The following is a 121,896-nucleotide window of genomic DNA, read 5'->3' on the forward strand; positions in this document are numbered from 1 at the left end:
AGTTAAGTTAGGTTAGGTAAGTTAGGTTAAATTAGGTTAGGTTATGTTAGGTTTTTGTATTGGTACAGAAACAATTTTCACTTGGCAGGAAAAGTAGTCGAAGTAGTCTCCTAAGTCGACAGGAAAATACAGTCACTGACAGGACACAGGGACAAAAATAATACATTTTTTACAAAGTCCCGTAACAACTACCTGGCCGGGTGCTCGGGGCAATTTCAGCATTTCTAGTCTTAACGAGGTGACCCTTCCTAATTCTCTTTAATGAGCGGGGCAGTTTCATATTTTCAAATGTACCCAAAACGTTGGGGCAGTTCCACTACGCCCAGTTTTTCCACGGTGCAGCGAGTATAGGGATGAAAAGATCGACCAGAGGGGGGGGGGGGAGAAAAACTTGTTTGAGAGATAAAATAAAACTACTGTATTATGACCTAACCTAACCAAACTTGCTGATTATAAAAAAAAATAATTAGGTTTACTAATCAAACCTATATTTTTAATCGAGGGTAGCCCAGTTAAGAAACTGTACCCGGTATTCGTTACATACTGACCAATACACTCTCTTCCACTAATACCCCTCCCCTGAATCACTCTTACGCTCTGGGGAGTCAAACGGCACTCGGGCCTATCTGACGGTTTTGACCGTTTATGACCCCCACAACAAAGAATAGAACGGTACTCACTCCGTTTCCCGTGCTGTGGTCATATGCCTTACCTATTTTCCAATGGGCCCGTGGAAAATATAACCCAGCGATGCCCGATGTTTTATGGGATAGATTAATAATGACAGGTCGATTCGTCACAATACATTTTAGTAAAAATCCAACCAGATTTGGTGCGAGGGGGTTATTGCATAGGTTAGAATGAGTCATGTTATTAATTTAATTTACAGGTACTTAATTTGTAGGGTATTTAAGATATAGTTTAATTTATTACTTTTACACGAGGTCTATATAATGATTACGAAATTCAGCACTAAATCAGTACGATTCCTTGCATGAAAATAAAATATTTTAAACAACTTAAATAGTATTCTTATGATTAAAGGTATTCCGTAATTATTCTGTCACAATTATTCAACCGAATGATTTTTACAGTTACTTAGGCTCGTGGACAATAATGTAGAATGAACCATCGTGTTCGAGTAAAAATTCAATAAATCAAGTACGAATTCTCTTAGATTACAGGTTTTTGCATTGGATGTATGACACTAGTTAATTACTACTTATGGTACAGATCTATACAACATTACTTAACACCTAATAGAACACTATTTAAGTGCTGTTTGAGCCAGTAATTGTGAAGCTTAGCTGAAATCGCAGGCTCATCTGCACTAGCAATATCGTCAGGAAATAAATCTCTTAAACCCTTGAAACATTTCCATGATTGGCAATACGATAGTTATGCTAGTTTCGACACATCATCAGACGTATGTTTCATTAGTAGCTAAACCTCACTTTGTACGTTGTTAACCGATTAAAACAGTTTTACAAATGTTTCATGCAACGTTGAGCTTAAGATTTTTGTTCAACGGGTACATTTTATACCATACTTTGCCTAAGAGCCTAACAACACTCATTTAGGGCTCTGCCCCAGGGTGATTTAGAGTATTTGCATTAAAGATTTAAGCATTTAAGAAGTAATATATTTATTATTCTAATCACAACAGTAATAAAAATATAATCTTTACAATAATGTATTGAACTGTTATTTCCAATTCTCGAACAGTTATTATAATATGGGAATAGAATATATTGGACAAATTTGTTGTTGTTAAGTTGTTTAACTTTCTTGCAAACCACGAATGGAGACTGTCACTACCACATTTTATGAGTATCGGGATCTGATGATACGGCTTGTCCAATAGTCAGGTAAAATTTAGAAAGATTGAGACAGTTTAGTGCGTTTTTCAGGGTAGGGAGTGATAGGTAGTCGTTATGAACCAACTCGTGCTTTTTATTTTTTTTTTACCGGTTAAATAAGAGAAAAAATAATTAACCCCGGATTTATATAACCACTGGCCAATAGTTTTTTTTATTTTTTGGTTTTTTTTACCTATATACATAGTGGTATCTCAGCTTGTCTTGCAATGTTTTTTTTTTTTTTTTTTTTTTTTTTTGAGACGATCAGTCCGAAATGTGCTGGATTTGAAAGCGTCTACTATAATTATTCTTAAATTATTATTGTACAACGATTGTATCCTTTTTTGTTTGTGGTTGTATGGTTTCCACCTGTCGAAGTATATGATCCTCATCTAACCCTCGTCAACTGTCATATTTAAATGTTTGCGGTGTTTATTGAAACTCTACTGATAACTATATTCACTATCAGTACCAACGAGAGGACATGTAAGAAGCAAAGGAGGCCAATGTGGTTTACAATATATAGTAAATAATAAATCAAACTAACTTGTGATAATTCAGTGATGACAAACGAATCCAGCCGCTTAGCTAACGAATGAAAAATACAACTAATATTCTAATCCTTTCCTGTAGAGTACTTTGCAATCATGGTCGGGTTTGAAGAACTTGTAAATCTAATATTACTGTTCTTCTTTTTATATGAAAAGAAAAGTTGTTAAATACTTTTCATTCACTGTTCGGTTATATGTTACATATTTTGAATAGTTCTAACATCATGCATCCTTTTTTATAGCTTGCAGCCTGGGAGAAAAATTCATAACTATAATATTCATTATTGTACGGTTATTATTTTGGTGTACTTGCAGGGGTCTATTTTTTTAGCAAGTTGCACTCTGATCGCCCCATCTCCAAGCATTTCGGCTTCACTCTTCTGTAACAAATATTTCTTTTGCCTTCAAGCCTCTTTTAGCTTCTTATGTACAAACTTTTTATTTTAATCGTTCATCATATTCACAGGGACTCAAGGCTGGCGCACACAGACACAGACGGACTCACGCAGACAGACGGACTAAAATTCACTCCCCTTGTTATCAAATTTGACCACGCATAAAGGAATCCGTCCGTCTGCCGGAGTCTGATTGAATTCGCGGACGGAATTTTTGGAATCGCTGCGGACTGCACATGCGCAAAGAGGGTTTCTTACCAGTACTTGCCACTAGCTGTGCTGTAGTTTGTTTACTAAGGGTGTCCAGCCCACCTGGAAACCGGGACTTTTTCGTAACATTTGATGACCGTGGGAAATTCGTGAATTTGGTGGAAATCCACGAAGAACTGGGGAATTTAAATGTTTGAATGATAGCCGAATAATCTGGCTGAAATTACAGATTTTTCTCGTCTTGCGTAGTTGATAATCGCAATCGCAGGGGAAACTATTACGTTGCCGAGATCGCAAGACATTATCACGGCAGTTTCCGCGATCATGGTAAATCATCACGAATTTCGCCGTAATAGTCACGGTTGTTAAGAGGATGTTGCCGCGATCACAAGCAATGACCACGAGATTTCTGTGATTGCGAGAAGTCTTCGCACATTTTGCAGCGATTTTAAGATACGTTTATGAATGTCCGACATCGCGAGAAATCATGACGGGTGATGCCGCAATCGCGGGAAATTATAATTAATTTTGCCACGATCTCTGAAAATAATCGCCAATGTTGCTAAAATCACGGAAAATCATCTAAAATTTGCCACGATTGAAAGTAATGATCACCGATGTGACTGCGATCATAAAAATCTTCACAGTATTCGGAGAAGGGTTTTAATATACTAGCAGGTATATTAAAACGTGAGTGATAAGTAAGTTTTAATTTTTTGAGCGGCAAGTTTTGTCCTGGAAATTTTGAGCCTGAATAACCTGGAATTGCCCTTGAATTTTATTTTGATGGGACGCTAGACACCCTGTAACACCTACTTGTGAGGGACTGTCATCCCGTTCCACACTTGTTTCGTTTCTTTTTGTAACTTTTTATGAGGTAATTGAGGGAAGGGATAGTTCGTCTGCTTGGAGACTCCTGTGGGTGAGTGCCCTACAAAAAGATTCGTCCGCCAGCAAGAGTCCGTCTGTTTCTGTGTGCACCGGCCTTGACACCTCATTAATCGTTCTCATCTAAAATAGAGAAAGTCAATGTTTTTCCTTTGCTTCACATACATTTACGATTATATAATATGATTACGGTTATGTCGTATATTATATGATTAAAATTTCATGTAAAATATTTTTTATGTTTACCAATCTTTTATTATATAACTTTTATTGTCAGGCAAGGTTGTAATTTAACTATTAATATGTGTATTTATACACATTTATGTCGTTTCACTGTATTTGTATTCACTTATTATATGTTTCTTTATTTATTTTTAAATTTATGTAATAATCATAAAGTTTCATTAATACATTTAAGAAACTCTGTTCAAAATAAGCTTTGTTTTTTTACCAATGTGTTAAATTATTTTAATTTCTTGGCAGTCAAATTTGTATGCTTAAGGTAACATAATATATATTTTATGATACAGATGTAAACTAATTAAAATAGCTTTAATGTTTTGAGATACCTCTTACATTTCTCTAACTTATGCATACACGTTTATAGGGTTATTGGAGATGGATAAATTTTACGATAGTAACTGAAATAATAAATTCTCTTTTATTGTATGACAACTAGATATTTCTTATATATGAAAAATACATGAACAACCTAAACTATATTTAGGTAATAATATACCATTTTAATCGATTAATTTGTGTATTCATACAATACAATTGTAACTTATTAAAACTAATCATTAGGAAAAGTAATTCAAAATATTTAAGTTTATTTTGATTTGAAATTATAAATAATCAAAATACAGATATGCGATACCTAAACCAAAACAGTATGCATTTCATACAGGTTTCAAAAATAGATTGTTGTTGAATTTTGGGTATATTATGCATAACCAGATGGATCATAGTAAATCCATACTGTAAATGTCCTTTATAACACATTAAGTTAAGAATTCTTCCTTGTTTCTTTAACAGTTAAAAATTCAAGACAAGAAAAAAAAACTCGTCAATAATGTAAATATTTTACCACCCCATTATATTTTAAAATACCAAAATTACAGAACGAGTTAAATTTTTTTTTTAATTAAACTGAACTGTTGATGCATTTACAATTCGATCAATATAGATTTTTTAAATAATCAATAATAATATCAATAATTGATTGTATCGATAATTTCTTGGTTAGCAAAGTCTGCAAGTAAAATTAGTAATACTTTCGTAGCTAAATTTATTGAATACCACACAGTACAATTTATCCCAAATAACGGTTTGGATATAAAATGGTATATTATACTATAGGTGTACTACTACTGCGGGGTGTCTTGTAGTTCATGTAGGGGTGCAAGGGGTGGTCTGTGATCTAGTTGTCGATCCCACCATCTGGGAACGAGCCCAGAATATTTCGCTCCACCTGAAAACAACATAAAAGTAAGGACATTCTTAGGCATTTGGAGAAGTGGTGAAAGGTAAAATCAGAATTTTCCATGTACAATGTAAGTGAATATAAGCTCTATGATTTTTAAAATTAATATTATTTATATCTTAAATTTTTTATTTTGCATTATTTATATTCTTTTATCTGTACCGATATTTACTCAACAAAATGAAAATCCCTTTTTATTGCCAGCAAAAGTAGGTTCAGTGAGTCGGCGGGTCAGTCAGTAGCGCCGCGGATTTTGGACCCAAATCAGCGATGTCGTGGGTTCGGATACTGATATCTGCCACTACTTTTTATCAGTACAGTTCGCCCTTGTACCATAGCTTGTACTGTACCGGCTCACCCCTTGATTTGTTAAATACGTTCCACACACAGGCTTCTGTAGCTCATGTGAACGTGCAAATGCAAGGTAAAAGAGGCTGCCAACCTCTAAAAGAAATTTGAGTCAATACGGGTTTTAAGAAGTTTTAAGTTACAAGTATTTATTATCTTACATTTCTTACAATATTTGTATTTTGTTTTATCGTTCTAATCTGTACATTTTATATACAAAAAATCACTATACTGCTACAGTAGTTAGTTAAAAAATTGAATCTTATTGTCATCAGACCTAAAGGCATTCTGCAATTAAATGTCTGAACAATGTCTTTTATTCTAGGAGTGTATTTGCCATATTCGAATATCGTCATCGGCTTCACGTAAATCCATTTTCGTCACACACTTTTTCTATCTTTTGGCTAAGGGCAGTTGATATAGAATTTGTCAAACATGTTTAACAAACTTTATACACCATTATTTTAATAAATCAGAAAGTATTTGAGAGTGAATATTGGAAGCCCATAATTTGGCAAGGGTAGTGAGTAAAATTAAACTTATGGGATGTATAGAACATTACATTTTAGAAGCTCAATGATAGGAGATAAGCTGTTCGAGGCTCCGCATTGCATTTACATATGGTTGGCAACTTCTTTGCAGTAAAATCCCCTTTAACATGAGGCAACATGTTATTTCACATGTGACTTTTCACACTAAATCCCAATCTGCTTATGAATACCATGTTATTTGCAAAATATATTGGGGTAATATGGTTTCTCCATCAATTGATTTGGAATTATTTAATCTCTAGGAGTAAAACATAATATTTAAGTTAAATGCGTGTTATCGTCTGTTTCTAATTGTTCAGCTATTTCAGTAAAAATGTGTAACTACCTAATGGGAATTTACTAGCCCATAGGGTTTTACTGTTCTACTCATAAATATTTCGCAATATAAGAAATAACATGGTCCTTAGCATTGGTTTTAGATTTTTTTAAGGTAGGGCCATAAAAAATGCAGGGAATTTCTATCAGGCAAAATGTGTAGATCCTTTAGTTATAATAATTGGAAAAATAAAATTGCATTACAGCTACCAAGCACTCTTTACAGTTATGGAATTATTATAAATTATGTTATTTCCATACACTGTTTAGAACTATGCAAATTTATCGCATTACAGAAAAATCTTTTAGTTTAAGAGGGAAGATGCGTTTAAGACAAGCCCGATTTTATCAGCATTATACGAATCATAACTTGGATTATCCTAGAAACTATTTATACTATCGATAATAGAATACTATGGATAATAGAAACTATTATAACATTAAAAAACTTATCTAAAATATAAAAACATACAACATACATGATTTACTTAAAAGTAGAACCAACCAATCACCTATAATATTTTCAAACTCAATAACAAAATATGAAAATAAAACCACAATATCATCTTTATTTTCCACTCTGTTTAGCTAAGTTATGGTAGTAAAATCAAACTAAGGTAATTTAGTGGAATTTTTCAGCTTTGTTTTAAATTTATATAATTTTATAAAAATTAAAAATTTTACAAATTCAGAAGGATATCATTAAAATAACTGAGGTAGCTTTAGTTGACCATTGTTTCTTGAACTGTAATTTTTATTGATTTTTTTAGTATTCGTATAATTTTTTTCCAAATTTTTGACTGAAGTTAATTAACGTAAGATTTAGTTTGTTGTTTGTTTTGTACACTGATTTGTCATGGCAAAACTGACATTAAGGGACAATATAGTTGAATTTCACTCATGGTCTGTTTAGAAACAACGTTTACAAGTATTTCCGTTAATTTGTCAGATCATTAGAAATCGTAATTTGTAAACCAAACCAAGTAATCGTTTTCTATGGTTAAATACGTTGTTTATGGGTTTTTATAAATTAGATTTGTAATTGAATTGATAGCAATTTTAAAATCAAGCTATATTGGCCAAATAAGTTTGTAAGGAGAAAAATTATAAGACAAATAGACTTGAGGTGATTAATGCAAAGGAATAAATTTATAAACATACTTTAGCTGTCAAGCTATATGTATACATTGTATACAAAAATAGATAAATTCCATCATTATAATCTATAATACTAATTTTACATGACATCATTGCTATAGTTTAAAAGTGTCGAAACTAAATGGATCAGCTGTTTCACTACAAAAGTTCCTTTTAATCGACTAAAGGTATTTTAACATTGTAGTTTTAAATTTATATTATTTTAACCGACTTTTTTATAAAAATCTTTTTTTAAATATGGCTGTAAAAAAATTAAACTACTACGAAATCTTTGTATAAGGCTTAAAATTTTGGAGTTTGAGCGGCTTAAACAATGGAGGGAGGTAAATTCAAGTGCCCATTATTTCATGCACAATAAAACATTTGCTATGTAAAACATGCTAAGGTAATACGCTTCAGAGATTTGGAGGGTAGAGGCTAATCCGCGAGCAATTTATTGACCGAGGGAGAGGGGCTAACTGTATCATGACCAACAAAACATGTAGGCCTACATTGTCTGACTGTTAATTTTGAAATTATTGAAATTGTTCAAATGAAATTAGGTTAGCGTTCCTCCTTCAAAAATATAAGTTTTTTCATAGGGGTAAATTAAAATTTAACGAAAACATACATTTTTTTTAAAGAGGTTGGCAGCCTCTTTAACCTTGCATTTGCCCGTCCACATAGACTACAGATCTGTGCGTGGAACGTATCCAGCAAAGCAAGGGGTGAGCCGGTACAGTACGAAGGTGAACTGTACTGATGAAATGTTTGTGGCAGTGACCAGGATCCGAACCCACGACACTGCTGCCTTGGGCCCGAAGTCCGCGACGCTACCAACTGAGCCACCGACTCGCCAAATAAAAATTAATAAAAAAAACACAAAAAATAAAAAAAAAAATAAAACATTCTTTAGTAGAAACACTATGAAAAAGTATTCTACCATAGATAAATATATTTTAGCTATATTAACAACCCAAAATCAATAGATCTCTTGCCTTAAGGTATTACCATGTCAACCATGTTTTACATTTCTTTATATCAACGCTAAAAATGAAAAATAATTTAAAATTTTTGCATTGTTTGCCCGGTTTGATTACCAAAGGCATTCAAATAACTGATATGTAATGTTAGGAACAAAAATAATCTAACAAAAGGTTCAATAAATTCCACATGGTGGCTGCAATATCGAATTACAAAACGTTTTTATACGGGATCACATTTCACACTGTAATGGTTTCACGTGGGTTCCGTTAAGCTTCGTATGTGAACATATGAAATATTATACGCTGATGGTTCAGCAAATCACACATGAATTGTTCTTGAAAACATCTTTAATTAAGAAATAATGTTTAAATCTCCACTCTGTTGGATGGGAGTGCTAAAGCTGCCTAACGTTGTAATAAACATTTTAGTGCAGTTATTCTTTTATTTTGATTCATTATATTTTTGTGATGTTGGATAAATAAAATACTTGAACAAAAAAATATAAAACTTGTGTTAATATATTATTAATTTTCCCTCGGGTCCAAGCAAGACGTTATGGAGCAGATAAATCATCACTTGACATATCATATTACGTCACTTCACGTTTTCACAAAATAAGTTGTACCTGGTTTGTAATTGTGTATATGTATATTTTTCCTAGAAATGTATTTATCATAATCCCATATTAAAATGTAGACGCAAAATTACGATTTTTGAGAAATCAGCGTACTACAAGAAATTTAAGACAATGCTGATGTCACATTTATTGACAAAACCTAAATTCACTCGGATATTCCCTGCACTGCAGTTATATTCAACAGGGACCGGACACTCAAAACGTAATAAATAAAACTCTTTGGCATGTGCTGAAAGGTGCAGAAATGTAGTAAATGCATCTATTTTTTTATCATTTCCGGGGATTATTATTCATATAATTCGTTCTAAAATAGGCCATAATTAATTTAAAACTTTCTTTAGGATTGCAAATTTCGTAGTGGTTTGAAATTTTTAAGCACATCTCACCCAACTACTAATAAAATTCTTCGTCTTAATTAACATTAAATTCGAGGGGAAATAATGTGATTTATATAAATGTATAATAAATGTAATGTATATTTGTATTTTGAAAAATAACTATTCCCAACACCGTTAGAGACTTAATTTAACAAGTTAAATTGTAACCTTCAGCTTTAATAGTTTTCTTTAGCGGTTCGTATTCATGAGTATAAGATAAATATTGTTTTCGTTAAGTTAATAATTTATAGAGTTACTAAGTAGTATCAGGCTTCTCGAAAATAGTCCAAGTTGAAGGACGCTTTTCATATTCATTTGCTGCATAAGAGTGATATGTTGCAAAAGATTTGCAGTCTGAGTGTAAAATCACCTTACTAGCCACATTAAACCATAGTAAACTAATAAATATCTAAGTTACACACTTTGTTTTTCACAGTAAGTGTTATAAGTACAACTGTAAGTGTTATTATTGAGACGCTGTATTGGCAATGTAAACAGTAAGGAGTGTAATAGACATAAAATCTATTATATTGAGGAGCAAGCGCGAGTGGGTCTTTGGCAGTGGTGTGATGTGTTTTTTGTGGCCTGTTTGAATTTTATTTACTGTCAGCAGTATTTTTATTTTATTAAATTAATATCCTAAAATTTTTTATTATTTCATTCATTTAAGTGGATTTGTTATTCTTCTTCTTTTGAGGTTGTTTTGTAAGAGGACTCGCTAGTTCTAACTTCGCCTCATAAATAAAGTAAATTTTTATTTAAGTCAAACAGCGGACCCACAGTACACTCTTAACACATTGCTATTTTATCTGCAAATGGCCCATTTGGAAGTTGTGCCATTGTACATACCTGGAGCATGGCAGGGTCACTGCGCCGACCAAAACGAAGTCTTAATGAAGGGGAGCGGTTGTTCTTACGGACAATCCTGTGCTGATTCAGCAAGTTGTCTGCCATTGCTTCCCGCTGGAGCAGAACCTCGTAGAGATCTCGTACACCTTAGAAAACCATAACAACGTTAACTTTATTATTTTTTCAAATTAATAACTCATAATAAATAAATAATTCATCTTCATTTTATGGCAAGTTTCTTATTGAACTTGTTTCTTTATTTGTTAGGTTATGTTGTACTAGTACACTGAGCTAGAAATACAACTGGGGGTAGCACTGGCACGGCAACTCTGGTAGAAAATCGAGACGCTGTAAAGTTTGGCTATGTTGGTACAAACTAGGGGAATCAGCTCGTTGGTTATGGCTTTATGTATGTAAATTCCACAATCCCTTTACCTCAGTTCAGTTTTACTAAATGCAATGGACTACGTTCCTTAGTACAAATGGGAAACCCATGCTTAATTTCTTCTCTAAAATCTGGTTGAATTGGACGGGGTGGGAGTGTATAGGGGATAATTATTATGCGAATGGTTCCAAGTCCTAATAAAATAGCTTCTTTTTTAGGTTTTGGGGATACCACTAAATATTATTATTTACCATTTTTAACTATCAAGATTAGTTACTGTGTCTATGGACAATAATGTGCATGATATAAAACAAATAATGGTAGATAAAAACCTTAAATAGAGGATATAACAGGTGTTGTACTTACTGTCGTAATCATATGGGGCGGGAGCTGTGGTTGCTACGTCTGCTAGCAGAAGCAACACACACAAAACTGCGCTGCACTCTGCAACTGATGCTGGACTGGCCTTCATCTTGTATTCTACAACAGATGTAATTAACTTTACTGTGTTTTAGGAATAAATACTGTTCAATTACTGACAAGTGCCAGAATGTTGAGTCGGTAGCGTGACGGACAACAGTTCGTGGCAGCAATGTCTTGCGTTTGATCCTTGTGACGCCGCTAATATGTATCAATAGAATTAAACTCTTGTACTGTACCTGTTCAACCCTTGCTTTGCTTTTCTCCAACTACCTCACTTATGTCTGTTGCTATGTGAAGGCTGTGAGAACTGTACAGATTATGTTCGGTTCTTACGGAGACTGGTTGGTTCAGACGTTGGTGATGTCAGTGCTGTATTACTCCTTTCCAGAACGGTAACAGAATTTTGGAAGAGATGAACCGATTTAGGCTGCAAAATACCGCAATTATTTTCGTCTATGGTCTCCTAATGTAAGACACATCTCTGTTCGAGATCATACCGGTCTGTTAACAGCCGATGCTGAATGGAGTGTATGATCTCATTGTCTCATCCTTTGGGTGTTATCTCAACAAGAACTAGAATAACTAATGGAGAGACTTGTGACTCATGAAGTAATTGTTCGTCGTGGCACTAAGTAGGCGTAAGACACAAAGTTAATTTGGAGATATGAAGGAGAGTTCTCCTGTTTCAGCTCAACATTTTACAAGTCCTCCGCTTCAGTTCAAAGGCCTTTCGCTTTGCCATCCAAGAAAAAAATGAAAGCGTTTTGTAAAGTTCGTAAAGTTGTTAAGTTAGTCTTTGTAAGTTTCTCTTTGTTTATGTATAGTTTGTTTTGAATTTCTATGACTGATTTGTAGTAGTCTAGTTTAAGAATTGTTATCGATAAACCAGTTTGCTAATAAGAAGCACTCGAGGATAAAGAAATTTTGATTAATTAAATTTAATACAACGTGATGTAACGGTATGCATCTTTCTTTCGTGGTTTTTTAACACGTTGCCTACCATACTGCTCTGTAAGATAAGTCTTGTGTCACTGTAGTAACTGTGTATTGTAGTGAGGGAGAGAGAAAATTCTTTATTTATTACAAACTGTTTTGCAGCAATAAATACAAAAAAATAAAAATATCACATGGGTCACAATGACCTGTGCGTGATAGAGTCCTTAACTGTCTGCTTAATCAAATTAAAAGTTCTTCACACTTCACTTAATACACATAAAAAAAGAACTAACAATAACTTAAAAAAAATAATACTATACAATTATAGTTATAATAACCTAAAAAACCATATCCAACGTGCAATCTATAACAAGAGGTGCTAATTGTTTGCAATACATCCGATGAAAGCATAACTTTTTTCTTTCAAACCAAATATTTTTTACTGAGGCGTGGATTCCGTCAAGTAAGAGTGCTGTAGAAGGTACAATAGATAGTCCAGTTATCAGTTGGTTAGGTCTAAACGAGATATTCTGGGCACCTATAGATAGTCTGGGGGGTGCTATAGTGTCAGCGCCGCATCAACAACAATTATTTTTTAGTAAGAATAAAGAAAATAAATGTGTAAATGTACGCAATGTGTCCGGTGCGTATCCATCTATACAAATTCCATATACATGTATGTCACAATTCTCGCGTTTTTAAAAGAGGGTGCAAATCCCGGGGCGTGAACCAGACCGTTCCCTTAATAAAACTCGTCGGTAAAAACTTTATGTGTACTTAACGAATCGTTCAACGAGGACTGATGATGTGATTGTCGTCACGAAACCGGTCGTCATAACAGGAATCAAAGGATATTGAACAGGTAACAGTTTATTTGATAATACAACTTTTGTTAAATAATCGAGCACAATTTCCACTCTGAAAGATTTTACATAGAAACGCCCCTAACAGACTGAAATATAATTTACATTACTCACTCATTTCCTACACCATATTTCAATATCCTTTAACATTACTTTTACTACACTTTTTAATGAAGTTTGATGATGCATAGGAGGTTCCAAGTTTAAAAATTGGCTTCCCAAAGAATTATTTAAAGTTTTTCAAAAATAACTATGTTTTTAAACTTAATACATCAATTTTTTAATTACCTGTAAAAGGATTTTAGTAGATAATGTCATTTTCATGTTCTACATTAAATTTTGAATAAGAACAGTACAAAATGACAGAAGATCAGTAATAAAAACTTCATTGCAAATAGATTCAAAGATAAAAATTAAGGTGTTTGATAAAAATTTAAAAAATATTGGTCTATTGCATTTTTCTACACCCTGTATACAAGAAGGTGGCCAAATATGTTAAAAGTTGTGCCATTTTATAAGCTTTCCAACTATACTGAGCTTTAGATCTGCTTATGTACGCTTTAATGGTTTGAAGACTCCAAATCATGGTGTCTTTAACATAGAAAGTCGGCATGTATTAGTTAAGCAAAACTTGTATTTTTGTTTCAGTTTGAACAGTAAAAATAGCTTATATTCCCTATATGGGAAATTCACTAACAGTCAAAAAGTTCCCTGTTTTCTAGTACAGTATTCAAACCACTAAAACAAACAAAAGCATATCTAAACCTCAATAGTGTAGCATACGGTTGGAAAGCTTATAAAATGGCACAGATTTATCATCATTATCTCATATTTGGCCACCTTCTTGTATACAGGGTGGTGCAATAAAATGCAATAAACCAATGTTTTTTTTTATTATTATCAAACACCTTAATTTTTATCTTTGAATCTATTTACAATGGAGTTTTTACTACTGAACCTCCGTCATTTTCTATTGTTCTTATTCAAAATTTAATGTAGAACATGAAGATTACATTATCTACTCAAATCCATTTACAGGTAATTGAAAAATTGCTATATTAAGTTTAAACATTGTTTTTTTTTAATTTTTTTAAAATTGTTTTTAAATAATTCTTTGGGAAGCTAATTTTTTGACTTGGAACCTTTTATATGCATCCTCACACTTCATATACTTTGTACTTATACCAAAAAATGTTTGTCACACTTAGTACCAATCACCATGTATACAACTAGACCGATTGTTTTTAATGGCATTTATAGATGGTTATCCATGTATATTACGTGGATTGTGTAGTGTATTGCACAATGTCAATATCTTACAATTGACGACAGCCGTGTGAGCCATTAATATCCATCGTGTAATGACCCCCATAGGAAGCATCAAACTGCGCACTATAGTTGTTAATATGTTGCATGTGTTGTTAGCAACACAGAACTTTAGCATCGCAACATTACAGGAAGTGCAGAACCACGGTTTCACAGCATCAAAGAACAACAGATTTGTTTCATACCAGACATCATTATAGAACTAAAACCTCGACAGAATTGCAGCATCAAAGACCGTCAGCACCTTACACAGAATGCAAGCTTAGAGGACTCCAAAACGGTAGCACTTCAGCGGTATAACTCAGTAACCTTTTCAACATAATTACTTGCAAGCTTGAATACTCGATCCCTAATTCCTTGGCCGAAATAGTCAGAAAGAACGATACAAGCTTCAATCTTGTTACTATCTAATGTTGACCGTTTAGTTAGATAGCATCATTAATTGATAGCCTAGTGACAAAAAATGGCGTCAAGGTCTGGAAACCACCTCGATTAGAATTGAACCTGCGATCTTCAGATTTGAAGGAGAGCACAATAACCACTCGGCTACCCCCCCCCAAAAAAAAAAAAAAAAAAAAATACTAGCACTATTTTCATAGTTCTAGAACAAGCTCACACAAGCTCACACTGCTCATCTAGAACAAGTCATGTTCTAGATTCCAGGTATCGAATTGGTTTTTATATTCCACTCGTCAAAGAAGAATCTTACTTATCGAGATTTGCGTCTTTAATGCGTTCAAAGATTTCTTACAATAGTTTTATTACTTAGGCTCAGTGATACTAGAAGCGATTTTTGCGATTTTCCACTTTGTCCGTACAACTTTGTTCCGAGTATTGATTCGTGATTTCACCTTTAACCCTTATTCTGAAAATTCTTTTCTTCAATTCCAATTTCAATTGGAATTTTTTAGACCTAAGAATTTAACTTCAGTTGGAGCTCACGATATTCAGAAAACTTACCCAAACGGACACGACGACCTAACCATCCATAAAACTGCCGCTTTACGATCAATGCTTGGCTGTTCTTAGCCTAAACAAGAACAATAAATACAGACGAGATCGGGACCAGTGACGGAAATCTCGTTTTGTCTTAATTAGACCTATTTTAAACGAATTTCACATAAAAACTTTTTTTTTCTAATGAAGAAGCTATCTAATATTATCTGTAATAATAGATACTGAACGCGAATTAAGTATTTTAAATAAGGTTTTTAAATGTAAGTTTTCCTGTAAGATATTAATAAATGTTGCTCATGTTGTAAGCCTACTTACTTTAGTACGCACTGTATTTTAAACAATGCGAACTGCTCGAACGATTTTGATTAACGTTTAGCATACTAAAAATATTATGGACATATTATTAACATATTATGGCCCTTTTAACTCTAACAAGAATGGTTCAACCCATAATTCTGTAAAAATGTTCTGTTTAAAAGTTATTATAGCTTATGTAATTATTCCATAAAACAACGGGAAAATTGAATTTTCACAAAAATAAATCGAACGATTTGAATTATAATGTAGTATAGTATGTTATGTTACTTTTAATTTAAAGAAAACTGTATAACTCCCATAGATGTAATGATTACGGTTTAAAAATTATTACCGAATTTGTGATTTCTCCATAAAATATTATATTTATTTCCACTTCTTAACCTATGCTAAAGGTTGTTGTCAACCTAATGGGTGAAAGTATGTGTCAAATAGCTGATACAGTTTATTTTAGTGTCTATGTTTGTAGGATTTTCAATGAATGTATCACAAATGCTTTTAAGGGATAGTTGACCAAACCCAACAATTGTTTATAGATTTGCTGGGAAATGAAGACATAACAGTACCCAACTTAAAAACACCATGTACATTTTTTAAATTCTTTATGCTTATTTGCTCTCATATTTCCCATAACTATTGGGCGGGCAGCACACACTACATATGAATTGTACAGCATTTCAGCATTTCAGCACAGCATAACATAACAACAGCAACAGGGCCCAATACTGCCACAGCATCTTAATTCCTCATCTCCGTTTGCGACTAGGGAATTCTAAGATTGGATTGTGTGATTGATATCCAATGAAGCTTCCGCCATCCGACCAGTCACTTCACTTGCCCTGGATTAATTGTTTGTGTTTCTGCTTCTAAATCAAGTAGAGACAGTTCATCTAAGGCGTTATTTGAATACAGTAATCTGTATCAGTTAATTAATACTTGCGTTTAACATGCTTTTTGAACTCAGAGGGTATTTATTATACATTTAATTTCCACTCTTGCTTAGTTGTTGGAAAAGAATGGTTATAAAGTCGCTGTATTATTAAGTAATTGATGTTATGAAAGTTGATATAGGTTTTAAGAATCTTTAGTAAACATGTACTGTTCGCATGCACATATGTAATGCAATCGGCGGGGTATAAGGGTAGTTTGCCAATACAACACGACTCTATTAGTAAACTACTGGTATATGAAAAATAGGGTGATCTTGTGTTGAAAATAGTTGTGTTTTCTCTACAGAACAAAATGAGCTCACTAGCTGTTTGAAAGTCATTTCGCAAGTATCAAGTAGCTGTTGCACTTCGCATCAGCCTTTTATACTGTCAACAGTTGAATATAATGGCTTGCTGATTGTAGACAACTCTTTCTAACGAGAACTTTTGTTGTAGTAATGACGCCATCAAAACATCGTTAATGATACGAGGGGACATATACTGAAAACATTTCCAGGCTTAAAAAACTACATTTTTTCAGTTATCTTAACGCATTATCACTTAACTATATGTAGGTTACCTCAATGAGTTTTAGCCTATTTGTTTACTAATTCGCCTTTTTTGACACGTTAAACGCATATTCAGAGGGTGAACTAATGTTTTCCAGCATGTTTAAGGATCTATGCTTGTACAATGATACATCCTTTGTTTAGTTGGAGTGTAAATTAAACATCCACTGCTAATCGGAGTAACGAAATGCACCATTATTAAACTACTTCTTCTTTGATGTTAACGATTATTTTACTGAGGAACTATATTCAATATTTAATATTTTCTGTTTGTGTTAGTTGCAACGTGTCTGTCACCGCGGTACTTATGGCCGGCTGCGCTTTCATTTTTGTAAATAATTTGCGTCCGTGTTTGTATATGTTAAATGTACTATTGTGTATTGACGACGACAAGATTTCCCATTAATTTTAAGAGGCAAGAGGCTCTACAATGAAACTACTGATGTTTCGAAACTAGATGCCATTATACTAATTTTAGGATTGACGACGTGAGGTATATTGTCATATATCAATCCTGGAGGCAATAATGAATTAACATTTTCATCTACTCTAAAGTAATATTTCAAGGAAGGATTTTTTCAAGAGGTTTCAATTTGCATAAGTTTGAGCAAAAACTGATAAGCCTAATAACTTCTGGAAATAGCTCAATCAATAGTATAGTCGATGATTTTTTTTTCTTTAACAAAGCTGAAACAAATGTTTATCTTTGATAAACGACGAAGCAATCTTAAGGGTTTAAGTTTGTTTGATATGTATTTTAACTCTTCAAACATAATATTAAAATCCCAAATCCGAAATAGCATCAATATAACTTTTCTGTTTTTTTTTGTTTTTTTTTAGATTAACTACTAATTTGGAAATTGGCTCTGACCTTATACTGCAGCTGACAAATTAAAATCAAGAGTAAATTTCAAAGGTTTTCCTGGAAACCCTGCAGATTAAACTAATAAAACGTTATGTCCCTTCGAACATCCCTTTCAATTTGGTAATGAAGTCTTGTACTTGTACTTAAACCGGAGGGTCCCACTCGTCTGTCAAGTCAGTTCCACATTTGCACATGTTAGCGATGCAACTATATTGTTGCAAAGTATAAGACAGCATACGATAATCTCAACTACTGTCAAAGTCACTGATGTTAGTATTACTCAACAAGTGTTTACCTAAGCCGACTGGCGTCCGTGTGTATATTTGATCCCCCGAAGGCATATTCCACTCAATTATCTTCGAATTGGACATTGTTTTGCAACGGCAATTTTTTAACAGAAATTGAATGTTTACAAACTGTGTGGCGTAACAGCTTTGTCCATTAAATGTCTTATTTTACAAACGTAACACTTTAAGATGTACATATCCAGCATTGTATTGGTAAAACAAATTAATTACAAATATATTTGCAGTTAACCTTCATATGTGGTTACAATTGGTGAATACATAATTTCAAAATAAAATAAAAACATATAAATTACCTATACTCAGTAAATTATAACATAAAAAAGCTCCTGGTAAAAAAAATACATTTAATTATTTTTTATTTTATTTACTTATGCAAAATTATTGTATTTCTAAACTATGGATGAAGTTAAATAAGATAGAGAACCGAGTTGTAAGCTGAACTCTGGAGTCAGCCTAGACTGGTCTAGAGAGAACCTTTTTGTCATTGATACTGTGTATTGATTCTTCTTCCTGTTTCTCTGTTCTCCTTTCTATTTAGGAGAGTTTCATGTCAGTAATAAATGTATACGTGGTTTATTACCTTTCCATTGAAAAATATATTTTATTTGTTTTACTTACAACGAACATTTTCATGAGCATGCTACCAGAGGTTCTGACTTAGTATTTGGGTCCTGCACAAAACTTTTATAGGTAATGTTATACCCCACCTTCATATCCGAGGACGCTCGGTTCTAGCCGGGGAATGTTTTACACATTACATTAGGCTTGTCCTAGAGGGTTGCAGCATTATTACATGGATAAAATATATTGGTGATTGGTGGGAATTAAACCCGGGACGTCGGGCTCCTCAGCCCCGCGCTCTACCACTAAACCAGCTCGCGTCCCAAATTTTTTTAGGTAAACTCACATGAGGTTGTTAGCATCGTTTTTTTAGTTCATGTCATATCATGTATTTTCCTGAGAATGGATTTAAGAATGTTGTGCTGGGACTAGGGGAATGTTCGTAACTGAAAAGCCCTTACGAAATGTGCGAATTTTAAGAGGAGTTTTAAAAACAATCAGTTTGTTGCTTTGGGTGTACAAGTTGTTAGAAAATAAAAATCTTCTGTACTATTGTGCAACCTACTTATAATTTCTACTTTGAAAATCTGAACAAATAACATCTTTTTTCTTAAAACAACAAATAAGCCTCTAAAATAAAAATTCAACATAAAACAAAAATATCGAACATAAATCAAATCAACACTATTAATCAGCTGATAATTTGCATCTGCACGAGTCTACAAGTAAAAACACACTTTAAAAGTAATACATACCCTTTGAGGTTGCGAAAACACCTCGTTGATTCTTATTCGGGGGGACACAAATATGGCGGTGGAATATGTAATGATGACTCCGACTAAACTGTAAAGTGTGGAAAACCCCGACTTTGAAGGATGAAGATGCAGTGTGTTGTACGGTTTCTGTGGTGGATGGTTCCATATAAACTGTGTGAACATCAGTAAAGAAAATTATGACGCTATAAATCAATTTCATGAAGCTATCAAGTGGTTGTGTAAGGACTGTACCGGCCGCATTGAAAAAGCCCGTGACTACGAGTTCTATGTACAGGACTACTTCCACTTCCATGATATGTTAGACAAATTATTTTCCATCGTCAAGAGACTATCTAGTGACAATGTCTATAAATATAAAACTCGATAAAGTTGTTGAGTGCATTTGAGGTTAGAACACAGCGTGCAAAATGTTTCTGTAAATCAACCGGAAGCTGTGGACGACACAACAAAAAAATCATCAGACTACAGGTGACAATCTTGGAATGGTGGAAACATCTGACAACCTACAGAACTTAGATAATCACTTGTCTGAAACCAACATTGAAATGTATCAACTACCGAACTCCTCGCAATCTCGACCGCTCTGATCTTGATCTGTTATCTGGTCCAAAACAATCTATGACCCAACTGTCACCTCTTGTGGATAAAATTGATTGTGACATCGTGGATCCACTTGTTGAACAACAAAAATTACCCTGGAATGAAGTTGTGCAAAAATCGAAAAACCTAATGTTAGTAAGCTGTTGCAATTTTTTGTAGGCCTATGCGAAAGGAGTAAATCTGGTCAAGAACCCAACTTAATTTCATCTGCCAATGAGCACCTAGCTTCTCTTAAACAAGTGCAAAAACAACCTGCAGGTAGGCCTACTCTATCTATCCAATCGAACCTAAGCATAACTTCCATGTTAACAATAGGAAAACAACTATATAGGGAAAAAGGTGTATCTAGAGTCAGGGACATGCAAGTTATTGTTGGTACAGGAGGTGATGAGCTTTGTGGTGTTAAAAGAGAATGGTTTCACCTTAGTAAACTAAATAAAGACACATCCTCCTCTAATGTTGAAGACTTTCTTAAGAAAAGGTTTCCTCAAAGGGATTTTGTTGTAGAGAAGCTGGACTCAAAAGGCATCAACAGCAGTTTATAAATTGGTGCAGACTGTGAACTTAAAGACAATCTGCTTGAAACAGACATTTGGCCTAAGAATGTTGCTGTACAACGTTTTTATTTTACAGGAGGAAAGCCCCTCAAACAGGTTAACTGAAGAACTAACCCCTAACCCTAGACCCACTGAGGTAAGAATTTCAAATAGGCCTAATGTAAATATTTCAAATAAGACTAAGCCAACACACACACACATCACTTTCTGCCAACATTAAAGTTGCTAGCGTAAATATTCCTAAGGACTAAATTTGACCTACTATCCTTATTTGTGCTTCAGCATAAACCCGACATGCTTTGTAAATGTGAGCACTGGCTAAACTCTCATGAGTATGAATGGTATAAGAATCTTGAATTCTTGAGTCTTCAAAGTGTATGGTGTCGACAGTTGCACATTCATGGAGGCAGGCTAATTTATGTAAATAGTGTAAATAAAAATTTTAAATGTAAAAAATGAGGATCTATCTGAGTTTTTTGTAGAGATGGACCTGAATTTTGCTTCCATACACCTTGTTGATATGGTTGACAGGAAGGATCATTGTTTCAATCTACCATTCTCCCTCTGGGAATCTCGAAAGCTTCTTTTCACGTTTGGACGACTGGTTAAGGTAACTTAGCAGGCTTAAAGCTAGAATCCTCCTTTCAGGTAACATTAATATTCACCTAATGTACCACACATAGCATTCTCAAGATAGTTAGCAACTTTTCCAACTCGAACAGCCAGGACATCTATGGAGTATCTACCATAGAACTAAAATCTGTCATTACACCTAGTTGAACCTTTGACATTCTTAATTAACTACTGCCTGCAAAATGAGATTTTTCCTAATGCGATAGAGAGGGCTAAAACTGTGCCTGTTTTTAAAAAACACTCAATTCCATCCAGTTACAGGCCAATATCAGTCATCCCTATACTAGGGAAAATCTTTGAAACCGTAATGAAAAAACAACTGATGGACTTATTTAAATCAAATTCCCTTTTTCAGTCCCAACATGGTTTACGCCCGTCTAAATTAAATGTGACAGCAGTGACTGAACTTGTCTCCAAGGTTTCTGCAACTTTTGAGGAAAGGGAATATGTGCAGCTAACGCTTTGTGGCCTTAGTAAGGCGTTTGACGTCACAAGCCACAAAGTCTTGCTGGATAAGCTAAAAGCATATGGTGTGGGAGGTATGACCTATCAATTTCTTGAGAGCTATCTCGAGAATCGACGTCAAACGGTCTCTATTAGTGGTGTCTTCTCAAGTGGACTGCATATTGAGCATGGCATACCAAAAGGCTCTGTCCTAGGCCCTCTGCTTTTCGTCATCCACATCAAGATCTGAGATGTGAAGGGAAGTCTTTCCTCTACGCAGACGACCCTGATATCCAGAAATTCTCGACTGGACCTTCTCCAAATTGACTCTGAGACTTTCATGGCGGCTGCCAAGGATTGGTTTGTGCAGAATACGCTTAAGCTGAATGGTATTAAGACCCAAAACCTAATGTGTACTCTAAAAAAAAACCAAGTTCCCATCGAAGACTCACAGTGTGTCAAATTGTTAGGTTTCTGGATAGACAGCCAGCTCTTAAGGGAAGACCATATATCCCTCCTCAACAACAAACCATCCAAAACATTTTTTCTGCTTCGCAAAATCAAGCTGGATATATCTGAACACTATTTACTGACTATGTATTACGGCCTATTCCATAGTCACCTGAACTACGGTTTGCAGTCGTGGGTTGCACCTGGTTCTAATAGATCCTTCAGACTCCAGAAGAAGATACTCAGAATTGTAACAACTAGCAAATCCGTCTTTTAGTGTAGACCTCTTTTCATGCGAACCAGAGCAAACTTGATCGACAATCCCATCGGATCAATGAAACTCGGACTCGGACTGTTTCCCCACTCTGACTGTGTTGAAACCAGAAGCCACTTATTAAAGCGTTCGTAGCGCACATGTCTAGGGAGTTGAAGACTAGGCCCCTTTACTCCTGAATTTTTGAAACCCCTAACTCAGTTTAGACATCATGATCCATCACATTGTATATAGTGTATATAGTTAAAAGTTTTAATTTTTTTTATAACGCAATCTATCCAGCTATGGCTGGGCAACGATAAAGAACCAGTAAAGAAAGGTAAAGGTATTCACAATCAATTCCCTATAAGACCAAACCGTTCGGGCAACAATGTCACAATGATTATCAACTCATTGGCAATAAGTATAGAAAACAGTTACACCAATTAATCATATGCTAGTTTTGTTCTTAAACAATGTTTCACGGTACTTTGTAATTCGGGTTCCGTTTGAAACTCCATTTAGAAGTCCTTTTATACATGTAAGAAGAATAGTGTACGTATGTTATATAAATCCAAAGCCTCAGTTCTTTCATTGAAAGAAAATGAGTGAAATATTAAGAAATAGATTTACACTACATAAAGTATTTTTTAGCCAAGTTATTTTGGACCTAAATCTTAATTATGTTACCACTAGCAAACACATGAGATGCTTCACAACAAATTTGCTAGAACAACATTGTGGCGGCGCTACCACCAATGTGAAGGGCCATTCATTGTGTTGACTCTACCAGCGAATGTTTCAAGAATGTCCACACTGAAACTGTACGAAGGTTCCTCTCAGGATTCCACCCACTTCAATTTCCTTCCCCTCTCCAAAAATAAGTAGTGTGTGTCATTCCCCATATAAAAGCATTGTTCTACAACTACTGAAATTTATATACTCTGTACCAGGATGACGAAGCATTACTTTACGTTTGTTGTATGTTTGTCAATATTACGATTAAATTTATGAGTAGCCATAACAAAAATAGAAACAATTAAAATTTGAAATGTCACGAAAAAAGAATAGCTAATTAGGCCTAAGTTGAACTTCCTTCCCTGATCTTTTGGCAACAAAGACCTGCATTCAAGTAGGAAAGCTATGTATTTTTTATAGATTATTCGATTTTTTACATACTTTGTATGCATTAAGTGTTTTTACTACTTCAGGACAAGTGTAGATACATCTCCGAAGTATAGAAAAGATCTTTTTGGCTTGCTTTTCATGATAAAGTTTTTGATAATTTTTTTCAAATCATATTCAAATATTCAAACAGAAATGTAGAATACAAATTTCATAGAGTACCCGACAAGAGATTTTCTCTTAAACATCAAGAAAGCTCTAGCTATCACGAAAATAAGGATGAGCACACTGTATGCATTACATAATAATCTTGGCTTTCGCGTAGTTTACACTTCCAAAACAAGTAAGTCCTAGTTTAACAACTAAGCTTAAGCATACTTAACTTTTCAATTAAACTTTATAGATATTGGAAATTCCAAAATCGAGTTTTGATTATTTGAAACATCAACAAATGTTGTAATAGCCCCTAATAAAGCCTTAATGAGCAATAAAACTATACAACCCTTATTGAACTTAATGAAAAAATATTGTAAGGTATTTTCATTTTGACGAACAATGTGTTATAACATGTTATTTATATGTAGCCGTTCCATCAAAGCACCGATATTGCTATAAACCAGATTACTTTCTATGGAAAGAATGAAACTTCTACTTTACTTTCTATGAAAAGATCAAAGGCTACAAGATAGTGGTTACGGAAAAGTTGTCTTCCACTATACAACCATTTAAAGTAAATATAGTTTTTAAAATACCACTGCTTTTATTTGAGATTACATCAAAACATTCGATAAAAACATTATAATGTGTGATATATTTTTAAATAAAAATAATTAAATAATCAGCACTTGATAAGTGTATTGGTATTGACGTAAAAATGTGTTGGTTAAATTTGTTTACCCTCAAATTGTCGTATTTCATGCAAATGACAGTTTGGAAGTTTGCCACATCAGTTACTTGTGTTACAAGTAATTTCGTAATCAGGCTTTACAATTTAATTAACCTTTGAAAATCAATTACCTATCAAGAAATTATTACTGCATTTGAAAATCAATTACTGCTTTGAAAATCAATTGCTGTATTTTAAAATTTGCATGATCATCGTATAAGTAAAAAAATAAAATGCATGTTTAAAGAGTACAGTAGTAACTAATATTTGTTGTTGATTTGATTTAGACATTTTAAAAGAAAAAAATCATCGTATAAAATACCCCCGCCACAGCAAACCTGCAGACTTAGCAAATTTCCATTTGCCTGATTGGATTTACACTCAAATGTCTCCTTAAAATTATCACATTTATTCCCTATTGAAATATAATTAGTTTCACGAGTACTTAGGTTTGCTGCAACAGGGAGGATAAAAAGTGTTTTTGTTGTAAAATGTTAATACTGTAGCTTATTAAGAAATGAATGTATTTTCCAAATTTGATCAAAATATGTTCATAAACAAGCAAACTGCAACAGTTGGTGTATTCTCCATAAGAATAACATGGGAATTTAAAATTTAAAATTTTTTGGAATTTTATCCGTAACCATTAGGTGCATAATAACACTTCAATATACTAAATTATTTGTTTTTTAAGCTCTACAAAATGGTTTGGAATGAAATTGTGAATTTTTTGTGTTTAGGGTTATAAATGGGAAACCCCAATTTTTACCTCATAAGAACCCCATAAACCCCTGTTCCCATAGTCCGATCATGCTGGTTCGCGAACTCGTTCGAATGAATGTAGGTTTACACGTTTGTACCAAATTACATCAAAATCGGATCATTTTTGCTTGAGTTATCGTGCTATATATGAATTTGACCGGATTGTGTTTTTGGCGTCTAGAGACCTCAAAACGAGAAAGTAAATCGGTCCCGGGCCCAGGTCTTACCATGAGTACTACGGTAATAGCTTATCCCCTATATGGGAAATTCGCTAAAAGGAATATTGCTAATGAAAAACTGGAAACAATTATGGAATGTATATCAGTAAAAATGCAGACTTAACATAGTAAATTTTACAAAGCTATTTGTTACCCTATTATGAAATTCTAAAATTGATTAATACTCAATAGAAGTTACACTATTAATTTATAGCTAGGTTAGTGGTCTTTTGGTCTTTTGGGGAGAGGGGTTCAATTCTCAGGGTACCCACATGACTTTGTTAACTTTGCCTGGGTTCTCTTTAATGAGCTTAAGCATAGACAATAGTGTAAGTTCAAGCTCACTTGTCATGTCAACAACAGAAAGTTACTCTGGTGCAGATGTTTTGAAAATTGGAGCGAATTCAATATTATTTTAAATTTGTTTCTAGATTGACTTAATTAAACAGCTTTTAACATAATTTTAGGATTTGGTAGAATAAAATCCATGTATTAAGTAATTAAAAAAATTGCTCTCACAACTTGTATTAAAGCCATTGCGGATATTTTGATAACTTCCTAAATAGTTAATAATTTTATAGCAAGCTCAATGTTATTATAGAAGTCGGTATAGTATATATATATATACATACAGGGTGATTGATATAAGTGTGCCAGCATTAAACTGCGCCTAAAAATTATTTTTTCAACTTGACCAAAATGTTTTAATAAAAAATGCAAGGCAATTACAATTTAACATTTTTTGATATCTCTTATAAATTTCGAATAAAACAGCTGGCACACTTATATCAATCACCCTGTGTGTGTGTGTGTGTGTATATATATATATATATATATATATATATATATAAGTGTGTATATATATCTTGGCTATTTTATAATTTTATTTTCAACAGATATTTCATATTGATGAACGACTATTTAAAATATTTCATACATAAAGTACAAAACAATAACATTGGTATAAATGATTGAATAATATGAAGCCCATATAAGAAATAGACATAGTGGTAAAAAACTCACATCTTCGTTTTACTAATGTTTTCTTTCTACTCTACTTGGAAAATGTACATATCTAAACGTTGCTGTACTGGAGTCTACATGGACCTGACAATATTTATGGTAACATGGTAAGATTTGGTAACATTAATGTTATATTGGCAACATTAATGCTAACATTATTGTATGGTTAATTTAGGTATTTGATTCAATGTTTTTGAAGAACTTCCACTTATTTTAGTTATTTCTTATTAAGAAGGAAATCAAAACGTTGAATTAAAAAATTCCAACCTGGCTAGCAATACCGAAAGCCTGATTGAATGATTTGTTAAAGTGATTTGAATTTTCCTCACTACTTCATAGGTCTAAACTAAGTTTTCTTTTAGCGAATTTCCCATATAGGGAATAAGCTATTACCGTAGTACTCATGGTAAGACCTGGACCCGGGACCGATTTTTTTTTTCGTTTTGAGGTCCCTAGAGGCCAAAAATAGCATCCGTTCAAATTCATATATATATATATATATATATATATATATATTTATATATATATATATATATTTATATATTTATATATATATATTTATATATATTTTTAAATTGTTAGTCATTTATGTTTTTAATTTAGGTGTTCACTTAATAGGGCTGCTGATATATTAAATATTTAAGTAAATAAGTACAACTGAGCACCCTGAATATTATATTTTATAAAATATAATATTCAGGGTGCTCAGTTGTACTTATTTACTTAAATATTTAATTTATATATATATTTATATATGTGTCCGTTAGCGCGATAACTCGAGCAAAAATGATCCGATTTTGATGAAATTTGGTACAAACGTGTAAACCTACGTTTATTCGAACGAGTTCGCGAACCAGCATAATCGGACCATGGGAACGGGGATTTATGGGGGCTTTTATGGGGTAAAAATGGGTTTTTCCCATTTTTGACCCAAAAAACTTAAGTTTTTGCAATTTCTTTCCAAACTATTTTGTAGAGCTTAAAAAAACAAATAATTTAGTATATTGAAGCGTTATAATGCGCCTAATGGTTACGGAGAAAATTCAAAAAAATTGTAAATTTAAAATTCCCATGTTATTCTTATGGAGGATAAGTAAACTGTTGTAGTTTGCTTATTTATTAACATATTTTGCCCGAATTTGGAAAATGTTTTTATTTCTTACTAACTATTAACATTTTACATAAAAAAAAAACACTTTAACCCTCCCTGTTGCAGCAAACCTAAGTATGTGTTAACTGATTTGATTTAAATAGGGAATAAATGTGATATTTTTAAGGCGACATTTTAGTGTAAATCCAATCAGGCAAATGGAAATTCGCTTAGTCTGCAGGTTTGCTGCGGCGGGGGTATTTATGTTTTGATAAAGTTTAATGACTGTTTCCATGCAGACAAATTAAGCCCAAGGGAATGAGGCCATACAGTAATGAGCACTCTCATTACATTTTTGCGTGGTGCCTTCTTCACTATAGCCCAAGAAAAAGGTTTTAAGTCATTGGTTGCAATTCAGGATTCCAAAGTATTAATATGAATAAGCAAAAATACATGGAATATGTGTTTAATATGAGTATTAAATCACATGTTCAAGCAATTTTCCCTGGTAAGAACCAAACAAAATTAAGTAATCCACTGTATCATGCTAAATTATCTAGTAAAAAATAATAAATAAAAACGTAGTAAATTCCTTCTCTTTATGTTTTATCGAATTTTGTTGTTGCATTTAGATTGGCATTGTATTCTGTAAGACAATCTATTGAAAGATTTGAAGATAATTTGGTATGTTATTTTATACGGGTTTATTTGAGGACGCAATTTCCAACTCAACCTTTCTTTCCCTTTGAAGGTACTTTTCCAATGTTTGCTGTACTCTTTTGGCAACAACACCAATAATGCAAAAGTGTACATACATATTGTTACATTTAGTTGAAATAGTTTTCAAGTTGTTAAAATGGCAAGAAATAATTTTAAAAACTCTTTCCCTTATTGATGAACCGGACAAAAACATCCCTTCACATGATCAGCAACTGCTGACAAGATAATTTTATGAAAGAGAGTATCCAGTTAACGAACCATAACACTCGACTGCCATCAAAGCAACAACCATATCACTCGACTGCCATCAAAGCAAGAACCATAACACTCGACTGCCATCAAAGCAAGAAGCATAACACTCGACTGCCATCAAAGCAAGAACCATATCACTCGACTGCCATCAAAGCAAGAACCATAACACTCGACTGCCATCAAAGCAAGAACCATATCACTCGACTGCCATCAAAGCAAGAACCATACCACTCGACTGCCATCAAAGCAAGAACCATATCACTTGACTGCCATCAAAGCAAGAACCATATCACTCGACTGCCATCAAAGCAAGAACCATAACACTCGACTGCCATCAAAGCAAGAACCATATCACTCGACTGCCATCAAAGCAAGAACCATAACACTCGACTGCCATCAAAGCAAGAACCATATCACTCGACTGCCATCAAAGCAAGAACCATAACACTCGACTGCCATCAAAGCAAGAACCATAACACTCGACTGCCATCAAAGCAACAACTATAACACTCGACTGCCATTAAAGCAACAACCATAACACTCGACTGCCATTAAAGCAACAACCATAACACTCGACTGCCATTAAAGCAACAACCATAACACTCGACTGCCAGTAAAGCAACAACCATAACACTCGGCTGCCATCAAAGCAACAACCATAACACTCGACTGCCATTAAAGCAACAACCATAACACTCGACTGCCATCAAAGCAACAACCATAACACTCGACTGCCATCAAATCAACAACCATAACACTCGACTGCCATCAAATCAACAACCATAACACTCGACTGTCATTAAAGCAACAACCATAACACTCGACTGCCATTAAAGCAACAACCATAACACTCGACTGCCATTAAAGCAACAACCATAACACTCGACTGCCAGTAAAGCAACAACCATAACACTCTGCTGCCATCAAAGCAACAACCATAACACTCGACTGCCATTAAAGCAACAACCATAACACTCGACTGCCATCAAAGCAACAACCATAACACTCGACTGCCATCAAATCAACAACCATAACACTCGATTGCCATTAAAGCAACAACCATAACACTCGACTGTCATTAAAGCAACAACCATAACACTCGACTGCCATCAAAGCAACAACAAATAACACTCAACTGCCATCAAATCAACAACCATAACACTCGACTGCCATTAAAGCAACAACCATAACACTCGACTGCCATTAAAGCAACAACCATAACACTCGACTGCCATCAAAGCAACAACCATAACACTCGACTGCCATCAAATCAACAACCATAACACTCGACTGCCATTAAAGCAACAACCATAACACTCGACTGCCATCAAAGCAAGAACACCCTTCGTTCATTTGCTTAACGAAGGGAGTATATTTATAAAATTTTTAAGGTTGACTAAGAACGCTACATTGTAGTTTGGTGAAATTCGGTCTGTCCAGGAAATGAACGAGTGAATTGTCTTTACCAATGTTTCTTGGAGTTATTAATAAAAATATTCAGGCTATAAAAACCCCAATTATGAAGGATCAGCTTTCTCCTTTGGAAATAAAATAAATTATTAAATTATTAAGTTTACGAATTAAAAAGTATGTTTAGTATTACTTTTTATGATATTAACTTTTAAAGGATTGTTCTAAACCAATTTGTACTGCTAAAAACAATTAATTTAGTACATTGAAGCGTTGTTGTATGTCTAATGGCTACTAAGAAAATTTAAAAAAATTAAATTAAAAACTACCATGGGTATCTTGTTGGAAATTAGTTAATTGATTAAGTTACCTTGTTTATAGAAATACGTATTTTGATCACATTTGGTACTTTTGTTTATTTCATACCATCTATATACATAAATCTATGTAACATGTTTAAGGCGATATTTCAGTGGAAATTCGAAATTAACTTTGCCCACAGGTTTGCTGTGGCGGGGATATATAGTAAACTAATGAATGTATCTTATGTAAATAACTCTATGGCTATATGTATTCAAATTCAGATTAGCTATTTTATCGATTTATTTTGATTTTATCATATTGACTAATAACGTAGTATGAATGTCTCAATTTACTAACACCGACATACCTACTGTCCATATTATAGATAAAGAAAGTTTAGGCACAATGTGTTATTCATAACCCTGGTAGCAAGATCTTACGGTAGGAATACCACAAGTGCAACATTACACAACAAATAAAATAACTCTATACAATATTTATACTATGCAACTATTTACAAACACAATATACTTTGCGAAATAGTTGTTGCAGCCCATTGTAACATCGTGGGAAAGCAGCACATGATTATAAAACAAGCTCAAGTTTTTTTTTTAAGATAAACAAAAACAGCTGATTCCTATCACAGATATGCTGAAGACTAGAACATACTAAAAGATGTAGGTGAAACAGTATATTAAGATACTAGTTTTATACATCAGTATCCTCTTGAATGATCACCTATTTTCATGGAAATGTTTGTAAGTGTTATGAAACACTTTCCATCACAGTTATAACTAACTTTTTGCTTTTGTCGGCTGAACGTTTATTAACCAACTTCCGGTCAGCGTGAGCCAATTTCCGTTTCACGCATTCCCTTGTTCAGGTTTGAGAATGCGAAGCTAATGGTGACATTGCTTTTTACAATGGAGCATAGCATAAACTTATTGCACTGATAAATTTGTTTATTATTTGTTCAATTATTATCAGTTTATTCTTTAGTTGTATACTAAGGATAAAGAAATCCGAGAGGTGACCATAAATTAAGGTCTCCATCGAACGTTCGTCACAGGCAATCTCGCTGGATCAAATCTGAGAGAAAAATCATGTTCCCTACTTCATCAACTACCCCTTAGCCAGTTCCTACCCCTATGGGACGACGCGTCTCGTCGTTGTATTCAAAAACGTCATGAAAGAAAATCTATGATCCTGCCATGATGGATCGCGTTCTGTGTTTAGGTTTCTGTAGTGTAAAAGTGTTTATGAAGGCCAAGGAATGGGCATGAAACAATGGGTACAAACAGGAAGCACCGGTAAAAGTGGTCTGATACACACCCGATGGAAAAGTAAGAAGGGGAAATGCTGAGGGAAAATCCCCAGGACTTGAACCGGGGACTGGGCACTTCCCCCTACCCTCAATGCACCACACCTTGGGAGACTCCATGTGCTCAAGGCGGAATCTGATATGCCATGACAAGACTTGAACATGATGAATAAATGCTCATGGATCCGTTAGAACCCTGGAGATTCGGCTCTTGTTGAGTCATATTTTAGGTTGTGTATCCGATTGTATTATACACAACTTGAGCTTTAACATGAAATGTTCTGCCCATGTGTTGACCAAGTGTTGATCAAGTGTCCAGTCAAGTAAAGACATGGCTTAGTTGAAAAACGTGCATGTAACTGCACTCGTTCCTGTTTTTGGTTAATCTAAATTGATCAATTTTGAGTTACTTTATCACTGTTCTGGTTGCATAAATTTGAATTCAAGTTATCTTTTAGAAATGCTGTTACCTGATGATTCGGGACTTACTGTGCCTCTCACAACACACAAAACACGATTTCCTCCAAACGAATTCTATTTAGGGTAGGATGTCTCTGTCAACGACAATTGTCTCTGTACTGAGAATCATACCTTCATGAAAATCTAGAGGGATTTATTTTTGTGTGTGTACCCAACCAGATGTTAATAAGTAGGAGAACTACAGTAAATCCTCAGTAGCAAACCGATATTTAAGTTTAACATCTTTTTATAAATGAGCAGCATCTGCTGTAAATAATGTCATGTATGAAAATAAATATCCATCAAATATTTCCTTTTAAGACGCTTAGGCTTAACAATCAGAAACCTGCCCTAAGCTCATCAGTGCTGTCTCATTTCAATGTTTCACAGAAACGTGAGAAACTTTCACGGAATGTTTTGTTTTGGAGAAACACCTAAGGACCAACCATCTACCCGCTTGGTTAAAGAATTGATATTCTACCCAGGGTACAAAAGTTAGCAGTATTCTTCAAAGCCAGGCTGCAGCAGTAAGCAGTCATATTTTACCCAGGCTACCACCGTACATCCTAGCTCACCTAGGTAACCTCACATACACATGATGATGGAACCGCATTACACGCAAGCCTCCACATATTTAAATTAAAAACGTAGTAAGGTAACTAGGTCCGGCTCTGTCAGAAAAAACTTGTGTACCGCCAATTCGTAGTCAAAGATAAGGCCGTTTATAAAAATATCTACGTAATTGTGGCGAGGAAAGCGTCCCCTACACATGTCAAAAACACTGTTGTCCGTCTGATACTTTGTGATTGGTTACATGTATATACGAATATTACGTCATTTCCGTTCGTATGTTTTTATTTCCGGTGGTGCACCCCACCTTCACAATCCCTTCCCAACTGACGTCAATATACCTTTGACGTAAATTATAACAGTTTAAATATGGCTTTAATTACATTATCACATTTTCACCCTCAATTAGACCACTAAAGGATATCAACGGAACAGATATTTCCTCTTCTATTTGCAGTAACTGTTAGGCGAATGTTCAAAGGAGTGTCAACAATATTTTAAAACGTGCTACATTTTAAACCAAATAATGTTAAAATAAGGCTGGATCGTTATGATTTGCCTCCCGGCACTTAACATGTGAGTGGTCTTCTTACATTACTTAAGAGCAATGAACCATCTAACATTTGATAATACAGTGATTAGGTCTCCATATAGTGCAGACGTGTTGGTCACGTTAAATGCGATCACCTACCCTCCTTTTGTACTATTTTCGTGATAGGTTTAGCTAGGTTTGTGTATAAATCCTGTTATGTTTACTACTAAGAATGTATAGATAATTACACATGGAATTGACTAACCCTTCTCTAAAATTGTTCATACCTTTGAGAGGATCAGTGGTTAATGAAATTATTAGTAATGAACAGTATTGAATTCGGACTTTTGTTATAGCTTGGGTGAAGTGGGCTCATAAAGGATAATGAGAATTAGAGGAAGTGGCTTGAAGACCAACAATAGAATTGTTGGAAACCTGGTTGGGTATTATTCCTCACGAATAGAGAAGAGTAGACCTAAAACACAACACGAGAACTCCTCGCCGGCCAAAGGAAAATCCATACTTGGCCAGATATGTGAAAAGGTCAGAGAAACCCACATAATAATTTCGCAATGCTATAGGAAATCTAGATGAGCATTCGTGTCACCGATTATAAACTATAAAATGAATGAATTCATGAGGTAATTTTGATTTAAGGTAGTTTTTAATTTTCAGGTTTCGTTTGATAAATTCATAACCCTTTGCCGGACTATAGGCGGATATATCCGCTAGCATTTTGTGCATAGCGGACTGTAGGTGGATATATCCGCCGATTATTACGACAGTTATTGTTATAGTTGATTGTCTATAACATCATTAATCTTCGTAATAACGTCCTTTTATTCAATTATATCTTCAAGTGATGTAGGAATCTTTTCCTATGAGGATATATAATTAAAAAATAAAAAATAATAAAAAATTAAAAAGTGTAAACATTTTTTTGTACAAAGGTTCTGCATCAGTAAACTGTTGACAACATTCTATAAATTTTATGTATAAAAATATATTTTTTAGTTTCTATTTCAATAAAATAATTTTGCTGTCTGTATACAATATTAGACACGAAATCATGCAAGTAAATGCGCAAGTAATGTGCTATGTAAGGATATTAGTGTACTATAAACTATAAAGCTTGATAAGCCAACGCTAAACTTGCTTTTCTCAGTTCAACAAGCTCAGCGGAAGCAATGCAAGTTAAGCTCGCTTCGATCTCCTAAGGACTCAAGGTTTTCCCGATATTGTTTCAACTTTCAGTTATGTCAAACTATGAGAGAAGAGTAAGTGAAAAGCTTATCCCTTTTGTAAAAGAGTCTAAACTTATATATTTATCATATACATTGAGTTACTAAGTATTCTAAGACTTCGTCTGGTTAAATTCTTATTGAGTTTTACCTTTGACTTTTGGTTACTCAATTAGACATCCCATGCTTATGAACCAACTGTCACCAACTCTTTATAAAAAAAGACATGCGGTAGTTGTTTGAGCCAGTCAAAGATTGTGGGAATATGATATTGTCTAAAACCAAATTTCATACCTTGTCCATTGTCACTAAGTTGGTTGACGTGATACAAAATGAAGACGCTATGTCTTACGATTAGTCGTCATTTCAGTTTTACTTGGTAAAAAGTTCAAATATATCAGAAATTAGTAATTTCAATCAGAGCTATCTGTCCCGCTCACTTCAACTACGTCTATTTTTATTAAAACATGGCGACAACTTTAACATAGGCTAAATATGGGAGGTCTACTTCTATAAATAGTCAAAGGTTTTCCCAAAAACAGAGTTTTTATTGCAATGTCACTCTAAAAGTTTTGTATTTAGTAGTGTAGCAGAAAAATATCCTTTTCTTAAAAGTCAGCTTACATATTTGCTAATTTTTCTCAGATTTCCTCTAATTTTCGTCCTTTTTCGTATCAACTAGGCAATCAAATAAAAAAGGAGTTGTAACTTCACTTTTCTGTAAATATAATATCTAGAATTTTCCCGTTGGGGAAAATGAGATCTAGACTGAGATATGGGATTAGAGTAAGGTGACGAAAATGTATTGTCTGAAAGCATTTGAGCCATATAATCTATTAAGATTAAAGTAATGTCGAAGTTAGAATGAATTGAGCATTATATTGTCTTGAAACCTCGAATAATATAATCATTTCAACAATTTGCTCATTAAAACCGTCCTGATAATGAAAGTAAAGTGTATTGATTTCATAATGAAAAACTGCTTTTCAAACAAGCAATATCAAGCTATAATTAACACTTTCTAAATTGGAAAAAGGCCAAGGAATACTGTATTACTCAATTACAAATCATAAAACAGTTTTCCAACCAATACAAAAGCTTACTTAACAAAATCACAACACTTTCTATACTTAAAAAAAAAAAATTGTAATCGTGGGTGTTATAGCTGAAGAATGTTTTTCAGCTAATAAAATAGAAGTTCAACATTTGAACTCAATCTAATGGAAAGACTCAGATTACCTGCGCATCGCAGTTCTTATTTTTGAAACTTTTATACTTATCGACAAGTAAAGTATTGAAAATTGAACTTATTGTTCAAGCTTACAAAAGAGAACTTCAACAAGTTTGTCACAAAGCCTTCTTAAACTTTCTTACTCATTTAATGATACTCTTGAGAAGATGGGCAATTGTTATATAAAAATATGCACATAAAAATATGTTGCATTCGTAATCTCGTAAAAGTCCTTTTTGTCAGTTTTTTCAGTTCATCATTATGATCCATGTTACCCGTATAGTGTGGGCAGCGTACATTTTTTATTGTTTTCTTTAAAGCAAAAAAGTTTTGCAAGCTATTATTGACACAAAGGTACGGCTGTAGCAAACCTGTATCAGAATACGCGAATTTCCACTTGCCTGATTTTATTTTCGCTCAAATCAATTTAAATAAATAATATTTGGTTTAACGAGTACCTAGGTTTGCTGCTACAGGGAGGTTAGTATGTGTTTTTAGTTAAATACTGATAGCGTAATATAAAATAAATAAATTTGCCAAGTTTGATAAAAATACATCAACTACAATAGTTGGCTTATTCTCAAAATAAATAACGTAGGAATTATAAATTTTATTTTTTTAATTTTCTCTGTAATCAATAACCGTACAACAACAACTTCATGTCAATACATTATTTGCATTTTAAGCACTACAAAATGGTTTTGAGAGAAATTGAGTCATTTTAAGTTTTGAGGTAAAAAATGAGAAACCGCTAGTTTTATCCCACAAATCCCATGGTTCACTAACTTTAATAAACGTAGGTTTAAACGTTTGTACCAAACTTTATCAGAATCGGATGATTTTTTTCTCGAGCTATCGTGCAAACACACACTCATATATAATATATATTAGTTAATATATATAAATATAAATGGGAAATTCACCTAAAACTACCAATAAACAATCATTAGAGTTAATGTATATTATTATCAATGCAACATCGTACAATAACAATTTAATATTGCATTCCCTTTTAAAACACTTTTAACGGAACAGAAAACCCGTTTATTTCATTACCTATGTATAAAGGAGATGAGCTCTACGTTGCAAATATACATCACATTTAAACGGAAATTTGAAACTCGAACAAGAAGAACAATCTAACAATGTTTGTTGACAAGCAACTAAATTAAATCCATTGTTACAGTAAAGTGTAGCTTTTTGTTGATTTAGCTCTTTAGCCTTCCAGTTGTGTAATACAAACATTATCAAATAGACAGACGAAACGGCAAACTTAACCTTTGATGTTAAATGATTATTACAAGTTTGCTATGTAACCTTGCGTTAATTTAATCAATTAGAATTAAGTTCAATCACACGATAAGTTGTTTTATCCAAGGAGTTTCATGAGCGTTTTTCCACTAGAGTTGTCAAATTATTCATATGGAGCCTAGCCGTTTCAAATAAAAAAAAAACTACAAAAATAAAAAGAAAATGTATAATCCAATAGTTCCCAGCTCTAGATATTCAAACAACAATCCCTTTGGTTTAAAAAGAAATATTTTGAGATAGTTAATAATTCTTTAGCGACTGTTTTGAAATTAACATTGCAATTATGGTTGGAAAATATAAGATGGTCGCCAGCTTCCAAGGACTCCCTTGGAAAACAATTATAAAAACACAAAGGACATTTCTGAAATCATAGTACCTTAAATATTTAAATTACAATCACATGATATTTGAAAAAATATTTCGGTATTTTAAATAACTCAAACTCTTCAGTGGCTGTATGAAATTATTACAAGATGGCCGCCAGCCTCCAAAGACTCTTAAAAAGGTAATAATGCAACTTTAATCATTAAGGTTTATCTATTAGTTCCAGCATTTGACCAATGCCATGCTTATTTATAGAACGCTGCACTAAAAGGAACTTATGGGACAATTTTATTTATGTTTAATTATCCTACATCAGTATTTCATCTCCATCTTTCTATCCCCAACAAAACGCCAACCCCATCCTCGCAGCAAACCTGCAGACTAAGAAAATTTGTTTGCTTCTTAGGTTTATATTCAAACAGCTATATAATATAAGTTTTCGCATTTCTTTGGGTAAATAACATTGACTTAAGCTACCATGAAGAAAGTCTCTATGCTAAAAGTTTTTGACGTGACAAAAAAAATAAACCTAAAATAAATAAAAAGGGATTTTCTACAACTTTATAAAAATATATTCAAAACTACCGATACACAACAGGCAATTATTATTGTCTTTCACTATAACGCAGGAATACGAATTGTATATATAAATTGTAAAACACTTTAATCTTTCTAGTAATTTACCTTATTTCCTGTGCCCAGACTTTGTAGGGGGGTTTGGACTCTCTCATTGACTGACATTCAAATATGACTTATACATTTATCCTGTGACTTAAATAGGGGCGAAAAGTGCTTTAAGGGTGGGTAGGTGATTATTACTGGCTCCCGTCGAAAGTCCTGTGCACTTTTACCTCAACACTTTCCTTGAGTACTTTTCCCTGGGGTATTTCATTGAGCACTTTTTCTAGTTGTTGTTGTTTTAGCCCATTGTAACTAGTCATACCTTGATCTTTATAAACACTCCATTACAGTCCCTTTCATCTTTATAAAAGCATTTTTCCGATTTAAAAACATATATGTTTATAATTTTTGGCATTAATATGAAGGGCTGTATTAAATTTCATCATTTCCCGGACCAACGATATTGGGAATTGAAACGGAGTATTATCTGGGTTTTAATTTGTTCAAAATTTGTTTTTATTTTAGTTTTACCTTGAAATAATAAAGATTTGCTACTCGAAACTAGAGCAATATAAGGTTATTCAAGCTATGTTTCTAACTGATGATTCCTAAAATGCTTTATTGTTTTATATTTAATTTCTTCTTATTTTGCTTGATCATAAACAGTTTCTAAAAGATTTCTTGTACTATTAACAAAGATCCAAACGTAGACTGTAAAATAAATTCATCTTAAAATAAGAGGGAATTATTCGACTAGACGTATCAACGCACTCAAGCGGTAAACACACATCAAAAGAGGGTTGGGATTTTACATAGGATGAGAAGTGTCTACTAACACTGTTCAAAGTCAATGAAAAAACGCTTGCAGAATGTGTAATATACGTTGTTCGTATCTTTTCATTCCTATCAGCAACAACGGAGGCAAATGCGCTGACACAATTTTTGCTAATAAAAACCATTTTACGTTTAGCATAAATGTTACACGAAACTCTATATACTGTAATGTAATTTTAGTGAAACGTTTGTGCTATATTTAAAAATCGGCATGTGAAAGTTCAGTACACAGTTTATACAAAGTTGTATATTTGGTGTCTTATAATTTTTACTTTTTTTTTGTAATGGATACATATTTCCTCCTAAATTATGTAACTGAGCTCTTGAAGGTTTGGTTATTTTAGGATAGAGTTAGGTAAAGAAAGACCAATGCATTTACAAACATTAGTGATTAAAGTGTAAATGATCTTTTGACCTAATGTGATTTAATGTGAAAGATTGTTTCAACTGTCATCATTCCTAGAACTATAAAACTGTGCAGTTTATTCGGTATTATAAGTTAGTAGGAATGAGTAAGCTACAAAACCTTTAAAGTTTAAATCCAGGAATCATCGTAGTAAAAACAATAGGATTAGAAGGGAATCTAGCCTGTATTTGATAATTATGTTGTTTTTTATTGAAGTTTTAAGTTTCTTGTAAATAAAAAGATGTAATATTTTCTTAAAAATATTTTTTTTATTATTTTAAATTCTGAAACACTTATGGTAAAGTATATACTGTCGGAGGCTACTTGGCAGTTCTGTAGACATGAAAGTGTGAGAACACTCGTGTCTCCTCAAATATCAATTTGTCATTAAAAATGTTCACAACAACTTAGGGGCTTCTGCAACTTGTATCTAGTGGATTTATCGTAATTGAAATTGTTAAGTTTTTTTAGGAACTTTCCAAACTCTATACTATCTAACACCGACATTTTATTAGACAGAATCATTAATTTCTAGCCTTTACAATTGATATCAGATACGGGATCGTCATCAGTTGGGATCGAACCAGAAATCACCAGATTTGAAGCGAGCACAACACTACTGGACCACCCAGAATACTGAGGTGTTGAATTTATTATCATTTTATTATTTTATTTGGCTAATTATGAGTAATTATACATAAATCCTCTAGTAGACCATATCGTAAAGGAAGTTTGCCAATCAAATAAATCAAAGCTGTCCATCAAATACCTAACAATGTTCTGTTTTTTAGCACGTTCCACGTAATAAGAGTGGGGAAAACGTGATGGGTTATTACCGCCTTGCTTTCCTGATGAATTTCCAATGGTATTCTATGTCCATAGAACTGTAGACCTACTGATGAAGGAATACAAGAAGAAATAATACAATACAAACGTATTAAGGATTTTGGTAATACTGTATATCATTTCAGTTATTAGAAATCCAATGACATAATAGGCCGTATCGTACGCTAAATACGTTATGTACAATATAGTACCATAAAAGCATTTTTATTACATAAATATACATATAAATTATGTATATCCTACGTCATGAATATAATAATTCACTTTTCCAACTAAAATGTGAATTTACTAAAAGATCCCAATTAATGGAGTTATTGTGAGTATTAACTGTAAAAGACTTGATTGCGTCATGTCTCTGCCGTTTTAAATTCGGACCAATTCCAGTAAAAGCGAGGATTTGAAAATATGTTCGATGAACTCTAATTCTTTAATAACACATGGTAGATTTGAAGCTCACTTTTGATGTCAATAGTATGATTACAATAATTGTTTATATTCTACGCTTCTCAAAACGAGGAATAACCATCGGCTACGTTAACTAATATTTTGGTGTATATTTAATCGTATTCAATTAACTTCCATTACTGGATTTGTAATTTATTGCCGCGTTTCAAATATTACATAAAAATATCAAACGTTTGCCAATACTGCAAGTAGTGGATTACTGTAAAAAAGTAATGTGTACCTACCTAATTTATATTTGGCATCTATTTTGAGACTTATTTTAATAGGATTTGGTTTTAGATCCCAGCAATATGAGTGGATTAAACAGACTCGAAATCCAGATCTATTCTTTGTTAGAATTGTATAAAGTATACCTTTGTGTGGAAGTTATTCTATAGTTTCCTTCTAGACAGACCATACGAATCTTTTAAGAAATATTGCAAGCATTGTACATTATTTTCAATAAAACATTTAACTCAAATCCCATAAAGATTAATTAAGTTAACTTGAAATTTAAGTCCTCTCCCGACTGTTTGTACTAGGACCATGACAAATATTAAGATAACTTTTTGCTTAATTTTCCTTTTTGTAAGATAAGCTTTAACAATACTTTTAGCTTATAAAGAGTATATAAAAAGTTATAAAAATGCTACCGCACTGTAAAGGTTTAATGCCGCATTTACATTTTTAGTCCCACGGTATTGATGGCTAGGACGTTTTCTGGAACAGATGTTTCATAAGTTTATTGATTGTTGAGTTTTATTAGTGTATTGGAAACCCTCAACAAAATATCTAGTCTTTATATTTCTGTACATAAAAAATAAACTTCTCAAGCTATTATTATCGGAGTTCGTTGCCAGTAAGTGTATTTTGTCTCTGTATTAACGAAATGCCAAAGCTTGTTCCAATTCTAATAATGTACAAGTTTTGGTTTAGGCCTATGAAAAGATGGTGAATCTAATCGAGAATTTGGATAGGAACACATCTAAGAAATGGTACGATTTATAAAATAAATAGATAATAAATTATTCAAGCACCTTCGAAACCCCCAAAAAGTTATTTTTGTTTACTTGATAACATTATCCAAATCATTGTATATATTGTTATGAGTTGTCACAGAACCAAATCCTGGTCGTGGTTCTTAGTTGATGGGTCAAATATTTAATTTAATTGTGATGATATGGTAAAACTACACATTCAGCAATTCAAAATGGTGACCGTACCAATCCCTAAAATAGTTTACAGTCAAACAAAATCAACCGTTTCAACATATTTGTGTGTAATTTACAATATTTTACGTAAAATTTACAACTAGTATTAAATGTCCAAACTTATACTTTAAACCCACACTACAATAATTTTTTTAACAAATACGTGTACATACTAACTGTATGAAACAATTCTGAAGAAAATCACTTTTCGGTATGGTAATTAACTGAATAATTTAAATTTTAAAAATCAAATACGTAAACATTGCTCGTACTAAAGAAGCACCTTATAAAATAGTTGAAACCTTAACTTTTGGGCCCTAGCTATAAAATCTCAAGCTGTGTGTGTACTCACATAATAGTCGAGTGTATATAAAATAACACACTGATTACACGATGGATAAACAACTGTGTTGGTAAAGTACTTAATTACAAGGAAAATGAAAATTAGGTTTTCAGAAAATACGTATAAAAAGTTTTCATGTATGAAAAAGTTCAGTATGTGCACCTCGGTTCACATACAACAAGTCGATCCTATATTTGAGCTATGACCAAAGTCTCCAAAGTACGTAGGTTGATAAGTACCCGCTAAAAACTGTAGCTAAAATCATTTATCTTAGCTGCAAATATAGGCTGCAATATCTCTCCTAATCGGAGAGGCATTTAAAACACTCTTTCACGTAATCCTACAATATATAAACCAAATGAAATCTGGGCTACGTGGAAGACATCGCAAGCTAGAATTCAGCAGGTTTGAAGATTTTCACTATGGTCTTCCCTTACCTTACCGTGCCAATTGCTTACATGGAAACGTTCTCAGCATAAGTCTCTGTTTTGAAATTTTAATCTCCTTTCACGACTTTGTATTAGAGGAACACTTGCTTATTCAACCTGAGTATAAGTGCTGTGGCCTTTGTCCTCACAACCTGTAGTTCTGAGCTCCCTTCGCTAATTGAAAATAGAATCCTATTTGGAGGGACTTTATTAGCGTGTGGTACATTGATGCTGAACAACAGTAACTGATTAAGTGTTTCCAAAATCAAGCACACACATTTATTTCTTTGTATTTAAGAGACCATTTAGGTCCTAAGCGTTATCGTTGACACTTAACATATTGATCGAATTTTTGAGGGGTAATCAGCTGTTTCAAATCGAACTTGAAGTAGTTTACTTCACATACCTACTACACCAATATAAATTATGTAACTATTTATTTACATGCGTATTAAGTCGCTTACTTCTTTTAGAATCGACCTGTATTCTGTTCCCCATGTTGTTCTGGCCCATGTTGTTGGCTAAAATAAGCCTTTCTTTTGTTCTTAACTTCTAATGGACCTCAAAGATCTAATTCTTAAGATTACAATCGTATTTAAATAATTGTGTTGGTTCCCCACTTGGTCCTGGCACAAATTCTGTACCACCGTTCTATAACTGAATTTCGCCGAATATACTATGCCAGTTTATAGTAGCTCGCACAATTCTATAAAGTTTCACATTCCCCAAGAACCCTAAAACTTACAGCGGCTTCGTGGGCCCCGTTACCCGGTAGTTTTGGCTGACAACCAGTCGTTGGTTCAATTCTGAGAAAACCTCTTAGCTTTTTATGGTTCGAAACTGGACCTGTATAGATCAGGCCTTTATTCCTGAATAAAATTAACAGCTGATCAGCTGTTCCATCGAAATATAACGCACTTAGAAAATATTGCATGCATATTTCGTTTAAAATACGCCACTAGGTGTGCGTTACTTCTTCAAAGTAAAAATCATAAATAATAATAATTTTGGTAAAACTCGTTAAGACCTTAGCGAAGACATTATCGGCTACTCATTGGTTCTACACCACACCTTTGTTGTTATTTTAGTTTCCTTTTGAGGAAACTTTGCCTCAAAGACTCAAAAACAATACAGAAGAATTCAAAGATAGATCCGATTGCGCTCAAGAGACTCAAGGCAATGTTTGCATGGTGTCAAAAGTTTTACCTGATAACCCTACATCACGAATAGGTGAAATAGGACATTCAGGGAAACTATTAACTTAGCTTAAGCGCTTGTAGTGTAGGTAGGTGCGTTTGATTATTGGAGGTCGAAATAGGAAATGACACACTATCTGTCATGTAGCTTTGTTACCTATAAATTATACGGTCAGTGATTGTCCTTTGAGAAGCTCTTCCTGCGGGCTAGTTTGCTGTATTGAGCCAAGCTATCATAGCTTAATATCTCATTATAGCTAGTAGACAATATAGTCAGTTTGCCTTTGAGAGTTTGAGGCATTACTTTATCCCTGATGATCGACTGACACAGACGTAGGAAATACACGAATCATTTTTATTTTCATAATTTCCATATAACGTAAGTCGGTCAACGCTTGATTTAAATTATTAAACTGAATACATAAATGTTTGATTTTAATCGGCATCTAGATGACGGCAATATCAACCAGTACCGTGTGTGCAACAGGCCTGTTCGATTTAATTTTGTATTTTTGTTAAATGTAAAAATATAGTCGGTGTAATATGTTTCGACTATGGTGACGCTGTTTTACCTGAATCCTCCATGTGCGTTGTATGTCGTTGTAATACCAGAACGGCCGTATTCCAAACTACAACGGATTGAGCTATAAACAAAGATAACCCCTATTTTTAGTTATTACAGGCTCAAACATGGATTAGATAAGCTATTTTAGTTACATCATTGAATTCAGAATTGTTGCCTCATTAAAGAAATACACAAATATAAATTAATATCCCGAATTTTTTATTCATTGACAAATCCATCAATAGTGTAGAATGAACTAATTGGATAAAATAAACCCCTTTGATGGAAACAAAATGTTCAAATGTTTAAATTCAGTTTGGTTGTGATTAATTATACTTAATGATTACGCAATGTTTAATTTTGTCAACTTCGATGGATTATCTTTCGGCATTTTCCTTCTACCAATTGTTATTTAAATTTTTTTTACGAATATGTAGTGTTCATTTGTCATTGATTTTTAATTTGATAAACTATTGTTATATAATTACGATAGCGTACCACCTTTAACTGTAATTCTGGGTTCAATGTTGTTTGAACCCAGTGACAAGACCTGTATTATACAATAATTTATTTACCTATTTTGCCTGAGGTATTGTAGATTGTAGGTTGAACTAGTACTCGATGCGCATTTCATAAATTATTATTACCTTCAGGCAAAATAGGTAAATTAATTATTGTTTAAGGGTTGTGTTAAATGAATGGGATGTAGAACATTTGGAGTGTTCTATTTCTCATTCTCATTTAATCGGGTTCGGCATAATATATAATCAAGTGGACAGTTTTAATGTTTTCAATAAGTAAAAATAATAAAAGACTAATAATATTGTTATCTTTTATCAATGGGTGTTATGGGATAAAATAATCCCTATTGAAATAGCGAAGAATGGCAAATTTCTGGTTTGTCTATGTTTATGTGCGAAAGTAAATCTACTTTCAGTATTGATAACCAGGACTATAAATCCAGGTGAAGAAGGATAGTACATTGATTTTAATTTTGTCAGTCAAGAACTATGTCCCACTTTTAAAGATGTGCGGGAAATTTAAGTAACCCCAAGGATTGAGTTATCCCCTACAAAACAACCTGCTGGTGATGTTTTACTTGACAGTGCGTGCATTGAAGTATGCAAATATGATGTCAAAGCTGTTATTATTTCTATCTTAAGAAAAAGGATTTTCCCAAAAATGGCCAAACCGATTTTGATAAAAATTTAGTATGTTATAGTCCTTTATATTCTGAACAAAATGGTACAAATCCCATTTCTGTAAAAATTACGGTTTAAAAGTTATTGTAAATTATGTTATTTTCCCATAAAAACCCCATAAAATAACGGAAAAATCGGATTTTTCCAAAACGGCCCGAACGATTTTGATAAACATTTAGTTTGTTATAGTCCTTTAAATTCTGAAAAAAATTGTACAAATCCCATTTCCGTATATTTACTCAACCGCTTACACATGATAAAGGTTGTTGACAAACTTATGGGAGAAAGTATGTGTCAGAATGCTGATACCATTTATTAACTATACAATATAGATTGAAATTGTTAGCATTTATTATACATATTTAGTTTTGTTTAACGCCATCCTTTGATTTTTTGACAATTCATAGCTGATCAAATTATTTTACGATACTTAATAATAATTTGTCTTCTCGGTTTCAATAAACCGCCAATTTTTGTTTGTGCTATAAATGAAAGCAATAGTTGGCATATGTCTATCATTTAGATTATCATGTTTTGTGTTGTTTCCGAGATGTTTAGAAAAAAGTAGTTCCATATTGGAATGTAATTAATTTATTTCTTGTTGTTACAAAACCATAACAACTATTCAACGAATTTATACACTACAATATTTCATTATCGTCGATAATATAAATTGCGTATTGCAACAGAACGAGGGTGAAGTAAATTTGTTGACCATCACACTTGCGTTTTACCTGTATCAACCTTATGTAAATTAATATTATGTTCTAATTTATTATCATATTTTACTCGTCAAAACAACTAATTTGGGGGATGAAGCCTACCTGAGAACGCTGGTGGATTACGGGCAGAAGAGGAACGCGACTGAGTGAAAGAAGGCGTCTGCTATGTTATATACAAGGGGGTTGCAGTCCTCCTGTCACACCCCCACAACCTCCCCCCCCCCTCTATACACGACTTGTTGCTCCTCACCAATCCCTGATAAATCTCAGACAGAAGTTTGAGGGTGAATCAGTACACCGACTTCTTATACGGTAGGACTACAACCTTAAGTTATGAGGTAAGTAAGTTCTGATAAATGTATGAAGTGGAGTATTAAATGATACATGGCATAATGAGTCCATAAATAGGCAGAATGATGACCGAAGCTACTAGTTAAATATATAGTGATACAGGTCATTTAACCATTATCTTGAATGGCAATAATTATATATTATAGTTAATGTATTAATATTAATAAATAATGGTTTAAATACCTTAATACTGTAAAAGTGATCCCTAGTAGTCTATAGGCACTGTAGTTTCATTCCCAAGGGGAACTTCTTCAGGCTATGAAGGACATAAAATTTCATTCCAGAGGAAGTCGTCAAAGTTAAAATCCATCGAAGTCACATTTACACAAATCACAGACGAACGCACGAACAAATTTTAAAACATTACAAAAACCCGGTACTGGAAAACACGATACGCACAGAGGGCAGGTCTAAAAGTTGATCCGGGTTTTTGTAATGTTTATTAAATTTGTTCATGCGTTCATCTGTGATTTGTGTAAATCTGACTTCGATAGATTTTTAACTTTAACGACTTCCTCTGGAATGAAATTTCATGTCCTTCATAGGGTTAAGAAGTTCCCCTTGGAAATGAAACTGCAGTAGCCTACACTTTGACAGTATAAGATATAGAAACTATTCTTTATTATTACACCAGTCATCCGTACGCTAACAACATGAGGTATTAACATTGACTAGAGTTATATTTATTGCCATTTTACACGCCCGGACAAACAAAAGAAATGAAGTTCGGACCCCGATCCGGATACGGAAGGCCTTAACTGTGATTAACGTTCAGTTATTCAAATATTAATTTTTAACGATATTTGATGTTGCTTTGACGATTTCGGAAATGTAGCTCTGAAACTTTACAGCTACGATTAACAATAGATTGACAAAACACCTTTTGTTGAACATTGAACTCTGTGTTAACTCAAGATAAGGGTTCAAATTTGTCTGCAGTTTTGGATGATGTGCTCATGCACACTAAAACCCCGTATAAGCTCCACACGCTTCCTTACGAGCTCCAAGTTTTAACGACTAGGAAAGTTAAGGATCAAAACGCTATCGGGCCCCGTGATGAGCTATGGTTAACATCAATCTGCGCTGAATCAAACTTTTATCCAACTAAGCTTCTTCACTTCACAAAACTCAATTCTAAACTGTAAGTAACCTTCAAAATTTACATTGTAGTGATACAATCGATACACAAAGTGCTCAATCGGTGGTTACTACCGTTAAACACAAGTTGATAGCTTAACTGCATTTATAGCCCTATCGACGTAAAACAATGTAACAGCTGATGACGTCAATACAGGCGAATATTTTTTTAGTTCTAGAACTAAAACCATATCAAACTGTAATACTGCTGGTATATAAGTGTCTGCTTTTGCTTGAGAATGGTAAAACTTTGGATGTTCAAGTTTTAGTTACAAGTAATTCTGAATGTTTGGTGAATCTTTCTGTGTGGATGGCCATTTGGAGAAAGTTGAAAATGTTAATGGTAAGCACAGGTCGATATGTGCATCAAATTAAAGGTCTTGTTGAACAAAAAAAAAACAATGCCGAAAACAGGACATCATAGGATAATTGAATCAAAAATGACAGCTGTTCAAAGATTCGTCGAATTTGGAATGCTAGTATACGCTACCTCTTTAGGGGGTGCCGGCTAGAAGACGGAAGAAAATCATGAACGTAAGCATAGTTCAATATGCTTACGACACAAAAGTCTTTATTAGGAGAATACAATGCCACGAATTTGAGCTCAAAAGAACAACTGAGTAAAAAATGGCAGCCGTTTAAAGATTGAAAATATCAGATAAAGAAATATTTGAACGGCTGCATTTTTTGACTCGGTTGTCTATTTGAGATCCGGTTTAAGGCATTGTTTTTAGTTAAACAAGACCTTTAATTTTATGTACATATCAACCTATGCTTACCGATAATATTTTCAACTGGGAACCTCCAGCAACCATGAGTCTAAATGCCTTACCTGCCTGTTCGTATAGAACCTCTTCAACTTACTCCAAATGGGCCGTCCCCAATAAGGTGACATACTATCACCATGCACATAAAAAAGTTGCATTACTTCCTAGAAGTTATAAAGATCTAAGTCCTTCTAGCATTTTAAAAAGACACTTTTCACAAGAAAACTCAGAGCTTTTCTTAATTTTACTTAACCATAAACTTTAGAGCTTTGATACTTTAAAATCATCTTGTAGCAGTTTTGATTGGTTTTTAAATGTATTTGTAATGACTATGAATGAATGTTTTCCATTAAAATTGTCAAAATTTAGGAAACCCACTAAACCTTTTTGGATGAATGATGAAATTAAAATGTTAGCTGAAAATAAAAACACCTGTATGGAAAAGCAAAGGAATCTGATTGTGGAAATGCTAAGTTAGAATATAAAAACTTTAGAAAAAACCTTAATGTTCTTATAAAACTGAGTAAGAAAGTAGCAAATGATAACTTTAAACCAGTAACCAGTATCCAGTAATTGATACTGGTCTGTAGTAAAGAAGAAATTGGTTAAAAAATTATAAAAACACAGAGTAAATACAGTTGGAGGTTAATGGTAACTTGATAGATGATCCGTATATTATAGCATCTCATTTTGACGGCCATTTTATTGAGACAGTTGATAATTTAGGTATATCAAAACCTCCTGTGACTGATTGTGAATTAAACCTAAGCCCTTTTACTGGACCTTCATCCAACACAGACCCCAAAAGTTTGTGAAATAATACGTAGTTTAAGCAATTCGAGCGCTGTTAGCTGGGATGCGGTCCCAACAAAACTTATAAAAATTTCAGAACCATTAATATCCCCAGTTCTTAGTATAATAGTCAATCAGTGATTAAGTACAGGTCAGTTCCCAGATAAGCTTAACTTATCTGAGGTAAAATCAATATTCAAGAAAGGGATGAAAACAGATACAACAAATTATAGACCTATTTTTATTTTAAGTAATTTTTCCAAAATATTTGAAAAAAACAATAAATTCACGACTTACAAATTTATTGGAAATTAATAGTTTTTTTTTCAGAATCACAATTTGGTTTTAGGACAAATCAATCTACCACAATCTGCATTGACTGGGTTGTTTAACATGGTCACATAAGCATTAGAGGGAAAACAGAGTTCTGCGGGCATACCTATTCTGTGACCTATCTAGTGCGTTTGACTATGTTAATTACAAGATTTTTAGCAAATAAACTAAAGAAAGTATGTATTGGCGATAAATTCATAAAACTACTTTCAAACTACTTAAATAATAGAAAACAACGGACAGTCATTTTAAAGTAAAAGAAAATTTGTATCAAGCTGGGAAAAGGGCGTCCATGGAGTTCCTCAGGGTTCAATACTGGGCCCTTTATTATTCCTGATATTTATCAATGACATTGATTCTCACCTCTGGTGATATTTTCTTTTATGCTGATGACAGCAACGTAATAGTTCAAAATTCAAATATCCAACAACTAGAAATTTTCAAGTTACTCTACAATAATCAGGACAGTTTTGATACGTTTAAATTCAACCATAACTATTTCACACGCCACTCACACTTATTTCAATATCCACACCATAGACTTTCTCTGTATGAAAATAGTCCAAATTACATGGCAATCAAATATTTTAACAAGCTATCAAAAAGTATAAGCAAAAGGTCATAAAAAAATACCATCAAATCCTTACATAAATTGTAATTGTAAAAATCATACTCTGGATAATTTTGAAGGATAGGTTGTGCCACTGTTTAAGTCTTTAATAATCAATTTAAGTCTGTAGTCAAATTATATACAGCACAATAGCCTATATCCTGTCCTGATACAGACTGGTATTTCATCATGTAGTTTAAGGTTAGTTTTAGAAATTGACAGATTTTTTTTGTACAGTATTACTATTACATTTTTTTAAGTTTTCATAATTGTAATTAGTTTTATCATCATAACTATTGACAAAACTCCTATCTATATAATTGTACTACAAAAAAGATGTTATGAGTAAATAAAGAATTTCAATTTGAATTTTAAATTTGAAAGTAGCTTACTATTACCAGAAATTATATTTCGAATTTGGTTGTGATATCTCTTTTCGTTTTAAAGCTATTAAGTCGCTATATTACTTGATTGTCACACTGTATAGGTACTGGTAGGTCCGTAGGTGGTAGGTGGTAGGTACTGGTCTCTCTAAAAGCCGTAGGTGTAGGTCTACATTTAACACTCATATTGCTATGTTTCAACATTTTGGACGACGAACGTTTAAACTTGAAAATTCATTATTAACCCCCAAAGAAGCTCGGATGAAATTGACGAGGGTATATTTAATATTGAGGTGGATTTAATTGGATAAGGAGTTTTCATGTTTGGAAATCGAATTATTCGTCAAGTATACATATTATATGGAGGCAAGCTAAAACCGGAGGATAATTTGATCCGAGGACAAGCCGTAACTTGCCCTGCAGCTATGAGTGACTACCGTAAAATGTCATCATAAACCAAACCCTCTAATTTTCCGAACTCGACCTACGTTAACTTTATACACTTAAAATTCCTTGCTTGAGTGCCAAGATGTTATTACAGTGTGTTCAGGGTCTTTTAATAACTTTAATCCTAAACACTATAAAACATAAACTCTAAGAACTGGAATCGAAATAATGTTGTTCAAAATTGATTTAAGTAGGCTGGGTAGTGAAATTATTACAAAGTATTAATATGCATTATAATTTGAATAAAAACTGTTTGTGATTTGACTATAACGCCACCGAAATAACGGCAATTTAAGTTTTTTACGAATGGTTTTTATATTGTCAGGTTTAGTTTTGTTCTTAAATTTGATTCAGTTGGTAAGAGTTGGTGTTTATGTTTTGGGGATTTTCATTCTTTTTTAACTCTGTATGATTGTAAAATACTACCTCATAGGAAGTAGTTCCTTATAGGTATTTAACTATTTTTTTTTCTTATAGTCCATGCTCTACTGTGCTTAGCTTAAATGAGTCGTGCATGTTACATTACAAAAAACTTTGAAAGACAACTTTTTTAGACTTTTTAAATATTTATAAAGTTTTTAATAAAGATTTCTTGTGACTTGGTAACTTTGCCAACTAAGAGACAGCTTTAAGCTTTTAATATTTATTTTTCAGTTTTCTTTAAACACCAATAGCTTTTTTATTGTTTTGGTTTTATTGATTTTGTTATTTTTATGCCACATGCCTGTTATTAATCGTCATGCCACTTCTTAACGTTATATGAGGTATTTAACTATGTATTAAATGTGTTAAACTTATTAATCATGTACTCTGTTCACATTCTGTACAGTGTTCAAAGTAATCTGTATATGTAACGTATTAACATCTTTAAAATATTTGTTTTAAATCAAATGGCTAGACAGTTCTATGATTGCAAATACAAAATACCTACAGCCTTTTACTTTGTGATTTTCACGTTAGCTTTAAAAATTTAATTCGACCCTGTGGTTTTCGTTACGTTGAATTATTGTAGGTTTTTCAGTTTTTTATGTGTTTAATAGAAATTGTTATCAACACATCCTCGTAATATAGGTATTTAACTATTTTTTTTTTAATTAAGCGCTACTGTGTTTAACTCAAGTAATCTATCTCAAGTAGCGTTATTCAATTCCTTGAACAAACGTGATTTTCTTTTCTTTAAAAACTTTTTCCAAACATAAATGGTTTGTGACTTGAAAACTTCTCCAACAAAAAGGAGAAATATCTTAAGCGGTTTTATAGCAAATGCACGAATTGTGTCAATGGAAGTGTTCAGTGTCTCAAAAGACAACTTCTGAAAATAGGTTGTCTTGTAGTGTCGGTGCAGAGTAGGATGTAGTTGATTGACAAATACCTCTGAGCTATTTTGAATCTTCTCTTGCAACGTGAAAGAATCAGGTATCATATACCAAGTACCTAAGACAAATTATATTGGCTGTTGAATTAATGTGTATTTTTACACGTTTTAGCATTTCATGTTTTTAGAACATGGGTTGAAATTACATAGACAGTATTTGATAAGGTGTTAAAATGCAGAATGGTAAAGTTTAGCTTCATCAGTAATCAATACTATGAGCTTAAATATCTTATCATTAAAAATCACTGACTAAAAATAAAATCTAAAGCGGGATAGAGCTGAGAAAATGTGTGTACAATATTAACTAAAAGTACATATTTACATTTATACCGTCGACTCACAAGACATAAAAATAATAAAGATTAAAATATATATTATTGAAATATAAATATATTTGTAAATACATATTTAAGATGGTAAGTGGTATTCGCCTATTGGGTCTGATGATGTGTGTCCAATTTAAATCGATCACCACTTACCATCCTGTATTTACCGTTTTGAGGGTGTTCAAAAAGGTAGGGACATAATTTACGTAGTGATTCCTTGGGTCAAAATAAAGAGAAAATTAAGAATAACATGTTTTTTTCAAAATCGCTTTGTTAACCAGATATCTGTCATTTTGTATTTTTTATATACACATTTTTATCTTTGAATTTTTTCAACCTACCTTTATGAAACTTGGTATGTATGTTAAGGTAGAAGAGACCCATGTTAGAAAAAAAATATCTTGATTCAACTATAAATTTTAAAATGGCGGCCATTTTAGTTTTTAAACTTGAAATAATAAAGAATGGCTGATTTTATTAAAAATGTCAAGAACCCTTTTATTTAGCATTTTATTTTCCAATCAAATGATACCAAGCTCAAATATATCGAATAAGAAAAAGCTGAAGTATTACTAACTTTGTAAAATGGGGTAGAATAAGGCTAAGCTAGGCAGGTTTGCCCCATTTTACAATTAAAATCGTAATATTTCAGCTACTTCGTATTCGATCTTTTTGAACTTGGTATCGTTTGATAGAGAATTAAAAATGCTAAATAAAAGTGTACCTGACATTTCTTCATAAAATCAGTCATTATTTAGTAATTTAAGTTTAAAAAAAATCTAACATTGGTCTCTTCTATTTTAACATTCACACCAAGTTTCATTATGATTGGTAAAAAAAAATCAAAGATAAAAAATGCAAAATGGCGGTTACCATATTTGGTTAACGAAGCGATTTTGAAAAAAAAAAATATATTCTTGATTTTCTCTTTATTTTGACCCAAGGAATCACTCCGTAAATTATGTCCCCGCCTTTTTTGAGCATCCTGTATATATTGCAGTGGTATTAGACGTATCTTTATGTACTTTCAGAAAATTTAATAACACCTACAATTCTGGTAAATCAATCTTGTAAATGAGTACACAAAATGGTTTCCACATTATTTTACTATTATACTGTATAACTTCTTGATCAGCATTGTACGTGTTATTAAATTTACGGAAAGTAAATAAAAGAAACGTCTTATAACACTTAAAACATATATTTACGCTTATACTGTTATTCACAAGACGGTAAATATACAAAAAAGATGGTAAGTGGTGATCGATTTCGATTGGACACTCCAATCATCATCAGACCCAATAGGCGAATGACAATAATCTTGAATCAGATTCAAGATTCTGATGATGATTGGAGTGTCCAATCGAAATCAATCACCACTTACCATCTTTTTTGTATATTTACCGTCTTGTGAGTAACAGTATAAGCGTAAATATATGTTTTAAGTGTTATAAGACGTTTCTTTTATTTACTTTCCGTATTATACTGTATACGGGCAGCAGTACTATTATTTAGATGCAGTAACGTACTACTCCGTCGGCACAATATGTTTGACAGAAATTCTCTTCTCTTTATAATTTATCTGAATGTAGTTAAAGTGGTATATTTGTAGAGAAATATACGTTAAAACTAATGATTTTTAGTTTTAAAATTAGGTAAAGCTACGGTGGTAAGGTTGCACTTCATTTTGCCTTAATTTATACCTAAAACGGTAATATTTCGGATATTTCTCATACGATCTTCTAAACTTGGTTGGTATAATTTGATAGGATTTTATTTGTTTTATAAAACTTAAACTTCAATTTTAAAATAAAATTCGTATTTTTGTTGTGATTTTAATTATAATGGCATCATTTTACAATTTTGAATTGCACTAGGTTAATTATACTCACACAGGACCCGTCTACCTTAATATACATACCAAGTTCCATAAAGATCGTTCAGAACAATTTAAATACAAAAATGTTTATGTAAAAACCGATAATGGTGGATATCTGGAAATCATTGTTGATTTTCTCCCTTGACCTATAAAAACATTTCCCGGAGTTTGGATTTTTACTTACGGGACACCCTGTACATACAGCACGATAATGGACCCAATCAAACCTTTATAATGATATAAGAATACATTTTTTAACTGGGGCTGGATATTGCCTTCGTAGAATCAGCAGACGAAACATTGTTACGACTAAAATTTGGAAAGTCCTTAACATCAGCTGACTGTTTATGTCTACTCAATGAGTTAAAAAAATATACAAACACGCATATATGATATACTTTTAAATGTAGACAAAATATGTAACAATACATAACACAATGAGTTATGTTATACATAAAATAAATAGTATCATATTATAAACATACGTTACAGGCACAATACATAACTATAGTAGGACCACCTCTCCAATAATACAAGACATACTATTACGTTATATTAGGAAAGAAGTTGCAACACTGATGGCTTGATAACATTACATTAAGTGTCTATTACATTACATTACACTACTACATTACTTACTGTGTCTGTATACGTTTGAATACAGACACAAGACATAACGTTACATTAGGACCAATGTTAGCAATACAGTCGGGTCGTAACGTTTTTGTTTACTTAGAATTACACGAACGCTCAAGATTTCAGCTATTGCTTCGACATCTTCCCTGTGTTAAGTTAGGGTGTTTGTTTTAGGATTATAATGATTAAAATGGAGAGTTTTGTAATAAAAGTTTTCCTTGCTGTAAGATAAAGTTATAATCAAGTTTGAATTACCTTCCTTTGAGGTGGGATTAGCATTCATGACAAGCGTAAGTCTAAGTCTTCAAGTGAACAAGTTTAGACTACAAGGTATGAAGAAAGTCCTCAACTCAAAGAGAGTTCTTGGTCAACTCCTTCAGAATTAAATTAGGTACTTAGTAAAGAGCACATGGTATATTTGCTTATTGGTTATTATATATTTTTTGTTTGATGTAAACATGAAGTTTTTCCAAAGTATTGATTGCATAGCCTAGGGGTAGGGGTATGTTAATAACTTAAATATTAATCATTTTCCATTTAGTTGTCTACAAGGGGAAGTGGTTAAGATTCGTAAGATAAAACAAAAATGCCATTGTATAAAAAAAATTGGTTTACTAAAATTTGTATTTCATTGTCAATTAAGGAATATTGCCAAAATACGCGTCTGGACACAAATGGAAAAATAGTTGGTTTCTTGATGACAAAAATATCCAACTGAAACAAATGAACAAATATCACTAATGACAAAAGAGCATTCAAGAATCGAAGAGATAAATTGTAACGGATTTTCTACACTTTATTTTTTCACAAACATGACGATATACTTTTATGCTTTAAAGAACACATTTAAGCATTCAAAAAACAGTTACTGTAAATTAAAATAAAATGTAAGTGAGGAGAACAAATTCACTTCAACAAAAGTATAAATCTTTACGAAAGAATGGGACAAAACAAATCATTAAACTAACACTGAAGAGAATACAACTGATCAACGAAAGTGGATCAAATTGTTTGTTTATATTTAAAAACATATAATACCAATATTGATTTTCATTCTATGAGATTACATACGATATATGTTACATAATCGTGATCTTACAATCAGTATCAGTTGTTTCAAAACAGGCCCTCTTTTATTACTTATTTATTCATATTATATTTATATTACTAAAATAAATTTGATTTTGAACTTTTCAGATAAAACTAAAGTGAAAATTGAGTACACTAATATCTTTCAAACAATAAATTCAAGTAATTGTGATATATTGAATTGTTCTGATATGAGTTTCATTGGGTGCAAAAACTAATTCCCGATCACGTTTCGCGACAATACAGAAAAATCCAACACAAATATCAAGTTCCACATATTGGTATTAATACCTTTGTAAAAAAACAACTTGCTAGATTGTTGTGTTTCAAATTACTGTACAGAAATAAATCCAATCACTAATAATGATAACTAGTTGCACTAGTGTTTTAAGGATTTCAATGAACCAATACATATACAATTACAATATATATACAATATGAAAATACATGTAAAATACATATAAACGATTACAAACTCCAAAGTTTTAAAAAAGATTGATAAACAAATATTTGTTGTTCTAAACACAGACAGCATAGATCCAAAAATAAAAATAAAAATTTATAATTTCTAGATTATTGAAGGGATACATGTTTCTGTAATGTATATAACAAAATACGCTAAGAATATTTTCATATATATATATTCACAAATTTACAAACTACAAGAATCGTCATCAAAATTTGCTCAACACCAAGAACATTAACAACTCAAATCCGATATTCGAAAAAATCTTTTAGTCCAATTTAAAAATAAATATTATCATTAACTATTGGATACAGAAGAAGACATCCCATCTATATGGATCAGCTGTCGCCAATTTTTTACTAAAAAAGAATGTAGTTGTGTGAGCCAGTCACAGATTGCGCTAGTGTCTAAAACTCTATTTTGTACCTTATTTTTTGTTACTGATATAGTTGCTGGGTCACAACAGTTGCTATAGCTTATAATAAGTCATTCCATCAGTTTGACTTGGTAAAAACCATCATGTAATCGGCAGAAATCAGTAATTTAGATCACCGCAATCTATAGGTGGCTCACATCAACTGAGACAAATTTTATTAAAAACCTGGTTACAACTTTAACATGGGGATGGAATGTCTATGATGTATTAATAGTAAAAGATATTATATAGTAGGCCAATATAAAAAAATGAAAATATCCAAACTCACAAAATCCAAATTTACTTATAGTTTAGTTTATTTGTTTTATTTCGTTATTATTTTTTAAATAACTTCTTGATCAGCATTGTACGTGTTATTAAATTTACGGAAAGTAAATAAAAGAAACGTCTTATTTATTATTTTTTATTATTATTTATTATTAGTTTTTTTTTATAGTGATGAAGACAACATTTAAGTGTGGAAACTAGTTTTTGTCAAAGACAAATTAATAAAAAAATAGTAATAAATGTAGAATGTTTTCAAATGTAATTACTACCATTGAATATATACCACAACTTGGCTGTGGTATATAGTCAATGTTACTACTAACAATGATTTCTATAGCATAAGTGTACATTGCTGCATCAATCGTCTAAAATATAAAAGTAAAACAAATGCTTGTTTAAAGTAAAAACAATTGTCGGATTTAATCACGTTTTCAATGATCAATATAACATACGTGGGAAATCCTCAGTATTTTAAACGCCAACATGTGACGGGATTATTTGCTTAATAAAAGCTGAATTGTGTCAACAGCAAGAGATAGGAACCATGAAACCAATTAATTTCACTAAATACCGAATTAATTAAACGGGTAAACTGTAAATAAATAGTAATATGAAGAAATTATATTTACGATTTTTGCACTTTCTCCTTCTACTATTCGTTCGTCAGAATAATTATATTCCTAATTATTCCTAATTAGGAAAGAATTGTATCCACCAAAAGTTTCAAGCGACTCCTTTTATTATTTTTGTGGTTCCTGAACCTAAAAAACTGCTTTAAGTGATAAGCACGTTTAAGTGTGTATTAAGTGGGTAGGGCTATTGAAAAAGAGATATTTAAAAGTACCAACTGTAAAAAACTTATGGAATCCCTAACAGTTGGAAGGGGAACAAAAAGGCTTCTTTATGTGTTGTTCTGAAAACAAAAAATATATTTTTGACTAATCCTCCCATATTTTCATAAAGAATGAACGCCCTAATTTTCATAACTAGGCCTACTGCTTATTGCATACTCCAAAACAGAACCCATTTAATGAAAGATATAACAGGGATATAATAGGGTATTGATTACATTTAAAATATCCAAGAGGCATTTATTTTACAGGTAGTAGTTAACATAATTAATCCACTCTAAAGATTTTTTACATGTAAAAATTTTGGGTTTAGAGAAATAGCTTGTACTTGTTATGCACGATTTACGTTTGTTGTGGGTTAAAAACAGGGGCTTTTATAATTTTGAATGACAAAAAAACATGCAGGCAGTCCCAAACAGGTCCTGCCTTTTTGAAGGAGAACTTAAGCATAAACGGATATTTATATCTGTCAGTTACGATAATTATTTTTACAAATGCACACAATCCTTTGACGAATTTTTGAAGACATTTTACTGAATAAAATATTCCTACGCTGAATGCGTAATTTACTATGTATAAAATACATGTTAACTAACAAATACAATGGAAGAGGCTATGATCAAATTTGTATATTAAAACTATTAATTAGTATAATTAGCAATTCATGCTATGTGTTTGTGAAACTACAAATATTCATGTGTTCATTCTCCCCACCAGATATTAGTTCATATTGAACGTGACTGTTGCTATTGCTAATTAGATTTTCTGATATCATAGAATAAATACGTACCTGTAACTCCATGCTGATATGGTCAGAACCACGTGTTTTTTCTTTATACCGGTACACTAAGTTCTTGATGTCATCTAACATGAAAAATCTAGAAATTATATATCAGACATTATATTGGCGGAAGAAACTAAAATGTTTGAATTCATTAACTACTATAATTTAGCTATTAATTTTATAATACTTTCTTAACTTTTTTTTATTTTATCGACTAATTTCTAAGTAAGTTTGTTAAAGGATGTAGAAATTTCAATAGTAAAACTTGTTTTTTGGTACATTAATCGCTTTAAATTGACCCTACAAAACAAAGGCACAGCTTTGTATCAAAGAAATCAATCAGTGCTTACAGCTTAGAAGACTTTTAACAGTTGACTAAATAATTAATTTAGTAAAGTTTTCTCATTATCAATTGAATAAATTTTTTCAAAGTCTTTTTCATTGCATTTTCCAGATTATTATTATTTTACATTGTTTTTCAACTTATTAACTTTCTTTATTAGAATGATGATTTTCATCCTGGTCAAATTTATATGACCTGTACATAACAACGTTTCTACCAAACAAAGTGTTTATATTTTCTTTGTTTAAGTTTGATTGAGGAATACAGTAAACTCATTTCCTCTATTAATCTAAGGTAGACTTAAAATAGCCTTCGTTGGGTGACTAATGGAATAAGGCTTGCTTTCTGCCAGCATGTCATTTTATAATTCAATATCCCACACTTCACACACGTGGAGATATGACAGAGAACGACCTAAAAATATAATACCCATTCAAGCATATATGCTAATAATAAAGATATTTACGTGCAATCCAAATCTTCAATGTGTAATTCACTTCATCTGACAAGAGGATCAAACAAAATATAACTGAACTTGGGTGAATCATCTCGCAAGTTAATTAAATTTTCATAACTGTTCTTTATACATAATGTACTTATGATTTAAGACAAAACAGATATACCTTTCAGATACTAGATAGCAAAAGTCTTCAGTTGTCATGATGCCTCTATCATCTTCGTTTCAGTATCTTATAACGTTACTGTTACTGTTCTTCCATGTCGCAAAAGGCAATGGGCCGCATGGACTATGTAGCTGACTAATGTTCTCTAAATCTATAAAACTGCTTCTAATTTTCAATTATTACACAAATTTATATATTTAGTACACATAGCATATTTTGAATTATCAAAATATAATTACATTATGAATTTGTGAATTTATAGTGCTCGCCTAGCAATTAAAAGGTCACCGGTTCGATCCTAAAAAGTCAGTACCTTTTTGATGGTTCCAGACTCAGCTGTTCCTGATCATTGGGCTTTAAATAAATTACGAACCAGCTGATCTTAGTCAGTAACAAAGCTACACAGATCATCTCACTCCATTCTACACTCATCCTTCATCATATTTGGGTTAAAATACACGCCAAGGTGGCGATCCCGACTTAATGAAATGATAATCGATCAATTTGATGATTTTTTTACTAATGTTTGCAACTACATTGTCATGAATCTTGCAGACAAAAAATGTGTATGTATGGGGCTAGATTAGTTTTTTAGCTGATTTACCATATAGGGAATAAGCTATTACCATTGTACTCATCGTAAGACCTAGACCCGGGACCGATTTACTTTTAGGTTTTGAGGTCCCTAGAGGCCAAAAACACCAACCGTTCAAATTCATATATATATAGGTGGGTGAAATTCTTATATATATATGTGTGAGTGTTTGTTAGTAGGATAACTCAAGCAAAAATTATCCAATTTTAATGAAATTAGGTATAAACGTGTAAACCTACATTTATTCGGACGATTTTACGAACCAGCATGATCGGACCATGGGAACGGGGGCTTATAGGGGGTTTTATGAGGTAAAAATTGTTTTTTCTCATTTTTGACCCTAAAAACATAAAATGTAACAATTTCTTTCCAAACCATTTTGTAGAGCTTACAAAAAAAATAATTTTGTATATTGAAGCGTCATTATGCACCTAATGGTTGCGGGTAAAATTTCAAAATAAATTTAAAATACCCATGTTCTTATGGAGAATAAGTAAACTGTTATTGTTTGCTTGTTTATGAGCATATTTTGATCACATTTGGAAAATACATTTATTTCATACTAAACTATTAACATTTTACAAAAACACTTTTTACCCTCCCTGTTTCAGCAAACCTAGAATACTCGTTAAACTAATGATATTTAAATAGGAAATAAATGTGATATTTTAAGGAGACATTTTAGTGTAAATCCAATTAGGCAAATGGAAATTCGCTTAGTCTTCAGGTTTGCTGTGGCGGGGGTATTTTGTTTTTGCAAGCATGTAGTTATTCATTGATTCATGTAGCTATTTGTAGTTATTTATTGTTCATTTTTTGTTTTGTATAATGTTGATATTTTGTATGCTATTCTTGTTATGATTTTATTTTATTTTATTCAATTTTTGGCAAATTTGTGTTTTGTTTATCATGAAAATGTATCTAGTTTTGATTTTATTTGACTCAAACTCAAATTTGTGTGAAATGATTTTACCTGTGTAAAATGTAATGTTATACTTGTGTTAGTAATTTACATAATATGAGAACGGGCCAAGTGAATAATAGCTTCGGCCCAAGGGTAATGATGTGGGATCGAGTTACTTGACTAACAATTACCACAAAATGACCTTTAGCGGTAGACCGATTGGTTGGGTTAACACCAGGGTTTGTCATAACCCTTGCGTCATATGGAAACAAAATACTCAAAACTGTCCCAAAACCAACATTTTTTCCTGTGATCAAAGGATTTTCCTCAGTAAGGTGAACCCCTTACAAAAAACCTTATTAATTTTTAAGTAAAATATTCACTTTAAATTACTTTGGGAGATAAATCTAACGAGAGGTATTTTGTCATATGTTTTGTCTAAATGTGCAACGGTAAAAAAACAAATTTAATAACCCACTTCCAATGCAAAATGTGTTTGTGTTGTGCTAGCTAATTTGCTCCTTTTTTTGCAATATTTACTCAATCATCTCTATTTTAAATGGTTTATTATTTCTGTTCAAAAACCTCAATTTCCTTTTCCATACCTAAATCTTTACATTAAGTTTTCTTTTATTTTTATATTTCATAAATCTTTAAAAATTAAAAAACCACAGTTTGCTTTTATTAGATTTCTCTCAACACTTGTATTGATTAATAGACAATCATCACCAGCAGACTTGTCAGAAAAATTGTAAAAATAACACTGTTGTCTTATTTTTTTTTACCTTCAGGTAAAATCTGTTTTTAAAATAGTACAATTTTCTATATTACCCTGAAATAGTTATTCATCTAGCTCCTTACAAATCGCTTCACTTAACCATTTAATGTCTTTTTGTATGACGGACTATATTTAATAAGTCCTCATTTTTAAATTGCTGTTTGAAAACATATTTTTAAATATACCTATGTTTTCTTATATTTGTATTAATTCAAACTATACAGGGTGTCCCCGAACTCTCTACCAACCTTTTGAAGTATCATTCCTGGACTAATTGTTAAATAAATGATTGGATGATTATGAGATACACTAAAATATCATATTACAAATTTTCAAAACTCAAAAGTTACTTGAACAGTCGCTGTGTTTTTATTTTCACTAAACATTTCAACATTTTCAATAAGGTTGGCAGATTTTTGAAGCAACTTGATATGTGAAAATAGATTAATAATGCAAAGACCTGTGTTAATTTTCAAGGTTTGAACATCGTTTATTTTTATGTCATTTGCAATTTGTCATTCTATACACGCAATAATACAGTTTCTAATTAATTGTTGCCACTTTGATTATTTGCAATTGCTGACACCTGTACTACTAAAAAATTTGTGCATCAAGAAATATTGTCTATTTTTAGGGTCCAAAACATTTATTTCAACGGTCTCAATTTAAAGAGATGATAGTTTAAACGTTTTATCCCAAATTCATTAAAATCTGGACCTAATTGTAATTTTTATGAGACTAAGATGGTTTTATTTTAATTACTAGTTGCTTAAAATGTAAAGTATATACCTAAATTTTCCAAAAAAATAATTGTGTGAGGGAGCACTTAACAGTGATTTAATATCTATATATGCTGTTGGAAACAGCAAATAAATGGGACAAGAGTAAAAGGGCTATTGATACAGTCTTTTTTTGGAAAGTAGCTTAGACAACCTGAATGTTACTTTAAAATGTTTTACTAGCTAAATTATGATACAGCACTTTAATTAGCTATTTATATTCACTTTAGTTATTTCCTTTATTGAAAACTTTGCAAACTTGAAGGTTGGAGGAACAAACTTATCTGACTCTGATACATTTTAAATTGATGATAGAATTTTTTTTGAGCTATCTAAAACTCTTTGATTTTTTTATCCAAAATTTGTAATGTGTTTGAATTAATTTTCCTTCCATTCTTGTAGTAATTTTATAGCGTTTTTTTTTTAAGGTGTCATTAGAAAAAGCAATTGAGGAATAGAAGGAAACAAAACAAAATTTAACATGAATTAATTTATTTACTTAAACGGTTCAACCCTTGCTACATACAACCCCAGACAACTACAGAATAAAAATACTATAAACATTCACAATTTTCTTTAATACTGAAACTGTAAGTACTCGAAAGAGTAAAAATGTTAAAAACAATCAACATGGTAAAAGAAAAATAAGAAAGTCTTCAGTTTTTGAATCTGAATTAACAAGCCACAGTAAAATAATTCTCTATAGGTAACAAGAAAGGTAAAAGACTTGGTCCCTTATAAGGCATTTTGTTTGATTAAAATCTATACGTAGCACCATTATAATACAACATTTCAAATATACAATCTATGCTAAGTTAAAACAACTGTTCAAATATAAATTGTAAATATTTTTATTAGGAATGTATTGTTTATCTCAAACTTAATGTCTCAAAGTAACTGGTTGAAAAACAATTAAAATATCTTCAGTTATTGCTTATGTTTCTGTCTTCTTTGTAAAAATAAGCAAACTTTGAAAGTTGACTTAGTCAGCATCAGCATTTTCTTCAGCTTCTAAAATATGCTTGAAGGAAAACGGCTGGAACAGGTAGCCTCTCCCATCATAGAATTTGCTCATGAACTCAACCCTGCAACAAAATAAATCATCAACTATTATCATTCTACCAAAAAAGAGCACATTGTATATTTCTGATAAAAAAATAGTATTAGTTTTAAATTGTACATTGGTTTGGTTTGAATTTATTAAGATATGATTCTTTGCAATAATTTTCAATAACATGTAAATTTATTCATTATTTTTTCTTGAATCCTGCTGATAAAAATAATGCTATACAGTAGAATGCGTTATATCCAACCATGACGGGGCCGGGCCATGGTCGGAACGGCCAAAAGGTTGAATATCGGGAGGAGCATAACCTGCAGTGTCCGCAACTTCGGTTATCGTCTCCTGCGATCGCAAAAACACCTGTGAGCATAACTTGCAGTCCCCACGACTTTGGTAATTGTCTCTGTTTTCAGACTTCAGAAAAGAATCATCCGAATTATGAGTAATTCCCACCCCAGAAGTCCTTGTAAATTACATTTTCAAAATTTAAAAATCCAAACACTCACAGGACTATACATATTTGAATTATTAAACTACATACACAATATAAAAAATAACCTCCCGGATTCATTCAAATTCACACACAACTATAGTACAAGAAATGAAACAATTTTCAGATTACCAAATCACCGTTTGACCTTATTTGAAAAAAGTCCTTTGTATGCAGGTTTAAAAATGTATAATAAACTACCGGTATATTATAAAATAATGAGTTCAAACAAGTTTCAAGAAACATTGAAAAATGGACTCCTTGAACGTGCGTTTTATAAAATAGAAGAATTTTATATCCATCCCTTGAGTTAATTTTTTGTTTTTAATTTTTTTAACTACTATACTGTATTAACATTATTTGGCTAGGTATTTTTTCCTGTTACTTTGTACTTTGTATTTTTCTAGTCTAGGCTCAATTTTGACAATGCACCTGTTCTATATGTTATCACATCTAAAAGAATGTTATGTGCAAATAAATAATGTCTAATGTCTCCCGCGACGGTGGCAACACCCATTATTATCGTCAGTGGTGATCGTCTGCCACGATTATGGCAACATCCGCGATCAGCCTCTCGGTTCAACAATCGCGCTCAGCGTTATAGCCCCAGACAGAAAACAAGTAGACGGTCGGACACTAGGTTGGATATCTCCAGGAGTCGGTCATTCCGAGGTAGGATATGAGGGGTTCTATTGTATTTAACTCTAAATTGTAACGTTAAATTGTAATTTGAAAAGAAGGTTTGTGACGAATTAACTTATATGGAGTTATGTAAATTTATGATATAAAAAAAAATCTCAAGGATCAAGAAGGACCAAAGCTGAGTAGGATAAAGTCTAGTCTGTCACAAGGCAAAGACCCTGCACTGTTAACAATAACTTGTGTAATGTATTTTGAATTGTAGAAGAAAGGGTCCCAAGGGGACGAAATATTGTGTGTACAGTGTATCTTTTAGATGTTCTATAGCCTACCTACACTTTCAAGGTAAGCTAGCTGCTATCCTCCTTCTTCTACAATTCAAAATCCTGGCCTAGACCTTTCCTTAAAAAATACTTGTATAAAGTATTTGTATTTCTTGAGCTAGCTTCCTTCCTCACACAGGTAGGAACAGGTAGGCTGAACAGGATCAAAGTCCAAGGGCAGTCTCAGTTGGCTTATCTCTTCTCCCGCTCAAACTTCTTGATCAGTTTATATCAAAATAACCCTTCTATTCCAAAAACTAGAGTCCTATGTTCTTTTACAGTAGAACTCTAACCATACGAACTCAAAATGTCCTGATCACCTCTGACTATCCTAATCGCTTCCAGAAAGAATTAAAAGAACCCAAAATTAAGAATCACTGTTAATTAGAAAAGGCAGAAGCTGTGATCACGGCAAAATCCTGAACATCTCCAGCGGTCATGGAAACATCATCATCGTTTTCCGCGATCGCAAAAATCTTTTATGTTTCCCGCAGTCTTGTCGACATCATCCTCATCTCCCACGGTGACAGAAAATCACCATCTTCCTCTACAAATGCAGCGAAAGCGTGAATTTTTCAATTCCAAAATCTTTGCAGACGCTCTCTTCGATCGTGGTAATAAAAGCTAGGCTTGCCTAATACCTACTGATTCGGATGATTTGAGTTTTACTGTACTTTCATTATGTAACTGCACACGTATAAGGCATTGCTACTCACCAGTGAAGCCTGAGTGTGTGTAGGAAGGCCGATAAACCCTCCATCATCACCAAGATGGCTATGGTGAAAAGTGCCCAAGCTCCAAAGGATACATAGAGTGTTATAGCACCCCAGTGGCTCTCTGTGTCCAAGCCTTTTCTCAGCACCATGCTCCATAGCACTTCTGACAACTCTGCAACATTGTCATGTCTCTCATTATTTATCTTTATGAAGTTTGAGTACTAATAGTCACAGTCAGCACTGGAGCTATGAGGGTGTGACAGGAATGTTTTTTGGATAACAGGTTTGCCTGAATAGGAAAGAGTCCAAACTGGCACAAGAAACATTAGACCAGCATCAGACCTGAAGAAAACTCTCTCTTCCTTAGTTATAAATGCTGTCAATGATTTTAAACATTTTAATTATTTATGTGTATGTACAGTGTAAATATTTGTGTTTCTGGGGCAAGTTTGGTCTCTTCCTCTTTCAGGTAACCCTGCTATCCTCAGAAAAATTTCTAAAATCCTAGCCCCTTTTGATTAGTGTAAAATCCCTATAGTAGACAGATAATATAAATTCAAAACAATTTTGTAGGTATTGAAACAACAGAAATACAATTCTTTGCCCCTTGAAAGAGGGGGTTGAAGTTACGTTTCAGAAACCATGGTTCTTTTTGGGTGAATACTCGTATACCATCAAAATAGGCATATGGTGGAAAGTAGACCTAAGGGAAGATATAAATTTTCTTATAATAGATTTTAGTTTATGTGTATTATTTTGTAGATTTACACATTAAGCACTTAATAGCATTTAATAACCTAGTAAACTTTTAAAAGAATTAAAATTGACTAACTTGGCATTGGCTTATTTATGACCTTTTACCTTAACACAGGAATCATTCGGATATATTGTGAGGGCGAGGGGTGTTCACGAATCATTAAAATCAACTCGTTCTTTACATAAAACCAAAGTGTTATGTATCTTGCACATAACTATTAATTATACATTGGGAAATGGGAGCTGTAAATAAGAGATGTTCTGTCATTGGAGGCTAACATGAGAGAGCTAACATGAAAGAGGCTTCATTCCGGGTCTCTGTGCTAGGACAAGTAGGCTATTCATGACATAGAGTACAATAGTAATAGTATAAGACAGAATACAAACGTGTATATACAACACAAAGCCTCCATTAATAAAAGCTGCGGCAAAACAAAAGGTAACACCTATGTTCCGGCGAACCGAAACAGCTGTTGCACTAGTTTATAATGGAGCTCTGCGTAATGTTTATGTTTGTTTTACACATATGCTATTACTATTACCATGGCAATAGGTTGGCTGTTACGACATTGTCACGCACCAACGCCACAGCCTTGTATTATAGGAGGCAAGAAAAAAACTGTAGAAGAAAGTCATGATATTAGGCCTGTTGATGATCGATCACTTACGAGCGTGTGCCAAGGAGAGCGCCCATAGTCGCAAGTAAGATGCCGTGTGGCTCACTGTGCTCAAGACATACTCTATGGTGTGTATGGCTTGATGAATTAATATTTCTGCTGGTGCTTCACTCTCATCGTGTTCCTCAGGTTCCGGGACCGGAGGACCGGATGGTTGGAGCTCGATGCCATCCCGTAAATCACCATTACTGGCAGCCTGCTCAGCAACATTCATATGGTCAAACATTTAATAGTTTATACAAGATTACCTAATGATGTGTATTAATGTTTTATATTCTGGTTGTGCCATTGGAAAACCAATTGCATACAGTTAAATAAATAGTAGTTAATCATATTTTTTGTTAAATTAGCTTGAGAGCTGAAATTGTATTTTTAAGTCAACTAGCCCATAGACTAAATTTATTCAATCTTCAAAACAAATTTAACCGGTTTTCAGATTTCCCGGCTAATGTTGACTACGAGTATTTACCATTACTAAGGCCTGTGCAGGTATCTTCCGCAATAACTTTGGATTTTGTAACGGATGAACCTTTTTTGACGCGGTTTCCAGCAATGAACTCCACTTGACCAGACCTTTAAATGATGTGCATATCAAGCTATGCTTACATTAAAGATTGTGTACCTACTCCTCGTCGGCCGTGCCCTGGCGAAGGTAAAAAAAATGGTAATGCTTGCAAAAAGTAGTTTTCATACATATAAGTTGATGTGAAAGGTTTGAATTTTCTAACGAATTTAGTTAAAGATATCAAGCCGTTTCCAGACTTTTTTGTCACCCTGTATAAGTGAAATACGTTTGAATTATTCTAAGGGTCAAGTAAAGTAGTATTAAAAAGAAGTAGAGACGTTCTCCTTGATTATTGATTGTCGGTCGAGCACCCAGTTTAATGTTGTAGAGGCGACTGACTTGTGTTCACCTTGGATTATCCAAGTAGCAAGATAGTTGTGCACGTGCGCAGGAGCGTCTTTGGGTTTTTCGATTGAACTAAGACTACTGCGCATGATAATGGGAAATTCAAATTGTTGTTGCCTATGTATTTACCTAACTTGTCTATTTATATTTTTTTTATAAAGTAGGACAATGAATTCTGATATAAATGTTCTGTTGTTATCAACAAAAAAAAACTTTCCAAAATTTAGCCAGTTACACTACTTATCTTGTATACCTAATTTAGATTTTATTACCTGTTCATCGTAAGAAATTACTACTTTTCTGTGCTTCTTGAGTCCTCCACAACAGAGCAAGTAGATGGGTTTACCAAACAACATGATGGGCACACAAAGCATGGCTATGATGACAAACATCGTCTGGACTAATTTCTGAATTCAACAAAAATAAATATTTATTAGTTTTTGAAGTATACTAAATTATATATGTTCATTACTGACATACGCCAAACAAATTATTTACCATGATAAGTTAATAAATAGCTACATTTATTCATCCAAATTAGTTCATGACATAAGAGAACTATATCTACCAACAGGATTAGAAACATTGAACCATTAAGAAGTCAGTTTTTCCTTGACAATGTGTTTTTGGTTAATCAAATTTATACAATTATGCCAAGAGTTGAATGGTTACCATCCTAAGCTTAACTTGTCTCCAAGTTAAAAAAAATGTTGTTGCTGGTAAAAGTAAATTTATAAAACGTCTCTTCAACTTTACCAACATAATTAACATTACTAATTATTTTAGGATTTAATTTGTAGACCTATTAAAATTAATTCTGTTTAAAATCATTTACTTTCAAGTGCACTGATCCTTTAGTTGGCTGTTCTAGGATTTTTACTTATCAAAAATTGTAATCAAACGATCATTTAGTTAATTATTTAAAGAACTCATTCTTTGACTGAATTACCTGGCCTTCAAACATGAATTCATCACATCCCTCGTAAGGAGAACCTGGCTTAAACAACATCATGTTTATGAATAGGATGAGTACTGAAGGAGCACAGCGCGGTCCTGTCTTCAGTTCTGGAAAATCAAACAAATTTTCATTATTTATGCTTTAAAATAATATTTTGAAGCTTTGTAACAATAATAGTAATCTTACTATAACAACGAGATGTTGGAACAATGAGTCAAGTGCATCACTATCAGTGGCAATGAGAGGTTATAAACGAAAAAAACATAACCTCTCTTAGAAGTTATGAGTAGTAATTGTTAGTGTTAAAAAACGGTCGTAAGTAAAGTAGTGTACGCAACTCACGTGAATAGTCTATACACGATCTTTGCGTAAACTACTATATTTACAGACTGTTTTGGGTTTGGATTAAAAATTATCATAATTGCTCATTTCTATGTTGTCATTCTTACCATTCCTTGGTGCGTACAAGACCCACTTGATAAACATCATAGCCACCATGTAGAAAAACAAAAGTGTGAGAAAGATCATCTGGGGAAGATATTCCAGGAGAATGTTCATTGGCCGCCGAAAATGTCTGAAAATAATAAATTTGGTTACATATTTTTAGCCGCTGAATCACTTTAAAGCAAAAGTATTATTTTTAACAAGACAAATTGATGAAGTAGAACTTCAAAATCACAAACATAGTTTTAATTCACTACATACTACAGATTTAATCAACAAATAATCAATTTATACAATCAAATAAAATTAGAAGTCCAAAGATTTTTGTAAAAATTGTATAACCAGTGCTTAACTTCAAGAAATTTCGGAACCAAAACTATGAGCTATGAGCCATCATCCTTCGTATATTCCCTCAACCATCGTTCTCTCTCATTTCTTCTTTGAAAACATTGCCAGTGTTATGTCTTTGATTATTGATAGAAATATACATCCCATTCCACAAAACAGAGCTGTAGCTAGCTAGAATCACAGAAAACGTACTGCTATAACCCAGAATGCCAACCGCATGGTAAAAAGCATTAAGTGTTTTGAGAGAGCTTTGCCTGTCAATCCGTAGGCAGCGCCACCAGCGTTGCCATGCACTCAGCAACGCTGGTGGCGCTGCCTACGGATTGACAGGCAAAGCTCTCTCAAAACACTTAATGCTTTTTACCATGCGGTTGGCATTCTGGGTTATAGTAGTATGTTTTCTGTGCTAGAATGAACATGAACTTAGTTGATTTCAGCCATTGACAGAGTGGGTTGATGACAATCACTGATTTTATCAAATACGCAAACTTTTTAACCATGCTGAACTAAAATACACTAGCATCTTTCATGATACATAAATGATCAAAGTGTCAAAAAGTAAAACGGAAAAATATTTTCAACAGTAACACACTCTGTGAACACAAGAGACAACATTCAACACATTCAACAATTCTCTATGGCTGGACCATATGGATGGAATGTCTACTTCAGTATCCAAAACCCAATGATAATACAATCATTTTCCATAGTCATCTCATGAATAAAATTATGAACTATTATTAATAATTTTATTTTGGATTTAATTGAAAAACTTAATTTCTCCTTTTGCTTTTAACAACAGCATTCACTTTTCCGTTGTGACCTGGGTAATACTAAGGCTTAATCATACTGTATAGTTATATTGCGTAGTTTATGACTTACACATGATTGATGACGCTTAGTGTTACTCCAAACATCATGTGGACCACTCCAAATATGATCGAAAGTTTCATCTTGTAAGAATTGAGAAAGACAATCTTGTTAGCAGCACTCTGTCAACCACAACAACTAGGTTAATTCAAATAAAGGAAAAAGTACAAGTTTAAAATATGTAAACAGAATAACGGAATCTAGAACTAATCCCTTAGATAATAGTGTGGTTCCACCTAAATAGGTGGTTTTATCAACAAAATTATGCAAATTAAAAAATTAATATATTATTATTGAGGCAAAGGTAGTGGTTTTTCCGTACTCTTAGGCTGGTTTTATGTACAGAGCCAGTCCATGCTTGCAAGACGACTGACCGATTCGGTCACACGGCAAAGATATTTGTGCCAACTAGGGGGGTAATAAAGATCTCAGTGTTGAGGTTGTGTTCTAGAATTGAATACCTCAACTCAACCAATGTTTACCATCATGATAAGAGTATTATTTTTTATTTTTTTATTAAAAAAAAGAACTCTATCACGTTTTACATGTTTATTTTTTATTTTTCTTGTAGTGATGTCAAAAGTTTTTTTCGAAAGTGGTCCAAACCCATATGATTTGTGGATGTGTCGGGAATTGAACCCGTCCCTCCGGCACAGAAGTCTGTGATGCTAACCATTAGGCTAGCAACAAGTTTAAAAGTTGTTTAAAACAACAAGTTGTTTAAAAACCTTGCAAGTTTATGTCTAAAAACCCCATGTATAATAAAGGTTTTGGTCTGTGAAGATCTCATAAATAGGTTCAGAACTCACAGAGGACCGTTTTCATTCCACAAACTATTAAATTTTTTAAACCATTTACAAATAAAGGAGTGGCATAGAAAATATTATTTTTGATCTATGATAACAATATTTATACAATGGAGGATATAAAATATGGAGAATATACAATGTAGAGTATGAAAAATACTACTGCCTTTTATTGATAGTAGCCATTCATAAACACAACCGTTTAATTCAATGTATTTAGAGAGAAGCGTGACTTTTTTGCAAATGCATTTTCTATGCTGCCATAATTCAGAGAACCCCCATCCTTCCGGCGACACTTTTTTACTGAAGCTGTGCATAAATTCTTCTATTTACCATAATTGAACTAGGAACGCCTGACGAATGCCACCGTGCACAAAACCAGCCTCAACGAAGAACAAACAGAAATTTCAATTTCAATTTCAATTTTCAATTTCTTTATTCATTGAGAAGTATACATAATACAGCATTTGAATAGTGTCAAAGATTACAATTATTAAAATATAAAATACAGATTAAAAATAAATCTTAAATTAAAAAATACATCTCCCTTCTTAATATCTAGTTTTCTTTAACCTAGATAGGAAAAATACTACCAACCAATATTTTTCCTGTAGGAAAAATACAGATGCCTTCTTAATATCTAGTATTCTTGAGGGAGGTGGAAAAACTCTTCTTGAGAATAAATTGCCATGTTTATTAAGAAATTTGTTAGTTTTGTTTTAAACTTTTTTGGATCTTTTTCATTTCTAATTCCTCCGGGGATACTAATAAAATATCATAAAAATAAGCATATGGGGGATTATGTTTATGACAAGTCATGAGCCAAAATTATGAATCTCGAATCCACTGAAAACATTTGGGTTAGTTTTAAGCATTTACCTGCCAAACTGGATCCAATCCAACAGGATAAGGTGTTTGAATATATTCTTCCCTTGGATCCAGAGTCAAATCTTTGTTGGTCATCAACATAGTAGCATTATAATTGAGCTTCCAACTGGAACCGAAGATGTTTACCATCTTGGAGAAAACGTCATTGTAGATCAGTCCAGTGTACATGGAGAACAGGCCCATCAACAGAATGATGTAGCGTCCACCAAAGAAGATATTCCAGACCTACCAACACAAATGGCTATTGACTGATGAAATAAAAATCCTACTTCAATCCTTTTATACATATTAAGACTACAATGCCTTTGTGTGATAACAGTACTTCAGATAGAAATAATCTTTTTAAAAGTTCTACAATAAAGAAATACTTGTGTTACACAATACATCATTAAAATTTGTATATTTATCAATTGAATACAATTAAGATAAAATATACAGTGTAAGTCATAAGTAATGATACCCCCTCTTAACCGTTTATTGTGTTAAAGAAAACTGAACTTTGCACACCTTTATCTGGCATAAAACTAAAAGGGCACTTTTTGGATGGTATAAAAACTGTTCCCTGAAACTCTAAATGGGATGTTTTGTGGGCAGATCAACAATGTTAAACGTAAAGCCCTATTGAGTGACACCTTATTTTAAAGGCCTTCCTTATATAGAAGAATATCAGTGAAAACCAGAGATATCTATGGGACACCCTGTATGAACAATAGTTGCCTTTCAACATTTCACATAATAATAGTTACCTCATTGTGACTTTTCTTGCGTGCAAGGCTCTGTTCCCAAATGACCATCCAAGCTCCAAAGAGAGTTAAAATAAGACCGTGGCCGGCATCTCCAAACATGATGGCGAAGAGGAATGGAAAAGTGATGATTGTGTACAGAGCTGTGGTAAATATATATTAGTTATAGTTGGAACATAGGAATAAAATATGCACTGATATAATTATCGTGATTGAGGGTGAGAAGATCAGAATGTCAATAAAAAAAGAAAAGTATAAGAGACAAAAATTTGGAAAATATAAACATTCAAATAATGTAACAACGGTAAAAAAATTGTGTTGAAAACAAAATTGTACTTTTATAACATGTGTGTTTTGACCTTTTAAATATTAACTACAGCTATTTATAGCAAACTTCAATTAATAAAGCATTATCATGTTTTTTAGCGTACACAGGAGAAACAACTGTAAAGGCCCAATAACAATTTCAATTTCCCAGTTAAACTTAATCATTGTTTGGCTTTTTGTAGCCTACATGGATATCATCAATACTGCAGCCTTTCTCACCTAGGATACTTAACTTTGATAAGTTGGACCTAGCGTAAAGTGGCTTTCAAACTACTGGAGCATAACGTTTTTACATTATATGATGTAGGTTAAATCCAGCCAAGAAAAAGGAAATTCGCTTAGTCTGTAAGTTTACTGCTGCGAGAGTATTAGTAATTATTATTATAAATATTTTAAATCAAAAATAAAACTTGACATCCTATCAAACTGGTGTTCCTAAGAAGCATTTGACCATACCTGGATTAAGCTCTCTGTAAGTGGCAATGCCGTACGAGTCGATGAGATTTTGGAATCCCTGAGTAAATCTGTTAGTCCGGTTGAATGTTGGTGGATCTTCAGATGTTTCAATCACATTCAGGAATGATGGAATCGAGCTACCAACAGCAGTCTAAAGAATCATAGCAATATGTTAGTAAAAAAATAAAAAAAGAGATTGCTCACATAAAGGTAATTAAGAAATACCGAAATACCTATTAGTGCTGTGGAATCAGCTGTTTTTTATCACAATGCATTTTATAAATTTTGGCCAAAACCAAAACCAGACGTCTCCAGGCTTTTTCTTACATTTTGCCATTTTGCATGGTTTATTACTACAAGTTCGGTATATAAATGTAAGCATTCTCAGTGTTAAGTTAAAAGGAAGGTGTTCAAACTTAAAACCGTTAAAAGTGGAAAATGGTCTCATATTGATTGATACATGTATTGCAGCTAACAGCGAGTATGATTGGAGTAAGTCTTGTACTTTTATCCTATATCAAATTCCTATTCTTTTATTTATTTGCTCTACTTTACACATTTAGAATGGTAAAGCAGAATGGTTAAAATCACTTTTTTTTGCAAAAAGACACTGTGTGATTTTTATTGAACTTAACAACTTAACAACTTTCAAATTAAATAATCCTTTGTTGCTCCTTGTTGGCCTGATGATGGTACAACCTCAGATTTGAAATTAGTTGCTCCCACAGCAACCATGAATTGCTAAGTTATATGCCAGTAGTAAACCATTTTAAGTTTAAGTATAGTTAAATGAAATTAAATGGCATTATTTAAGAGGCGAAGTTAGGACTAGCAAGTCCTCTCTACCACTTAACCTTAATTTATTTTTCCTACAGTTACCTAACAATGTACATGTTCTCTCACTGATTTGAGAAAGCAAAGTGGCCAATTGGCTCATCAGTGGGACAATGTTAACATTGTCTCACTCTAATTACTTTGTCTCACTCCAGATTTGCAACGTGAAGGCACGAAATAGTGAGCGCGTAGCATGCAGACAACGTCGTATGCGCGTGAAATACGTTGGCAGCACTGGCTGTAAATCAGCTGGTCAGCTGTTGTACTGTTGTATCAATAAATGTCATCTTAAAAGTTCACTTCTGTGTAAAAATATGTTACGTTTCTTGCAAATTTATTTGTTTTATGGTAACTGTAGGAAAAATATAATGTGCAACTCGAGTGCAAAGTGCAATTGCCTCACTCGAGAAACCATTCCTCACTCGCCTACGGCTCGTGAGTAAGTATTTCTCTCGAGTGAGTCAATTGCTCACTTTGCTCACTAGTTGCACAAATAACTAATTATTATAATAGTATAAACTACCAAATAATACATGGAGTTCTGGTTGAGACCTGTATGTGGAACAGCTGACTACTTACACTGCCTTGAGCAAGAGCTTCTTTAACTGTCGGCAGATCTTTGACGGGGACCCAGCACTCCCCTATGAGGCACTTCTTGGTCACATCCATGTTGAACAGATTGAGAGTGTGATAGATTGCCTGGAAAGTAAACATTCAGTTATATGATTTACAATTTTATGAGTACAGATTCCCTTCGATAGTTTTGCTTGGGCCAGATTTACAAGATTTGAGATAATTGAGAGACCAAATGATGAATTTTAAACAACAATAACCTAGAATCCCAGTCTAGGAGAGTTGACCTTGACTTTTATGAGAGTTTCCAGGTTACTTTTGACACAGAAAAATTAAATATTAGATAATTATAATGCAAAATTACTAGCGTACCTTCATTTTGCGCACCATGACGCTCCAGTTGTGAAGTTCCTTGGCGACCGTAACCAACACACGTTGTCTATGATCTTTCGTTTGATTCAACACCTGTAACAAGAAGATATCATAATATATAAGTATCTTAATACAAAATTATTATCAGTTACTACCACATATGTAAAATAGTATAAGTAGATCACTATCTTAACATCTCTCTTTCTTTAAGAGTCCTGCTGTTTATCCAGATATGTTCTTTTTTATGTTAAAGGTTAATAGTGTTAATAGTGACTATAAACACTTAGTAGCTAAAACATTCCTTGACAACAGCCTTATTGGGCCCTTAAAATTGTAATTAAAAATACAAAAAACATAATACGAGGGGGGCAGGTTGGACCCCCAACATATCCCGTAAAATGTTATGGGTTTGGACTGCTTTCCTTTAAAAGAGCTTAGTATTTTTCTTACAAAATACAACCAGAGTTGAAACTAATAAAAGCTAAATCCTCAATGGATTCCTTTTTTGATCTTGAATTTTACTAAGAAACCAAACTGCAAAAAAACAAAAATTATAACACACTAACCAAGTTAAGATCCTCCAATCTGGCTTTGACACCTTTTACCATGTCGTTTCGCTCGGCAGATGTAGAAGGACAAGGGTAAAAGGAAGCATGGAATCCTGAGCAAACCTTCTTTACACGAGATTTGAGTTGTTCTCCTTGGAAGAACGCCACAAACACGGTCTTCCAGATGGGGTTTCCCTGAAAAATTATAAAATCTCATGTAATTAAACGTATGTCCAAAAACTATTCTTAAAGTTGTACCACATAATATGAGGGCTGTCCAGAGCGTAGAATAGGAAAGAACTACCTCTGTCATCTTAACACCTAAGTGTTTTTACGCTAAGTTCACATCCACACACAATTATTTTACATTTATTTTATTTTCCCCAGATAAAAAAGATCTATTCAACTACTTAATCTTCTCTTATCCAGAAAGATTAGGACCAAGGTCAGTCCAGATAATGGATTTTTTGGTTAAACTAAGTCCATTTAATGAATGCGAATCATTTAAAAAGTAACCCAAATATTTTACTTCAATTTGGGAAAACATTGTATTTAGACACGTGATCACTGGTATGAAATCTTTCCCATAAGAAAAGTCGTTTCAGTATCACGGAGAAGTAAGGTACAGAGGAAAGAAGCTTAGGGGACGACCGTGTGCTTTCAGCTCTAGTATGCGGGACATGTACTTGTGACTGTGACATATTTGATGATTTTATGTATTTAATATTAGTCAATATATTTGTAAAACTGCTTTTCTTGTAGGAAACCAGATTTGTATTAAATGTAAATGTGTGTTAGTGTGTGTGTACAGCACACCATATCACGCCATGTCTGTGACGTCATGTATTTTTAATAAATTCCCATTGGCTGCCGAGACCACCCCATACCGGTGTATCTAACCACTACACCAGTGTGCCCTAGGCCAGTGACAGTCACACCTCTATCCCGGTCCATGCATCCCGTGGTATTAACTAATTATGCAATTTTTATTTCACTAGTTCCTTCTCCTGTCAAGTTTAAACGTAGTTACAGTTGCGACATTACAGTGACGAACAAGGAAGAGCCTGAGCGGCGAGCACTATGTGGAAATTCCTAATGCACAGGGCACAGAGTCTTCCTCCACCAAGAGTGTTGTAGTAATTGTTGGCGAGGGTGGTGGTGTATGAATTCACCCTAGACACTAGCGACTAGTGCTAAACACCACATAAGTGTACCATTGAATGTTTCCTCTGTACGTTACTCCTCTATGGTACTGCTGTGCTTCCTGCCAATCCAGTCTGGTTAAACCCATGTGCTGATAAAAACTTTTTGGTTAAAGAGATGTCACTTCTGTCAAATGTATAAAGTGAATAAAGATAATTTGGTTATTTTTTATTTGATTTGATTTTTTGTAGTCCCACTAAACCGATGTCCGGTTAAGGAGGTGTCTACTGTTCTTAATTTCCTACGTAAAAAAATCAGGCTACATTATTTATTATTACAATACTATGAAAGAGAATTTGTTACATCAATTGCTCATTTTTGGTTACATACTGTGTTAGGATCTTCTAACGGCTCTTCTAGCTCAGCTTGTCGTAAGAATACGTTTCCTCTTGAGATTCGCCACAACATCCGCTCGAACGCAGGTACCCTCTCACGTGGGACGACACCAGCTACAAACCTAAATTCATGATAACATTGAAAACCTAAGCTTGCATCAATTCTTATAAATTGTCCAAAAAGATCACATCAAATCACTTAATGATACAAAACATCACATTCTTTTCTTACTGGTGTCCCTCCAATTAACCAAACATAATAATTTGTTATTATTAATTATTATTATTATTATTAATGATTATTAATTAATTTTGTGGGTAGGACGATACAATAATTTTCTTTCAATACCAGAGGTATTTGTTTCGGTATCGAATCAAGCAATTTTATCGGTATCGAAAGAAAATAATGAGGTAGGTATCGGTATTAAAACAAAGTATGCAATGTGTCAAAAATAGTAGTTTTTCTCAAATATGTATATTTTTTGTAAAACTAATGGAAAAACTTACTACTTTCAAGAGCTCCTTTATTCAAACAAATAAGGCTAGTGAATTCAAACCTATGCATGCAACAAACTTATGTCCTCCAAATTACTGTCACAAACAACCAAAATTAGACTATATAAAACCATCATCCGTCCAGTATTATTATAAGGAGCTGAAACATGGAAATTCAATAAAAGGGAAGAGAGGAAATTAATAACTTTTAAAAACAAGATTCTAAAAAAGATTTAGGGCCCAAAGGAGAATGGAGGAGAAGACACAATAGGGAATTGAGAGAACTCTACAAGGATCCAGATGTGGTTTATGAATTTTAATGTGGAAGAAATAGATGGGCTGGGCAGGTTTTGAGAAGAAAGGAGGATAGTAATCTGAAACAAGTTTTTATGAGAAATCCCGAAAGATGACCGAGAGGAAGGCCAAAGCAAAAGTGGTGGAGCCAAGTGAAAGAGTTCGCTGACAAGGGCAACGAGATCGGACCTGGAGTGATTAGGAGCAACCGAGGAAGACGCAGAAGATAGAGAAAGATTGAGGGGCGTTGTTGATGCTGCCAAATATCTCCTTAGATATGCCTGGGCATGAGAGTAAGTAAGTAAGAATTCAAAACGACTTTATTCAAACCATTTAGAGTGGAGTTTACATAAGTCTTCATAATTTTTTTCCGCAACAGATCCTTCCACATCGTCGTTTTTTTTGTTTTTTTTTTTTTTTTTGAGATAAGTTACTTTAATTATAATATAGGCCTACTTTTTTTGTGAACCATTAGGGGCAACAACATATACAATGTATTTGAATTCATTTATCTTAAAATGAAATGGTGAGTCGGTGGCTCAGTCTGTAGAGCTACAGGCTTCGGGCCCAAGGCAGCAATGTCATGGGTTCAGATCCTGGTACCTTCCACTACTTTTTATCAGTACAGTTCACCCCTGTTATGTCCCGGCTCACCCTTTCCTTTGCTGGATACGTTCCTTGCACAGGCCTATGTGGAACCTTGGGCAAATACAAGGTAAATGCCAATCTCATAAAAAATCTAGATAACAAAAATAAGATCTGCCATTCACAAAGCTAAATCCAAGGCAATAACTAAGCCACTGAAGTCCACCCTGGCTTAGTTTATATTATGAACTTCTTCACAATACAAAGCAGAAAGTCATGCCTTCTAACACTCACCTTTGGATGTGCAAAAACGGAATTTTTATTTTACAAACACACATTTTTTCTCGATACACTACAATCCCGCAAACTCTGCGTAGTGGGAGCCAAACTGGTGCTTAATTTTGGAAATGGAGAGTTTTCAGGAAGAGAATAATGATTTTATTTTTTCATTTCTCTTATATAAATGCTACACCTACAGCACTATACTGTAACATTAAAGTACATCAATTTAACTTGTCAAAGAATATTCATGACTTACTTTTTAATTTTATCGTTATGGTTCTGACAGATAAACAAACAATTAAACTACTGGCTTGCTCCCTTAGATGGCTGCTAGCTTTAGTTGTTAGGTATGGGTGACTCAGTTGACCTCATCACTATTATACCTTTAGCACTGTAGGAATGCCCCTGGACGCCAAGTTAGTTACCCTTAACACGCACACACAACCCTCACTAGCAGAGAGGATTAGGACAGACCCTAGATCCAAGGCCACTTTAGGTTTATTGGGAGTGCAAATAGGAAAATTACCCGGCAGTCAGGGTGCGGAGGGAGGCGCAAATATCTCTCAAGCTCATGCAAACTGTGGGCCCGCATAGACCACTCTTACTCTTGCACCACTAATATACAAACTGTAACTTAAAACAGTCAATACCTACATATAATATCTCCTTAAAACTAAATTTAAAATGATACCAAACAGTCCATGATTTATTTAAATTTATCTTCACAAAACATACTCCATGACATATATCAATCTGCTAACTAATATAGAATATCAGTAGACAATCTATTAAAAATCAAGTTGCATCTGTTCATATTAATTTTTAAGTTTCTATCCATTAAAACATGTCATAGTCTCCCATACTGCTACAAATTATTTAATGATTTATTTTCACACACTTTGTCTCTTTGTTCGTTTACCATTTAAAAACTAAAATTCTCTATAGAACTTCTTAAACTTTAGCATATGTTAATATTTTTGTATTGCAATTTGTGTCTATAAATATGTTGATGGTTAATATTTAATAAATAATATGAAAATATGGTTTATGCATTTGTGTTTCTTGGTATTCCATTCCCACATAAATAGTTTTCATAAATGCCGAATTGTCGTTTTGGAATCAACTATCTCGTGTTGATGAGCAAAATCAAATTTCTTCTAACAATTTTGAGATTTATCATCAAACTTTATGAAATTTACATTTAATAAAGGAAATGCCACTTGAGACTAATTAAAGGAGAGCGGAAAGGAATCTAGTTCGTCCTAATCCCCTACCTAGCGTGAGCCTACCTGACATTCATGGGCTTTCCTAAACTGCTAGTGCTAAGGGTATAGGTATAAACGGCAAAGACAGTGACTGAGTATCTAAGCTACTGAGTTCTATAGTTTGCCACCAGGATCATGACAGTCTTTACAGGTTATCAAGAGGCGAGTTTGCAGGACTCTACCGTATCGCCTGTCTACTTACCCCAGTCTTCCTCGGGAGATCTGCTGAGTATCATCGGCTATGAGAGCCTTGGTGAGGGAGTCACCTGCCCCCCCTTCCTGCTGTTGGAAAGGAACAGACTGGAGAAACGGAAACAAAGAAACCAGTCGGGAAACAAGACTAAACACACTATAGGCTTAGCTAGCATGCGGTTAGTGGCTCTTAACCTAGACGCTACTAGCGAGGATATGATCACTAACTGTTGTCAATGATTACACTTCTCTCTATCTGTTTAGTGAGACTTTGAGAAATAGCCATAGAACTAAGATAACAAAACTGTGATGTTAGTGGTGTAAACAAGTCTTGTTTAGTGCTTTGTGAATTGTGTGGTAGTAATTTTTCTGCAAATATAAAAATGTAAATTATATTAGTGTTTGCAGTTAATTGTAATGATGTTGTAAACTAATGATTTAGTAATTTAGTGAAGTAGTAAACTAATGTGTCAGTACTAGTTGCACAACTAATTTACAGTACAACCTCATCAATGCATTGGTAGAAAGCTGTATTAAGCTGTTTTGAAAAGGCATTATTTACTTAAATGAAGATTGTATGTTTTTTAAAATGTCCATTAAAAAAGTGAAAAACCTCCTTCACAACAAACCTGCAGGCCAGGCAAAATTCAATTTTTCTGACTGAATTTGTATTCAAATATTTCCTTAAACATAACAAATTTACTCCCTATTTAAATAATATTAGGTTTACCTTTACTGTACTTTGGTTTGCTCTTGGTTTTTTTTTTAATATACTACTTTATAGAAGAAAAATTAATAAATTTATCCATTTTTATCAATATTAGTAAACTACCACAGTTTACTTATTCTCCTCATGAATAACACATAAGTTTGAAATGTAAGGCTTTTTATTTATGAAACTTAAGTTTTAATTTTTATTTTTAATCTGCAAGTATTCATAGCCAATTTGTATGAATAGTTATATTAACGTTCAGTAAGAATTAGTTGTTGGCCAATAAAATGCAAAGTATTGAAAGATGAGAATTGAAGAGGCTTTACTGCATAGTTATTACAGACAATGACCCAAATCAGAGCTTGATAAAAATCTGAAACAAACCTATTTTTACTTGTATAAATTTCAGTATTTCCAAAGTAGGCATTTTATAAATCAGATGTGTGTTTTTGTACATTCAACTTAAATAACTGTTTGATGTTATACTAAGCAAAAATTCACACGTTTATTGTTAATAAAACACACAGCAAGGTCTTAAGCTTGTTCTTTTTGCGTAAGTGCAGAAAACACACAAAAAGTTTCAAATAAATACCATTTGTGCTTTGTTTATAATTGATCATATGAAATTATCGTGTTAGTTTTAAATAATATGATAGGTATTAAAATGGTGTTAAAACCTGCTTTATGGTAATCCTAAAAATCGCTTACAACTAGTTTCGGCATCACAAGAACATATTGTAGGCATCCTATTTTGAAGACCGTCAATTTAACAACTTTCAAAATACGAAACAGTACGTAGTTGAAGTCAAAGTCACTCATAAAAACATGACCCGTTAGCATTTACAAAAAATATCGTCAATAAACTTAATTTCTGCCGGGTTCTCTTCCGACTAATCATATGGTTTTTAAAATTTTATCGTGACATTTTTATTTCCGTATCGTTTGTGTTTGGCTTCAACTGTGCACTGTTTCATGTTTTTATTTTTTTATTTGTTACATTGGACACCTTCAGAAGAGAATGACTACGTTCTTGTACAGCCTGTTGATGGCCCCAACTCGGTGCTGAAACTAGTTGCTGTAAGCATTTTTAATGATTATCATAGATCATATACCGTATTTACACCATTTTAATATGTATTAGTGATTTAAAGGTTAAGACACCATCATAATGACAGGTATCAAACAAAAATACTGTTCTGAAGATGATAAAAACTTCAATAATTAATGTAAATTTTACTGGTTGTACAATACTTCTCATAGAATCCTGCAAAATATTATAACACATTTAAAAGGGAAATTTGCTCAATTTTATTACTAGTTTACGCAACGATCGCGTAAAGATAGCTTTAACAACACAAGTAGAAATTTAAGGTACGACCCAAAACAGTCTGTAAATAGTAGTCCACGCAACTATTGTGTAAAGACTATTTACGCGAGCTGTATACTACTTTTACAGTGTTTTAATTACTAAAAATCACTACTCATAACTTCTAGGATAGGTTATGTTTTCGTTTATGAACTCTATTGCCACTGACAGTGATGTAACGAATCATTGTTCCAAACACTAATTGCACCACTCATTAATGGCCTGAACAGCTGATTAGGTAGTTGAAGTTACAATTTTATTTACTACCTCTAAATCCTTAAACCTCATTGGTCAGTTACCCTTGTTGTTAAGTAAAAAAAAACAATGCTGTTAAGCAAGTAAGCAATGCTGAATCTTTTCAATTTTCAATAAGAACTGAACTGAAACTGCTAGTTTAATAAATGGGTGTAGGTAAAAATATTAACACCACAATTTGTTTTAATTTAAACATTTTAGAGTATAATTATAGGCCTAATATAAAATCAAAATGGGTATTTTTGAGTGGTGTAGTATTACATTTTTCAATAACGCTCACCATGAGTCCCGGAAAAACACGGGTCGAATATTATTTACAGTGTAGGATTTTTTGAAAAGCAGATCCCGCTCCACAATGTGCGTAACTAATTTTACCATTGGAGATTTAATAAAAATAAGCCTCAGTACTAGGTAGCTTAAATATCTCTAGGACGAATCCTATGTTTTAATTGGTCAATATGAGGTTACAATTATGTTTGTTGTCTTGCCATAAAAACGCAAAAGATTTTATGATGAAATACAATAAATGGTACGTCAAAAAATTACATATGAATTCAAACATTAAGCCTATTGTAAAAAGCCCTACTTGATTTATTGGATTTTCACAGGGTCAGAGTGATTCATTATGTTTAGTATTTCGTAATTTGCGGTGGTCCTTCATAATTTACCTATGAACATTTATCACTTTGAATATTCAATTTCAAATAAATAATACACTCATACGTAACTCATTAATTCAAATTAGAATTTCTCCCCTTCTTATAAGGACGTGAAATTCCAATGGGTCTGCACTATATAGTCTGTACGATAAAACATGTCATACAGACTATTGTATGACACTGTATAACATGTCTCCTGACGCTCCTTCTGCCTGGGGACTGGCCAGTAGTTAAAGGCCCACGCCAGTCAGGAGACAGGTTCCATAATACAGACTATAGAGTAGACCCACTGAAATTTCAATATATTGCAAAATAACAGAATAACACTATTAATAAACCAAAGTTGTAGTATAAACTTTTGAAATAGCATATCTTGGTTAAGAACTCTTGTAAATAATCTATAAAAACAATCTAAATCAATATTTTTCAATTTTGTTCAATATTTTTATTTTTTAATATTTCAATATTTTTTTTCTTTTATAAACGTTTGGTAGTGTAGTACAAAGCGTGTCCATACACAATCAGATTTTTCATAAGTTATGTATTATGTTTACTGACACATACATAGTAACACACAAAATATAAAATAAAACTTTGGGTATACAAGTTTAATTCATGCAATTATTCATGCTACTAATACAATTTGCACATTTCCGTTCTTAGGAAGTGCTGATACCATGCTTTGGTCCTTCATGCAGGGTGAAACGCTCTATTACTTGTTTCCCAACTTCAATAACAAAAAATACATACATAATTCTCAGTTTAAAAATAGTATTTTTAAAGAATATATTCCAAAAAATATTACTTGGAGGTTTAGAACAAATGAAAGGTAAAATATTGGAAGTAAGAGTACTAATATTTAAAATAATATGAAAAAATATTAGTGTAACAATTAACGAATGCGAGTGATTGTGATTATGTATTGTGATTGACTTTTACACACAGTTTTTAAAGTTTATACTTACATTGATAACATCCAAGTCAAGCTCAAAACAAAAACAAAAAAGTGAAAATAAAATTAAAGTTACTTTTTTCGCCTTTGAATTCAATAACTCAATCCTGTAAGTATAAAACCTTTAAACAGCAGATATTCATTATTATTTAATCACAACTATTAATAGAAGATATTTTCAATATTACATTTTGCTCCAAGGGCCAAAAGAGTGGTTTTGCAGGCTATGGACCAAGGTTGATACAGTAAACGCTTTTCCCCGAGATAGGAAAACTAATTTTTCTTAAAACAAATTAACTCGAAAAGCTAAAAATTGGAAAATGTGTTGAATTTTAAAATAAGGATTGCCAAACAACAAATATTAAGATAATTAAGTTTACACTAATCTGAAATTGAAACCTACTATTAATCATGTTCGTCAACTGTCAATTGTACTAGTATTTATTTGGTCCCAGCCTTCAAAACGCTCTTTTCATTCATCAAATTACATTCCGAACAAAAATGTAATGATAACACCTTAATTAGTGTAATGAAAAAAAATACTAAAATTACTTTTTCATTGATTTATGATTTGCTGTCTGGGATGTTGAGGATATACATGTATTTAACAAAATACTGAATGAATAACAACCAGAATCTAAACTAATTCATTTTGAAATGGAGTAAATAGTTTGAAAAGCCTAATATTCACAGAAGAGACCCACTTGACTCCTGTTGAAGCACTTGAGTTAATGATTTGTTTTCAACAAACAATCAATCACCAATACAAGTGGGTTAACAATTAGACTTAATTGACTTTAGTTGGATCCACAGTTAGCCTTGGTAGGCTTCTGAATTGGACTTCTTTCTATCTTGTTTATTTTTTGATGAAATCAAATTTTTCTTTACAAAACATTTTAAAACTGTTGGATCTCGGACTTCTGAGGATAAACTGGAAAAAATAGTGGTCGAAATTTCAGAATTCTTTGACCGAGGAAGCCTACATTCTCGTTTAAGAAACGTTTTTGATTGTTAACCAAAAAAATGTGAATGGTGTATATTATGTGAAGAGTAATAATTAGTAATGAACATAAAATATTCCATGCATATACCAGAGAGTAGTTTAGGGAAAAAGAACATTCCCTTACACCCTCCTTGAAACTCTTAAGAGTTCAATTAATCAGAATCTCCGTTTTCAACATAATAGATGGATAGAAAGGACTAATTTTATCGAGAAATGTTATTTAAGGGCGCGCTCTACCCCTGACGTGCAACCGAATGCAAGGGTTTGCAAGATTACTGTTTTCACCTGCTACATTGAAGGTAGAATCAAATTTGAGGTCTCATATTAAAGAGGATGAAATTTTCTTTAGTTCTGCGTTTCATTATTTCATTTCTTTTTAATACACACCTTATAAACTTTATTTGTAGGACATGAAAAAAGGCCTTTTCAACTAGCCCTTACTTATTCAAAAAACGTTATTTGAAAATTTGAAAAACGCAGAACTATAGATTGGTATTTGCACTATTGTAAGCTATTTACAGTGCGTAGCTATCATTATTGGTTAATTCGAAAACAGTTCTCTTGGAAACCTCTGCAAGCGCTTCTCGCGGCACTGTCCAATGGTGCAACATAGCAACTGAAGCCCGAGCTGAGATTTCCGAGCTGAGGTAGAGCGCACCCTTAAGTTGTAACTTGCAAACTTGTAAACACTTTTGAATGCCTAGTAGCATAATGATAGACCATTAGGTCCAAAACTGTCTACAGTCCAAGTTGATTATTGAAACTAGCCAATGGGTACTTTTAAATAGAACTTTTATGCCTTGAATTTGTGTGTTATGATTTTATCAGGTACAAAAGTGTTATATTAAGTGGTTTTGTGATTTAGTATATAATTGTGAAAATTTATTGTGTACATATTTATGTCTTGGCCTAAACTAGACTCTTAAAGAAAAAGGATATATCTTGTTTTAAACCAATACCTAGGAGTGTAAAACATACCTATCACTACGCAGACCTGTGAAGTATGCTTGAGTAGTCTAAAATACTAATTAATTTGTTTTAACTAAATCCCAATAATTCATTCACTTCTTTATAATGGCTGTACATTAATCAAAATCCAAAACATATTCTTATGATACTCACCTCCTGAAAGAATGTTGTTGTCTTTTCAAGCAAATGTTTCAACTCTGTTAGCTCAAGATAGTTAAATTTTAAGTTAACAGCATTATGACTTGATTCCAAAATTTCACTTTCAGTTCTCTCAAGGTGAGCCTAGAAAAAACATATCTAAAAATAAAAACAGTTTTTAAAAATATGTTTATTCCATTAAATTTTTTATTTGTTTTTTGTGTGTAAAAAAACTTAAGGTATTTATTCGTCATTAACAAACATGAGTTTTAAACAGGAACACTTTTCTTTCATCCTTGTCTTGTAAAAAGAGATCGACAGTTTTTGTCAATTACTTTAGACTTTGTCTTGGTTTTTCTAGTTATTCCTAGCATTGTATCAGTTGTTGTTCTAGGGCCATGTCAGGGTGGCTACCAGGGTGAGTTCCACACCCCCCAAGAAAGGAAGGGGGCCCGGGGATTCTCCTCCAGAAAATGTTGTATTTTTAAACCCATTTGGTGACTTTCTAAAGCCATGTTCAACGCTTATAACTGTGACCAAAACCCTTTGTTACGTTCACGAAATTTAGGCCTATGTTTAGATTTATTTTTCCAGGGTCCAATAGGTACACAGGGGGTTTAGCCCATATGTAGTCTCCTTTTGGAACCGCCACTGTGTTGTATGGCTTATCACAACAAAGCTATAAACAGAAACAATACCCTTGGAGTAATCTACGAGATAAATAAAAACGTCAATCACAACCTTAATATCATGTCATCAAGGGATCACTGTTTTTCAAAAATGGTTTTAAATTAAAACATTTTCTCCTACCTCCAGGTCAATGATCTCCCTAGGTACAGGAGCTTTAGGAGTGGTCGTTGATTCAGGAATGGCGACTTTATCCTTTAGAACTTCAGCCTCAATGTATCGAAGCTTACGCTCCATCTCATCACATCTTCTCACCTCTGACACGAACTTGCGGTGGAACGCATTCACTTCAGAATTCAGCTGCAGACAAAGATCAAGTTAGTGGAGTGATTGTAAATAGTTGGCAAAAGGGTGTTAAAAAGACCATCTCTTGAGAAATTAAAAATATTTATTCTAAATATATCGCTATTAACATTACAATGTACTTTAAATAGTCGTATAGTGGATCGGGAAAGCGTGGGAACGGTGTGTTCCCGCTGGTTGAGTGTTGTTGAGTTATGTTGGCTATTGGAAAAAAAGAGGAACGTGTCCAACTCTGCTTTTTCCAGTTGTCTTATATATAAATCGTCTATGTTTAGTCAACTCTTAGACCATGGTGAGCGTTCCCACAGGACATTTTACGACTACACCACTGATTTCAGCAACCAACCGCAAAGTAAATTCTTCGGTAAAACGTTATTGTATCCATCATTTTAAGATAAATCCTTAACGACAAAAAATAATCTTTATTTCATGAACCAAAAGACCAGCTTCCCTCATACTGTAGTATGAAAACCGGATAGTCCCATTTGAAGAGCCATCAAAAGGGGCAATCAAACAGATTTTGTGACATTTCCGTTTTAACCTGCAGTAATCAAATTTGCCCATATCATCAGTATGAAAGTATTTGTGAAGCATCCAATATTTGTGTGGAAAGTTCCATAATGTTTCTCGATGAGATTACAATAAATATTCCAAGACTACTTACATCTCTGAACTGTACGATGCCAGCTTCCCCCAGTAAAGCGATGGAGGGGTAGGCCGCCTCAGGTTGTATAAACAACTGACAGAGCGCCATCTCCTCACTCCGGAACATGGCCCCCATCTTGGCTTCTGTAAAATAAGCAGAAATGTTCTTATATTTGCACAGAATACAGTAGTGGTAAAATATAATCTAAAATGATCAAAGAATACAAAAACTCAAGAAATATGCTTGAGAAATGAAAATCCTTTTAAACAGGCAAACAGTATATGCCATACACCTAAAGTAGATTTGTATTAGTGTTGCCACAACTGAGGACAAATTTTCTTTTAAGCATTTACCTGTAAGAGTGAGATTTTTCAGCAATGACAGGCAGTTAAAAAAACCTGTCCTACAGAGTGTGCTAATTCAGTTTCAAGACTGATTATTTCCCGTGTAATATAGTAGTAAAATTTTAAAAAGTGTCTGGCATTTAGTGCTTGTTTAAATAGATTGGTGTCTACGGTAATATTACATAAGCAGTTAGGTTGTAACAGGTGTATGTGATCTAAGAGGACTGTTTAAACATGATCAATTAAAAATTGAATTTATATGATGAGAATGGAACTGGGTTAAGATCACAAATATATTTGTGTCATATACAGGGTTAGTGGGGAGCGATCTGGCGTAGTGGTTAGAGCGCGGGACTTCAGTCCCTGAGGTCCCGGGTTTGATCCCCCCCAAGTCACCAATGGATTTTATCTAAGTGATAATGCCGCAACCCCTAGGTCTAGCCTGAAGTAATGTGAAAAACAATCCCAGACTCGTGCCTAGCGTCCTAGGACAAAAAATATATATATACAGAGTTAAAAGTCTGGAGACCCCCCTGTTAATTTTTTACCGGCTCATACTAGAAAAAATAATTTCGGCACACCTTTATGGCATGTTATGAAGTACTTTTTGAGCCTAATTGCTACATGGTCCCCAAACTCAAATTGGGGGATTTTGGGGGAAACTCAAAATTTTTAAATTTAAGCCCCACCGAGTGACCTCTCATTTTGAAGGTCATGATAAAAGAAAACTAAAAATGGAAACTAGAGGTCTCTATCTTAACACAGTAAAATATGGCAGCCAATTGAATATAAAATATCGGGTGAGGTTCATTTGTCTCGGACAATTGAAAACTCGGACAAATGATGTGATCCCAAAATATCAAGTTAATTCTGATTTTTTGAAGATTTCAATCAGCTGCCATTTTTAACTGGATTGAGATAGAGACCTCGAGTTTGCATTGTTAGTTTTCTTTTATCAGGACCTTTAAAATGAGGGGTCACTCGATGGGTCTTACCTTTTGAAATTTTTGAGTTTCCCCCGAAATCCCCCATTTTGGGGATGTACACCAAGTGGCGGTTATGCCCAAAAAGTACTTGATAACATGCCATAAAGGTGAGCAGAGTTTAGTTTTTCTAGTATGGGCCATTAAAAAATTAACAGGGGGTCTCCAGACTTTTTACCTACCCTGTATGTTTTATGCTATTCAGTAACTTGGACACTTTCAATTAATTAAGAATAGTCCATAACAAAAATAGTTTAGTTCTCATTTTAAATAGTAAAACGTACAACAACAAACACCATGCAAACTGCAGGTTTGAGTACTATATTGTAAAAATTCTATTAACTCCCTTACTTTTTGATACAGTACTTAAAGTGATGAGGCATAACTGTTGGAATTGTTTATTGTAAGTTGCCTTATCAGTTGCTTTGCAGAAATGTCAGGAATGCCAGGCTTGAATTGATAACAGCACACTCATATAATTAAACTAAGTCTCCATCCCTATAATATCTGTAGTCGAAGTACATAGTATATCTATTCATGAAAACCTTTCAAATGCAAAACCAAACATGCAATTTTCATTTCCCATTGTGCTTAAGACATTAAAATATGTTTGGCATTTTTACTGTAATCCAACTCCCTCTCAGAATTAGAACTTGTTTGATTAGAAGAAGCGTTTGGAATGGGGCCAGTAGAGACAATGCGTGGTGGACAACTGTTCTGGACTGACAACAATTAAAACTATTAATAGATTGAGCTTTAATCTCAGCCAGAACTTAAACAATCACTAATAAACCTAACAAAATGGCCGGCAACAGTGATGACATAACTAGACTTGGCAGTTTAAACTAGGCTGTAGGTAGAAACTGATCCAAGTTCAAAGAGGTTCACAAGGTTGCAATGTATGTGTTAACAAAACATTCTAATATAAGATGGTTTGGATACGTTTTACAATCTGAACTGATTCAAAGATTTCTGGGCTAAGCAATAACAACATTGAGTTGCAATAATCTATTGTTATTTCTTAAAACTGCATTTTTGTTTTATATTTTTGTGCAATGACTGTATTACTTTATTTTTTTGTTAGAATGTAGGCCTATTATAAATGCTTTTTATGTGTGTTTATATTTTAATGTAACCATTGACACCCTTCTAGATTAAACTATGCATATTTAAATGAATAAATATGTGATGAATTGAATTGAATAGTCTTGGGTCAAGAAAGTGTTATGATACTTACTTTAAAGTAAATATATCATAGCTTTATCATGAAACATAATTTTTTTTTTTATTTATAAGTCTTTCAGTATAAATTTTATCATCCTGTCAACTTTTGTTTTGGATAATTAAGTTTTGTACACTTTTCACTAAACTCAATCATATATATAATAATGGGATTATCATCATAATAACTTTAAAGATCTGTTTAAACTCCTTAAAAATTGGGTCAGTGTCTTCAAGTATAATTCAAATTATATGAAAAACTTAAATGATGAAGAACAAGTGTACATTAGTAACCAAAACACAGATTAAAGATAGTACATTAAACTAAGTTTTGTTAGTAATTTGTCTCTGTGGTAAACAAATATAAATTATGAACATTCCATTTTAATGCGGAAAATTGTATGGGAAAGTAGTAATTAATTATGTATACATAGTGTTTTGTAAAATTTAGAAATAGTTGATATGCTTAAGAATAAACTGAGAAATCAAGAAAATTGTTTTCTGAAACCCCTATGTTAGATTTTATTTTTATATATAGTTTATATGCTAAAAACATTTGAAGATATCTTTATGAAATTTAATGCACGATTTAAAGAAGGCCTAGAAATAACCTATCTGGGGGAAAAACTGCTTATGCAACAGATGCCTAATTTCAAAATGGCGGTCATTTAAATGTTTGTAACTCGTATTACTAAAATATGGCCCATTTAATGAAAAGTAACAAAAACTTTTTTATTTAACATTTAAAATTTCTTATCAAACAACACCGGATTCTTCAAAAGGATCAAATAACAAATAGGCCTAGCTGAAATACTGTATCATGATTTCTAGCGACCTTACTGTAATTTTATAGGAAATCTGAAATGCTACATGCTTCTTGAGATTTCTTCATACAATCAGCCATTTTTAGTATATAATGCTATAAAAATTAAAATGGCTGCCATTTTGAAACGAAAACCCATTTTTTTAAGATTATTTTTTCGCAAATAAGTTATAGCTACTCCAAATCGTATACCAAATTTTATAAAGATATCTTTATCTATATAAGTTTTAAAGATTTAAATTATAAATACCGAGGGATTTAAAATTAAAATGGTACCTATGATAGCTATCTCACTAACAAGGATTTTTTGTGAAAATGTATTCTTGATTTGTTTTTTACCCATAAAACCTATTCATAAATCTGTAGTACTTACTTATGGGACACCCTGTTTATTTGTGTAATATGGTTAGTGTATATAGTCAATGGCAGTATTTAATTTTAAGGCTACAACAACTACAATTAACTAAGAGCAAATACACATTCCCCACTATGTGGCCACTAAAGTGATGATATCAGCATTTTAAGTGGCAATAACAGTGGCACAAAGAGTTGATTTAAACTTCTGTCTACACTCGGACAGATGGACTAGACCAGTGAAATTGGTAAGAATAATTATTGAAGTGTTCCAACATTTTATATGATATGGATAAAACGTATTTAATCAATCAATCAAAATAACTTTATCTAAAACATACTAAATGTTGATCCAAATTTTTAAGCCGTTTTTTACCCTCTTTGTTAAAAAAAAAAACTCCTGGAGATACCATGGATCCTTTGCTAACTTTCATCATTACCAAATTTCATCAAAATCGGACCAAATGTCATCCACACACTAGCACACACACACACAGACATTTTGAGTTCAGGGAGGCCAAAGTCAAATATTTCCACTCAAAACTCAGAATGTCTATGAAAATAGCCTACTTTCTCCATATACTGTATGAAGGGGGGGAAAGTAAAAATGTCTTAAGGTTAAAATAATCTCTATTCTTATGACCATTATTAGAGAACTTTACTATTGGAAATTAGGATTTTAATAAGTTGAAAGATTTTCTAATTTCTACAAATTGTTAGTGAGAAAGCGAGAAAGGTCTTGATGTTTATTTAAATACATTTAAATGAGCTGAATTGTTATGTTTTTGGATATGCTATTACTGTATAATATTTAATATTATTATAAGATTGTATTGTCTCTACATGTTTAGCCCTATATGCTTAGGCCTAACAATGATTTTATCAGTACATTATTTGACATTCAAAACATTATTTAAAAGGAAGAAGTGTATAAACGAATGCTTCAATTTTTATTTAATTTTGTAGAAACTATTGCTATATTAGTTTTTATGTAAGACCTTTTAATTATAATGGGTGAATGATATATTTAATTGATTGTCATTAGCACCGTAACAATTAGTTCCCATTAGCAGAGGAGTCTGCAAAATTCAAAAGCACAGGTTTCCCTTAGTTTTGAATATTTAAACAATCTGATCATCCAATCTTCAATAAACTATCATCTTATCAAACAGTAATTGTTAAAGATAGCAACATCACATTAACATAGACCCAGACATACATTATGATGTGATAAGTTGTCAATTACTTTGTTATCACAACCACAATCATAAATATCAATTATTATGATTGGCTAGTAAATCATAATTTGTCTTGATTAATAATAATTTATAATTTTTTAACTTTTTCAGTTAATCCTTTCTTATGCTTTGTACTTTATGCTTTTCGTATGTTTAAGTAGCAATATTCATGGTTTTAGTTATATTTTGATGTTTAACTTTTATAAACGGTTAGACTATTTTATTTTATTTTCAACAGAATTTTTTTCTTTTCTTCAAAAAGAGCTGGAAATAGTGGTTTCAATACATTTTTAAATAAAAAATTCACCAATTATTTTTTTAAATACTAAAATATTGGTGACATTTTATTTTAAAATTTACAGTATTAGAAAATTTGTTATTTAAAGTGTTTGAATAAATACGAATACAATACTATCAAAACTTCAACAAAACACACTGTATTTATATATGATTTGAACGATTAGGATACGAGTAAGCAAAGTAACTGAATAAATAGTAATAAGCCCGTTTGATAAGGAATTGACCCTTTAGAGTAAACATAACAAACTCTGAGACTGCAGTGGCACAGTTGCAACTAATTTATATTGACAAGTCTCAGAGTTGTAGGTTAGTTTACCAAAATACTTATTAAAATACTTCTTTGGTAAATTAAGCTTATAAGAACTATTGTTAATTTACTGCTATTATACTGCAATTTATAAGTATGAATTACAGTAGGCCTATAAACAGTTGCCAAGCAATTGACAGTTTCATGTTTTCCAACACTCTTAAGTTTCAGACACATTTATTAATTGTTTTAATTCTGTAATTTTAACATGTTTTATGTATCGTCGTTGTCTTCAAACTGTCTATTTCCAATTTACTGTCTTTTAATTAATTTATTACTCTTTTATAAAACATAATCATAAAAACATACTTCCAATACAAGTATGGTTCGTCACACTTGCAGATGAGATTCAATGGAAATCTTACATTTTCTGCACTTAAAGATTCCCATTTGTAACGCAAGTTAATTTTTAAACATAAAACAAAATAGCAAAATTTTACATCGTGAGAAAAAATATGTATTGTACCTGTGAAACGTTTGTTTTAACGTCAGGCAACAGAAGTTAAGTCTGCAAGATTATGAGCGCTTTTACTTTACCCTGCGCTCGGGTATGTGCAACTACGGGTAATTGTCATTAAATATAAAATAGACTAAATGTTTTGTGATGTACATTGATTAAAAATGTTGGATTTCAGTATATCACCAAGTTTTAATTCTATACATACAGGGTGTCCAGGAACTCTCTACCAATATTTTAGGGCATTGCTCCTGGGTAAGAAACATACCTAAATATCATATTTAAATTGTCCGGAAGTCCTTAGTTACTCACACAGCCGCCATTTTGTTTTTTCAGTTATTAATTTTTTTTCTAAAGAATGGTTAAACTTACGAAATTGAAACTTTGCACAAAAATTTATGAAAACTATACAAAGCTACAAAAAAAAATGACGATTTTTCCAATTCATAAAACAAAATGGCGGCCATTTTAAAATTTTTGTAAAATCAATGGTTTTTGAGTTATTTAAGAAACAAAATTTTAAATGGCCGCCATTTCGTTTTATGAATTGAAAAAATCGTCATAATTTTTTGGTAGCTTTGTCTAGTTGTCATAAATGTTTGTGCAAAGTTTCAATTTCGTAAGTTTAACCATTCTTTAGAAAAAAATTAAGAACTGAAAAAACAAAATGGCGGCTGTGTGAGTAACTAAGGACTTCCGGACAATTTAAATATGATATTTAGGTATGTTTCTTCCCCAGGAGCAATGCCCTAAAATATTGGTAGAGAGTTCCGGGACACCCTGTATAAGCCGAAACAAGCCTTATCTTAACTTCTCACTTTATCTGCTAACACATCCCGAATCCATATGTTTACGCTTGAAAATGCCCGATAACTGTTAATAGGACAATTTTCTGTGTGATACATGCTAGTTGGCATAATTTCAGATGGTTTCAAAACAGAATATTTGATCTAGAAATCATATACAAACGTAAAAGCACTTTAATTTCCGCGATCGCGGATTCTTATTTCGTAACAGGGGTGTATTTACAGGATTTGAAAATTCTTTTTCTGTATTGTATAAATGCATAAGGATATTTTGAGATATTTAAGTTTTACAATGGGCTGCGGCTTCACCACTATGGTGCTAAAATTTGTTGATTGTAAATATCTTACGTAAATAAAATTGAAAGGGAGTATTTAATTTCATGAAAGTATTTTTTTTATGGGCGTTGCATTTAGTTGCTTCACGTTCCATATACCTATAGATGGAGAAATCAGCTTTATTTGCCGATACAGCCATTTATATTTACATATTTACAGCCAGTTATGTATGTCGGCCAGACTGTCTTTTGTTGATACTCGCCCGTTTTTATCAAGAGATTCAATTTCAAATGATGAGATTATTCTTAGATACTTTAATACAAAATCCCAGGTTCTGCTTTCACGTACCACTAAATCAAAAATATCATAGACAACCCAAAATTGATTAAAGGTTTTCGTTAAGTTACGTTTAATAAGTCATCCAGTTATTTGTTGTTCGAGTATTTAACCTTATTTTAAATTTCTGGATGACGATCTTTCCCAAATTACGGTAAATCAATGCTAAAATCTGTAATTGTTAAAGACTAATGCATTTTAAAATGCATTAGTCTACTTAAACCAAAATTTAAAATTTCTATGACTGGTCAAAATGGAAATACATAATAAAAATCAAAAGCTTTGCAATTTGCTGAATAATAGTGATGGCATGAGCAAGTTTATTTATATTTTTTGCCAGTGCATCTAAACATTTATCAGTGATAACATAATCATCGGTGGAGAGAGTAAATGCAGCATCAGCGGTCAGGGCTAGAGATATACAGCGGTAGACATGGACGCATTCCTTGAAAGATTGATTCAGATAGTGAATTGACTAACAGTACTGGTTAGACATATAGTTTTCCCGTTTTATTTTCAATTTGACTCCTTTAACAAAATATTACGTTAGTAGTTTGGGAAATGGGTATTTATCGTATGAGTTTGGTTGTTTTAATACTAGTACGGTAAACAAATGTTGGACGACCGATATGTTTCGCAATACTACCTTAAAACCAGACAGTAAAACAAATTGTCAAAATAAGTCATGTTCCCATCGACTCCCAAGGACTTCAAAATCACTTTTCATAACGTTTCTGACGGTATAGCCACAGAATTCCGATTTAAACTTATTTAATTGTCCTGTGATTCGTAAAGAGATCTAAGCCGTATTGCATTTTCTTGTGATTTTGCATTTACAATTAAGTTAAGTGTACATTTTGTTAGGTTGGTAATTATTTATTTTGACGAAATATTTGAGGTTTTCAATAGCTAAAACGAATCGCAATCAGCTTGTGTCCGGCGAAATTCATTATCTTACGTTACGTTAATGTAATTCCATTTGATTAAGCAGGTGGCAAACAGCTGTCCCATGTGTGGAGAGTCCATATAAAATATATTATTTATGTTTCCAGAATTTTATTTTCCGGCGTTGCCCAACATGTGTTTTCGAAACTTCATATTCTAGGTTTCTACCCAACTTAACATCGAATGTGATTCCAAATAGTGGAACGAAGTGTATCCTGTGTTTTGTTACTCAGTTGTAGGTGTATTCCTCTTCGTTCTTAAATGCTTTGTGATCAACCTTCTAAAGGCCAGAACAAAAGGTTCAAGTTGAATATATATATTGGATAATCCATACATTATCCTTATTAGAAATGCTGTCCCCATATACAGGAAGGCAGTAACAAATGTTATGGGGACAAAGGACCGGGGTTTCTGGTAGAACAGTATTTAATCTGCTCACGTCTAACAGTTCATTCTCTGATTACTGAATATCAGATATGAAATGAGATGAGAAAGAGTTATGTGTCAAGTACAACACCCTGCGTGGTGCCGTCACAGACAATCGCTTTCTTCAAGAGTTGTCGTCAGATCTACTCATTCTATCATCATTGAGGTTCAGTTTACATGACATCATTCGTATTAATACTCAAATTGAGCCAATCGACGCTGAACGAGTTGGAAACGCTGCGAAATCACTTTTACCGTCGATCGATGTTAGTCATGTCGGGGGGTTTTAGATAAGTGTAGTTGTTTGATATCAGCATACATAGTTTACGTTTAAAGAATACTTTAAAAGTAGATCATTGGATTTACACCAAGAATTAATTTAAATTAGGTTTCGAGATGTTACTGAAGTATCTAATAAATCAAATATATTATTTTAAGGAAATCCTGATCTATATAAGAAACGTAGACCTACAACACACACCCTTTGAGTATGTGAAATCACCATGTTGTGTCTTATTTCAAATAATTTCCCTATAACACTAAACCATGTAGGTAAGAATGTAACAATGCAAATCAGCTGATCGGTAATGAAGTAAAGAATACAGGGCTACCAACTTATGAGCTCATTTTGTATATTGGGTGGATAAGTAGTCTATTATGTCCTTGTGATACAGTTATGACTTTAGCTTACCTGAGTTAAGTTCTAAGTTTCATTCTTTAACATCAAAAGCTGATCTCATCTTATCAGGGAATAGTCTTTAAAAGTTCTCTATGATGTTACTTACTTCATTTATTACTTTATGTATTCCTACTTTTACGCTCTCATTGCACATATACTTGCGTTACACTAAAAAGAAATCTATCTGGTTTGATTTGGGTAAAAAAATAAATAGAAAAAATAATTATACAAACTTATTGATCCAACCATTCCTGATTTCTTAATGAAGCAGCCACTTCACGTTTTCAAGGGCACAAAATAATGTAGAAGCAAAATATGAACATCGTCAAAGGATTCCTCTATCTATCTTCTTACATTCCACAAGCTAAAACATGATACAACAGATCAATAGTGCAACCTAGAACTGTATCAGTGATGTGACGATAGGAAACATTGTGTTTCCTTGTCTAATTTTAAGAGTTCATTTACGTCAAACCATTAGTCCGTTATAGCCTAATTACAAATGGTTCTCAATCGGGCTAGAAAGTTTATCAAACATATTCCATCCACTGTTACTTGGTGTCTCTTTAGACATCTTTGAGCTAAATGAATATTGAATAACTGGTGGTACAGTGTCACACAAATCTTGATAACAGATTTGAAAGTCAAGCGTTTAACATCTAGGCTTGAAAACTACCTTGAGGCACTTCCGCATTTGCCGACCTGCTTGGAAGTTTCACTCTCAATTTCGGCAACCGTCAGTCAGCACCGTTGCGTCTCCCGAGCGCCGAGTCTCCCGAGCGCCGAGTCTCCCGAGCGCCGAGTCTCCCGAGCGCCGAGGGCAAATGAGTATCCCCAGCGCCGAGGCCATAAATTACCAAAGAGTCTGCTCAGTGATGCAGAAGTGACGAGGGTTAATACCTTCTATTTTAAAATTGTATCAATGAGTTTAATCTGTGAAGCAGTAAAGGTTAGGTTAAGTTAGGTTAGGTTAATCATTCAAGATTAAGTGCGATCATCTCAAAAGTACGAGAGTCGGTAAGCTGAATTAAAAAATATTCATTAAATGTTAATTTAGAATTCTAAACGTCTCATGTCTGCAATGAAATGTATGTAAAATTAACGTAATTCCAGTGCTGATTGTCTACAATGCTCAATTGGGTACAATCCTTTACCGCAGTTCGTTGCTTTTGTGAATTCAAATTCGGCTGTCAAAACTGTCAGATTATGTCAGATAGCCTGCTCGGCGCTGGGGAGACGCGGCGCTCGGGAGACGGAATCGTGAACACTCTAGGACAAAAACCGACAAATTGTTCTTCCACTGTATATAAAACAAATATTTGGTTGTAGCGTTGTAGCCTATGACAATTTGTAACCATCAAATCAAATCAAATCAATATATCTTTATTCATATAAGACAAATACATGTTAGTACATCTGAATAGTGTCAACTTAGCTATTTAAATTAGCATTTTTTGCTTAATTATTCATATACTCTTCTATTTAAAATAATACTTTAGCAAAACAAGTAAGTTTTTAGTTTTCGTTTGAATTTGGAACTGTTTATTTGACACTTTAATCCTTTTAGTAATTTTCTGAAATAGCTTGCTCCTTTGTAAGACGGCTTCTTTGTGTAAAATTCAAGTCTATGGTGAGTGGGTATGATTTCATTCTTTTTTCGTGTGTTGTAATGGTGGTGTATTTCTTGTTCAAAAAAATGTATCCTTATTGTTTAAAAATATCATAATAGGGTCAAAAATAAACTGACTATAAACTTGTAATATGTTTAGCATTTTAAAAACTTTCCCTGCATTATGTATCTGGATAGGTTCTTTATTATTCTATTTGCTTTATTTTTTTCTTTAAGTATTTTATCTAGATTTTCTAATTTAGATGAGCCATACAGACTAATTCCAAATGAAATGTGTGAATGTATGTATGAATGGTAAATAATTTTAAGAGTGGATTCACTGCACATCCCTGCCATTCTTCTTAGTGCGTACATGCCAGAATTTATTTTAGGTAAAATGTTGTCTACATGCTCATTCCAATCCAAGTTATTATCTATTGTTAGACCAAGAAATTTTGTACTTGTGGCAAGGTCAATAGGCTCAGTATTCACCTAAATCAAGGGTTCTTTTTTTATCCTTGATCGGGCTGTTCTGAAGGAAATGTAGTTAGTTTTCTCAATATTTAAGTGGATGTTGTGATTTTCAAAAAAAGGAATCATATTTCCTATTTTAGTGAATGATAAAATTCTTTCTTGTTCTAAATTGTTACCCGATACTTTAATATTTGAATCATCAGCATATAGGCAGAGGTTTGTGTTATCTGAGTTTGATACTGATTTAGAAATATCTTTCAAACACCATATAAACAAGCGTGGTCCCAGCACAGATCCCTGAGGCACACCAAATTTTACTGGTTTCAATTCTGATTTATGATTTATAATTCTATTGTTTTTGGCCAAGTGAGTAATCTGAACAAACTGATATCTATTATTTAGGTATGAACTAAACCAATTCAAGGAATGAGGATCCAAGCCAAGGGATTTTAATTTGGCAAGAAGACTTTCATGATCACAGTGTCAAAAGCCTTCGACAGGTCCATAGAGATTCCAACGCATGGTTCACCAGCATCTATTGAGTCTATCACTGATTTGATAAAAGAAACACTAGCAGTTGTCACTGATTTTCCGCTACAAATCCCATGGAGCTATCCACGAGATGGCGTTCTTCAAGAAAATGTGTTAGTTGTATGTAAACTGCCTTTTCATAAATTTTAGATAAAGTTGGTAATAGAGATAGCGGCCGATAATTTGAAGGATTTTTTCGTCATTCTTTTTGTGTATGGGAATAATTTTAGCTATTTTTAACTGGATTGGAAAATTTCCTGCGATAAAAGAAGAATTAACTAAGTGTCATAAAACTTAACCAAGTACAACTTTTTACTGCTTTTAGCAAAATAATATGAATATCATCATTACCACTTGAGAATTTCTTCTTAAGTGAATTTTATCTCCATGTCTAACGCTTGTGAATAACGTAGCATGGCAAAAGGTTTGAATAAAATCACTCACGCATAAACTAACAGACCTTGATTTGAAACAAAAAACTTAACATACCGGTCAGTCCAGTTCAGTTACTGAGTTAATTCCGGAGAGTAGAAAAATGGCGTGTTCATACTCCGGCAGCAGCAAACCAGAAAAGTGATTTTCACTTGCTTTGATGAGTTTCTATCCAAAAAGGTTGACAAAGGACAAGTTTAACATTTTAAATCCACACCTTACTTCTCTATAATTCGTCAATAAAAATAACCTAATATACCGCGAATCTATTTAAAAAATAAGTTCCTAATTCCACTTTAATTTGTCTAGTAGTTGATTACCATAATGAGTGTATTTAATTCACTACCAATTTTTTTGTCATTAAAAGGCAATCGGAGCAAAATATGTAATTAGGCTTAGCCCGTACGCTTCGCGTTAATCATGTTTAGGCCCCAAAAAAATTCCAAAAGTCGGTATTGGTATGTTGCTAGTTGCTACGATGAACACAACAGCTGTGTTGACTAAATTGTAAATGCCTACCATAGAATAAAGAAGTTTGAAAATGCCCTATCGGTGGACAAGCAATTTACAGCAAAATAATTTATTTTCAATTAAGGCAACGTGGGTCAACGTACCGTAACCAAAAGAGGTTGGGAATTAATATAAGATCTAAATTCTTTCTTTGAAAACTGATTTAAAGGAGGAAAACAATTTATTATATGGATAGATAATTAGTAACAGTTTTTATACATGACCCTGCCAGCCCTAAAAAATACTTTATCAAGGTCGAATCGGCTTAACGAACTCATTCATGTAAACCTACGGACAATGTCTTCTTATACAGTAGGTCTAAAGTTACACAATTATTGTTCCTTTTAAGTATCATTTTGAGAATAACACTTTAAATGTAAATTTTTTTTAACAATTGGGACGACAGGCTTTTTTGCTATGGATACAAAAAAAAAAAATCTTGGACATTGAACCCTGACAACTGTTATAATACGCATTCACTACAGGGAAAACTCACTAAAATCAAGTAGTTTGTTAACCACTGTTTGACATGTTTTTTTTTACCTTGTTTGGGCATTTAGCTGTAACTTTACCTAGTCTCACAAAGGTTTTCCGATTGATTCCACTACTCTGGACGTTTTAAATGCATTGTGTAAGCGTTTCCTGATTACAAAATTACAAAGGAGTAGTACTGTATTGACAGGATTGAAGGTGAACAGTGAACACTGAGCGCGCGAGGGCGATGACATGTCGGCGACGGCAGCGCTCCAACTTGACGTCCGGCCAAGACATGTCAGTCTACACTGTTCCAGCATAGCACCATAGTCAGACAACAAATATTTGTTAAAAAGGTGTAAATAAAAGTGGAAAGTATTGTAATGTGAATGGAATTCTGATATGTAGCCTTGCGGTTAAAGTCTGTATGATGGGACCTATCTCATGAGCCAATCTCCATGGGATGGTCCGAGCCTTCATTTGTTAGTTTCCAGAGGTTCAGGAGACAGGTCTCGTCATGCAGACTATAGCATCTTTGACTTATGTCACTAGAGTGTTTGATGAGTTATCTGAGGGTGTTCTATAGTACTGTACACGGTCCGGACAGTCTATACTGAACCAAAGGCATGGGTCCGCGTCCTAGGCCGGATTGTCGTCTAGTATCGACGTCAAGTTGTCTCTGTTGCATTTTGGTGTCAGGAGACATGAGCATCTCTGAAAAATCTGGGGATGCAGCTTGATGGGTTCGCTACCGTCAAGATGTAACATTTACGTCCGCGTCAAGTTGTCTGTACGTCAAGTTGCATCCACGTCAAGTTATATCACACAAAAAGTCTGCAGGTTCAACTTGAGGTACTCTTTTTTAGCGTCAAGTTTTAGAGTAAATCTACATTTTTGTAGCTTAAATGTCGAGTTACAAAAGTGAAAAAATAGACCCAGTGTTTTAATTTGTTTTCTTTTGTTTTTTTAGCCCCACTCCAAACGGTTAGAGAAGAAAAATAGAAGCATTTTGTAGGTAATTAAACTCTCTACAAATTTGATTGATACTGGTTTTCCTAGAAAACAACAAGTGGTGGTGCTGTAGTGGTTTATTGCTGAACTACAGGGATCTAAAGTTGGAATTTTGGCAAATTTCGTAAACAAATTATTTATTCCCCTTTTTATTAAGTGAATATTTTCTTAGCCTTAAAGTCGTAGAAACAAAATATTAAACATAATTGTAGGAAATTTAACTGTCTACAACATTGAATACATCTTCTTTTGCACAAAAATGCACCAAAACTGAGATATAGGCGAAAATCTCAAGAAAGTGCCAATGTTTTTTGTACATTTTGCATTTCAAATACCTACTTACCATCCTAGGCAACATATAAAACAATTTAGAACTACCATTAGTAAGTTGGAAGAAGGGCCTTTTTTGTCTCTATTTACTGGACTACGTTGTATATAAGTTATCAGCGTATGCACGCGTAGATTCGTTCGTTGTTGTGTTTTTTTTAGTCTAGACCGGTGGTGGAATTAATTTGATTTAGTTATGCTATTGAAGATAATAATTTATTTTTAGGGCTATAGTCAGCTTCCGTCGGTTCAAGAGGTATTTATAATTCATTAGATCGGAAAAACAGTTCATGGTCTAGGGCTAGTTTTAATAATGTTCTCCTAGACCAACTTTTTCCTTGGGATAATTTTACTCGATTTCCTGCTCTTCATTGAGAGTCAAATCTTAATTATCAAAATGGAACTTCTATAGAAAAGAGTACAATTAAAACTATCCGACAACTTGAAATTTTAAAATGCCTGTAAGAGGCTAACTGTAATGTGCTATATGTTATTAACTTCAAATTAATATTTATCTTAATATTATCATTGTGCTGATAATTTACTCCATGAAAATGTGTGGAATTCATGTTGTACTTTTAATTGTATATTTCATAGTTCATTGTAGTTGAGTGCACGTGTGTAATTCTAAAAACTTTTAATTGTGTATTTTAATGCTTCATTGTATTTGGGCGCTCCTATGTAATTCAGAACTGAGATACAAAATAGGCAAATATTTTATAAAAAGGTTGTTTAAGTTTTCCAGCCGCAGAACGCTTTGGATTGTTCCAGAGTTTCCAAACGATTCAACAGTAAATTTGTTTAAGCCTGAATAATCCGTGCAAGCATTTCCCAGGCCTCACTTACAACTAATAGTGTTAACACCCGAAAGTTATGTAACAGCACCCAACCCCCTCCCTTCCAGGGATATCGTATTGCTGTGGGGTGCCTTTCAAGCGGAGGATTTTGTCGCCACATGATGATGTCCGTGCCATTTCATGTCTGAAATAATAAATCGAGGACCGAAGCTAATTCATTGAACCAAGAAATAGGAGATGACAAAATCCGTAAAACCCCTCTAGGAGACCATACAGACAACTACAAGTGTTACTGGTTTTTATAAAATACTAGTATGCATTTAAGGCTTCATACATATATTTGATACTGCACAGAAATATATTAAAATGACTCCCTAACACCGAATAACAAGTAGGCAGAGACTTTAGGTGTCTACTCTTTATCTGTGCTTCTATTGATGTTGTTGGAAAATGAAAAGTATAAACACACTTTTACTATTACGTTATCACCTAATAGAAAAAAAGTTTCCCTATGGAAAAATATTTGGTATTCATCATTGCCTCCACGGCCTCCAGGACTGATTTATGACAGTAGCCAATAAGTCAAATTTATCCTCCATATGCATTACTGTTGAATAACATTTCTAAAAATTGTATCCTATGGATAAGCGAATTTTTACCACCAATGAATGCAACCAGGAACCTACAGTTGAGACGGGGCCAGGGGCTAGATCTAGAAACCGCGAAACCCCCGAAGTGGGATCAAGGCCAAGGGGCCCACACTAAACTCTGCAATCTGTTAAGTAAAATTACGTTTTATGAAGAATATCATTTACCAATAATTTACAATATATACTATTTTCTAATTCCATATTGTCTGTAAAAAAAAGAATATGCTGCAAACACAACAAGAAACCTACAGTAACTGCAAGACCATGGTAGTGAGGACATCTTCCATCACGAGGTCTCTCATGGGTCATGTGATTTGTATGTGCCGCCAACATAACAAGAAACCTACAGTAACTTCAAGACCTTGGTAGTGAGGACATCTTCCACCACGAGGTCTCTCATGGGTCATGTGATTTGTATATGCCGCCAACATAACAAGAAACCTACAGTAACTGCAAGACCTTGGTAGTGAGGACATCTTCCATCACGAGGTCTCTCGTGGGTCATGTGATTTGTATGTGCCGCCAACATAACAAGAAACCTACAGTAACTGCAAGACCTTGGTAGTGAGGACATCTTCCATCACGAGGTCTCTCATGGGTCATGTGATTTGTATGTGCCACCAACATAACACGAATCATACAGTAACTGCAAGACCTTGGTAGTGAGGACATCTTCCATCACGAGGTCTCTCAGGGGTCATGTGATTTGTATGTGCCACCAACATAACAAGAAACCTACAGTAACTTCAAGACCTTGGTAGTGAGGACATCTTCCATCACGAGGTCTCTCATGGGTCATGTGATTTGTATGTGCCGCCAACATAACAAGAAACCTACAGTAACTTCAAGACCTTGGTAGTGAGGACATCTTCCACCACGAGGTCTCTCATGGGTCATGTGATTTGTATGTGCCGCCAACATAACAAGAAACCTACAGTAACTACAAGACCTTGGTAGTGAGGACATCTTCCATCACGAGGTCTCTCATGGGTCATGTGATTTGTATGTGCCGCCAACATAACACGAAACCTACAGTAACTGCAAGACCTTGGTAGTGAGGACATCTTCCATCACGAGGTCTCTCAAGGGTCATGTGATTTTTATTTGCCGCCAACATAACAAGAAACCTACAGTAACTGCAAGACCTTGGTAGTGAGGACATCTTCCATCACGAGGTCTCTCATGGGTCATGGGATTTGTATGTGCCACCAACATAACAAGAAATCTACAGTAACTGCAAGACTTTGGTAGTGAGGACATCTTCCATCACGAGGTCTCTCATGGGTCATGTGATTTGTATATGCCGCCAACATAACAAGAAACCTACAGTAACTGCAAGACCTTGGTAGTGAGGACATCTTCCATCACGAGGTCTCTCGTGGGTCATGTGATTTGTATGTGCCGCCAACATAACAAGAAACCTACAGTAACTGCAAGACCTTGGTAGTGAGGACATCTTCCATCACGAGGTCTCTCATGGGTCATGTGATTTGTATGTGCCGCCAACATAACACGAATCATACAGTAACTGCAAGACCTTGGTAGTGAGGACATCTTCCATCACGAGGTCTCTCAGGGGTCATGTGATTTGTATGTGCCACCAACATAACAAGAAACCTACAGTAACTTCAAGACCTTGGTAGTGAGGACATCTTCCATCACGAGGTCTCTCATGGGTCATGTGATTTGTATGTGCCGCCAACATAACAAGAAACCTACAGTAACTTCAAGACCTTGGTAGTGAGGACATCTTCCACCACGAGGTCTCTCATGGGTCATGTGATTTGTATGTGCCGCCAACATAACAAGAAACCTACAGTAACTACAAGACCTTGGTAGTGAGGACATCTTCCATCACGAGGTCTCTCATGGGTCATGTGATTTGTATGTGCCGCCAACATAACACGAAACCTACAGTAACTGCAAGACCTTGGTAGTGAGGACATCTTCCATCACGAGGTCTCTCATGGGTCATGTGATTTGTATGTGCCGCCAACATAACAAGAAACCTACAGTAACTACAAGACCTTGGTAGTGAGGACATCTTCCATCACGAGTTTTAAACTCATGTGACTTCAACCTTCGTGTTTGCATATCGTTATTGCATGCAAAGGAAACAATTTCAATGTATCGACGTCTTCGATATAATATGGTACTTGTCAATACATTTGTTCATTATTCGTTGCTTTTTAACACAAAATTCAAAACTCGTAAGATAATACTTAAACTAATATTTTTAAACTATGTAGCTTAGAATAGCATTTGTAATTATGGTTTTTTTACGTTTATATCAGCATTATCAAACCAACAGTACAGGAATGAAGAAGTTTAAAAATAATTTTAAAATTTTAGAGGGTTAACATAATTAATGTAAAACGAGAAAAATGAAGCAAGAAAATACAAAATTAGGCTAAACATAATCCTTTTGCGGCATTTACTGAACCAAGGCTATATAAATACTTGTAAAACACGTAAAATAAAAATAAACTATTTCAAATTTAGTGTAGCAGCATCAGACCCACATCGGTTATTATAGTGGATTGATATCCCGACCGCTAAACACATCAACTGATTCATGCTGAAGAGCTATAATTACCCTTTCAAAAGATTAGCTACGCACATAAACTTAACTAGATATCGAAACGTAGTGGGAGTTATCGAAGTGCTATAAATTGACTTGAGAGTTTTTGGAGTACATACCTTTCGAGTGCGATGGGTGTGAACGACTGTTATCACCAAGGTACTATCAGTGAGTAGTCAGCTGATCCGACCCACGTGACACGTTAACTACATGTTGTAGACGAAGAATGTCTCGAGCTTCGAAGCCAGCTGTTTTAAAACCAGCTGTGTTTATAACAGTGAATATTGCACTTATTAAACGCCTCATTACGATAGTTAAGCCGTTGGGATATTTTGTGTAACTATTTTATTTTGTGAATCGTTCTCTTTTGGGACACATTAAGTTTGCAAAAACAGAAGATGGTGTTTCAAAAGTGTTTTATCCACATACGAAATAACGTTTCGAAATAAAAGTCTTTATATTACAGCGGTTCACTTTATAATTTATCTGTAAAATTAAAATTGTATCCGCTATGAATTAAGTTAAAACAAAGGAACTAGGACGAAGCAGAAATTGTAGAACAAAACTTTAACACCGTAAAACCAAATGCAAATCGGGCAACCTTTAATTGAAAATATTAATTTTGTTTATTAAAAAAATTATAAAAATGTATGCTTTGTTTGAAGTTTATTATTGTTGTTAGGTAATGTTGTTTAAAGGTTTATTGGGGATATTTTCATCGCAATTTTATAAAAATCAGTATATCATCAAATCAGTAATTTTTTAGTAGTTTATATTATAAACATTTAAATGGCCAAAACTTTTTAATGTTTAATACAACTAAGTTTTTGTTAATAGTTCTGTATCTTTTGCCCTAAAATACATAGTTTCACAAAGATCGGTTGAAACAGTTCAAAGATAAAAACGTTTCTATAAAAATACAAAACGGATATTTGTTTAACATAGCGATTTGTAAAAAAATCATTCTTGATTTCCTCTTCAATTTGACCCATACAAACATTTTCCGAGTATGGCTGTTTACTTACGGGACACCCTATACCCTGGTATTTTAAACAATTAGCAATAGAATTCCACAGAGATGACCAAGTATAATAGCGTTTAAAGTTTTATTATCAGTTATCGCACACAAATTACAATTTTACAAGGACCAAATTTGGCGATCTGCTCATATTGAGCTACGGTACATTCAAACGCCAAACCATGTACGTTACTTGTAGCTAACGGGGTCTATAGGAAGCATCATGCAAGGACATGTTCACCATGGTTGTCGGTCATTTCTAACAATACGGGCAATTGTGTTGTCCACGCTATCATTGTTGTTCAGCTGGTAGTAGATAACTCAGCTGGTGTTGGTTATACGTATTTACTTATTTGGACACTTTCACAAACAAAAACTCTTTTAATCATATGGTACGTGTGTCTTTTGAAGTACGTTGGCTCTTTCCTTCCTCAGTTAAGCATGCTTTTGACGTTAAAGACTAGAACAAATATGTGTTATGCTATGCTAGTAACCCTATCGCCGAATATAGGCGAGCACGATAGTGTACCCGGTCTGCCCTGTACGCTCGGGATGGTTCGCCTGGGGTAGTGGATTTTTACCCCCCTGGAATTTCACCCCCTGGGCAAACTGACGTCACAGACCAGGGGGTAAAATTCCGGCCGCGAACTTTTGAGTTGCACAACATCAGTTCGATGGATTAAAGGTAGTAACGTTTATTTTCACGGTTATGAATTTAATCAGAACACATCAAATTATAAAAACCTAGAGTGTACGTGCCGGAATTTTACCCCCGGACTTTTACCCCCTTCATGAGGTCAGCTCAAAATGTACGGCCCGGATTTTTACCTACGGAATTTTACCCCCCCCCCCTGGATTTTTACCTCCAGAATTTTACCCGGTGGCTAGATATAAAAATAAGTAGGCTAGGGACGATTAATTTTCTTCTTAAAGTTTTAATTTAGCAACAATAGATTTATATTCACCATACCGCTGGCGAACTTGTGTGTGTAAGCAGAACTTAGTATAAAGGTGTTTTAAATCAATAAATAAGGTTACCTTCGTCAATCAGCTCATAGAAGTTGAAACATTGTTACGGCCGTTTCAGCATATCCATGCCATCATCAGACGTTCAGCCAAGTGGCGTCGTTAATATACAAAAACACAAACTGTCACACGCGACGTACACATACATAAACATAAACGGGGGTTTTTGACTAAACAGGCCTGTTGATAAGACATATCCGCACAAGAGCAAGTAGCTGAACGTCTGATGATGGCATGGATATGCTGAAACGGCCGTAACAATGTTTCAACTTCTATGAGCTGATTGACGAAGGTAACCTTATTTATTGATTTAGTCACAAGATCAGCTCAGGAGCTAAAAAATATGGATTTTAAAGGTGTTTTGGTGCCGATATTGAGGATAAAATTAAAATATTTACAAATTTTACTCATAATACATAGAATATCGATATACTAATTATAATTACTTTCAGCAAGGCAATCGGAGTATAATCGAATAGTTTAAATCACAGTTTCTAATGCCGAAGAGTAGAATCGATCGAAATCCTTGTAAAATCGCTCCTCGCACGCGATATGCTTCAACTTACTTAATATTTGATGAACAGAACAGTTGATTATTCATTACTCGTCACTTTCTAAGAAGCGCAGAGACATACATAAACTACTTATTGTATATATGTAGTCTTTTATATACTTCGCGATATAGAACAAATATGTTATCACATTCTTCCTTTTACAGAATAAAACGCAAAACGTTGATAATCACTTTCAATTATTCGGCGAGTTTCCTAAGTACAGGAAGGTAGTGTAGTTCACCTAATTATACTGTATGTAGGAAGTGTATGAAACACTTTTACAGGAACAGCTGTTCTAAATTCCCCAAATTACTTTGGGAAAATCGATGTTGACTCTCGATCTCAGTCTTATACAAAACAGATTTGACTATAGATTAGAGAAGGAATCAAAATATTCATATACGCATCTATTTTTATAACACAAAACAAACCACTTTCTCAATTGAAAATTTCTAACTCGTTGCCAATGCTATATGCTTTTCATTTCACACACACACACACAAGCGACGAGTGTATAAACTTGATACTCGCTAGGGAAAACGCGACTAAAAAAGACGTTGTTTTATGTAAAGTTTTCTATAACTACTTTATAATCAGTGTACAGTCGTGGCCTTGATGAAGTTATGATAGCAATATCACCCAAGGTCATGGGAGCGACAAGACTGGGTCAGACAATACAGTAGAAACTCCATTGTTGTACAATAACTTCCTCTCTTAAATACTGATTCTGGTGACTAGGTCAGACAATAACTTCCTCCTAAAGACTGATGCTGGTGACTAGGCCAGACAACACAGTAGAAACTCTATTGTTGTACAATAACTTCCTCTCCTAAATACTGATTCTGGTGACTAGGTCAGACAATACAGTAGAAACTCTATTGTTGTACAATAACTTCCTCTCCTAAATACTGATTCTGGTGACTAGGTCAGACAATACTAGAAACTCTATTGTTGTACAATAACTTCCTCTCCTAAATACTGATTCTGGTGACTAGGTCAGACAATAACTTCCTCTTAAAGACTGATGCTGGTGACTAGGCCAGACAACACAGTAGAAACTCTATTGTTGTACAATAACTTCCTCTCCTAAATACTGATTCTGGTGACTAGGTCAGACAATACAGTAGAAACTCTATTGTTGTACAATAACTTCCTCTCCTAAATACTGATTCTGGTGACTAGGTCAGACAATACTAGAAACTCTATTGTTGTACAATAACTTCCTCTCCTAAATACTGATTCTGGTGACTAGGTCAGACAATACAGTAGAAACTCCATTGTTGTACAATAACTTCCTCTATTAAATACTGATTCTGGTGACTAGGCCAGACAACACAGTAGAAACTCTTTTGTTGTACAATAACTTCCTCTCCTAAATACTGATTCTGGTGACTAGGTCAGACAATACTAGAAACTCTATTGTTGTACAATAACTTCCTCTCCTAAATACTGATTCTGGTGACTAGGTCAGACAATACTAGAAACTCTTTTGTTGTACAAAAACTTCCTCTCCTAAATACTGAGTATGGTGATTAGATCAGACAATAACTTCCTCTCCTAAATACTGATTCTGGTGACAAGGTTAGACAATGCAGCAGAAATTCTATTGTTGTACAAAAATTTCCTCTCCTAAATACTGAGTATGGTGACTAGGTCAGACAATACAGTAGAAACTCTATTGTTGTACAATAACTTCCTCCTAAATACTGAGTATGGTGACTAGGTCAGACAATACAGTAGAAACTCTTTTTTTGTACAATAACTTCCTCTCCTAAATACTGAGTATGGTGACTAGGTCAGACAATACAGTAGAAACTCTATTGTTGTACAATAATTTCCTCCTAAATACTGAGTATGGTGACTAGGTCAGACAATACAGCAGACACTCTATTGTTGTACAATAACTTCCTGTACTAAATACTGAGTAGGGTGACTAGGTCAGACAATACAGTAGAAACTCTATTGTTGTACAATAACTTCCTCTCCTAAATACTGAGTAGGGTGACTAGGTCAGACAATACAGCAGACACTCTATTGTTGTACAATAACTTCCTTCTAAATACTGAGTATGGTGACTAGGTCAGACAATACAGTAGAAACTCTATTGTTGTACAATAACTTCCTCCTAAATACTGAGTATGGTGACTAGGTCAGACAATACAGTAGAAACTCTATTGTTGTACAATAACTTCCTCTCCTAAATACTGAGTATGGTGACTAGGTCCGACAATGTAGTAGAAACTCTATTGTTGTACAATAACTTCCTCCTAAATACTGATTCTGGTGACTAGGTCAAACAATACATTAGAATCTCTAAACTTCTAAAAATTCAATTCTATCTAGCGTTATCTAGAGAAACTATATTCTGTATTACGAACTCTAATGGTCTATAGTCTGTGCTTCATCTTAAATACTGAGTATGGTGACTAGCCCGGGCAATACAGTAGGAACTCTATTGTTGTACAATAACTTCAACATTTACATAATACATAAATATAAATAGTTTGCAAAGCAAAACAAAGATTTTACATATAAATTCAAATTTATTTTAAAAATTGAAATCTTACTACACATTGTAGTCTGCTGTAGAACAAAGAATAATATTACATTAAATTTTGCAAGTTTGATTAAACCTAATTATGATAGTTGTTATATAGGTGGTTTCTTATAATGTTAATAGAAAATTTTATGGCTGTTAAAGATATTAAAGATATAGCTTAGCACGAAAGTACAGACAGACTTAAACACTAACTTCAACTAACTTAAACACTAACTTCCTCCTAAATACTGAGTAAATGTTGACTAGGTCAGACAATACAGTTACCTAGGGACTCATTGTTGTACGATAACTTCCTCCTAAATATTGATTCTGTTGAATAGGTCAGACAATAACTTCCTCACACTGATTCTGACAATACTGAAATATAATTACCAAACACCGCAATACATTTTTACCCGAATCGTTATCTTGAGCTAATATTTATCGCTGATAGATAGCGACGCGGCGCGACCACAGACTTGGTGTTTGATGAGCCTAGCCAATGTCTGAGTAGACTGTCATTGTAAAAATAGTAAACAGCGGAGAAACGGTCTAAACCGGACGAAGCTGGCGCGAGTCGACACTCAACCACCGATTTCAACTGTGAACCGCTCTTTAGGAAACCAGAGATCTATTTCCTAGACTATGTCAGCTTGATCTGCCAGGCAACTGGCAAGATGTCTTTAGCTCGTATTTTATGCACAGCCAACATCTGTTTAAGAAAATATAGTTTTTTCATTATTTTATGTGAAACATAGCATTTCATTACTAATTAAATTCACTGTCCCTAAGCTACTAGAAGAATCGGAGGAGTATGAGAGCTCGAAAAAGTATTTATCTAAATGAGCCTACAGTGACGATAAAAATAAGCGGTAATCAGTACACAAAGAGTAAATCAATACACATTATAACCTCTATCAATACAGACAATTATCAATTATGACGTTATCGTTTGACTAACGCAGTACATCTGTCCCAGAGGTTCAGTGTCAAATCCCTCAAACCACTAGAAGCATAGATATCGATGTAGATATTGACTTTATCGAGTGCAGATTAATACTCGCGAAGGTCTATCATCTAGAAAAACAAAAATAGCCCCGCCAGAGTAAATCTGCAGACTAAGCGAATTTACATTTTCCTAAATGGATTTTCACTAAAATATATCCGTAAAAATTACATATTCATTACTTATCCAAACGTGCTGACAACTTATCTAGACAACATTAGCTTAACGAGTACTTAGGTTTGCTGCTACAGGGAAGGGAAAATGTGTTTTTGATTAAATGTTAATAGTACCTATAGGATGAATAAATTTGCCAAATTTGTATAATATATCCATAAAAAAACAAACTACAACAGTTGGCTTATCCTCAGTAAAATTAACAAGGGAATTTTAAATTTAGTTTTCTTTCTCCTTAACCATTAAGTGCATAACAAAGCTTCAATATACAACATACATCGGCCGAATTCAAACTCCAATTCTGAATCGTTAAGGGTTTACGTGCTTCAAATCAACAGTTTCAATTTCGATAAAGGTTTTCAAACCCTTTTCTCACTGCAGATCCAAGGTCTACAAGTCGTTCCAGTCGTTATCACTCCATCAGCGAGTGGGCAAGTGCAGATTTTGCGTTTCTCACGTCACGAGTTTCTCCGTTTCCGCACGTTTACTAACGCAGCATTATTCAGCGGATGCAGTTAGCAGTTGCCGGTTAGCATTGTCAGCGTCTGCCATCCAGGTGCCTCTTTCTCAAGGCTTACCACTCAGCACTCTGTGATTCATCTCTTCTCCAGTGGTCTTTGACTGCTTACTGCCTACTGGTTGACCTAGACCTACCACTTCCACACCGCCACACCTACGATATTACTTCTCGTCTGTGCCCAGAGTCCGTGGCCTTTCACCAAAACAGTATTTATGAGGTCCTTTACATAGAAAATACACGATAAAATGAACCAGGCACTAAAACATTAGCTATGTTTAAAGTTAAAGTATTCTTTATACTAAATTCTAATTAGAATAGAAGATAAGACGATTATTTCTCCGTTACGCTCTACTGATTAGTATAACAGATGTTAAAACATGTTTTCCTCCATTTGAAAGCGCTTATGGTTGGTGTGACCAACCAACAGCCATAAGGGTGTTTTGTTTGATGTCCTTAACTCATATTTATTGGGTCCTTAGCACGTTTGATGTTATCGTAACATTTACAAATCACATAAGCCGTTCAACGACATGTGCAATACCTTGTTTTTCAGTAGAACCTTGATAACAAGACTCTCATAGGGATTATCAAATAAGACTTGTTATCAGGGTTGACTCCTTATCGAGGTTTTCAATAACATGTGATTAGGGGTAAAATAATTTCAAGGGGAGTTTTAAATGACCCTTTGTTATCAAGGTTGACTTGTTATCGAGGTTCTTGTTATCGAGGTTCTACTGTAATAGTATTTGTCAGTCATGGCACATGGACTACTTAGCACGCGTTATCATTTACATTCATACAACCTATAAAACATTGTTTATTTGACGAAGATGTAACATTGACATTCCACATAGACTATGTAACATATGAATAATATGTTAGATGATGTCATATGACTTTTTTATTTAGTATCGAATAGTTGGTACGTGCGCAGAAGTTAGTGTTGAACACAGGGATCACGTGTTCTACTGTTGAATCAAAAGAACATTTGAAAACTACTTAAAATATTATCAATCTCTTTCGATTTTTGTTTAATCTTTTATTTATCTATTTGACTATCGAAATTAGAGGAATAGTTGACAGCTGTTTCATACTACTTCTAAAACAGTTTGCCATACAACGATTACTGTAAAGAAAATATATAGGGTGCATAAAATAATAACGAAATGTATTTTAATCATCATGCTTATGAGTGTGTTCCATTTTAATCCAACACACATTCTGCTTAGCATAAAATCAACTTTTACTGGCTAAACAGATAGAAGCTGTTAATATTTTACCACTAGAAACACGCGGGCTTGTGTTGATTATTTGTTTGCGAGCTCGATTTACTTTCTATCGACGAATACCAGCTGTTAACAAATCCAAAATATAACAGACACCTGGCCCATGAAGCTGGCTGTATAGACAACATATTTTTGTAATATCGCCTGTATAGGGGTAAAATACGCGGATTTTGCCTTCCCCATGTAAAACTCTGTGTTGCGCGATTTTCCTAAACATAGCCATTTCAGATGCAACAGTTGATAAACATTTTCTTAAACAAATAATATGGGTCGAACTTTATGTGTTTTAATTTTGAAAGATTTTAAGTTAGAATAAATGATTCGATGTAAACCTTTTCCGAAACAACGTTTATAATATCCGCAACTTCAAAAGTGTCCAAGGAAATCGGTTTCGATCACTATAGGAGACTAATTCTCGTAATTCAGTAAGTTTAATCATTATATTAATATTATAAAATAATTAACATTTATCGTTCACATTGGATACGGGACTCGTTGCTACTTCACACTAACTTAAGCCTTATTCATTTAAAATCTATGATTAAAAACTACACACAGTTCTAGAAATAAGCAGCAACTCCAATAATGCCGTATACAATATTACAGTATTATATTGGCATGATGCTATAACGTCTCGAACAAAACTTTTATTCAAGGAATCAAGTTGTTAGTAAATAGTCTACCTTCTATTTGCAAACAGCTGTTTATTTTCGTAAAAACAGCATGGCTTAAGTTACTAACTCTGACAGTACTGTATACAACAATATCACTCAATTTCTTACCGATGGTTAAGATGAAATGATAACCTTATGGAAACGCTTATAAAAAATGGGTAAAAAATGGGTCTTTAACTTTAAAATGGTGTGATAATACTTACAATGATTAGTGCACAAGAATAACACCTACGTTTGTTGCCAACAAACACATTTTATTGTCAAGAGTCTCTCTGGCTAAACCACAGTTTCTGACATGTTTTAAAATAAAACTTCAGTTAACAAATTCAGATCGAGATGGACAATGTACCGGATATCTCGCTCACTTAACAACATCAGATCGAAATACACTGTATCGAATATCTATCACAGTTAACAACGTCACATCGAGATACACTGTATCGGACATCTCTAGTTAACAACTTTAGATCGAGGTACACTGTATCGGATATCTCTCACATTTAACAACGTCAGATCGAGCTGTACACTGTATTGGACATCTCTAGTTAACAACTTTAGATCGAGGTACACTGTATCGGATATCTCTCACATTTAACAACGTCAGATCGAGCTGTACACTGTATCGGATATCTCTCACATTTAACAACGTCAGATCGAGCTGTACACTGTATTGGACATCTCTAGTTAACAACTTTAGATCGAGGTACACTGTATCGGATATCTCTCACATTTAACAACGTCAGATCAAGCTGTACACTGTATCGGATATCTCTCACATTTAACAACGTCAGATCGAGGTACACTGTATCGGATATCTCTCACATTTAACAACGTCAGATCAAGATACACTGTATCGGATATCTCTCACATTTAACAACGTCAGATCGAGATACACTGTATCGGATATCTCTCACATTTAACAACGTCAGATCGAGGTACACTGTATCGGATATCTCTCACATTTAACAACGTCAGATCGAGATACACTGTATCGGACATCTCTAGTTAACAACGTCAGATCGAGGTACACTGTATCGGGTATATCTAGTTAACAACGTCAGGTCGAGGTACACTGTATCGGACATCTCTAGTTAACAACGTCAGATCGAGGTACACTGTATCGGATATCTCTCACATTTAACACGTCAGATCGAGATACACTGTATCGGATATCTCTCATATTTAACAACGTCAGATCGAGATACACTGTATCGGACATCTCTAGTTAACGACTTTAGATCGAGGTACACTGTATCGGATATCTCTAGTTAACAACTTTAGATCGAGGTACACTGTATCGGATATCTCTCACATTTAACATCGTCAGATCGAGGTACACTGTATCGGATATATCTAGTTAACAACGTCAGATCGAGGTACACTGTATCGGACATCTCTAGTTAACAACGTCAGGTCGAGGTACACTGTATCGGACATCTCTAGTTAACAACGCCAGATCGAGGTACACTGTATCGGATATCTCTCACATTTAACATCGTCAGATCGAGGTACACTGTATCGGACATCTCTAGTTAACAACTTTAGATCGAGGTACACTGTATCGGATATCTCTCACATTTAACAACGTCAGATCGAGATACACTGTATCGGACATCTCTAGTTAACAACTTTAGATCGAGGTACACTGTATCGGGATATCTCTCACATTTAACATCGTCAGATCGAGGTACACTGTATCGGATATCTCTAGTTAACAACTTTAGATCGAGGTACACTGTATCGGATATCTCTCACATTTAACATCGTCAGATCGAGGTACACTGTATCGGACATCTCTAGTTAATAACTTTAGATCGAGGTACACTGTATCGGATATCTCTCACATTTAACACGTCAGATCGAGATACACTGTATCGGACATCTCTAGTTAACAACTTTAGACCGAGGTACACTGTATCGGATATCTCTCACAGTTAACAACGCCAGATCGAGATACACTGTATCGGATATCTTTGTTATTTAACAAAGTCATATCGAGGTACACTGTATCGTATACCTCTCTTAGTTACATCGTCAAATAGAGATGCACTGTATTGGATATCTCTCTCAATTAACAACGTCAGATCGAGATAAACCTTAGCGGAGATCTTACTCAGTTAACAACACCATATCGAGATACACTGTATCGGATATCTCTCTCAGTTAACGACGCAAGATCGGATCGTATATCTATCACAGTCATCTATCAACGTCAGGTTAAGATACACTTTATCGGATATATCGCTCATTTAACAACGTCATATCAAGATACACTGTATCGGATATCTCACAGTTAGCAATATCAAATTAAGATATTATCAGAATCTTCATAGATTTCAATTTCAGTATGAATTGCACTATAATAATATCAGACCACGGAAGAGAATATTGTCTAGTGGTAGACCGTTGGGCTTCAGTCCTCAAGTTCCTGCGTTCAAATTCAGTTAATCGACAATGCCTTTTTTAGGATAATACCACGACCTACTATAGCTCTTGTCTGAAGTAAAGTGTAAAAACGGGTATTTTCAAGAAGAGGGCAACCACTCTTTTTGAGTTCGCTGCAATGGTTTGGTTTGGTTAGGTTAGTTTAATTAATGATCATTTTAAATAAGGGAAAATAAAAATTACCTTTTTCTAAACACATGCAAAAAGAAGACCAATAACAAATCGACGTCTTTATAAATTGGTATCTATCTTTAACGTGCTAAACAAAAAGAGACGTTTTGATTTTATTAAGGCTTTCTTGTTTATCATTTCCATAAACTACTTACAAAACGTAACATCGCATTGTAATAAAGTAGACGCTCTCTTCTTGAAAATACTTTTAAATTTCCTTTCACCGTATTTTAACTGTTGATTGATCTAACGTGAGTTAATATGTGAAACGGGTTTGCCTTTTGTAGACTGACAGGCAACATTCTCCTGTCATCAGAAGATCAGAGTGGAGTGATCCCATGTTTGTGCCGGGGGAGGTGGAGAGGGGAGGGGGATTCCACCTGTTGCTGGGGTTCAAAGGCCTGGTGGTTGCGAATGTTGCGATTTGACCGGCGGCAAATGGCCCCAGCCCATAACCGGTTTTGTTTCAGGCAACCCGGTAAGAATGAAGAAACATTCAAGCTATGTTTATCTGCTATTTTTAATCCGTTACACGGTCCAACTATCTTTCGGCAACCTATTGGATGAAGACCTAATGATCACAGTTGTAATATTAACTCTTGAAATATGTAACTGATATTGTATTATAAGATGCTAGACGTAGCTTTTAATTGGCATACGATAAAAAAATATAAGTATGATAGGAATTTTATGTGAATTAATTTCCAATTCTGTAGTGTATAACTCTCGAATTAGTCAAAATTTAAATTCGTAAATATTTTAAAACAATTTACGATAAAGGCACGATTTCTTGAAAGAACCATATAGGCTGTAGTTTATTCCCTTTAAGTTGTTATCACAAAGGAACGTTTTGCCGAAATTGATAAGAGTTTAACTCGTATTAGTGTAGACCTATTAGTCATTTGAACACAATAATGATGCTTAGTTATGTCCTATGTAACTACGAGGTATTATAACTGTTAAAATATAGGCTATAAACTATTAAAACAAAATCGTTAAATAACCTAATACAAACTTTTATTTCCCTACCTTTTAGGCTTGTAAAATCCAAAAAGGCTGGAACTCGTCTGCCAACGGAAAGCTACGAAGTCTTAGTAAATCACTACTAAAACATGGCTAAGTCCTCAAAAAATCAGGGTAAGACACAATAACACATTCAACGTGTGATGTACGAACTGATGAACGGCAAAGGCGGACACGTTAACGGTTCGAGCGAACAAGGATGACTGGCGGGCGGCGGCGGCGGTGGCGCGGCCTTTGGCGGTGTATGCGTTAGTTTGGTGGCACCACTGACAATGGAGTGGTGTTGTGCCGTGATGGTGGTAGCTCTGGTAGCAGTGGCAGTGAACAGCTGTTTGTTAAACCGAGAGATAGCGATGCCACCTCAAGGTTACCGCCTGACACTTTGTTTACCATTTGAATTTGAAGCCATAGTCCAATGGTTATTTATTACCTCTGACTGTTAAGGGAAGTCATTGGGGTCCCAGGTACCCAGGATTTTATTTCAGGGGGGGATGACCATGGGGGGGGTATGGAATATCCCCCATAAAAGGGAGGTTCGGGCTATCCCTCCCAAGGAAAAAGTGGAATTTAAAGCAAAAAAAAAAATATTTGTATACATATTTGATCTTTAAAATATGCTCAAGCTAATAGTATTTATGTAGGTAAGCTAATAAAATATAAAATATTTCGGGGGGGGGGGGTATTTCCCTTCCATCCCCCCTGGGACCACAACTGGGGAAGTAGACATGTTAAAGTGGCCAGTTGCATAATAAATGCATGGACTCGAATTGAACCACCGACATATAGTGTGTGCAGTTGTCAATTTCTGTAAAATATGTAAATTTTTAACTTAACTTTTTCAACGAAAATGAGAACGTAACTAATGGTGTAGTGGGGTAACGCATGGTATTTAGGGCGTTCCCACTCTGCTTTTATATTTGGTGATTTTATACAGAGTGGTGCAAACACTAGAGGAGCGACTGATCTGGATGCAGACTATCTAAATCAATTACCATTGAACAGCTTCCCAGTTCTGGCAGTGAGAAAATGCCCAGTTTAAGAGATTAGTAAGAGAGAGACTCTTGGCAAACCCCCTATTTGGTGAGGATAAGTTTATGAAGAAACCTTGGAGAGAAGTCATCCACCATCCAAGATAGTCTACATATACAATTGACACAACCAGTCCAAATCATCTGGTCATTGGCGTCACAGCGGTAATTGATT

The 121,896-nt window shown here is 33.6% G+C and overlaps 2 protein-coding genes across 5 annotated transcripts; both read right to left on the reverse strand.

Moving 5' to 3' along the window:
* Positions 1–5,101: 5,101 nt before the first annotated feature.
* Positions 5,102–46,527, reverse strand: LOC128998430 (short neuropeptide F). Its single transcript, XM_054424554.1, has 4 exons — positions 46,436–46,527; positions 11,339–11,452; positions 10,588–10,733; positions 5,102–5,374 (listed from the first exon to the last, which is right to left on the reverse strand). Exons 2-4 carry the CDS (start codon positions 11,442–11,444, stop codon positions 5,324–5,326), a joined length of 303 nt encoding a protein of 100 aa, XP_054280529.1. The 5' UTR covers positions 11,445–11,452; positions 46,436–46,527; the 3' UTR covers positions 5,102–5,323.
* A 17,232-nt stretch (positions 46,528–63,759) lies between these two features.
* LOC128997773 (V-type proton ATPase 116 kDa subunit a 1) lies at positions 63,760–120,912 on the reverse strand. 4 transcript variants are annotated; one of them, XM_054423453.1, is made up of 19 exons: positions 120,700–120,912; positions 89,385–89,509; positions 88,541–88,717; positions 87,746–87,874; positions 81,687–81,763; positions 78,559–78,685; positions 77,044–77,220; positions 76,478–76,570; positions 76,112–76,231; positions 74,699–74,849; positions 73,919–74,058; positions 73,164–73,397; positions 71,491–71,600; positions 70,266–70,390; positions 69,808–69,923; positions 69,131–69,265; positions 67,940–68,144; positions 66,516–66,687; positions 63,760–64,369 (listed from the first exon to the last, which is right to left on the reverse strand). In XM_054423453.1, exons 2-19 carry the CDS (start codon positions 89,499–89,501, stop codon positions 64,267–64,269), a joined length of 2,508 nt encoding a protein of 835 aa, XP_054279428.1. In that variant the 5' UTR covers positions 89,502–89,509; positions 120,700–120,912; the 3' UTR covers positions 63,760–64,266. The 4 variants fall into 4 exon arrangements, with proteins under 4 accessions (XP_054279428.1, XP_054279427.1, XP_054279425.1 ...); XM_054423452.1 differs by having other exon boundaries at positions 81,687–81,766; XM_054423450.1 differs by having other exon boundaries at positions 81,687–81,784.
* Between the last annotated feature and the right edge of the window lie 984 nt (positions 120,913–121,896).

Source organism: Macrosteles quadrilineatus, unplaced genomic scaffold (assembly GCF_028750875.1).
Source record: "Macrosteles quadrilineatus isolate MER2022 unplaced genomic scaffold, UCM_ALF_1.0 Scaffold_7__1_contigs__length_78375512, whole genome shotgun sequence".
NCBI classification, from domain to species: domain Eukaryota; kingdom Metazoa; phylum Arthropoda; class Insecta; order Hemiptera; family Cicadellidae; genus Macrosteles; species Macrosteles quadrilineatus.

Bases quoted from the DNA above. Each gene is read 5' to 3' on its own strand.
- LOC128997773 (XM_054423450.1), bottom strand. From the start codon at position 89,501: ATGGGGGCCATGTTCCGGAGTGAGGAGATGGCGCTCTGTCAGTTGTTT. The intron at 74,850-76,111 runs GTAAGTAGTCAG...ATGATTCTTTAG, and splicing joins AAGCTCTTGCTCAAGGCAGT to ACTGCTGTTGGTAGCTCGAT. The intron at 69,266-69,807 runs GTAATTCAGTCA...TGTTGAATTCAG, and splicing joins AATTCATGTTTGAAGGCCAG to AAATTAGTCCAGACGATGTT.
- LOC128998430 (XM_054424554.1), bottom strand. From the start codon at position 11,444: ATGAAGGCCAGTCCAGCATCAGTTGCAGAGTGCAGCGCAGTTTTGTGT. The intron at 10,734-11,338 runs GTAAGTACAACA...TGGTTTTCTAAG, and splicing joins CGCCCCATATGATTACGACA to GTGTACGAGATCTCTACGAG. The intron at 5,375-10,587 runs GTATGTACAATG...TGTTGTTTTCAG, and splicing joins GTGACCCTGCCATGCTCCAG to GTGGAGCGAAATATTCTGGG.